We start from the raw sequence: 132,373 nt of genomic DNA, 5'->3' as shown, positions 1-132,373 counted from the left end.
GAGGCATCAGCCTCTTCAAAGCATCCTGGCCCTCCCTCAGGGCCCTGAGTAGGTTGCATTTCTGTGCCCACTGGAAGTTGGGTGCAGCCATGGGACTGGTTTGGGCCAGTGAAATGTGAGAACATGAGGAGCTTGCAGACAAAAGCTTTCAGATCCCACGTGGAGTCGGCCTGTTTTCTTAACTGATGAACTTTACCAGTTGAACAGACCAGTTTGAGGTTCCCTGCAAAACCGCGAGGAGCCGGCTTCCTCATCGCTACATCCACCTCGCCTTCCTATCTCTAGACCTGCAAGCGGGGTCGGACCCCAGCAGGCCCCGAGTACCCAATTACAAGGTCAAAACAGGAAGGTTGAACTCACTAAGTGAACAGAAACATTTGCTGCTTTATACTGGGAAAAAAAAAAATCAGCAAAGTGTGTGGGAACTGAACCTGAAAGTGCTTGGCCAGGAGGGACGCAATCCCAGACTGGCTGGCGTGTGCGACCAAGGTCCGAGGCGCTACCGAGGGAACTAGGACGGATTCAGTGCTCGCCTCCGCTGCCCACACTAAGCCTGGAGTCCACTGAGGTCTGTGCTCAGGCATGTGAAGCTCCCAGACATCCCCTGGAATAACAGAAAGGTCAGATCCCCATGGAGAGGTAGATGCGGAGGAGCCTGGCCATGTCACCTGCTCACCCACCCACAGATGGTCACGGGAGGATCAGGAAGACACACCTTTGCCACATGCAGAGCTCAGACACCTTGGAAAGCAGCATGGTGGTTCCTCTCTGAAGCTGGAACACTGCTATGAGGCCGTAACTGAGCTCCCAGGGCCAATGCAGGTGTCTGTCACGACCCAACAGCAGAGAACACGCAGAGAACTTTTATTTCCCAGGCCACGTATGCAAGGTTCCCATGACTTCCTGCCAGACTAGAGCGGGGAGCTGGATGAGACGACCCACCGGGGTCTGGAGATCCTCTGTCCCCCATCCCCAGGTCTGGCAAACAGACGCCTCACTTGGGCTACCTGATTGGTCACAGCCCCTCTCTGAATTTCTGAACATGCATTAGTTCAAGTCCTGGGGCCCCAAATAGGAGGGACGGCCGGCTTCCTTCTTCCTAGCCTCACCCAAAGAACCAGTGCCAACTTTAAAACCGCCAGTACTTTGCCCCCAAAATGGCTTTATTAGGGATAGCAGCGAACTATAATTTGGGACATGCAAGCTATAACAAAGCCACCGTGAAATCCAACAAAGAAAGGAGAGTTATTTTATGAGGACGCTAAAAGGGGGGCTGTCCTGACCCGAAGCCCCTGGGTGGGAGCAGGACTTCAGGGTGAGGGCAGGTCCTCACCGGCTGAGCCGCTGGGCTGGTGGATTTCTCGACGGAGATGCAATGTCCCTCCTTCCCAGTTGGGTCCGTCCTCATGATTCCCTCTTGAGGTCACATCTCCTGGGGTTTGTGCCGACGGTTCTCCCTGGGACAGACTCTGGCCGGAGCAGTGCCAAGAGCTCCTCTTCCTCCCTCCTGACTCCACTTCGGTGAGCTCTCCCCTCACTCCCTGTCATCCTACCACGACCTTTGGGACTGTTGGAACCCCAGTGCCCGTGCAGGAGGGGTTCGGAATAGGGCAATCTTCATCCACTTCCCTCTGCCCCAGGAGAGTGGGCTACCTTCGAAACTGGGGACTAGCACCATTCGGTTCTGGAAACGTTTCTGACCTTTGGTCCTTGGACGATTGCTCCGGCGAGGCTACACGCAGGTGTGTCACCCATGAGGCACACAACACGCAACTTTGTCTCTCAGGCCTCCGAGAACCCCTTGTGATTTTCTGACCTTTTCTGCTCTATTGTCCACGTGCCATCGTCCACTAAGGCCCCCCGAATGATCTGCTCCTGTTGCCACCTGGCCCAGGACACATCACAGGCTGCCCTGCCCTCACACCAGCAGCCCCGAAGCTCTGGGCCAGGGAGGGACGCGACTGGCCAGGCCTAGGGAGGCCGAGAAGGTGAATCAGGGTATTTTCAGGGTTGACACTTGGGGTTAGGTTCCAAGACCTGCAAGTAACTCAGAAGGACGTTTTCAACTTCTAAACGTGGAACTCAGGCAATCACCCCTTGACTCTAACAACTAAACCCTGCTGCGGCCAGACATCATGCCTGGGAGGGCGCCGATTCCTTGAGACGGAGCTTGCTTCGTGGACCAGGAGCTTGCTTCGTGGACCAGGCGGTGAGTTCTCGTTGCTGCCCCAGATGTGGGTGGCCAGCCGGCCGCTTGTGCCCAGACACAGCGCTCTGGGTCCTTAGATCAAGCTCCCAGCCTGCCTCTAGATCTTCCCGATCCACTGGAGTTCTGCCTGGTGTTTCTCGGCCTGAGAGAGGCACCACATAGCCTCTGCCTTTGTTTGTGGGCAGATTTCCCCTGGGGGACTCGCAGCTCCGTCCCTGGGGGCGTCAGCACCCCCGATGGAGGCGTCAGAGCCCTCCATCCTGCCCTGACCTACCTTAGCCTCTGCGGGGCTGTGGATCCTCAAGTCCGCTCTGGCCAGGATGGCCACGCCAGCCTTTCCGTTCCCGTCGATGCAGCTGGAGCTCCGCCAAACAGTTAGGAACGGCTTTACTGAGGAATGACTCATGAGCCACGAAGCCCCGGGTCTTGTGTGTCTGCAGTGGCTCTGCTCCCCTGCAGGGGTGTGTGGAATCCCACCGCCTCCGTGGGCGGCGCGCATGGCCCCGCCGAGTCCTGGCTCCCAGCCGTCCTTGTCTGCTGCCTTCTCCGGCACGACACCCTCCACCCGCCCCGGCTGCCCCTTCCTCCCCGCGCAGCGCACGCCCCGCTCGTCCTCCGGCCGCCATCGCTCTCTCCACCGAACATTTATTTATTTTAGAGAAACAGCAGGAGCAGGGAGAACCGAGCGAGAGCACGAGAGATTTCAAGCAGACTCCACGCTGACGGGGGAGCCTGGTGGGGGCCTTGATCCGAGAGCCCTGAGGTCCGGACCTGAGCCAAAGCGAGAGTCGGGGGCGCCTGAGCCACGGAGCCACCCAGGGGGCCCCCAGCCGGCATCACGGTTAACACTTCCCGTGTGGCCGTTCGCCTTAGGCTCTGACTTCGCTGCTCTTGCAGAGACTCAGGACGGCGCCTCCCAGTCCCGGCCACGCCGGTCCCACCCTCTGCTCGTGCCGAGGCCGGTGCCAGCCTGGACTTGGGCTGCAGCAGCTCTGAGCTTCCTCCCTTCCAGGGGGCTTTGGACGGACACGGACAGTCCCCAAGGCCACACTCTCCCGGCTCCTGTCCACACGGCAGGGGAAGGAGGAGGCAGGGAAGAGCCCCTCAACGCTCGCGCCCTCCACGCCTCCCCACCCCCCAGACTTGCGGCCTCCCAAGAGAAGGCGGGATCCGGGACCCGGTCAGCCCCTTCCAGGCTCAGAAGGACCTGGGCCTCCATTCCCAGTAACTCCCCTGATCCTTCCCCCGGGGGCGCTGAGCTTTCCCAACCAGCTTGAGGGGGAGCCCACGGAGCCCCCGATCGCCGAGGAGCACAGACCGAGCTCCCGCCGCTGGCCCATGAGGTGGGAGGGCAGCCCCGGGCCGCAGCCTCATGCCAGGCCGGCCAGTTCCAGGTCCTGGGGCAGGATCCGGCCCTTCCTGCGGGCCTCTTCCAGGCGCCCAACCCCACCCCCGACGTGGAGCCAGCGCCGGCTCCCACCGCAGGGCTGGGGCTGGGGGGCTGTGCAGGGAGAGACCAGATCCAGGGACAGAGCCTGCACCGGCCCACGGCCGCTCCCGCTGCGGAGCCACACCCAGTGCCAGGTCCAGGACCAGCGTCTTCCTGTCCTCTCCGGGGAGCGCACTCCTTTTCTTTCAGGTTTTTTTTTTTTTTCTCGTCATGATTCAGGTATGTTGTGTTTCAAACCTAATATAAAATAAACGGTATCTTTTTAAACATTTCCAAGTGTGCAGTTTGCTGATATTAACTACCTTCCCCAGGCTGTGAACCATCTCCACCATCTAGGCCCAGAACGTTTCGTGCCCTGGAGAAAATCCCTGCGCCCACGGAGCGGTCCATCACTGGCCATCCCCCCTCCCGCCCTGTCCTGGTCAACCACGAGTCTGGCGCTGGGCCCACTCGCTTACCTGTGATGAATTTTTCACACAAGCAGTATCAGGCAGTATGTGGTATTTTGCCTCTAGTGTCTTCCACTGAGTATAATGTTTTCCAAGGGACCGCGAGTACCAACACTTGGTTCCTGCTCTGGCTGAATGAACCCCCTGTAGGAACACGCCGCGACCTGTTGATCCACTCACCGGTGGACGCACACGGGGGCTGCTTTCCTTTCGGGTCTTGTCAGCAGGGCTGCTGGGAATACTTCTGGGCCGGCTTTGTTAGAGCGCCTGCGTTCAAGTCCTTGGTTGGGACGACTGGCGGAATGGGCTCAGTGAGGACACCATGCTTACCAGCTTGTGGACCTGCCACCCCTCGGCTCCCGCAGCTCCGCCATGCTATGTCTCCCCCAGCGACGGTCGAGGGCTTCTGTTTCCCAGACTCCTCTGCAACCCCGGTTCCTCCTGCTTGGTCCGGCTCGCCCCTCCGGGGTGGGGAAACGTGTGTCCTCGTGGTGTCGGCTTGCGTTTCCGCACCCTCTGGTGAGGGTCCCCTTCCCGTGTGCCTGCCAGGCTGTGTGGCTGTCTTCCTTGGGGAAATTGTTTTGAGTGGGATTGTTCATGTTCTTAAATTGTAGGAATTCTTCGGACCTTCTAGATGTAAGGCCCTTATGAGATTTAGGGTTTGCAAACATTCTACCACGCTTTGGGCTTCCTCATGTTTTCTGGAAAGTGTCCTTTCATTCACAAACATTTTTAACAATAACGAAGCCCGATGTACCTGTTTACTCTGTTGTTCGTGCTTTGGATGCCATATCAGAGACACCGCTGCCAGGTCCATAGGAATGAAGACGTGGTCCTAAGTGCTCTTAGTTTACTTCTGAAGAGCTCAGAGTTTCTGCTCTTAAAGTTTGTTCCTTGATCCATTTGGAGTTCACTTTTTTACATGGTGTGAGGTCATGCTCTGACTTCATCTTTGCATGTGGACATCTGGTTTCCTCACACTGGTTGTCGCAAACAGTGTTCTTCCCTCCTTGAAAGACCCTGGTGTCCATGTTCGGAAACAAGTGGCCGCACAAGGCTGTATTCCTGGATTCTCAGGGGTCTTCCATTGGCCCATACGTGTCTGTCTTCTCTGCTCATACCTTCTCAGAAAATGTTATAATCTCACATAGAGGTGTTTTTTTAATTCTTTGGAGTTTTTCCATATAAGATGATGTCATTTATAAATAAATATTTTTTCATCCTTTCCATTTTAATAATTCACCTTGTATATTTTCTCTGACCAAATTTCAGTGACCCTATTGACATGAAGTGGTGGGAGTGGGCATCGTTGATTAATTTTGGATCTTAAGGAGAAAGCTTTCAGCCTTTCACCACTGAGAATAATATACATATGAGCTTTTTAAATAAATATCCTTTATCATAATTTTTAAAGACTATTTATTTGAGAGGTTGGGGAGAGGAGAAAGAGAGAGGGAGAAAAAACTTGAAAGAAGAGAGGGGGAGAGGGAGAGAATCCCCAGCAGATTCCCTGCTGAGGGCAGAACCTGTCATGGGCTGGATCCCATGACGCATGACATCATGACCTGAGCCCAAACCAAAAGCCAGACATTCACCCCATGGAGTGACCCAGGCACCCTCCTTTATCACAACGTAATCTTCTATTTCTATTTTACCGTAAGCACTGATCATGAAGAGGTTTGGATTTTGTCAAAGCTTATCCTAATCAATCGAGATGATCACGTGTCTTACTGATGTCGTTACGACATTAACTAGCGACACTGAACAGCCTTGGCACTCCCGGTGTATGTCACCCTTGGTCGGGATGCATCGTCCTTCCGATGTGCTGCTAGATTCTGTCTGCTGGAATTCTACGGAGGATTTTTTTCTCTCTCTTCATAATGGTGTTCACTAGCAGTTGTCTCTTCCTGTAACGTCTTCGTCCGTCTTCGGAAAAAGGACGATGTTGGCGTTCTAGGGTCATGGGAAGTGTTCCCTCCTCTTGTACTTTTTTCAGTTTCAGAAGGATTACTGTGATCTCTTCTTTAAATGCTCGGACAAATCACCTGTGAAAGCCTCAGGTTCTGGACTTTTACTGCTGTGAAGTTCTCGTTGCTGCTGCTGAGGGAATTTACTTACTGGAGGTCTACTTGGGGTTTCCATTTCCCCGGAGTCACTTTGGTAGTTTGCGAACTTCTCAGAATTACCAGCTTCATCTCAGTGAGCCAATACGTTGGTCTAAAATGGTTCCATTTTCGTCTCTTTTGTGAATTTGGTAAATCTCTAAAAGAGAACCGATTTTTCACTGATTTTCTTGAGCGCTCTTCTCTTCCAATTATCTCTGTTCTAATCTTCATAATTTTTTTGCTCTACTCACATTAGGTTTCCTTAGATCTTCTTCTTCTGCTGACCCAGAGGAAACTAATAACCACAAATACAAGTCAGCCTCAGGGCCACTGTCCAGGTCTGGGTTGTTGGGTGGAGAAGCAGTTACAGACCCCCGTGGATCAGGCTACCTGGGCAACTCCTAATTCAACTGGCATTCCAGGCCACCACCAGACCATTACGTCAGCCTGATCCGCCCCTGCTGCCAGGCATGACGCCCAGCAACAGACTGCCCTGCTTCCCATGAACCATGCACGACCTTAGGCACCTTCTGTGCTCTACGAACAAGAAGACTGGCTGAATTTTACCAAGGAGCACAGCCCACGGGCAGAAAGCCCTGCACGGCGCAGGGCACTGTCTTCTGTGCACTTCCTCACACCTTCCCGCCTGTGGGCCACTGCCACCTGTGGGTGAGCACCCACTCACCAAGGGCGTCTGCTCAGTGCAATGTCAGCCCGTCGACTCCACCACCAGACCCCGACACAGCAGCCAAGACCGAAAGGAGGCCCCACTCCACGTCCTGTGAGCAGCTCAGACGCAGCCCCTCCCACCCAGCAGGGACACTGCCTCCCTACGTGGGTGCACTCAGACAGCTCCTCCAGCCCGACGTGGATGTGGAGGAGATCCACATGGGCTCCATCCCAGAGTCCCTGACGGCCAGGAAAAGAAGGTGACTGTCCACCCTTTCCCCCTGACAGATCCCTTCCTGGAGCCCGGGCCCCCACTGCACACCCACAAGGACCCAAGAAGCCTCAGTCTCCAGAAGCCTCTGGGCGAGATGCTGCATGGAGTGCCCGGCACGATCCAGTGTTTCGGACAGTCCTGCAACTCCTCTCATTCCGGAGCTGACCTCCCAGTCGTCCCTGGAGACCTCAGGCCCCATCGCAGCCTCGGGCGGCAGCACCTCCCCCTCCTCAGCCTCCTCCGAATCGGTGGCAGCCTCGGGCTCCCACGAGCTCTGTGGCTCGGGGTCTGCAACCACAGCTCCTCGCGGCCACTCTCCACCCAGCCGGGGGCGAAGCTGCTCCCCGTAAGCCTGGACGTGCGGACTGGCACCACGCCCAAGAGTGTCCTGCTCAGCTGGGCAGAAGGGGCGTCCCTTTGGTCCTCTCACTCAGCCCTCTTTGGTACTGGCCGCTCTGGAACAGCTACTGACCAGGAGCCGTCTCTGGACCTTCCGCGCAGCACGCCCAGGCCTGGGAGGAGGCAGGCGACCCCCAGGGACCCCACTCTACACAGGAGGAAACTGAGGCAGCCTCCTCAGCCCTGGCTGGTGCTTGCTGATCCACGCTTGAGTGAGGGCAGTAACATGCCCCCCAACCTCCCTCCACATCTTGGGTGAGTGGCTCTGATAAGACTGCTCGGATTGTGTCCCTCGAACCCCACAACCTGCAGGGACCCCGCCTCCTTCCCCAACATCCAGAGAGCCCCGCGTGATCAGGTCCAGATGCCCTCCCCAGTGTGCACCCTTCACCCCACGCCAGCCTCTACAGGGCCTTGCCCCCAGGGAGCCCGTCAGGAATGTGCCGCTCAGAGCCCCCTGCCGCCGCTCCCCACGGCCCCCATCCCACATGGCCTCACCTCCAAGGCTGCACTCAGAGGCTACTTCCTCCGGCTCCTCTGCAAACTCGGGCTTTGGGTCAGATGGATCTGGGTTCAAACCCACAGTAGGGCCAAGCCACAGCCCCGTGCCAGGCAAGCTCCTGTGGTAAGGCTGGGGACCCCAGGTTTCTACTTTGAAAATGGGGTCAGGGACTCGCACCTCAGGAGGGCGTGTTGGGGATTAAGGCGGGGAGATGAAGGTGTTTGGCGGGCTGGACTTGGGGAGAGAGGGGTGCTGCCAGGAAGACAGGGGGAGGGTCCCCAAGGAGGAAAAGGCGGCCTGGCCTCCTGCCTGCCCAGACGGGTCCCCTCCAGCTCCCCCTCCCCTGACCCCGCCCTGCACTGAGAGGAACACGGCAGAGGAACGTGGGGTCAGGACAGCAAGGTGGGGGTATGTGTCATTTCTCTCTAGTGCCCCGGTCTCCACGTCCACTCAGTCATCGCCCCCGCCTAAGAGGAGGGGAGGGTCCCCGAGCAGGCAGTGGAGACGGGGACACAGGGACCCAGCCCCGTAGGAGCCCCCCTGCCGCGCACGCCCTCGGGAGCCGGGGTCCCGCGCATGCGCTGTCTGCGGGTCCCTGCGCGCGCGTGCGAGGATCCAACTGCCACCGCCGACCGTTGGCGGGGGCGCCCTGCCCGCCCCAAACGGTCCTGCGCCACTCCTGCCCCGAAGGTGGGATCCTCCAGTCCCGCTGAGCCCACTCGTCAAGTTCCTCGTCCAGCCCCTCCTGGGACAGTGGCCGACTGAGGGCAGCAGCGGCGGGGACTGGCCCGGACCCGACAGGTGGACAGAGGCTCGGGGAACAGGGAGGGTTTCGGCCCCCAGGCCCGGGCTGCCCCTTCCCGAGGGGTTTCCTTGAAAAATGCGCCCCTGAGATCCTGGGGACCCTGCCCGCCGTTCCCATGTGGGGCCCGTCCTCTGGGCATCTCCGAGTGGGCACAGGTGCCCGGGCGCGCCCCCACAACGCACACAGACTGACTCCACAGGTGGGGTCAAGGGAGAGTGGACCCCGGAGGTGACAAGGGGGAAGGAAGGGCGAGGTTGGAGGCAGCTGGGCTGTGGGGTGTGGGCGTTGTCTCTTGGGAACATACCCAGGCCATGGTCTGGGGGTGGGGGACATGCCAGGCTGATGGCCAGGGGTCCCCAAGATACCCAAGGGGCTGCCACGGGCACCCCCATTCTACAGGCAGCCCCCATCCAGTTCACTAGGCTTGAGATGCTCCGATGAAAATCTGTTGTCCTGCTTTATCCTAATGTCCGTAGGACGTGGTCTCAGGGAAGCCGGCAGCGGGGGCCATTTCCTACACTGCAGACTGTGGGTCACATCTCACCCTGCTATTCTGGCCGTTTGCCTGGAGGGCCCCAAAGGTAAGATAGGGAGGCCCAGAGCCAGCCAGTCCCGCCAGACGCTGCTGTGATCCGACTATGCAGCCGCAGTTCCCCTGCCCGTGTGTGTGCGTGTGTGAGTGTGTTTAAGAGGGATTGGCGGGGGGGTCAGCAGGGGGCTCAGCCCGAGCAGGAGCAGGATGCTGAGGGGTCAGATACCTGCAGGGTGGGTCATGTTCACAGCCCAGGTCAAGGCTGACTGTGTGGGATGGGGTGCAGGCTTCCCATCCGTCTCCCCAGGATTTATCCCGAGCCCTGTAGGTGTACATCCCTGCATCCCAGGCGCAGGGCTGTGATCTGGGCTTCTCCCCCACACCCCTGCCCCCGCTGCAGCTCTGGCCTTGGCAGGTGCACAATCATCCTTCCCACATGTGTAGGACGACACGGCCATCCTTCATACTCTGTGGCCCCTCAGGATAGGAACGGGAATATTCATGCAATTTCTGTTGAGGGACCGTCCCGCCTTGTCCAAAGCTTAGCCCCGTTGTGAAAATGAGTGTGCCCTGACTGTGGACGGGAGCCGGAGATGCGGACGGCTGCGCTCACACCCCGAGGAAGCCGGTGGAGCCAGGGCAGCGCCCTCTCCTGTGTTCCCTCTCCCGGTGCACCTGCACTTCCCACGGGAGCGACCCCTGCCGCTGGTCCCACACCTGCTGCTCCCAAAAGGTGAGCAGGGCCCCCCGCCCCGCACAGCGGCTCCCCCTCACCTGCAGGCTATGTGTCTCGGGCGGGGCACTTCCCCTCTCTGAGCCTCAGGTGTCCCGTGTGGACCCCGTGTGCCCCGAGGCCCGACCCCGCACATGAGGTTGCCGTCGGGCCTGTTGGGTCAGGTTCCCGATCCCGTGGCCAGCCCGTGGAGAGGGCTCGTCTCCTCCACAAACACGCTCTCCGCCCCAATCCTCGGTATCCTGTGTGTCGGCGAAAGCTGCTTTCCCTGCTGTGAGGGGGTTTCACATTCCATCTGGGGGTCCCATCCCGACTGTAGCCAGAGCAGGGGTCCCTGGGGGCTGGCAGAGGGGCCGCGGACCCACTCAGAGACCTGTAGATGCTGTAGGGCTTCGTTCACTCTGCACATGGGAAGCCCCGTCTAGACATTCTAAGTCAGGGAACAGGGCGGACAAGTCTCCCTGCCCCACGGGCCTCGGTTCCAGGTGGGGGTTTGCCAGGAACCCTAGACTAAAAAGCAGTGGTGGGGACAGGACACTCCCCGGGACGCACAGCTGGCCTTCTCTACATATGGACCTCTGTGCTCTCGTCATCCGAAGGATGAGGGACCCTAGGACGGAGGAGAACCCCTGTCTCCCAGGTTGGGGACATCTGAGGCTTTGGCAGGGGCCAGGGTACTGGGCAGAGCCCTGGCCCACCATGTCTGTGATCACCGCTGGAGGGCGTTGCTGTGGGGGCCTCTCCTGCAGGAGGACGAGTCAGACTGCTATGGCTGGGCTTTGGGGCCTGGGGGGCAGAGGGGACCCTGGGGATGGGCTTGGGCCCTGAGGGCCGTGTGTCCCCTGCTTCACTGCCCACTCCAGCCCTGCCTGCCCTGACCCAATCTGGGAGCCACTGGCTCACATGGGGGCCTCATGCCTCAGTGCCCCAGGCCAACTGCGCAGGAGGCCTAGGGGCCGGGCAGTGGTTGCCGAGAATAGTATCGGTGAGAAGAAGAGACCCCACGTGCCTGGAAGGGGGTCAGTGACAGGCAGCCATCAGAGCAGGCGCTGGGGGTTGCAGGACCACGAGAGCCCACGCGGGCTGGGCAGAGGGACATTGCCTGTTCCCTCCTCCCTCACAGACTGCTGCAGCGCCTACCGTGTGCCCCAGGGCTGGGACAGAGCAGACGCTGCGCCCCCTCCCCACCTTCCTGGGGTTTACGGTGCAGCAGGAGGGACCCCAGACAGACAGAGGAGTGGGTCAGGGCCCCCGGGAAGGCAGGGGTGCTCACACCAGAGATGGAGGGCTCCCTCCCGTGGAGACCGCCGACTCGCACCTGCTGGCCAGACCTGCCCCTGCCTGGATGGCCGGTGGGGGTGGGCGGGGTGGGCCCGGATGTCCCAGAGATGGAGCATCCCCGGGGGTGCCCCAGGGGGCCGTGCGGAAGGAAGGGCCAGGCCACTGATGCTGCCGCCTGCCCGCCTACCTCCAGTGCCATCTCCTCCATTCTGGGCACCTGGCTGGACCAGTACTCGGAGGACTTCTGTCAGCCCCCAGACTTTCCCTGCCTCAAGCAGCTGGTGGCCTACGTGCAGCTCAACATGCCCGGCTTTGACCTGGAGCGCCGTGCCCTCCTTCTGCTCGCCCAGCTGGAGCGCGCAGAGCCCGCGCAGGCCGAGCCCGAGGGTGAGAAGGCCGGGGCGGGGTGCCTGGGGGTGTGTGGGGATGGGTCGGCGCTGGGCCCCACAGGGACGAGCCCCACAGGCTGGTATGGGGCCAGGAGCAGGGACTGGGCTCAGAGCACCCAGCGGCTGCACCGCACTCAGGGAGTCGTCCTGCTGAGGCTTCCTTCCCGGCCGTGGCTTCTCTGGGAGGCCCCCAGCTGGGTCCTGTCTGCACAAAGGCACACGCAGAGGCAGGCACTCGGGTGACCTTCTCTCCTCCTCTCACAGCTGCTCCGCCATCCAAGGAGCCTGGGCTGGCCCCGCAGCACCCCTAGCGCACTCGAGGAGCCAGGTGCAGAAGCAGAAGCCAGTCCAGCCTCCCCGCAGCTCTGCAAAGGCAGCAGCTGGAGCACAGCTTGGAGGCCTCACAGCCCTGCCCAGTCCCTTTGTCGCTTCCTGATCAGACCCAGACCTGTGCGTGCCCATCCTTGCACCCAGGACAGTGACCCACACCGGTAGGGCCCTTGGGACAAACCTTGAACAGAGGGGCTCAGACCCTGCACCCTGTCCCACTCAGCCAGCCTTGGCCTGGGCTGTGAACGTGACCTGCCCAGCAGGCATCTGACCCCTCGTCACCCTGTTCCTGCTCGGGGTGGGCCCACATTGTGTGAGCCCTCTTGATACACACACACGCACACACACACACACACACACACACACACACACGGAGGGGAGCTGGGGCTGCACAGTCAGGTCACAGCGGTGTCTGGTGCGACCGGCTAGCTCTGGGCCTCTCAGTCTTAATTTTGGGTACTGGCAGGCAAACGGCCCGAGGCGTCAGGGAGAAGACCTGACCCAGAGCCTGCAGTGTAGGAAACGTCTCTCTCCGTCGGGCCTCTTGGGACCACATCCTCTGGACATCGGGGTACAACATAAGAACGGTTTGCCCACTGGAGTGTCTCCAGCCTGGTGAACTGGGCAGGGCGCTCTTCTCTAGAACGTGGGTGCCTATGGGGGTCGTTTCGGCATCTCGGGGACCCCTGGCCATCAGCCACCCCGTGCCATAGCCCTGGGTATGTTCCCCAAGAGTTACCAGAGGAGCCCAAGGAAGCTTTGGGCCTTGAATGGTACAGCTGAAGGGGACAAAAGGTTAACTTTTATTGAATCTGCATATTTACCGTTAAAGGTAAAAATCATGAACACGTGACAGAAGAGATTGCTCTGTCACAGGCAAGGCGAAGGGCGGCTCTGGGTGGAGGGGCTCGAGCGCGGGACAGAAGCAGTGGCCGGAGCTGTGGTGCGTGCCGGGGATGCCCGTGGCTCCTGCCGTGGACCCAGCAAGGGCTGCAGCCCGAGCCCGAGCGGGACCTGGCTCTGTCCCCGGCGCTCGCGCTTGAGCCTCTGAAGCCGATCGAGGTGTCCGTGGACGCGCCCTTGGGCATTGTCGCCTCATGTGGGGCGGGGGCTGGGGGTCCAGACGACTTGCTCTAGAGCTGGTCCAAGTGGGCAAGGAGGGGCCTTGAGGTCTGGGACCCGCACACCTCGAGCTCTGGAGCCGCCACCTAGGTGGCCTCAAGTGCAGCGGCCAGTTCTGCATCCTGAGACGATGCCGAAGCAGCAGGAGGAGAGAAGGTCACCAGCCTGACCGCCTGTCCCTGCGCCTTCGCGAAGGGAACAGCCCACGGCCTTCCGGTCGGCGTCGAGCCGGCTGGAGAAGTGGCTCCCACTCCCGGGCTCTGACCCGGGCGCTGGAGCCGCGCTGGCGGCGGGAACGGGTGCGCAGCAGGCTGTCCTCGGGAAGGGACGCCGGCGCTCGCTTTCCCTCTGGGGCGTCCGTGGGACAGAGCCGGAGCGGCTCTCGTCTGTGGGGACCCGGCTCGGCCTCTAGAGCGGCTTCCACGGCTGGCTCGAGTCCCGCGCCGGGGCAAGTTCTAGGGCAGGACGCGGTTCTAGGTCTCGGCGTTCCACAGCCGGGCGCAGGCTGGTGCTGGAGATGCTCGAGCCCCGTGTCCCACGCTTGCTGACCACCGGCGAGAGGCTGCCACACAGGGTAGGCTGGGAGCTCCAAGGGTGGGGAGGGTGTCTGGGGTTCACTCTGCACCCCAGCGACCGGACCCGCTGCCGATGCCACACAAGTGCCTGAAAGCGTGAACATGACACTCTGTGGCCCCCACGTCGCGGGGCTGCCAGGGGATTCGTGAACACGTGACATGTTTGGGGGCTTAGGGACAGAGCAGTGAGGAGGCATGGCCCCTGCTTGCCTGGGGCTGGCTGGAGCAGAGGTCCACGAGGACTTCAGGTCCCAGGCAAGGGTCTCCGCTTAGCTGGGAGCAGCGGCCGGGAGCAGCGGGGTAGGCAGATGCCCTGTTTAGTGGCTCAGGACTGACCCACATGGGGCCCGTGGTGAAGGAAGGGGAGGCAGGATCCTTGGTCTGAGTCACGCCGAAGCCATTCTCCCCACATGGCCGTTCCGGTCACCGCGGGCATGGCAGGAATTCTGTTCCTAGATCCCCCCATGAAGTCTTCAGGATCCTCCACGACCTGCAAGGAAGCAGTCCCCATGGTCACCCTGAAGGGTGGGTGTTGCGATCACTGGGGGAAACGGGTGGTGGTCTCCCCCAGAACTGGCGGAGGCTTCCCCTCTCGTCAGTGACTGAGTCAGGCTCAGAGCTCCGTGGCCCCAGCCCTTGTGGCAGCAAACAGCAGGGCATGGACAACGCACTGGTCAAACTGCTTCCCAAGGTGCTTGAAAGAGCTGGCTCCCATGTATGGGACGGTCCCCTGAGGGCCAGTCCTGCTAGCCAGTAGGATCAGAGACGGACCTTTGCAGATCAACACTTCCAAGGTCTCCCTCCACTTCCTTTCCATCTCTGTCGCACTCACTGCATTCCATCGTGGGGAGGGCCGCGGGTGTCCCCACTCTCCTTCCCGGGCTTGTGGGGCTGTGTCCAGTCTGTGCTCCTAGGAAGGAGGTTGCCATGAGGACATGTGCACAGGCCCGGTGTGGAGACATTTCTACTGAGGCAATGCGACGTGTGGTTCCCATCAATCTGGCCAGAGCACCTGCCCAGGAAGGCGAGTTATGTTCTTCCCAACCATGAATAAAAGTGCCTGTTTCTACTGGTCTCAGAGTAAATTTATCAACTTTTCTGATAGTTTTGTCTCATTATGACTAAGAAGCATATTTTAATGTGTTGAAGGCCATCGTTATTTTTGTGAAGGGTCTGAAAACGTCTTCTGCCCTTTTCCCACTGTGCGGCCGCTCTTACTTTCAGGAATTCTTTATAAATGGTGTCGGCCCCCCTTGAGTAATGAGTGCCATGTTATCATTTTCTCCTCTTTCCTATGGCCTCAAATTTTTTCCTCTAAGTGTTGGTGTCAAGCCCACCCCCGTGTGTCAGGAAGATGTCCGTTACCCCCAACTTGAGCGAAGATTCGATACAATCGCTAGAAAATACCTCGGCAGGTAATTTTGTGTGGAAACTAGTGAGATTATTCCAAAAGGTACAAGAAAAGACCGGGCCCACAATGCTCAAAAAATCGTGACGGAAGACGGAGGAGGACACACACCACCAGACGCTCAAGCTGCGGCTAAAGCCGGAGTGAGTAGGGCAGTGAGGTCGGGGAGGAAGGAGCGCAGCGCAAGGCAGACTCACGCCGGCGGGCGCCGAGGAACCCTAGGAACATGCTGGAGGAAGCCAGACCCGCAGGCTACACTCTGAGGACGGTGCGGCGCACCCGCAGACATACAAGCCTCATTCCCAGCAGGAAGGGGAGTCCCCCCCCCCCGGCCATGTGACCTGACCCAGAGATCTGAGCACGTTCCACAGCCCACCTGACACAAACACGAAACCAAACCGGAATCGAAGCAGTAGCCCAACATGGGAGAAAAGCCACACCGAGCAGCACCTCAGTGGCTGGAGACTGAACGCTTTCCCCAGGTCCGGAGCAGGCGGGGAGACCCGCCCCTTCTGCATCTCTTTCCGAGAGTGCCCGCCTGAGCCATTAGACAAGACCAGAAAAAAAGTGGATCCAGGTTGTGGGGGAAGCAGTCGATTGTCTCTGCCTGGAGATGCAGAAAACTGTAGAACACCCACCAACCTTTTAGAACCAGCAGAGGAATTCAGCAAAGGATACAAAATCAACCCAGAGAAAAATGAGTTGTGCTGCTTTACACAATACAGAAAGAAAAGGAAACTGCATTTGTCGAAGCAGAGTGAAGTGCTTCGGGACAAGCCCACCCGAGCAGGTAGAAGGTCCGCACACAGAACCCCAAGACCCGGCAGAAAGAAGTGTAAGGAGACGCAACGGCAAGGCGTCCCGTGCTCTGACTAGCAGGCTGCCTGCCATCAAGATTCCATGTTACCACAGCGATGTCGGGGGTCAGTCTCTGTCAGTCCCAACGCTGCTTCTTGCAGAAGTAGAAAATATATTACAAAGGAACGTTAGTCCGAAATGTGGGGTTGACTGAGGACCGACAGTGTCGGAACAGAACAGAGCGCAGAGGTAAACGTTCATGTCCGTGCTCAAGCGGGCTTCGGCAAGACCAGTGGACAGTGCTGGGGAGCCGGACAGCCCATGCCAAAGAGCAAAGACGGGGGGAGCCTGGGTGGCTCAGTGGGTTAAAGCCTCTACCTTCGGCTCAGGTCATGATCCCAGGGTCCTGGGATCGAGCCCCATGTTGGGCTCTCTGCTCAGCGGGGAGCCTGCATCCCCCCTCTCTCTGCCTACTTGTGTTATCTGTCTGTCAAATAAATAAATAAAATCTTAAAAAAAAAAAAGAGCAAAGACGGGCTGCTCCCTCTCACTGCGCACAGAAGCAAACTCAGATATGGGTCAAAGCCCTCCACGTGTGTCCTAAAACTGTCTGTCTCCTATAAGAAATCACGGAGGAGAAGCTTCCCGACACTGGATATAAGTGATTTCTTAGGATCGAAGAACACGGCAGCAACGGCGACAAGACAGTCGCGTAGGACCACATCCCAGGACAGAGCTGCCGCGAGTCGCAGGATGCAACAGGCGAGGAGGCATCCGACAGGACGGGAGAAAGCACCTTCGAATCACAGATCTGACGATGACTCACGATCCGGGGTAAAGAACGAACTACGACACAGTAACAGAACAGTCCAATGACCCAGTTTCAAAATTGCCAAAGGCCTAGAACTGACATTCTGCAAAGACGGGTGCACTGACCAGCACGCAGATGAAAGTAGGCTCAGTACGACCGACAGTCAGAGAAGACGGGCCCAGAACCACGGAGACAGCACCTCACACGCATTCTGACGGCTACCGGAGAGGAGAATAAAAAAAAAAAAACACCGGAGACAGAAACACCGAATGCTGGCAAAAATGTAGAGGAACGCGGAAATTTTGTGCATTGCCGGTGCGGCTGTAACGTGGCATGCCACTGTGCACAAGAGTCCTGATGCAGCTCGGAAAGTAGGAATGCAAGTACCGTGTGATCCAGCCGCCACACCTCAGACTGTGTGCGCCAAAAAACTGAAAGCAGGTCTGGAAGAGGTCCGCACACGCGTGTCGCAGCAGCACGCTGCACAACACACACGTGGCCAGAGGCCAGAAGCCACTCTGTGTCCACCAAGGGTGAATGGATAAATCCATCCTCGAGACATCAGTCTGAGAGAGGAAGGAGATCCTGACGCCTGCTACAAGGGACGCGGACCTTGAGGACATGGTGCTCTGTGAGATGAGCCCGCACAGAAAGAGACTGTGTATGAGCTCTCGAAAGCAGCCATTTTCACGGAAAGAGAAACCAGAATGGTAGCGACCAGGACATGCGGGGCAGGGGAGACGGGGAAGCTGTGGTTTACCCGGCCCAGACATCCGTAGGTCTGCCACAGAGAGCGATGCCGTATGGTCGCCCTCACAGGTACAGCTGAAGAGAGAAAACAGATACACATGTGGGAAGGGGAAAGGAAAACAAAGAGAAGGAAACAAGCCATAAGAGACTCTTAATGACGGAACAATCTGAGGCTGCGGGAAGGCGGGACGAGGGAGGGCCCTTGCGCTGAGCGCGGGCGCTGCGTGTAAGCGATCAATCAGCAGATCCAGCACCGCCCGGTCTGTTAAACAGCTGAAATTTAAATTAAAACCTAAATCAAGGGCGCCTGGGTGGCTCAGTGGGTTAAGCCGCTGCCTTCGGCTCAGGTCATGATCTCAGGGTCCTGGGATCGAGTCCCGAGTGGGGCTCTCTGCTCAGCAGGGAGCCTGCTTCCCTCTCTGTCTCTCTCTGCCTGCCTCTCCATCTACTTGTGATTTCTCTCTGTCAAATAAATAAATAAAATCTTAAAAAAAAAAACCTAAATCAATAAAGCAGTTTCTACATAAAAACATAGTAGCAAAGGGTATAGAATTTCAGATTCGCAAGATGAAATGTCCGCAGACATGGTTCACAGCAGTGTAAATACACGTAACACTGTTGAACTTTTTACCTCAAATGTTTAAAATGGCAAAATCAACGTTATGGTGTTTTAACAATGTTTAGAAAGGACTCATTCTGTGAGAGTCCGGTCTTCATACCGACTCCATTTGTTTACGTGAGAGCGAGCGGGAGCAAGCACGCAGGAGAGGGAGGGAGCGGGGGAGGGGTGAGAGAACCTTGAGCCGACTCTGCCCTGAACACAGAGCCCAGTGTGGGGCTCCGTCCCATGACCCTGAGGTCTCGTCCTGAGCCCAGATCAGGAGTCGGTCGCTTGGCCCACTGAGCCACCCAGCGGCCCCCGTAAGACTCCCTTAAGATGAGAGCCGATGCACACGCACTCACAGCTAGAAGGTTCTGCAGAGCAGCGGCGGAGGGGACCTCCACTGAAGTGGTCCAGGGTGCACTGCTTCCATCTGGGAAAAAAACCCTCTTCACACTTACCTCGGCCGTGAACGAATCAACGCCAGGAGGATCTTGATCATAAGTTGGGGGCGCCTGGGTGGCTCAGTGGGTTGGGCCGCTGCCTTCGGCTCGGGTCGTGATCTCAGGGTCCTGGGATCGAGTCCCGCATCGGGCTCTCTGCTCGGCGGGGAGCCTGCTTCCTCCTCTCTCTCTCTCTGCCTGCCTCTCTGCCTACTTGTGATCTCTCTCTGTCAAATAAATAAATAAAATCTTTAAAAAAAAAAAATAAGTGCGGAAGTTTCAGACAATAATCTTTCTAAAAGGTGCCCTGGGGAATAATTTCCAAGATCTTGGGCCCAGCGAAGATTTATTACTGTGTGGAGTGTACCAAACAAAAAGAAACATGGATTCATTGGGAATTACTTAAACGGATGACTTTTTATCAGAAGACACCTTTCAGAGAGTAAAACAGGCAGAGCGGGATGAGCACGTGCCGGCCGTTTATTGGACAAAGGACTCGTATCTAGGACACGCGCCTACCATAACTTGATCAAAATACAGACGACCCGCCAGAAAACATGGCCATGAGATTTGATGAGGCAACTTCCAGGAAAGAGAGCAAACTGGGAAGAAGTGCATGAAAAGGTCAGTCCTTCCCAGGAACTTGCCAATGGCATCCCCGGGAGACCCCACCACGCACAGACCACGCTGCTAAAACGCACACCCTGAGCACACCTGGTGTCGGAGACGGCGTGGACCCACGGGAACTCACACCCAGCTGTGAGTGTGAACCTGGGAGTCTCCTCGGTTGGATCTCCCAAGACGGACACACGCTGACTCCATGATCCCCCCACCCCCTTGCACACGCAGGTGCACGCCCAACACCACCGGGCACCTGCATGCGGGAAGGGCTCAGCGCGGTGTCCTGCTGCCGTCCGCACCCAGGAAACAAGCCAGCGTGGCTCAGCCGGGGCGGGGGTAAACACAGGGGCGCTGGGAGAGGGGATACTGTGCGCATCGCTCTCAGCCAGGCAGCCCGGGAGGGGAGGGAGGACTCCGGGGATCACAAGGACAGGGGCCTGGCAGCAGATGCTGTCTGATTCCACTTCACGAAGGTCAGAGACAAGATGACGCACTGGGAAGCTACAGGACGGGGTGGGGGGCTGTCCGGCGAGTTAGCAGGGAGGGGTGGTGGGTTCTGTTCCCCGCGCCCCCGTGGGACCGTTCCAGCAGCCCTGCGAGTCCCAGTCCCAGACCGTCTGCGGGGGATCCCTGTTCCAACCTGCAACCCGGACCCTACGTGATAACGGGCTTTCCCCGGGGAGGCCCGAGGCCGGACTGCCCGGGGCTGGTCCAGATTCTGGCTTTCTCCCTCGGCCGGGGTCGAGCCCCGCGCGCTCACAACTCAGGAGGGTCCTGCCGTGGCCCCGATGGAGCGCGTTCGGACCGGCTGCTGCGACCCGCTGAGCTGCCCTGGATGTGCTCCTGGCCAGAGGGAAGGGGCTGCCGCTGGGCGAGCGGACAGCAGGCGGGAGCCTCCATCCCTTCGGCCTCCATCCGGCCAGGCAGCGTGGAATGCTCAGCTCCCCCAGTGACCCAGCAGGAGGGGCGGGGCCGAGCAGGGGCGGGGCCCGGTTGGAGGCGGGCTACCTCCAGCACCTTCAGAGCCCGCATCCCAGCTCCTCTACCTCCTCAACCCTCCCTGAGGCGGCAGGTCTCGGCACCCCTGCTTTCCCCCAACAGGGCTCAGAGTGCACCAGGAGACCGCAGGCGGGGACATTGCGGCCAGCAGCTCACCGGCGCTTCCCTTGAGCGGGGACTCCTCAGGCGGCAGGCCTGTCCTAAGTAACAGGGAGTGGGGGCACGGGTGCTCCCTGCATTGCCATGACGCAGGCAAAACGGCAGGACGGCCCCGTCCAGACCCAGCCTGGGCTCCGGGCGGATTCTCACGTGGACACAGAAAAGCCAGGGAGGAGCGGGATGGAGGGGCCTTGTGCAGGGCAGGGGAAAGCAGGTTCCAAGAAGAGCCCGCGCTCTGCCACCTGGCCCGCCGCACATGCACGGCTGCACACGCGCACACTTGCACCCAGAAAAGGGTGCGAGGACAATCAGCCCCAAAGGCCGAAGGAGCCAAGGGACTGAAGGAAAGGACACCAGTTCTGTGGACAACAAGTGGTTTATTCCAGGGACCTGGGGACAGATGGACGTCTTGGGCACCAGCAGACACAGTCCATCGCCACAAGCCCGTGTCTGGTGACACCTGTTCTCAGAGCCCCGGGAGGAGGATATGAGCGGACAGGTGTGTGTCACCACCTGTCACCAGGGCAGATGGAGGACCTTGCGGCCAGAGGCTGTCCTTAAGGGTGTGGCTCCCAGAAAGAAAGAATGTGGTGGTGGGGGCAGCTGTGTTCCAGAGGTGGCAGTGGATTGCGTCCTTCTCCTCGGGCATTAGCGCTGTTCTGTTCCCTGCTGTCCCCACCACCGCTGGGCTGAGCACTCCTGACCATACATCGGAGAAAAAACGGGCCAGTTTCCAGGCTGAGTCCCAGGTCGAGCACTGCTGGGTGCTGGGTGCCCCTGCGGCCTGGGAAGGGCGCTGCCCACCGTTGTCCCAGACAGGGGTGCCCGTCCCCCTTCTCTCCAGGGGACCAGCACTGGACCTCTGTGTCCTCCCATACTCGCTAGGGCTGCTGGTCCCCAGGCCAGACACCTGCCAGTCTGAGGGGGAGCCGCGCTGGAACAGGGGTCTCGGCCCCGACATTGGGCCCCTATCCACTCAGGGGGCCTCCACGATCCCGTCTCCTCTGGAATCCATCCGGGGTTTCGGTGTGGCAGAAGGGAAGTTCTATGTCCAAGACACCCAGGACAAAACCCGGTTCCCTTTGAAAAGAGGTGGGCAGACACCAGGGCAGCTGCTGGGTGATTCCCCTCCCAGCAACATCCAGAACAGGTGAAGGAATCGAGAGAGAAAGCAGCTGAGGCGTGGCGAGGGACCGGGCTGGGACAGCCATGGGCAGGGAGGGCTTGGGCTCAGGGTCCCCTTTGGGGAAGGAGATGTTCCCCAGCGACGTTCTGGGCTGTGGGGTGAGGGCGCCGGGGATGGACTGAGTGCTCAGCACGAGATCCACGAAAAACGACGCATTTTATTTAAAAGAGATAATAGCGTAGAGGACATGGAAAGCGACAATGACAGTGACACTGCACCAGAGGGAAAGAACACAGGGGGAGGGGATGAAACACGGTGGCAGGCAGGGCGTCGGGGTTGGGCATGGAACTGAGGGGAACCATCCAGAGAGCTCTCCCCGCAGAGCAGGGGGCTGTGGAGGGGGCTCTGGGAGCCCCGTAGGAGGAGGTGTAGGGGCAGGGGTTGGGCCAGGGGCCGGGCCAGGAGCACGGCCAGATGCAAGAGCAGGGACAGGGGCAGGAGCGGGAGCCAGGGGAGGGACAGGGTCAGCAGGAGCAGCCGGTGCAGGACGCAGGGCTGGAGCTGGGTCAGGGACGGGAAGAGGGATGCAGGCAGGGGCAAGGGAAAGGGCAGGAACAAGGGCAGGAGCTGGGTGTGGGGCGGGAACAGGCAGAGGCAGGGGAGGAGCCAGTGGCCCTGCAAGAGGTCAAGGGAGGGGCAGTGGTCCTGCAGAGGCAGGGGAAGGGGCAGGGGCTGGGTGTGGAGCAGGAAGAGGGACCCAGGCAGGAGCAGGAGAAGGGGCAGGAGCAGGGGCAGGACCTGGGTCTGGGGCAGGAACAGGGGCCCAGGGAGGGACATGGGAAGGGGCAGTGGTCCTGGCAGGGGAAGAGGCAGGGGCAGGAAGAGGGGCAGGACATGGGTGGGGGCAGGAATAGGGGCAAAGGCAATGGCAGGGGAAGGGGCAGGGGCAGGGGCAGGATCCAGGGTAGGAACTGGGTGTGGGGCAGGAACAAGGGCAGAGGCAGGGGCAGGGGAAGGGGCAGTGGTCCTGGCAGGGGTTGGGGAAGGGGCAGGAGCTGGGTCTGGGGCAGGAACAGGGACCCAGGCAGGGGCAGGGCAAGCGGCAAGGGCCCTCAGGCTCAGGGGAAAGGGCAGGGGCAGGGGCAGGATCCAGGGTAGGAACTGGGTCTGGGGCAGGATCAAGGGCCCAGGTGGGGGCAGCGGAAGGGGCAGGGGCAGCGGCAGGGTTTGGAGCTGGGTCAGGTGCCCTGGCGATGGCTGGGGCAGGATCCAGGGCAGGGGCTGGGCCTGTGGCAGGAGGAGGGGCTCAGGCAGGGGCAGGGGAAGGTGCAAGATCAGGAGAGGAGCTGGAGCAGGAGCAGGGCCTGGGGCGGGAGCAGGCACCAGCTCTTCCTGGGCAACGTCAGGCTCCCCGTGGCCCGGTTCCTGGTCACCTGCCGGCTGCTGGTCCCCGGCTGAGGTGGCGGCAGGCACCGTCCCCCAGTGCCCAGCTCCTGCTGATGTCAGGGCCGGCCCAAGCTCCTTGGATGGAGCAGCTGTGAGAGGAGAGAAGGTCACCCGCCTGCCTGCCTCTGCATATGCCTTGGCACAGACGGGACCCAGCCCGGGGCCTCCTAGAGAAGCCGCAGCCCGGAAGGAAGGCTCAGCGGGACGGCTCCCCGAGCGCGGTGCACCCGCTGGGTACTCTGAGCCCAGTCCCTGCTCCTGGCCCCACACCAGCCTGTGGGGCTCGTCCCTGTGGGGCCCAGCACCGACCCATCCCCACACACCCCCAGGCACCCAGCCCCGGCCTTCTCACCCTTGGGCTCGGCTTCCGCAGGTGGCCTGGGAGGTTCGGAAGCCTTTCCTGGGACTGCAGACTCCTGGGTCAGAGAGGAGGTCATGTCCACCTGCCTCTCCTCCTCATCCGTGGCCTTCTGCAAAGACAGGGACCGGTCGCCGGCCCAGATGCGTCACAGCCCTGCCCGGCCGACCCCACTGTGCTCCTGCCCATTCCCCCGGCTGCTCCCACATCAGACACAGACCTGTGTGTGCACAGCCCTGCACCCAGGACCGGGACCCACACCTGCAGGGCTCTCGGGATCAACCCTGGCCAGGAGCTCGCATCCCTCACACCCCATCCCACCCAGCCAGCCTTGACCTTGAAGGAAACCTGCCCACCAGGCATCTGACCCCTCATCCACCTGCTCCTGCTCAGGAAGGCCCCACCCCATGTGAGTCCTCCTTCCACACACATGCATGCACACCCACGTCCCCCCACACACACACACTGGCACACATTCGCACATGCATGCACACACACACAAACACAGGGGGATAGGGGACCCGGGGCTGTGCCCGTCGATGAGAGCGTGTGGGGCTGTGTGACGGGCTCTGGCCTCCCGGGGTCACCTTTCTCTGCTTTCGGCCGAATGGCCAGAGGCGTCGGGCAGCCCTGAAACGACCTCCCGAGCGAGGGGAAGTGTTTGCCGGGCGCGCAGTCCTCTGCCTCCAGTGTCCCGCGTTGGGGATGCAACGTGCGAACATGTTGTTGGTTGGACGATGTCCAAAGCAATGAGCTGCGCAGGGAGGCGTCCCTGGAATGTGGGTGCCTGGTGATGGGGGTTCCAATTCTGTTGGGCTCTGTGGTCAGGGAAGTGAGGTCACCACTTCCTGGAGACCCCTTCCCTGACTTCCTCCTTATACCAGATGATATGAGCGGCAGCTTCATATCCTTCCCCCCAGCTCTGGAGGAAGAGGGACATCCTCTGCTTCTCTAGGCATGGGGTCCTCTGACCCATGAGCAGCCCCTGGAAGGTTTCTAGTCTGACTCTGGAAGTGCACCAGAACTGAGTGGGCCAATCATTGTCGACACATGGACAGGGTAATGTGCTAAGGAAGTGCCGCAGGTGTTCCTGTGCCAATGGCCTGTGGCCGGCAAGACTGGCAGCTTCAGTGCTCTCCAGTGGGCCCCCTTTCCCTGGATGGGAATCCCCCTGGAGTCTCTGTCTTCAGAGACTCAGCTCTCTTCCTGCTGTTTTCAGGACCAACGGAGACACTGTGGTGTGGCTTAGAAGGCTCCTCTAAGGCCCTTCCGCCTTCTGCACACATCATTGCTCCCCAAGAAGCAAGGCTTGTTTGAGGCACTCATTCCCTCCAAGGCCCAGTCGCTCCGCTCCGTTGCATACACAGTGGCCATGGCTGCCTGGCTGGGCCAGGAGTCCCAGGAGAGCTCTCCTTTCCTTGGATCAGGGTTCATATTTCTGGCCAGAGAAAGAAGTCCCATCTGTCCTCTGCTAGAGGAGGTGAACTCCTGGGCTGGGTGGCCCTCAGGTGCCTGAGGACATGGGGGTCCCCTTGGAGAGAAGGGTGATGGGCACCCCTGCCTGGGAGAACAGGGAGCCGCACCCTTCCCCGGCCACAGGGGCACCATCGTCGAGCAGTTCTCGGCCTGGGACTCAGCCCGGAAACTCTGGCACAGGTTTCTCACAGCTGCAGTGTCCAGAGTACTCAGCACAGCGACGGTGGGGAGAGTAGGGACCAGTACTAATGCCTATCGAGGATGGCGTCCAGGGTCCCGGTGCACAGGGTGGAGAGAATGGTCTGGAGCAGGGAGGTGGGTGCGGGTCTCTCTGTGCCGAGAGGCAGACCCTGGGGTCATCTGCTGTAATGCTTGGGACCCACCATCTGCATCCAGGGGCTGGCACTGCCCGTTCTGAAAGCAGGTCCCACAATGGTCAGGACTGTTTGCCTGTGGCTGCAGGGAGCAGAGTGAGGAGGACGAGCCTCATGGCCTGGGGCTCCCTCCTAGCCTGCAGCAGACCTGTGGACCCCCGGAGGCCGTGCCTGGCTTGCCTTGGCACACACAGCAGGGGAGCCTCCCTCTGGCCTCTGCTGCGCAGCTCTGCCATTCCTGTCCCAAACCCCAGTTCCGCCATTACAAACCGGGAGACCTGGGGGAGGGTCTTCTCGGGGCGGGGGGTGGGGGGCTAGGTTACCGCGGGGACTGTGGAGAGAGGACAGGCCCCAGGCTTCTGCACTGCGGGTGGGCGCATTCCAGGAAGCCGGACAGATAGATACACAGCTGGGTGGGGCCTGGCTCCAAGGTTGGCCTCCCCCATCTGCCCAGGAGGGCCTGCTGCCACCTCATTAGGGCGCCAATGGGCACCCGAATCCCTGGGAGACCAATTCGGAGCTTCTGGTATGTGGCCACAGGACATGCACAGGGCATGGAGAGAGTGCTGGGGAGGGTGGGGGGGAAGATGTCTTTTCGGACTGAGACGCTCCTTCTGCTACCTCCATTGTGGGCCCCGGCCGTCCTGTGCTGAGCGTTCTCTGTGGGTAAGAGTCCTCATTGGCTCAGGCCACGTCCTCAGGTCCTGAGCTCAGCTCTCACTGGGGACCCTGCCTGGGACTAGGGGACCTGGGATCCTGGGCCGGAGTGTGGCCGAGCTGAGAGTCGTGCCCCCTGACCCCCAGAAGCTGTTCACAAAGGCGGTGCCCTACCACTGCCTGGCTCCAGCTGGGACAAGAACGGCCGGGAGAACGTGGCTCCCTCCGTCCTGCCATCATCACGGGCTCAGCAGCGAGACCAGCTGCTTCCAGGACCCGGTGTAGCCGTCAAGCGCGCGGCCAGGGTGACACCAGCCCAGCCTGGCCCCTGGAAGCCGGGGCCCTGCTGCTCCTTCTGTCTGCCCTGCACTTGCAAGGGGACAGCACCACACCTGCCCCCGCTGCCCTCCCCCGCCAGTGGGAGACGCATCGGAGCGGGTGATGCAGCGGTCCCGCAGGGGCTCGCGGGGCCTCGTGGGGGCTCGCGGGGAGGGGCACGGGCAAGGCCCCGAGAGCCCCACGCCCTTCTGCAGGGAACAGGGGTGGCAGCAGCCGCGGAGCCGCTCGCGGGTGCAGACGGGCACGTCGGGGGCCCCTTCACGCGCGGACGGGCGTGGCGCTGTCCCGCCACCACCAGGACCCGGCCCTGGGGCCTCCGCCGTCGTCGGGGTCCCACCGTCCCGGAGGAACGGGGATGGCCGCCCGCCCCGGACCGAGCTGCAGGACAGTGGGAATTCCAGCCCGCGGGTCCTGCCTGCCTCTGGGGGGCCCCGGGCGCCCCCAACGCCCACCCAGCCCCCGCCCCCGCCCTCCTCCCTCCACGCGACCCGCGAGTCCCGGCGCCGGCAAGACCGGGAGGGGCCGCTAGAGGGCGCGGCGGCGGGCGGCGAGCGGCGGCGCGGTGTGACCCTCGCAGGGCGCCGTACGGCCTATAAAAGGCGCGGCGCACGCTCTGCCGTCCTTTCCCCGCGGCGGCTGCCGGCCGGTGTTGGAGGCGGTGGCCCGTGGGCCTCGGGTGGCGGCTCGTCCGGGGGCCGTCGGTTCCGCGGCGGTCAAGCAGCGGCCAGGTAACGGGGTTGGCCGGGCCGGGCGGGGCCCGACGGGAGGTGTGGGGAGCGCGGGTGCCCGATGCCTGGCCCCGGGCTGGCTGCGGGCGGACCGCGGCGCCGCGACCCCGGCGGGCGGCGGCGGGAAGCGCTCGGCCCCCCGGTGCCGCGGCCTCGGGGTCGTCGGTCGGGGCGGGCGGCCGTGATTCGCGGGGCCGGGGACGGCACGCTGCCCCCAGAGGCGTTGCAGGTGTGGCTGTCGCCGTGTCCCATCTGTGTCATCGGTGGCAGAGAGGAGCGGGGCTTGTCTACGTGGCGTCCCAGGTGGGGCGTCGCCGTGGTTCGCGGCCCGACAGCCGAGCGCGCGCCGGGCGCCTGGCCCTGGGGGGCGGTCGCGCTCACGGTCCGAGCGCCCCCTCCTGCGGCCCCAGCACTCACAAGAGGTCACGGTCTGCGGCCTGACGTAGGCGGTGACCCTGGACCCTGCAACGGTGCGGGGCACGGGCGGCCCGCCGGGGACCCCCGCTCTCCAGGCGGGAGACTTCTGGAGCTCCAGGGCGGTGCGCTCTGGGAGAGGCTGCGGAAGGCCCCTGGCCACGCGGCGTCTCCCGGGCTCGCGGACTGGGTGCTACCAGTACAGGCTGCTGTCGTGTCCCGACCTGCACTGCGGGCTGCCCGTGGGGGCCCTGACAGGCGACAGCAGGAGTGACGGTTCCCCTGTCCCTGCAGCCTTCTCTGCTCTGAAACCCTAGCGGTGGACAGAAGGACGGATGCCACACGGCGGTTCGTTCCCGTTGCGGCCTGGCCGGGTGAACGGTGACGGGGATGGCCGACTTGTTACACTTTTGTCCCTTAACACAGGAAGGAGGGCGATGCCCGGGCCACGGACGGGAGCCAGAGGAGCCGCTCGCCGGCATCCCGAACCAGGTAGGCGCCGGGGCCGGCCTCCAGGTGGGTGGCTGGTGCGCGGGGAGGGCGGCCCCACGGGTGCTGGACCTGCCGGCACCCCGGGTCCAGCTGCTCTGCTGCACCTGGGACGTTGGGGCAAAGAGCAAGCGGCTATTTCTACGCTCAGTGCTCAGAACCGTGAGCGCTAAGAATGGTTTGTAGCCGGACATGCCCCAGAGCCGCCGTGGGGGCAGTGGGTTCCGCGGGCACGTGGCGGGCGCCCCTGGCGTCGGGCTTCTAGCTCAGATCGCCAAACGCGTGGGTTTTCTGAGCCGTCCGTCAGTGAGCCAAGCTGGGTATGAGCGGGCGGCCGGCTGCGGACAGTGGGATGGGCCAGGAGACGGTCTCCTTTCTTGAGATGGTCCCTCTGGAGCGCTTTCCAGAAGTCGTGCGTCCCTGGCCGAGAGCTGCTCCGAGTGGCCTGGGGTCTGCCATCGCTCCCTGCGTGGGCTCTGGGCCCTGTGTCCATGGACACCCCTGCTTTAAGGACCCTTGAGACCGGCAGTGCTGGAGGCAGGTCTGGTCAGGCTGGGGCGGGGGAGGGACACAACTGAGCCCTATAAACCAGGGTGGGGGGGGATGGTCTTGGGAACCCCAGTGGGGGGACACGTGTGTGTGCCTTCTTGCAGGGGGAGAGCTCAGCAGGGTACAAGCAGGCGAGACGTGGGCAGGCTGCTCGGGGAGAGGCTCACCGATTTCAAGGTAAAAAAAAAAAAAAAAAAGTAAGACACTATGCATTTATTTTCTAAAACGTTTGCAGAATGTCAGGGCGTTCAGAAGCGATCACGTTTGTGCAGCAGGTGGAGCTGCCGGGGCTGTCACAGGAGGTGTCAGCGGACACTGTTCCCGATTCCAGAGAGTGCAGGCGGGTGAAGGCAGAGAAGTGGGGCCCAGGGGTGGTTTGCAGGGGCACCCCCCCCCCCGTCGCTGCTGTGGCCTGGGCAAGGACAGGGCGCACCCCAGTTTGGATGCCCCAGACCTGTCCACGCAGCCCTGCCTGTGCCTTGTGTAGCAAGCAAAGGGTGAGCAGGCTTCCCCTGCACCCTCGTGTCCTGATTCTTAACCCCCAGCCATTGTGTTCAGGGGGACGAAAGTCTCTGCAGAGTTTTCTAACTGCCAGAGCCCGTGATTCTAATTTTTTTTTCCCTTTAAGACGGACTTATTTTAGAGCACAAGCCTGGGGCAGGGGCTGGGAGGAAGAGCAGGGAGAGTCTGAAGCAGAGTCCGCACTCAGCCGGGAGCCTGACCTCGCGGCCAGAGCTAAAATGTAGTCGGACCCTCGACCGATGCCCCTGGCGTCCCGGTTCGAAACTGCTTTTTGTGCCGTATTTGGATTATCCACTGCCCACCCCGCAGGGGAGAAAAATCTAGGTGGGGAAGAAAGCTATTATTTAACATAAGTAGGATGAGGTTTAGGAATTAATACTAACAAGACAGGTATTACAGTTGAAATTTTGAAATATGTTTTTCAGTAAAAGTGTTTCTTTTTTGGCAAAACTTGAGAACAAATTGGTCTTAAATAAACCATCTTAACACTTGGCTTTTCCTCACAGTGTGATTAGCTGGGGCCCAAGCAGGAGGATGGTGGGGAGCTGCACGGTGTCCACCTGGGTCCCCGCATCGCCTTTCCAGGCGTTGTAATCCCTCGCTAAGCCTGCAAAGGTCAGCGGCCCCCAAGGACTTAAGGAGTAGGCTCTCTGGCCCACCACGACCCAGGATGGGGCACAGCCCTTCCCCCAGCTCCCTGAGCCTCCTGGGGTCTGCCACTTCTCAGAACGGAGGCAGAGGGAGCCGCCTGCACTGCCCCCTTGGGGCGGGACAGGGAGATGGTGGTGGGTTTCTCATCTAGTGGTTCCCGGACGTCTGTTGAAGTCCTGCGCAGCCAGCACTGCCAGAGAGCATCTGGAACGGGAGCAGCCCGTTCCTGGTAACAGCTCGTTACCAGGACGCCTGGTCTCCCATGGTATCTTCTTGGGAACCGTACCACAGTTCAGCACAGAACATGTCCGCATCTGGCGTGCCCATCACCCCTTCTCGCACCCCCCCTCCACCCCCTGCCCCAGAACGTGGCTCTAGGAGAGGCTACCTGTGCTGCCCGCTGAGGCCTGTCTGGCGGACTGGGACCCAAAGGACCACGCTGCGTTCCGTCCGGCCTGGGCAAGGGCAGCCCCCGCCTCGGACCCCACTGGGCCGATGGCGGATATGGGAGGCAGGTCCAGCGTGGTGGGAGGGAACCCAGGGACACTCACAGAGAGGCGGTTTATTTACATCACACGTTCTTCAGAATGACGGAGATCCCAGTGGGTCCTCCGGCCAGCCCTTGTGGTCGGGCCCCAGGCGCTCCTTCGTGCCCCCACCCCCGTTCCAGCCTGTACGGCCCAGCTGCGTGGCCCAGCCGTGGCTGGGGGCCCCGGGGCAGCCGTCACGAGTACCTGGTGTTGGAGATCTCCTTCCAGAGCAGGGTCTTGAGGTGGCTCAGCACCAGCGAGTGGTGCGCCTCCACCTGGCTGGCCAGCCCGCTCAGCGTGGTGCAGGTACGCAGCTGGCGGCCCAGCTCCTCGCGCAGGTCGGCGGGGGCGCCGGGCAGCAGGTAGTCCCGCAGCAGCTCACACACCTTGGCCAGGTTGGGCTGGATGAGGTCGCCCTTGCACTGGCGCACGAGCTTGTCACAGGGCGCCCTGCAGTCCCGGCCATAGGTGCAGTCAGCGCTGTGGCGGCAGGGCCGGCCCTGCAGGAAGCGGCGTACGGTGGCCTCGGGCGCGACCTGTTGCAGGTCCGCCATCTTGAAGTCGTACTGGGCCGTGTAGCCCACGTTGGCCAGCGTGGTCTCGCACATGTAGAAGGTCCCGTAGGCACCGTGGAAGAGCTCCTCCACGAACTCCAGCAGCCCAATGGCAATCTTGGCCCGCCAGGGCCACGCGGGCCCCAACCACTGCTGGAGCACCGTGTGCAGGGCGGGGGGCAGCAGCGGGCGCAGCAGGGTCGGGAGAGCAGCTCCATGCCAGGAGCTGTGGGGGATCCCCTCGGTGACGTAGAGGTCCCCGCACGATCCCAGCAGCCGGGATGCATGCTCCTCCTGGAGAGACAGCAGCAGCAGGAACTCGTTCCGTTGGAGCAGGGCCCACACCGACTTGGCCTCGGCCAGCGACACCCTGCTGTCCTTGTTGAAGTCGGCCATGAGCAGGACCTGCCCGACCAGCGCGGGCAGGGAGGGCAGGTCTCCTAGATTCGCCTGACATTTGGGACCCAAAGAAAGGGAGACCGAGTCATTTCAGGACCAGCAAGCCTGGCCTGGTGGTGGGTTTCTGCGTTGGTAGATGCCACCTTGACCTAGTTGGCTCGGACCCCTGGGAGTCCGCCTGGCGGGTTGCACACGGGACCCCAGCACTTCTGCCAGCTTGGGAGAGCCCGGCGTCCAAGCACGTGCGTGGAGGGAACCACCCAGGGCTGTGGGAAGCCCCCTCGCTGACCACAGGAGCATTGTCCTTTCTCCAGGAGCTGCTCCTGGGGCTCCAGGTCTCCACGGTGCTCAGGGAGCTGGGGGTGGGCACTTGGGTCTGCTTCCCATGCAGAGAGTTCTTACCCCTCCCAGATGCCCTGGGTGGGTTGGCCTGGGGCCGGGGGGAATAGAATGGGTCCTTTGCACCCAGTCATTGCTCAGACCCTGAGCCAGGGTCTGCCTGGAGCTGAGGTCCAGCCAGATGCCTGGACACTGCCGTGGCTCCCACCAGCCTGTCTACTGCCCTGGACTCCACGGCCCCCAGGAACCAACTGACCTTGAGAAAGCTGAGGGTCATCTCTCGGAACTCCTTGATTGACGTGCCCCGGGTGGGCTTGTCGAACAGCAGCAGCTCCTGCCGGGGGGCTGGCTCCGACCTGGCCTTGGGGTCCAGGCCCTCAATGCCACACTTAATGGTCACCTCCTTGCCCTGCCACAGCCCACTGTACACCTGCATGGGGCCACAGGAGTCCTCAAGCTGACTTCCCCTCCCGCTGCCCCCAGGGTGACCCCGGCCAGACCCCACAAGGCTCACCTGCTGCCCTGGGACAGAGGACAGACACGCTCTCCACTCCACCTCGTGCAGACTGCACAGGTCCTGGCAGATGGAGCCAGAGATGATGCCTTTGCGGTACTGGTCACACTAGGCACAGGAAGGAGAACCAGGAAGTGGCCTGAGGCCGTGGGGCCCCTCCCCCAGCATCCACAGGTTGGAGGTGAGGCCCCTGGTTCTTAAGCGGCTCCAGACCACTATAGCTGGGAACCAGCAGCCTTTGGCCATACCTGACCATGCTGGCAAGACCCTCTACTCCGAGTCAGGGTCTCCCCAACGTGTGCTCTCCCCTGTAGCATGAAGTAGGAGCAGCAGAGCCTGGGACACCATGGGGCCCTGCTCCTGCCCCTGCCCCTGCCCCAAGGGTGGTGGAGGGGGCCAGGCCAGGCTACCTCCTTAGCCAGATGCCCTGGGAGCTGTTAGCGACCAGAATCAGACAGGGCTCTGGGCTCAGAGCAGCGGCTGCTTCCCTGCAGCCCCTGATCCCTGGGTCTGAGCTGACACAAGCAGGAAGGTGGGGAAGTCGGAGTTGATGGAATCAGGTTCGATCCCCCCCACCCCAGGGAGGCGCAGCCATCTGGAGCTGGGGGGGTGCCTTCCTGGAAGAGCATGAGCGTTGCCATGGAGCCCAGGCCCTTGCCGCAGCCGGGCTGGGAGGAAGGAGAGGGAAGGGAGTGTGGGCAGTGTGCAGAGTGTGGGGAGGACGAACCAGAGGCCCCGTGAAGAAGGCATCTGCGTGTGGCATCGGAAAGCCACGGCCACCCATCAGGACGGCAAAGCAGCTGTGAGGAAACCCATTCCACACACTTGCAGGGGGTTCCACAGGGGGCTGACTCTGAGCCCCAGAACCACCCCCCCCAGAACTGCAGGCCTTTGAGGGGACCAGCTAAGGACGGGCTTCTGCCCGGCACCGCCCCTCCTCACCCATAGCTGGGAAGGAGCCTGGCTGCCTCGGGCAGAGGGGGTCAGTGTGCCCCGTGGTCCTGGCCCATCAGGCTTGGGGCAAGTCGCCCAACCTCCCAGCCCGTTTCCCACCTGCAGGGGAGTGAGTACCTGCCAAACACTCAGAGCCTGTAGGAACCCATGACCCCTGGTCCACCCTTGGACACACCATGAACCCCCACAAAGCAGGCAGGTTTCCTCTGGAAAGGAGGGGGCATCCCCACAGCCTAGGGACACCCCAGGGAGACGCCTCTGGGCACACGGTTTCCTCCGGCTCAGAAATACCTGCCAACCCTCTAGGCTGCTGCTCCCTGCACCCCTGGGCCAGAGTCCACCCCTCCACCCCACCCCCATTCCTGCCCCGTGTCCCTCCCACCCCCAGAGCTCCCTCCAGCTCTCACCTGCCTCTCAGGGCCAGTGGCCACACCGCCGGCTCCGAGCCTTGCCCAGCCCCATCCTCCCCCTGAGCAGTCAACAGCAGGGCCTCACCAACACCCACCCCCCCCAGCCAGAGGCTCCATGTCTGCCCTTCTCTGTCTCCCAAGCCCCTGGACTGTGAGGGCAAAGCCATCAGTCCAGTGCCCAGCTCAGGCCTGGGCCCTGGAGGCCACTGGTGAGCTGTTCTGAAGCGTGCTGAGAACAGGCAGGAGAAGGCCTTTCCCCCGAGCATGGGCACCGCATCCTCGGTGCCCTGTGCCCACCCAGCCCTCTGAGAAGGTACTCTGCCATCCGTCGGGGGGACTGGAGCCCCCCTGGCCTCCTGCAAATCCTGTCACAGGGGTTCTCCCACCTCTGGGCTTCCCCCAAATTGGGCCCTGTGGGACCTTTGCCAGAGCAGGCCTGCCTACGCCCTTCCATGGCCAATGTCAGTCCCACAGAGTTCCCCAGGAGAGGCGACCCTCTTCATCTTCCAGTGGGAGGAGCAGCTCCAGGCCCAGCCCAGGGCATCAGAACCCCGGCCATCAGCTCACTGGGGGCTTCAAACTCCCTGGGAAGGCCGGCCAGGGTGTGGGATGGGCACAGAAGAGTCAGGGCCTTGCCAGGGCCACTGGGGCTGGTGTGGCTGGTCCCTCCAGCCCAAGTCACGGGGTGTCCCACTAGGGGTGCACCCGTGAGCCCATGTGCCTTCCTGTGTACAGGCACACACAGGCTCATGACACCTCCTCCCTCATGTGCACACCCATGATGCACATGTCACACTCACTCTGAGGCCACGGGCTGCCATTGAGCATGCCCCCCCACCCCTTGTTCCCCGCAAGGACCCTACCCACAGCCTCCTTTGGTGAGCCTCTGGCCCCAGGAGTTGCACTGAAGGTCCCCAGCATCTGTTCACCCCAGGCTCCCTGGTTAAAGCCCCCCGGCACACATCTCTGACCATCCCAGCCCTACTCTCCGTGCACCTGCAGCACCCCCCACCACACCCCCCGCCCTCGGCTGCATCTCAAAATCCCCCGCTGGTCCCTCTGAGCATCCAGGGCCAGCTCTAAGTGGCCCCCACACACGGGCCAGCACCAGGCAGGGAGAAGTCCGGCCACAAGTCTGGCCCAAGGCGACACTTACGATAACCACCTGGCAGACGTGCCCTCGGCAGAGCTCCGCGTAGGACGAGTAGTGCACGTACACCATCCAGCTGCCCACAAAGACGCCCAGCCAGACCAAGAAGACGTACTTGACCCTGAGGCCCGGGAGCCGGCTCTGCTGGGAGAGAGGCCAGTGAGGGAGTGCCACATTCGGGGTGTGGGTGCCCCCACTGGCCGACCCCTTGGCATCGGCACCCTGCCCAGCTCCAGCTTCTGAAGCGGCCCAGCAGACGGGTGTTCCCGGTTCTTCCTCCCTGGCCCCCTGCATCCTCAGTGCGCCCACTCTGGGGCAAGGGCCTCAGCCTGGTGCTCCCAGATTTTACATTTCATGAGCAGGCAAGAATAGATCTCAGACTGCAGGGGAACACACAGGAGGTGACTCTGTTTTGATGAATAAAGATATTTTTTACAAATTTCCCTCCTAGCTCATTTCATAATGACCTTTAACCTCTGCACAAGGTCAGGCTGGACAAGGTCAGGATGGAAAATCCCTTGCCCCCCATACACACCCCCCGCACACCATCCTCTGACCAGTGGGCAGTTGCGGCTGAAGCAGGCCCAGCCTGGGACAGGGGGTGTCGGTGGGAACAGCAGGTGGAGGCTGCAGGAGACAGGAGACAGCACCTCAGACACCGCGAGTAGGCGGCATTGTCCCCAGAGCCAAAGAGGGACGCAGCCCAAGCGTCCACCGATGGCTGAATAGCTACACAAAACAGGGTACGTCCAACACTGTGGAAAATCATTCACTCTAAGAGGAAGGAATCCTGACACCGGCTACACCGCGTGTGAACGAGGAGGACGTGGTCCCCAGCGAGGTCTGCCCGGTAGGGAGTGACTGATCCCAAAGGATCGACTCCCAGGAGGCTCCGGAGTCCAGCGTAGACAGACAGCCGCGTTCTGGGGACGGACAGAGGGATGGTACACAATAGTGTGAACGCGCTGACGCCCCCAGACTGTGCACTTTAAAGCGGGGAGATCGTCACTTTTATGTCCTGTGTATGTACGCACAATGGAGAATAAGTGAGACGGCCCCTGGCCTACAGTGTGTGGGGTGGGGTGGAAACAGAGTCTCGGGGGCTCAGCCCCTCTGCCAGGCTTCTCCAGCAGAATTACAGGTGTGAGGGGCCGAGACGCACCAGCAGCAGGTGGGCGGGGGCGGGGCCTCCCATCCAGCGCCCCGCCCCACCCCCCGCCCTGGCCAATCACAAGCCGCCTGCACTGCAGTCCAGGAGGGCCCGCTGAGGCGCCGTGGTTACCAATGTTCCCGTGGGCGGGGGGTGGGGGGTGGGGTGGGGTGTACTCCCAGAGCAAGGGGCTAGGACCCAGGGGCCAGCTGGAGGCTGGAGGCCCCTTTGGAGGCCCCACCTCCAAAGGAGGTGCTACGCGTCCTCTCCGACTCCAACCACCCCCCACCCCGTGCCCCACTGGGCAGCGACTCCAGTGCTTTTCGCCCTGGGGCCTGCTTAGCCAAAGGCAGGGGCTGGCTTTCCAGTGAGGACAGGGCAGCTGCGGTCCCCTTCACGGCTCCTGCAGGAGAGACGGGAGCCTCACCTCCTGCATTCCTGGGCACCCATTCACAGAGCTGGCCCTCCTGGGAAGGGCTGCAGCAGGAGGACCCCTGAGACCACCAGGGATGGGCTCGGGGCCTCAGTGGCCACTGAGAGCAGCAAGGACTGGGGTGCGCTGGGCAGAACGAGAGGGCTGGGCCTCGGGCCCCCATGTCCTGCACCACATCTGCTTCCGTCAGATTTGTTCAAAAGGGAAAACAGGAAAGCAAAGAAACGGCGGGTGGGGGACTGCGGGGTGTTGTTTTGCCGGGACAAGGTCCCAAGAACAATGCTGTCAGTGGGGGTGAGTCCGGCCTTGAGGGGGCCTGGCAGCCCGGGGGGGGGGGCGCCGGCAGCCTGGAGGAGGGCAGGCTGGAGCAGCGCTGGACCTGGGGCTGACCCCGGGTGGACCGAGGCTCACAGAGGGACACCAGCCACACCCCAGCCAGACACCCACCCACTCTGCCAGGCTCTCCCAGGACACTGTCCCCACCTGGCCAGCTCCGACTGTGCCGACAGCCTGCTCTTAGATGGGTACTTCCTCTAGGAGCAGTCCCTGGCCCCCATAAGTCCCCCGTGAGTGAGGCCCCAGGACAGGGCAGGTCCTGCTTTTCAGTGCACCCCATGCAACCACTCACCAACGCCACAGGCCTCTGGCTCCTGGTGAAGCCACTGACTCTGGGTCAGTAACAGCCACGTTACCCACGGGCCAGCGCCCCACATGCACAATGGCTCCAACCCTACCTGCAGTCCAGGAGGGAAACTGAGGCCCTGAATGTGACCTGACAAGAGCAGGTAGGCGGGGCTGGCTCAGTTCCCTGGGAAGCAGCCTGCCCTGGGTGCTAGGGCAAGCTCTGGGCCACCCAGGCAGCAACCTGGTCAAGTCCCCTCCCTCAGTGCACAGCCCACTTCCTGGCCTAGGGGGTCCTCAGACCCCCTCAGCACCAGGATGCACCCAGGCGGGCCAGGGGGGTGTCCCACACAAACACAAAACCCGAATGTCTCCTGGCTCTGAGGCTTTAACCCCCTGGGGTGGGAGCTGAGGACAGCCAGGCCCCAGGACCAAGGGCACGACCCTGGCAGGGACCCTGTTGCTCTGGCCCCAGGACAGCCTGGGGAGGCTAGGGAGGAGTGGGCTGCTTGAACATTACTGCGCCCAGGGCCATCTCAGGGTGGGCCTGGCTCCGACCACCCAGAGCAAACGCGACAGGCTTCTCAGCGGGGTCCCCAAGGGAGCCTGGGCTTACCCAGCAGACAGCGGCCCCGGTAGGGCCGGTGACTTGTCCAAGGTCATGGTGGAGTCAGGCACACCCCCACGCTCGGGCTGGCTGGGAGATGACCCCGGGGAGGTTCTGTCTTTCTGAGCGCGTTTCTGTGTGTCCCAAGTCTTCCATTACAAAAAAGCAAACCTTACCTCTTTAAAGTGGGGAAAGAGACAAGGACCAGGCGTGGTTTCTGGGCCTCCGGGGTGGGGGCCGCGCGGGGGAGGGGGTCCAGCCGTGGGGGAGGGGCTTCAGTCCCGGGGGCAGGGTCTGCCAGCCCGCAGCATCCGCCGCCCCTCCGCCCGCCCCATCAACGCCCCCTCCCCAACCCCTCCCGGCCCCACAGCCGCCCCAAGGCCACGCAGCGCGTGGAACCCCGCGGCCCGCAGCCGGCCCCCAGGCTGGCCGCCGCGGCCTGCACCAAAGCCAGGCAGGCGGGCGCCTACCTGCAGGCCTTTGGAGAAGGGGCAGAAGAGCACCAGGTGCGCCAGGCGCCGCAGCCGCCGCATGGTGGGCGCCCTGCGTGCGCGGGCCCGGCTCGGCTCGGCCTCAGCCCCGCGGGCCGGCCCGCAACGGCCGCCCTCCGCCGCCGCCTCCCCGCGCGCCCGCGCCCGCGCCCGCGTCCACGTCCACGCGAGGGCGCACTCCGTCGGCCGGCCCGGGCGGGGGCGGGGGCGCGGGGCCGGGGAGGGGGAGGGGCGCGGGAGAGGGGCCGGGGCGGTGGGAGCGCGGCGGGGGCGCGCGGGGGAGGGGCGACCGCGGCCCCGCCCCTCCCCGCGCGCCCCCGCGCGCCCCCGGGATCTAGGCGGCGGGGCTGTCACCGCGGGCGGTCGCGGAGGCCCAGGCGGGGGGGGGGGGGGGGCGGGGAGGAGCGGCGCGTGGTGGCGCGCGGGGGCGAGGCCCGGGCCTGGCGGGGCGGTGGACGCAGTGCGAGCGCGCGCGGTTCCGGCCGGTGGCGCCTCCGGGCCGGCTCTGTCCGAGCCCCCGCAGCCCCGGCCCTGCTAGTAGCCCCGCGTCCAGAAACTGGACGCGGCGGGGACGGCCTCGCGGTCGGGCCTGTCGCCGGCACCAGCAATTCCGTGCCCTGGGCCCGTGCTGGGTCAGCGTTCGCCGCTGACGTGGGGTGGCCAGGGCGCAGCCGCCGTGAACTTCCGCGCCGGGTTCCGCGTGCAGGTGGGTTTTCCCGCCCCGCGGACTAGCGCGGGAGGCCTGCGGGCAGGTGCGCTGCGCACTCCCGCCGGCCCCGACCCCTGCTGCTGCCCACGGGGGCGCGCGCAGCCGGGCCTCCACGCTCCGCATTTCCCCGTGGACAGACGGTGCTGAACCACCTTATAGATCTTCTCTCCCAAAACCTACATTTAATTCTTTCCCGTCGAATCTGACTGTAGGGTTTGTTTCCTTGTTCCGGTCCGGGAGTCCCCCGACTTCCAGATACCACTGCGCACCAAGATGCTCCGCCTGACCCGGGGCTTGTCTTTCAGTGAGCACGAGCTCCTCACCATGAAGTCCAAGTGACCCGTTTTTCCCGTTTACAGTCTGCGCGCCTCTTGCCTGCCGTGTCTGAGAAATCCAACTAACCCAGCAGCGCAACATCTGCTGTGTTTTTTTTCTAGGGTTTTCTCTACAGCAGTGTCTCCCCTTACCCTTGGTCTCAGTTCCCGTGGCGGCCCGGTCCGGGCGCAGGTGACCCTCCTTCGGATGGATGCCCTGGCCCGCAGTGGCTTCCCGCTGCGCCACGCACCTGCGCCCCGCACCTCCCTCCTCCCGCCATGTGGGCCTCTCATCATCGCATGGTGTGCAAGAGGGGTGAGCCCAGGGCAACGTGGCATCTGGAGAGCGAGAACACAGCCATGTGACTCTATCGCGGGGCATGGTTACTGTGGCCCCATTTTACTATCAGCTGCGTGGTCATTCCCTTCCTGTGCCTCCTGTACAAGCTGACCTCGACCGCGGCTCTGGCCCTGCAGAAGAGGACGGAGTCCATATAGGGGTCAACACTCTCCGTGGTTTTCTCCATGGTTTCAGGCGGCCGCTGGGGGAGTTTTCGTGTAGGTCGATGATTCTGTTTGAAGCTAACTTTTGTACATGGTGCGAGTTATAGGGCAAGGTAGGATTTTGTGTTTTGGTTTTGTGTTTTGGGGTGTTGTTGGGCTTTTTCGCACATGGGTGTCTGTTTGTTCTAGCAAATTTGTTGAAAGATGAGCTCCTATGTGATTCTGTGGCAGAGTGCTGCACGGGCCACGGCCCTGCCCACAGCTTTCCCCCAGCACCGGGGGGCAGGCTTTCGGCAGGTTCCCCCCGGCCGGATTCCCAGCGATGCTGTGGGCACCACGGTGACTTCTCTGCCATCCTGGGACCCACGGTCTCTGCCTGGGGCCGGGGGCCTCCAGCTCAGCCCTAGCGGGTCTCCCCATGTCTGCTCTTCAGGCCATCCTGTGGCAGACTCCGTGTACATCGCCGCATGGCTTCTGTCACCTGATGGGACCCTGGCTGGCACAGGTCAGGTGCAGAAAGGGACTCAAGCATCTTTACCAAACTTACCAACACTCACTGCACTCCACACTTTGGACCACGGGCTCACCCTCAACCAGATGCTCGTTACCCTTGAACTTCGGGCCATGCCAGCCCATGGGAGAGTCCCAGCGGCTGGACCAGAAGGAAGTTTATGTCTGTAGTCCCCTTTTTGGACCCCCAGGCTGGCCAAAGGATGCCCTGCTCTGGAGGGTCTGGATGGGATCCTGATGGCCCAACCCCCACCCTTTCATCCTGGTCTTTACCTAGGAGGTGTTTCAACCACGGGGCCCAGGCCGGGAAGAGGGCGCAGAGTTGGAGCCAGAAATCTTCATCCGTGAACTTGGGAGAAGGCTGTCCCAAGGCTCGGCAACAGCAGGGACCGGGGCGGCAGGACATGTGAACCAGCCCACCGTGGGTGGCCTTTGTGATACAAGGAGCGCGGCTGTCAGATGACAGGAGAGAACTGACACACGCATCCCGTGCGGGGTCAGGGGCCACGACGGCGTGACCCGCCGGCGGCTCGGCTTAGGAAAGCAGCCTGTGTGAGGGAGGAGCCCAGAGACCGGGTTGAAGTCTGATGGAGTCAGGTTGCCAGGAGCTGGGGCTCACTGTCTGGGGACTGTGAGACAGGGGACCCCGCTGTGGGCAGGAGTCCCGTCCGCTGTGCAGTGACCACCTCTGCATCCGGAGTACGAAGTCTGGTGTGTCGCCTCTCCTCTGGGAAGCGGGGCCACGAGGGATCTGTGGGGGCAACAGTGGCCCACGGGGTGGTGGGGCTGCTCGGTGGGTAGAGAGCAAGCACCTGCCGTCCTGGGCATCCACAAGTGACCCAGAGTCAGTCAGCGGCTATCACTTACGCCCATGGTGCGCAGCCCCAAAGTGGGGTGTCTTTTTTTTTTTTTAATTTTATTTATTTATTTGACAGACAGAGATCATAAGCAGGCAGAGAGGCAGGCAGAGAGAGAGGAGGAAGCAGGCTCCCGGCGGAGCAGAGAGCCTGATGTGGGGCTTGATCCCAGGACCCTGGGATCATGACCTGAGCCGAAGGCAGAGGCTTTAACCCACTGAGCCACCCAGGCGCCCCAAGTGGGGTGTCTTTAATGTGTGATTTTGCAAGTGGCAAACCATACTGGTTTCCTGGGGCTGCTGTGACAACGTCACGGACTGAACAGCTGACGACAAAGGGACCGATTCTCCCAGTTCTGGAAAGAAGTCTGCAGGCAAGGTGTCCCCGGGCTCGGCCTCCCTCTGCAGGCGCCGGGGGACAGTCCCTGCCTCTGCCGGCTGCCGGGGTTGTGGGCCATCCTTGCCGCTCTGGGACGCGTAGCTGCACCCCTGCGGCCTCCGCTTGCCCTCTCGCAGGCTGCCTGTGCCCCTGTGTGTCCCCTCTCTGCCTTTGTGTCCTCACATGGTCTTCCAAGAGCTATTTCCAAAGGGGGCAAGTTCTGACTTCCCGGCGGATATAAATCTGGGAGGCCGGGGGCACCCTCCCACTCACCGCACAGAGGAAACAGCTGAGACTTCCTGTAAGCTGAGGGGCCCCAGAATACAAGCGGCTTCATCAGGAGCAGCGCGTGTTTGTCTTCCACTCAGCACGCCGAGGGCTGGGAACCCATGCTGTCCAGGGACTTAAACTCCTGCCCTTTTCCTGTTGGTGTTCTCAAGACATGGTTTCTGTCTTGGAGTCGAAAGTGGCTGCTCCAGCCCCAGCCGTCACCTCCACACTCCAGCAAGAGGAAGCTCAAGCCTTTCCATTTAAGGACCTGGACCTCTGTTCCCACTTTGGTCTCAGTCCCTGCAAGCTTCGTCACATGACCAGCCTGGCTGCAGAAAAGCGTGGAATCGTCGTCCTCCTCTGGAGAGCCATGTGTCCCACAGAGCTGGGACCCCGTAGTCTTGGGCACAAGTCACAAGAAAAACGGAGAAATGGAGACTTGGGCCCCTGGACACATCAACCTTCCAGTAGCCCATCCCCCTGCCCCAGGCCCCAAGTGGCCTTGGACTGAGGTCAGGGGTCACGTCATCCCCTTCAGACAGGCATTCTGGGAGGGGCGGTGAATGGGGACCCAGCACATGCTGGGGATGCCTGGGGAAGGCGATGTCCACACAGAGACCTAGAGGAGGAGGGCGGGGGTGGGGCCAGGGAGGATCGGGCTTCCAGGCAGAGGAACAGAGTGTGCGGAGGCCCGGAGGCAGCTGCTTGGACCAGTAATGGAACTGCACGCGTTCCAGCGGGGTGTGGAGGGGAAGGCTCCGCTGGCAGCAGTGTCCTGAGGAGGCTTGGTGGGGAGTCTGGACGCGGAACTTCAGCCCAGGGAGCCTAGGATTCCGTGGAAACCTGCCCAGACCAAGGGCCAGTGCCCCAGAGGGCTTCCTCTGGCTAGGAAAAGAGGCTGGAGCACAGGGTTTTGCCTGAGGGCCGCTGGTAGCCCAGGGCCCCTCTCCAGCAGGGCTGTGCATTCTACGCATGCAGAGAAGGGACACTCTTTCAGTGCGGGGGCGCGGGGGTGCTTCCGGAGAGAAGACGACGCTTGGGAGATCTCATGACAGTAGGGGCAGCCCTCCAGGCCAGGGGGATGTGTGCAGGGGTTGGGGGGGTCGGGAAAGGACAGAATACTGTCAGGAGTGGAGGGCCACTTCCCCAGGCACCTGGGGCCATCTCTGTCTGCCCGGGGACAGCCAGGCCAGGAATCACAGGGCTCCCGGACGACAGTCCCACTGTGTCCTCTACTCTCAGAAGGGCGCCGGCTGGGATGCAGGGCCCATCCAGGCAATCCAGGGTGGCCTCCCCGGAGATCCTTGGTCATCTCTGCAAAGGTCACCAGTAAGGTCACAGCCCTAGGGGGACATAACTGCGGTGTGGGAGCGTCATTCCTCCCACTACAGGGACAAAGCCAAGTCACGTGTGTAGAATGAGACTGTTCGTCACGAGCCTGAGTGTCATTAGTAAACGTGTGTGTGCACGTGTGTGTGTGTGCACACTAGAACTCATGTGCACTTGTCCGCCCTGGCTAAGGACGGGCCACGAGAAGGTGGCCAACAGCCGTGGCTCCTTCAGGGGACGCGGAGGGCTGCCATCCCATCTGGAGTAACACACGCCCGGGGTCAGTATTTCTCAATGATCATACCTTGCTTGTGTACTTCAGAGGGGGGCAGGCGGAGGGAGGAAGGGCCACCCCCGGCTCGGCTGAGGGTCTCGCAGCTCAGTGTGTGGTGGGCCTCGGGTCCAGCTCTGTCCACGACGGCCACGCCTTCCAGACCTCACGCCGGCAGAGACGGTGTCCGGGGACCAGTGACCAGTGACGAGGCAGAAAACCATGTGACCGAGACAGATGGGCGAGAATAGGCATGACCGTGACAATTTCCACAGTGATGACTTCGGTATCGCCTGGGGATAGATTGGCAAACGTCCATGTGATTGTGGGATTTTTTTAGGGGCATGCGTGTGTGTCAGCCCTGCGCCCTGCGTAAACCCTGTCATCATTGTTGCTGATTGCAGCTGTTCTTACTTTTGGTTACTGGGGCTGGATCCTGTCCCCAAATGGACGTGTTGAAGTTCTGACTATCCCCGTGGGATGCTGTTAGGAGGGGGTCCTTGGGGCTGGTGGGGTTAGTGCCCTTGTGAGCAGAGACCGGAGTTCTCCCCACCCTCCGTCTCTGTCTGTCTGTCTCCCCACCTACCCCCACCTGCGAGGGCACAGCGAGATGGTGGCCCCACAGCAGGCCAAGAGAGCTCTCCCCGGGAGCCCACCCCAGTCCCATGACCTGACTCCAGAACCCTGAAGAGTGCGTGCCTGGGGCCTGAGCCACGAGGCTGGGTTGTTCTGGGCGGCCCGACCTTGGCCAGCGGCGCGCCGGCCTCTCTCGACAGAATCCGAGTCCTCTGGGCCCTTCCTGGGGGCTTGCTGGTCCGAGCGAAGTTTTAAGTGTGTTTTCACCTTGATGGTACATAAAAGAACTTGTCCAGTCGTGGTAACAAAAAAAAGCTTCCCTCCGACCCCAGACAGACTAGTTTCCGCCCAGCATCTTGGGTTTCTCAAGGGGCTTCGTGCTGGGCTGTGGCCCTAGGGGGTGGGGGGTGGGGGTCCCAGGGCAGACCCGCAGGGCCCCGGAAGACGGGCTTCTCCTATAGAAGGGGCTTGGTCGGTCTGAGCGCCCACTTCACGGGCTGCCCCAGGTTCTATTGCCCGAACGGACCCTAATTTACGGAACCCGTTGCCTCTTGATGGGCATGTAGGGTGGTCTGAGCATTCTCCCTCCTGAGCGAGGCTGGGTAAGTGGCCTCCTGGCTGAATCCATACCGATTCCGCAATTATTAACTAGAGGACAGGTCCCTGCGGGTGACATTCTGGGTCAAAGGCTTTATCTCCCTGGCTTCAGTGATAAACAGTCTACAGAGCCCCCAGCCGCCCCACTGGGGCCCTAGCTAGTCCTGGGGGCATCCCGCTGGCTGCTCCCTGCCCCCACGCCCACCCTGTTCTTCGTTCAGTCCCAGAATGCATCTGCTCTTGCCTGCCTCTGAGCTTTTATGGATGCTGTTCCCTCCGCAGGGACTTCCAGGTACCTCCCACCCCGACCCAACAGAGGCCCTTCTGGTCTGACAGGTCGCTGGGCCCCCTGGATGCTGGGACTCCCTGCAGACCTGCCCCACCCCCACCCACGTCAGGGTCCCCATGGGACTCTGCACTCCCTGTGCCCAGGGCCGCGTCTGCTCTGTCCCAGACCTCTTTGGACCTTGGGAGCTCTGGACCTCCAAGACTGACCTCCTCCACCCAGGAGAAACTCCTGCAACACTGGGGGCTGGGGAAGGGGCCGGTTTAGAGAGGGAGGGGAAGGGGAAAGGGGAGATGGAGGGAGGGAGTGTGGAGGAAACCACGAGATTGGAATAAGAGTATTCGCGCGGCGGGCTGGAGGAGTGGGACCCCTGGCCGCCGTGGGGGGCGCGGGGGTGTGGGGGGCGGCATCAGAGCGGGGCTGAAGGCTGGCACGGCCGCCTGTGGCCCTGAGGGGTTGCTCACCGCCTCTGAGACCCAGCTTGGCCACCTGTAAGGCAGGGAGGAAGAGTCTCTTTTAGAGCTCCTGCAAGAACCCGTCGGCGCCATACGCCAGGTTCTCATGGGCTCTGAGTGCGCAGTCTCTGGGGCGTTACATTCCCACCCCGGCCTCAAGCTCGAGATCAGTGGTGGCCCCCCGAGGCCCCTGCTCTGGGCAAGCCGACACCCACGTCGAAAGGACCCTCCATCAGCCCCGCGGGGCCCTGCAGCCGGCACCAGCATGGAACCCCCCAGCCCCAGCGAAGAGGACCACGTGCCTGGTTGACATTTTTTTTTTAATTTTTTTTTTTTAATTTATTTGACAGACAGAGATCACAAGTAGGCAGAGACGCAGGCAGAGAGAGGAAGGAAAGCAGACTCCCTGCTGACCAGAGAGCCGGATGCGATGCAGGGCTCGATCCCAGGACCCTGGGATCATGACCTGAGCCAAAAGCAGAGGCTTTAACCCACTGAGCCACCTAGGCACCCCGTGGCTGACATTTTGACACAAGGTCAGAGTGACCCCGAGTCAAAACCACATCACCACGGGGCTCCTGAATTCTGGACCATAGAACCGTTCAGGGCTTTAAGCTGCTCTAGCTTGGGGTCACGCAGCGGCGGGTAAGGGTTACAGGACAGTTTTAGAATCGGACGCACAGAAAAGCATCTTCCATGGGGAGAACGTCCTGAGAAACAGAAGAGCAAGGGACAGAGAGTCCAGGAGGCATTTTGTCTTATTTTCTCTAATTTACTTGTTTTTAGAGAGGGGCAGGAGAGGGGCAGGAGGAGAGAATGAGAGGCAGACTGCACGGACCCATCACAGGGCTCAGTCTAACGACCCTGAGATTGTGACCTGAGCTGAAATCAAGAGTCGGATGTCTGGGGTGCGTGGTGGGGGGGCGGTTCTGTGGGCCAAGCATCTGCCTTCAGCTCCTCATGATCCCAGGTCCTGGGATCGAGCCCCGTGGCGGGCTCCCTGCTAGGTGGGAAGCCTGCATTTCCCTCTCCCTCTGCTTGTGCTCTCTCCAGCCCCTTTCTCAAATAAATAAAATCTCAAAAAAAAAAAAAAGAGTCGGACGCTTAACGACTGAGCCCCCCAGGCGCCCCAGAAAGGCATTTAGAGAGAACTCCTCAGCACCCGGAGAAGCGGACCGCCGCACACTCTGTGGCAGGAGCTGGCTGCCTCCTGGGTCAACCCCACCAGCTCCCACCCCTCTCCGCCGGGCCCCAGCGCTGCATCCCACGCCAGACACACACAGGACTTCTGGTCCTTGAGAAGCTACTGCTCTCTTTTCTGGCCTAAAGTTCTCTTCCCCGACTTCTTGCCCTGGTGTTTGTCCGTCAGGCCATGGGGAGACCACACCTCCTGCAGGTGGCCAACCTGGGCTGCAGCAGCCGCCTCCCCCCCATCCCGGCAGAGCCAGCTGCTGGCCAGGGCCCCTGCCCTCTTGGGCGCACGAACAGTGAGCTTCCCCAGGACCAGCACTTGGGGTCTTATGCTCTGGATTCTGGAACCAGCCCGGAGAGAGCCGTGAGTGAATTTTCCGGGGCCTCTGCAACGAATGACCAGAAACGGTGACTTAAAACAGCAGAACTGTATTCTCATTGTTCTGAGGCCAGAAGTCCAAGCTCCGGGTTCGGGCAGGGCTCTGCTCCCTCGGGAGGCTCTCGGGAGGGTGCTGCCTGCCTCTGTGGGCTCCCACGTCTGCTGGTGCTCCTGGGCTCTGGCCTCTCCCTGTGTCTGTCTGTCTCTTCTCTCTCATCTCCTACAGGGACACTGGTCCTCGTACTTAGGCCCGCCCAGATAGTCAGGATGACCCACTCATCTCTAGGTCCTTAGTTCAATGTATCTGCAAAGACCTTTTTCCAAATAAGGTCCACCTTCCTGGGCACTGGATAAGGAAGTGGACACCGTCCATCCCACTCTAGGTGGCCAGTGTGCTGGACACCCACGAGCCTCTCCCGCTGCCGAACCACTGAACTCCAGGGTCTGGAGCCCAGGGGACCCCCAAGACCTTCTCCACCAAGGAGGGAACAAACTGACATCTGTCAGAGCAGGTGCCTGGTGGGCGGGGGGAGGTTCCAGCCCCTGAGGGCGGGTGCCCCAGCTCTGTGGGGCTCCCCCACACCTCACCCGCAAGGCTGCCATCTCCCCCAGCAGCCCTGATTTAGATCAGCAGGATTCCCGCCGATTAAGGTCAAGAAAACCTGTATTCCAAGGCGTACAAGCCTGTGGGCAGTGACCCACCGCTCGGGAGAGGACACAGGAAAACCTACGTTAGACATAGGCCCCCAGGGACCTCAGCCCCGGAGTGGTGGTCGCAGGACGGCCAGGGAAAGCCCTGCGAGGAAAGGGGGAACCTGGGGGTAGCAGAGCAGCGCCAAGGAGCTCGGGAGATCACCCACTCCAGTCCCCGCGGCCCCCGGGGCAAGGGTCAGCCTGGCAGGCCGTTCACAGGGTCTGGGGGCCCCTCCTGGAGGACGCCAGCGGTGTGGGCGGTTAGTGTGGGAGGGCAGGTGTTGGGTGACCCAGACTGACGTTCCTGCGCTGGGAAGCAGCAGCCCCTGGGAAGGGTCTGGGGTTGGATGCCTGTGATTTCCTCATTCATTCAGTATTTACTGAGAACTCCACCATCACTCGGGACCTGGGAATGGAAGGTGAGCGAAACCTCCGTCAGAAAAACCCACACCTCACGATGTCGCAGAGACAGACTCGAGTGGGTTTAGCTGCACACAGAGCGATGAGAAAGTGTGAGTCTGGGGCGGGGAGGCATCTCAGGGAGGGCCCCATCCAGGCAGAGGCAGTATTGGGGGCCTCACCGAGGGCTAGGATTCTTCAGGGCAAGGAGGGACCCACGGGCAGAGGACAGCTCCGGGCAGGTGGCAAGGTGACTTGCTGGTGCACAGAGCCTGATCTGCAGAGGGAAACCTAGAGGTCCCGGTTCCTCTGGGAGAGGAAGCGGGGGTGAGGGGATGTCCTGGAGCAGGTCGCTGGGGAGGAAGGGGAGGAGGGAAGGGCCCATCAGGGTGGTGGCCTGCCCTGCTCCCTCCCAGCCCTGCCAGGGCTCCTGGGACAGGGGAAACACACAGTGGCTGCCCGATGGCCATCCATGCCCCTTGCCCTGGCCACAGGTGCATGCGGTACATGAGAAGACAGGGTGAGTGGCTCCTGCCTCACCTCATGCTCCAAAGCCCTACAGGATCTCAGTGATCTCTGGTTGGTCCTGGAACTCAGTGCAGAGTCTCCAAGAAGCCGCTGGCCAGTGCCCGGGGATGCAAGTGTGAACACCACCTCGCCCTGCACAGACCGAGACGCGCAAAACTGTAGATAGGCGAAGGCAGGAAGGCAGGTGTGCAAAAAAAGGGGCTCACCTGAGCTGGGAAGCCCAGGGGGGCCTCCTGGAGGAGGGAGCTCCAGAGCGGTGTCCTAGACGCGATTTAAGGGAACTGAGGAGGGGAGGCACCATTCAGGAGTGGGGTCAGCAAAGAGACCTGGCCAGGACACCTTGTCTCTGTCTCTCTGTCCGTCTCTGTCCCCTCTGCCCAGAGCCACACTCCCCACTCATCCTAGGCCCTGTCCTCTGGCCTCCCAACCAGCTCCCATCCCCAGGGCTGCCCCAGCTGCCTTGTGGGGAGTGGCGACCCTTGGCCACCGTGTGGGGCTGTCCTCTGTTCAAGGTTAACATTCAAGAACGGTGCAATCGTGGCTCGTGCCGATGCAGAATGAACACGAGAGTCAGAGCAGATGAGGGAAAGGGTCCGTGTCACAGGCCGTCCAGGGCACACACTTGGCGCCGGCATTTCTTAAAAACGACCACGGACCTCTCTACCTGTTTCACTTCAATTCCTGCCCCGCGTCCCCCGCCAACAGCTGCAGGATCTGCGGCTTCCACAGCCAGGTCCCAGGCCAAACAGACCGGCCGGTGTTGAGGTGGGGGGGGAGGAGGCACCCCCCGCTGCCCGCTGCCTTTATAATCACGGCGTGTACTGAGTGGCAGCGCACACGCGACCTAGAGCTGGCCCTCTTAACTGCTGTTGGGCCCACAGCTCGGGGGCGTCAGACACACCCCCCACACCCCTCCCTCTGTCCCGGGGACACTCCACCTTCCCAGACTGAGCCTCTGTCCCCTCGGAACGCGACCCCTCCCTTCCCCCGCCCCCTTCCCGTGTCCGTCTGTCCGTGGGTCTGACTCCTCTGGGGCCTCCTGGGAGTGGGTCCTCCAGCACTGGTCCCTCCGTCCGGCTGACCTCTCTCAGCCTGCCCCTGTGGGCTGTGGGGGCTCACGCTGCCGTGAAGGTGTCCGCGCGGGAAAGCCTGAGTCCCATCCCGTCGCCGGAGGTGGATGCGGGTCCCCCTCCCGTGAGCCATCCCAGCCTGCACACGCCCTGCGGAGCCGCTGAGGTTTGATGCTCACAGTGTGGCCGAGATGCCCCCCGAGGACTCCCCCCACCCCCGACGATCATTTGCCATGGAAAAAGGGGACAGGCTCTGTGTCCCGCTGGCTGGCCTGATGCGGAGGAGCTGCAGGAAAATCAGCATCAGGGGCCCCGTGTGTACAAGGGGAACCGCGGGTGGGTGGAGGTCGTCAGCACCCACGGGAGGCGGTGGGCGCCCTGGCAGTGTCCCGGGTGGGGGTGGAAGGGGAAAGGGGAAACTTTATCTGAAGGTCTGAAGCTAACGAGACACTATATGTGAATTAATTGTATTTAAATAAATTAAAAACAAAAAAATAGACCCTCCCATAGATCCACCAACTGCAGCCGGGTCAGGACAGGGCTCTCCAAACACACGGGCAGGAGTCGCGGCCCAGGGCTTGGGTCTCACTCCTGCGACCAGGCTCTGCGGTGTCCAGGCACTGCAGCAGGCTGGGAGGACTCAGTGTGCTCCCCGAGGGCCCTGACGGGGGCAGGGGGAGCCCTGGCCCAGGCCGCCTCCCGCCTGCCTGCATCAGGTGCCCGAGAGCTCATTCTGTGCAGACGGCTCGGCTCCTGACCCCCAGCAAAGCACCTGGAGCCCTGCCCTGGATGCCGGACCTGGAAGGGAACCCAGGGGAGGGGCAGGCAGAGGGCAGCACATCTGCGCCCACCCCGCCCCCTGCCTGCAGACACCAGCTTGGGCCCTGGGTTCCAGGGCCGCCATCCGTGTGGGGCAGGGCTCATGGCTGCTGCACTGTTGTGGTCTCAGGAAACCTAGGGATCAGGCGCAGGGTCTCCCGGGTCTCAGGCCCCGCCAGGGTACATGGGGAAAGGCCCTCTGCCAGCTAGAGACCCCCTGGGCACAGGAGGCCGGTGCCTGGCCAGGGCAGCCTCGGCTGGCGGGACCCACAGATGCTCAGCACACGGTGCTCGAGCCAGGCCCAGCTCCACGAGGCTCATGGCTCGGGACCCACGGCCCCCAGGTGTTTAGAGGCCCAAAGATGTGTTTTCCTTGTCTTTCAGAAGAGGAAAAAAATGAACTGTTACGGTCGAATCTGACATCCGTCTTTGGACCAACACAGTCACAGCGGACACTCTTCAGTATGTCTTTTTTTTTTTTAATTTTTTTAAAAGATTTTATCCATTCTGGGGCTGTGATCTGTGTCTGTAAATTCTGTGATTCTGTGATCTCTGTCTGTAAATAAATAAACAAAATCTTAAAAAAAAAAAAAAAGATTTTATCCATTCACTTGACAGAGAAAGATCCCAAGTCGGCAGAGAGGCAGGCAGAGAGAGAGGAGGAAGCAGGCTCCCCGCTGAGCAGAGAGCCCGATGCGGGGCTCCATCCCAGGACTCTGGGATCATGACCCGAGCTGAAGGCAGAGGCCTTAACCCACTGAGCCACCCAGGTGCCCTCTTCAGTACCTCTTTATGGAGGCGGGAGGCCTCCCAGGCCACGTCCAGGGCCTCCACAAGCGCCACTGTGCTGGGGCACCCGCACGGTGGATGGCAGCCAGGGAAGACGTGTCGGTGCGGAGCTGGGACAGAGGAGGGCAGGAGGAGAGAGGAGACGGGACGGGCACCAGGGAGCCAGAGGAAGGAGGGAGCGGGGCAAGAAGGAGCTACTGTCTCCCCCATGCTAGGCACTGGGGACAAACAGGGAGCATGCTGCAAGCCAGCAGCCTCATGGCTGGCTGGGGTCTCTGCTGCCCCTGCCTCCAGGGTCCCTACCCCCACCCCGTGCCAGCGTACCCTGGCCACCTGGGGGAGTAGAGGGGCCAGTGAGAGATGTCTCTGCGGAGGGCCCGTGGGGCTGGGCGGTTCAGAGGGAGGCCGTGAAGCACTAAACAGGGCAAGCTCCTGCCGAGGCCCCTACCCCCAGTACCGCACCCACCCCGGCCCTTGGAGGCCCCTTGGCAGTCTGGTCCAGACAGAGCTCCGAGGGCCTGCAGGCCAGCGTCGAGCACCATCTGGGGGCCTCTGGGCGGGTCCACCCTGCTTGCAGTCCAGGGGTGATGGGTCGGGGCTGCCGGCCCTGGGCGGCTGTGGAGCTCTGCTTTACCACCCAGTGTGTGTCCCCTGCAGGCAGGGCCCCGGGCAAGAGCCCCAGAGCGCCTCCCTCCACTCCTCCCCTGCCGCCTGGGCTCCTTCCCTCTGCGGCCCTCTGTCCACTAGAGGGCAGTGCTGCCCGGCGTTTGGCAGAGGGCAGGCTGGTTGGGGTGGGGGCAGCGAGAGCGGGGGACATGGACACGGAGGACCCAGGGGTGGGCACAGGGGATCCGCCCCTAGTCCTGGGGAAGGGGTCACCAGATCCAGTGCAGGACACCCAGTTTGAGTTGAATTTCAGGTAGACAACAAATCACATTTTTTAGTACAAATCTGTCCTAACAGAGGGGACACACTTAGCTAAAAACGTATTCCTTCTTCATCTGAAACTCAAGTCTGACGCTGTCCTGCATTTCTGCGTGCTGGATCAGTGACCCCACCTGGGGGGCAGGGGGGCAGCCGGATGGAGGTGGCCGGTTCAGGGCGGGGCCGCCGCTCTGGCTCTGAGCTCAGTGACTGGGTCTGACCGCGCCAGTGCAGGTGGGTGTTGGCTGTGGTGCTGGCAGACGTCCAGGCAGAGGCAGGGTGCAGAGGGGTGGTTCTTGTTGAGCTGGAGTGCCTTGCTTCTGACCTCTGGGCCCAGTCTCCTAGACTCAGGAACTCATTTGTCAGGGCCTCTGGCTGGGGAAGTCTGTGGTGACTGTCGAAGGCCGGAGAACAGGTCAGCTTGCTCTGGAAAGGGTGGCCCCAGCTGTACTTGCTGTTGTTGACAGATCTAGACTGGGGCAGTGCACAACCCACATAACTGTGCCCAGCGGTCCCAAGCAGTGTCTCTGCTTCTCTCTTCACCCAGATTCCCATTTCTATCTGCCAGGCTTCCCCACCAAGGCCTCTGTGTTTCTGCAGGAGTTTCCTCTGTTGCGAGTTCACCTGGATTTTGCCTGGTTCGTGGACGGAGTTAGGCTCTGACTCACTTTCCACCCTGGGGGTCTGCTATTGCCCCAGGGCTGTCGGGTCCAAACCCACTGTCTCATTTGAGCAAGCCTGCCTGTGCAAGGGCACAGAGGGGCAGAGACAGAGCTCGGACATTCCACCCCGTCCCTCCTCGGGCGAGAAAGTGGAGCGGGAGGGAGCCGGGTACCGGAGACCTGTGTGCAGGTTGATTGGGCCCCTTCCCACGACGGCTGCATCCTTGTGTCTGTACATCTGGATGTCCCACCGTGTGCACAGATGCACACCCGCCGCTCCTACCGGGGGCCCTGACCTCTAGACTTCCTTGTCCCTTTCTGCGGGCAGTGTGCCCACTTGGCTGCGCAGACGTCTGGCGGCCCGTGCCTGGGTTCTGTGAGCCGACTCTCCAGCAGCACACGTGCTCTTCTTCTGGACCAGGGAGGAAGGCTTCCTTCATTCCTTCATCTTCTCTACCACTCATTTGTCGCCAAAGACTTGCGGGCCCCTGTCTTGGGCCGGAGGCCCCAAGGCCCTGGGGATGGAGGGGGGAGCTGTGCAGACAGGCTGAGGCTCCAAGGGCCTCAGAAGTCAGGGCACCTGGGAAACCCAGACCCCCCCAAAAGCATGGCTCTGGGACTCAGAGACAGCAGCAAAGGGACCCACGTGAGGCGGGACTCTTGGTCCCGTGGTCAGAGCCTCATCTCCTGAGTCCCTCATCACTCCCCTTTGGCCAGCTTGGACGGGGACCCACAGAGGGGAAGAGTCGCCCAGCAGCGACGGCAGGTGGAACTCGGGCCCGGCCGTCTGCGGAGCTGGGCTCCCTCCTGCCCACTCCCTGCCTCATTTTCCTGATGGACAACCCTGAGAAAGGGGGAAACTCGCTCTCTAGTAAGTCGGTGAGCCTGAGCCTCCGGCCTGCCTTTGTCAAGGTGCCCCCGAAGGCCCAGACCGGCTGCATCACTAGCCACGGTGTAGCTCATGGGGTAGACCCCGCCCCCGCCCCCTGCAGTCAGGATGACGGGAGAGGACCCCATGAGCTCCCCAGGGTTGCGGGAATTCCGCAGGGTGACGGGAGGGTGAGGGAGGCAGGGCTGGGAGGCCACCACCCTCCTCCCTCCGGCCTCCTCCCAGCCCTGCCTCCCTGCCCCCACCCCAGTGCTGGAGGCAGGATGCCGGCCTTCACAGCCTAGGGCGGCCTCTTCTCAGGCCCTCATGGCCTCCTCTCTCTCCTCCAGTGGGACGCAGGAGAGACAGGGTCAGGGAGCCCCCAGGGCCCCTTGACCCAGAGGCAGCCCCTGAGCCAGCAGCCAAAGCCAGAAGCAGATGGGGCAAGGCCTAGGGCAGCCGGCTTGGCCCCAGCCCCGTGGACTCAGTGTGCTGGCCGGGGAGTGCTGGGGCAGCTGATCTGGTCCAGATGCCAGCTGGGCCAGGGGTGAGGTGATCAGAGGGCGCTGGCCTGAGAAGGGGCCGCTGGCAGGCCTGGCGTCCCACATGCGGCCCACCCCCTTTACCCTCCCAGGCCCCTAGGGGCCCATCCCTGTCCCCTCAGCTCAGACAAGAAAGCTGAGGCCCTGGGTGGAAGGGCTGCTCCCGGGTCACCCAGGGGGCTCCTGCCCCATCCTGCTGGCTGGAGTCCCGGGGCTGTCCTCTCCAGGACCCCGTGTTCCTGTCTATCCAGTGGGGGCTGGACGAGGCCACCTCCAAGGGCGCATCTGGAACCTGGGGTTCTGGTTGCCGTTAGAGCCTCAGGTGAGGCTGCTGATGCAAGCGTGGAGGTCAGACTGGCGTGCGTGGGTGCGAGGGGTGCGTGGGGAGCCGCCGCGTGGGGGGCCCAGCTCTTCTGCACAGCTGGACGGGCCTCAGCCCCAAGACCAGAACCTCCAGGTCCGGTTCCTCTTGGGGCCTCGTCTCCCCTCTTCTGCCCCATGGTCCTACCTCCCCGTGGGTCCGTTGCTCCGCCCCTCCCAGGCCCTCCCCTGCCAGCCTGGGACCCAGTTGCTCCAGAGGGCACAACCTCTGGAAAGGGTGACTTTCCATTGGCCCCTGAGCTCACGGCCACATGTCCCAGGCTCCGCGTGCCCAGGCCAGCTCCGTCCCCAGCACCCCAGCCTGCTAGCCCTCCCCCTCCCTCCCTCCCTGCCTCCCTGGGGAGTTTGTGGCCGGGACACTGCCAGCAGCAGAGACCTGGGAGTCTGCCCAGAGGCCTTACCTCATCTATTTTTAAGCACAAGCCCATGAAAGATTCACAGGCTGCTTTATTTACAGGTGGCGGAGGGCCTCGGCCACGGAGAGGTCCGAAGCCCTGCAGGCCTGGGAGCCACAGCTCAAGAACCCCTCTCCCCCACCCCCACCCGTCAGGCTCTCCGAGCTTCCTCCCTTCCTCCCATCCAGCCTGACTGCCTGTGTTCCAGGAGTCTTCTCCCCACGTGGTGGGCCCTCCGGAGATGCCCCCCTCCTCCCCAGAGGGAGCAGGGGTCTTAGGAAGCTCCCCCCACCACGCCCGTGCCCAGCTGTACAGTCGGCGGCTCCCTGGCCCGCACACCTGCTCTCACAGAATTGCCCAGAAGCCCTTCCTGAGCTGTCGCCGTGCTCCTATCTCACTTCGTCCCCTGCAGTTTCCATGAGAGAGGAACCTACCTCCACACGCCGAAGGCGAAGTCGGGAGAGGCCCTTGCCGGCCAGCCTGGGCCATGGCCCAGTTCATCCCAGCCCGGCTGGGTGAGTTAGCGTCCCCATTTTACAGACTAGGAAGCCGAGGCTTGGGTGGTTTGGGCAACTGTGCCAACTATGAAGCCACATCTTGGAACATCAGAGCCCGGGTGGCCTGGCCCTGCCCCAGGTGCCACGTGGCGGGGAAGGTCACTCAGTGCTCACTTTATCTCGGCTTCAGGCAGAGACAGCCTTGGCCCTTCCCTTCAGACACGCCCCCCAAGCGGAGAGAAACCTGGAGAACACAGGGCCCCGCCCGGGCGCTAGCAGGAGGCGGCCCTGGGTGTAAGGGCAGGGTTGGGGGGGTCAGCCTCCAGTGGCTCTGCCCATGGGAGCCAGCTGGTTTCCCATAGCCCAGCACCCGGCACCCGGCACCCAGTGATGGTCCCTCTCCTAGGCTGTGAGCTCCTGTGGGCCTCAGGAGGTGGGACAGCTCAGCTTCAGTTGTGTCTGCTGGCATCTGGATGAGCCCAGGACGGCTCTTACCCGGCAGGGACCAGGGCCGACTTAGTCCGGAGCTCCCCAGCACGCCCCCAGGTCATCGTAGGGACCCCAGGCCCCTGGCAGGGTCAGATTCTCCATTCTGGGGTGGAACCTGAGTGGGGCCATACCCATCCTTACTTAGCTGAGAATCACTGATTGAAGAGAAAATCTCTCTCCACCACCCAGAAGATTCTCCCGGGCTTCCCTTTCTAGAGACAAAAAGGGTCTTGTTAGCTTTCCAAATAGGACTGGGCGGTACTGAGTATTTCTTTCAGACCAGACCACACCCGGAGTTGACGCCCCACGCCAGGGGCATGTCCCCAGCCCCCAACCCTCCCCCCATCCCATCAGGGAAAGAATGTTTTCTTTCAACATTTCCCCAGGAGGAAACTGGGGAAGAAGGTGAGATTGGGTAACAGACTTTCTGTCTGTGTCGGCAGTGATCCCAGAACTGCTGCCCCCAGGAGCCAGAGGACAGGGCAGGCCCCGGCCACTGGCCACCTCGGGCAGCAGGTGTGGACATAGTGATCAGGCTCCTCCCCTGTCACTTCAGCAGGGCGACCCTCAGACTCTCGCCTCTGGGAGGGTCCACCTGTAAAGTGGGGGTGCACTTGCTGGGGAGTACATACCCGCCGCGAGCCAGGCGTGGGTCTCAGTGCTGGTTGTGCCCCTGTGAGCAGGACAGACGGGCCCCGCCAGGTCAGGGGGGCTCAGCACAGGCCTGCAATCGCGTCACCGAGTCGTAGGAAGTGCTGGGACTAGGGGCAGGGTGAGGTGGGGCAGGGCAAAGGAGCTAGAGCTGGAGGGGTCCCCTTGGATAGGGCGCTGCTCAGGGACCAGAAAGAAGTCCCCTCGGATACCGCGGTCCCTTCAGCCCGGCGCAGCTGGTGAGACCCACATTCCGTGCACCCTGTCGGGACCCCTGAGGACTACATCCGCAGGCATTGCTAGTAGCCGCAGAGAAGCCCGCTGTGACCCAGCCCCCTCTGGACTGTGGCTGCAGCCCTGTGTGGTGGCCACCCACTCCCATAGACCCATGTGCTCTCCGGTCTTGCTGCCGTCTGCCCAGGGGCCCAGGGATCTGACAGCCTCCCTGGAGGGCTCCCGGCCTCCCCTGGAGGGGCAGCATGAGCCTGTCGCAAGAATGGAAAGAGACCAGGGCTGTACTGATGGTGTAACACAACGATGTGTCCCCACAGATGCACAGAGACGGAGCCAGGAGGCTTTCATTGGTCCCACAGAGAAACACCATGCATGGAACTCAGGTGAAGCAATCCTCCCGTGGGGACATGTTGGGAACATCGTGAACGGCCTCCACACCCACTCAGAGAGCCCCATCTGCCCAAGACCAAGAGGTCCCCTTGAGCCCAGGAGCGAAGCGTTTGTGGGTGCACAGATCCGCTCGGGGACAGCAGCTCGCTTCCCACGGCCCTGGCCCTGTGCTTTATCAAAACCACCATTTTGCCCTGAAAAAAGAAAGAAAAAACAGAAAAGAAAACAGATTGGGGAGCCTGGGTGGCTCAGTTGTTTAAGCGACTGCCTTCAACTCGGGTCATGATCTTGGGGTCCAGGGTTGGAGCCCCACATCGGGCTCCCGGCTCAGCAGGGAGCCTGCTTTTCCTCTCCTGCTGCTGCTCTGCCTGCTTGTGTCTCTCGCTCTATCAAATAAATGAATAAAACTTAGAAAGAAAGAGGAAGGAAGGAAGGAAGGAAGAAAAGAAGAGAGAAAAGAAAAGTAAAGAAACCAGGTAGTTTCGGAGCTGTCAGGAGAGCATGTCAGTAACAGGCTGCTTCAGCACCTGAAAACCCCAGAGACGCACAGATACTTCCTGACGCCCTCCTAAGGGCCTCCACGGCATTCTGGAAATCGCAGCAGACCCAGGACCTCAGCCAGGCAGAATAGGCCAGGTGCCACCTTAGTCTGCTCTCTGGGACCCGGAGGCTGCCCCTGCAGCTATGACCCGGATACCCAGCCATGGCCCCCCTTCCACCCCCCGCCAGCCGACCATGGAGCTCAGATGTGAGCACAATGGCTGGATCTGCTCCTGGCCATGGTGACACACTGTCTTGGCACCCAAAGCGGGCACCCCCCAGCCACGCCCAGAAACCCGTCCCATTCCTGCTGCCTCCACCCGGACTGTGTGTGCCCATCAGGCCCGCAGAGTGAGGTACCCTAGGGCCAGCCCCCTCTCCCTGAAGTTGCCCCAGGGGACCGGAAGGAGCAGGTGGCCAGGTGGCAGTCCCTCCGCGCGCGGTTCAGGGGCTCCTTTGCGTGGCGACCTTGGGTAACTTTGGAGCTATGCTCTGGGTTAAGGGGCCGCGGGGATGCGCGGAACACAAGGGTGGGTAGGGGGCGGGGAGGCCCCGAACGCGAGGGAGCGGCGCCAGAGCCCGGGGTGACTCGCCGCGCGGCCAGGCTGGGACCGGGATCGCGCCTCCAGGAGCTAGGTGACCGGGCGGCAGGGGCAGGGGGAGTGTCGCGGGGCGGGGCGGCGCGGGGCGGGGCGGGGCGGTGCCCCGGATCGCGCGGCGGCAGGGCAGTCGCGGGGCGGGGCGGGCCGCGCCTCACCTAGCAGCTTCCTGGGCGCGCTCGCTCCCCTCTCCGCCCCGGGCCGCCCCGCCCCTCCGCCGTCGCAATCAGGGGCACGGGCGCGCGGCAGGAGGCCAGCGGTCGCCAGCCCGCAGGTCGTCTTCGCGCCGGACGGAGTTCAGAGCTGCAGCCGAGGCCCGCGCCGTCGGGGCTCCCGGGACGCCGCCGCCGGGGCGCGGTCCGGGCGTGGCGGGGCCATGGAGCTCTGGCCGTGGCTGACCGCGGCGCTGCTGCTGCTGCTGCTGCTCGTGCAGCTGAGCCGCTCGGCCAGGTTCTACGCCAAGATCACCCTGTACTGCGCGCTCTGCGTCTCGGCCTCCACGGTGGCCGCGGTCGTCTGCCTGCTGCGCCACCACGGCCGGACAGTGGAGAACATGAGGCAAGGGGACCTGGGCTCGGGGGTGGGGGGACAGCGCCGGGGCGGGTCGGAGCGCGGGGGACACGGGGATCGCGCCGGTCCGGGGGACGGCGCCGGGGCGGGTCGGAGCGCGGGGGACACGGGGATCGCGCCGGCCGGGGGGACAGCGTCTGGGCGGGGCGGAGCGCGGGGGACACGGGGATCGCGCCGGCCAGGGGGACAGCGCCTGGGCGGGGCGGAGCGCGGGGGACACGGGGATCGCGCCGGGGCGGGGCGGAGCGCGGGGGACACGGGGATCGCGCCGGCCGGGGGGACAGCGTCTGGGCGGGGCGGGGCGCGGGGGACGCGGGGACTGTGCCGGCCGGGGGGACAGCGCCTGGGCTGGGCGGGGCGCGGGGGACGCGGGGACTGCGCCGGCGGGGGGAACAGCGCCCGGGCGGGGCGGGGCGCAGAGCGAGGCCGCAGCCCGCTTCCGCTTTCCTAACTTTCTACTCTCCCGTTCCTCCTTCCTGCCCCGCCTGGGGATCTCGGGCTCCCGGGCGGCGCGGCGGGCGGCGGGCGGCGGGCACGGGTCCGCGAGAGCCCACGTCACAATGTCTCCGCGCCCCGGCCCGCGCGGACACCGAGGGATTTCAGGTGGTCTCGGTCTCCAGCGTCGCCGCGTCCTTCCGACCCTCCAAGGGCCCCGCGGGACGCTCAGGGCGTTCTGGGCGGCGGGCGGGGAGTGGCGGAGCTGCCCTGGCGGGGAAGGACGCTGGGCCAGCGGGGAGGCGCTGTCCCGCTCCACCCGCGGGGAAAGAGCAGGTGGGACCCCGGGGCTTGCAGGGGGGTGGGGGTTGGGGGGCTTTGCTGGAGCACCGGCCTTCGGGCCTGGAGGAGGCGCAGGGGACATCCCGGATCCCGGATTCCGGATCCCTGGTCCTGTCCTCTCTGCACCACACGCCCCCACCCCCATCTGACCTGGGCAATGAATGCACCTGAGATGGTCCACGGATGGGACTCTCTCTGCTTCCCGGCCTGTCCTCCTAAGGAGGTGGGAGGCTGCTGGAGGGAAGGGTGGGTCTGACCCCTGAGGTTCAGCCTCCGGGTGGAAGGAAGGGAGCAGTGGCTGGAATTTTTCTGTGGACATCTCTGAACTGGGCAGTACAGTGGTGTGGGCTGGTGGGCATGGGGTAAGGAGGTCAGGCCCAGCTGAAGAGTGGTGGGCCTCACTGGGTCAGAGGCTAAGGAGTGGGGGCTTCTTGCTGCCCTGTCTCCCTGTGTCTGATCCCAGGAGGGCTGTTGCTAACGTTTCTCTCTGTGGCTTTTTCAATGGCTTCTTGGCTGTGGCCTGCCGTGAGGATTCTGTGGTCCCTGCCCCCCGCCCCTATGTGGTTACAGGGCAGTGGGTGAGGGTTGCTGACTTGTCCATCCAGGTGGGCCCATGTTGCCGGGACTGGCCCACACTGCGTGGGCCCTCCAGGTCCTGTCCTTAGGGATTTGTGGCTTCCTGCCTTACCCAGAACAGAGCATGCTCCGTGGGTCTCTGGTGGCCCCGCCTACCACCAGCAGAGCCCAGATCACCATCCCAGGGAGCAAGGACCCCAGAGACAGCCCTCTTGTGGTCTTCCTGGCCATTTTCCCATGTGAAGACCTGTTCCAGGGGCTTCCTCAAAGCTGGGCCCGCCCCACTCGAGGGCAGGGAAGCCGGAGGCCGTGCACCTCTCTGAAGGCGGGCCTGAGGTTAGGGTCCTGGAGTCCTGGAGCCCCTGTGGGCAGCAGGAGCCTCCCCTCAGCCTTGCTGGGGGCTGGCCTCCAAGCCAGAGGAGGGTGTTGGGTTCAGGGAGCCACAGGCCGGTGGGCTACTTGGAGGCAGTACTGTCCCCCCACCCCGGAACCAGGCCAGGGGATGGCATATGTGGTTCTGAGGTGGAGGGGTGGGGGGGTGCAGGAGGCTGGCAGAGAGCTGGCCCCAGAGCAGGTCTGCAGCAGAAGGGAGGGAACCGGGAGTTGACAGTCCTCGTCCCTCTCCGCCACAGGTATCATCAGGAAGCGTCTGTACAAGCAGCTTCCTCGCCTGTTAAAGGGACTGACTCACACTTCAAAGCTGCTTGCTGGGATCAAGTCAGAAGTGACCAGTCTGCTTTCTGATTTGGGGGCTGGTCACACTCAGTCTTCCCTTGGCCTGCTGGGGCTTGAGATTCTGGCCAGCTAGGCTGACCCCCTGGGGACCCTGGAGGCTGGGCCAGTACCGGGTCGGGGCTTCCTGCTGCTCTCCCCTCTCCAGGGCACCCCCGGACTCAGGCTTTGTGAAGGGGCCACCCCAGGACGCTGGTGGGGGTAAGAGGAGGTGCTCTGCTCGCCCCAGGGAGAGGCCACAGTCTCCTGTCCCCGACGCCCCAGCCCCCGAGGGTGGGTCATGGTGATGGTGCTGAAGACCCCCTAGCCAGAGCTGAAGTGGGGGTACGGGAACAAAGTTCCCCCGGAGGGTACGGCCTGGGGAGACAGACTAGGGGGCTGCTGCGTGGCTCCGGGATCCAGGACAGAACCCAGGAGCATGGAGGTGAGGGGCAGGGACGCGCCCTCTCCTCACTCATCAGTCTTTCCTGGACCCCTCGGCGCCCTGGGCATCTGGCTTCCCTTCTCTCCGGCCCTGCTCTGACTTCTGGAAACTGCCCACCTCGCTGGGCGCTGCAGCGTCCGCTCCCATCTCCGGCGGCGAGTCGAGGTGCCCCCCGCGGGACGAGCAGGGCTCCGTGCCTCGCTCCTCTGACAAACAGTCTGAGGCGCTCCCTGAAGCCAAGGCCTTAGGAGGCCCAAGGGCGGGTGGGAGGAGGCCGTTGCCTGGGTTCCCAGAGCTAAGACAAGGCAGAGCTGGGGTGCAGACCCCCCACAAGGGCCGCCAGAGTGCATGTTTTCTGTGCTCCCTCTGTGCCCACCAGCGCTAGGGGCAGCAGCAGTGCTGAGAACTGGAGACCCAAGCTGTGGGTGCCTGGAGCTGGGGCGGGGGTGGGGGGAGCAGTCCTGCCCTGCTCGCTCCCTGCTTTTCCTGCCTTCCCCCAGAGCCGCAGCGGCCCCTCCCCATAGGGCTCCAGGCTGCAACTCAAGGAGGCCTTTGCCTATTAGACCTCAATTCCGAGTGTGCAGGGAACAGCGATGGGAACAGAAGAGCCAAGGAGCCTCTGACCCCCTGGGGCCCGAGACCCCCCCCCCGCCCCAGGATCCCTCCCAGGCTGGTTTTTTTCTTTTTTTTTTAAAGATTTTTTTATTTATTCATCAGAGAGAGAGAGAGGGAGAGAGAGGGAGCACAGGCAGACAGAATGGCAGGCAGAGTCAGAGGGAGGAGCAGGCTCCCTGCCGAGCAAGGAGCCCCATGTGGGACTCCATCCCAGGACGGTGGGATCATGACCTGAGCCGAAGGCAGCTGCTTAACCAGCTGAGCCACCCAGGCGTCCCCCTCCCAGGCTGGTTGTACACGGTGGAGTCTTAGGCCCTGTTTGCTCGTCCCAGGAGGCAGATGCCCTGGGAGACTAGAGTGAGGCCCAGCTGTGTGATGGGAACACAGTTTGCAGGATCGGGAAACCCTAGTGACGGCGGCCTCACCAAGAGACCACTTTTTCCTTGCATCGAAGGAGACTAGAGCTGGGCGGCCCATGCCCTGCAGATGAGTTCCAGGCTCCAGGCTGTGGCTCTACCAGGATGGGGGGCCCAGTGTGCATACACGACCTTGGCCGGGCCTCTGAGGGCTGAAGCACGTGCTTCTGAGTCCATCTGAATGGCCAGGTCCCCGGTGGCCGCGGCTCTTGGCTTCAGGGGAGGTGGGGCCACGAGGCACTCCATCTCCTGCCTGTGGAACCTCGAGGAGGGAAGAATGGGGTTGCTTGGGCCAGAGACTTGGGGCTTACTGATGGCCATTAGGATTTGAACCCAGGACAGCCCAGCCTCTTAGCCAGAACTCCCAGCCACTGTGTGGTCCCGGCGGGTGCACGGGTGGGGATGGAGTGCATTCGGGGGGGCCCCGTGGCACATGGGGGCTGGCAGGGAATCCTGGTTTTGCAGGAAAGTCTGGCTTTGTTTTTCTTGGAGTAGGATGGCCAGGGGCGGACTCCCTCCCTGGGACGTGCGGCTGCAGGCCCAGCTCCCTGGAGCCCCGGAGACCCTAGGTCAGGACGGGGGTCTCGCCAGCAGCACCAGCTTCCAGCCCCCTGCTCTTCACCCCATTCCCCACAACCCCTCCTGCGACTGAACTCCGGGCTTCTGGGCAGGCCGGAAGCCCCGCCCCGCGCCCGCTCCCAGTCCCTCCCACTCTCCCTCTCGGGCTCCAGCTTCAGAGACACTTGCTGGAAAACATTCCTGCTCTTGCCAGATGGTCTCTCTGAGGCCTCCGGTCTCCCCGCAGATCGATGGCGCTCTGGTGGCCTTCCTGACAGAGCTGCCCTCAGGTGGGCCCCACCCAGACCCCTCACTCTCTGGGGCAAACCCAGCGGGGTCTAGCTGAGGACTCTAGCCACCCAGACCTCCTGGGAGCAACCGAGCCCCGGGGTTAGGGGCTGAGAGCAAGGTCCACAGGTGGCCAGGACCTGGCCTTGAACTCCTTCCAGCCGGGGCACATGCTGGTGCGGGAGGGGCGGGGTGGGGGCTCTGTGGCCGCCCTCTCTGGATTCTTCTTATCTGCTTGTGACGTCACCAGTCACCTTTGTCGTCGTTCCCGGGGTCCCAGCCTCTTGGGCACAATCTCCACGTCCTTCCCCTTTTCACCAGCAGGAGTGAAAACTTCCAGGGGTGGGGTCGAGGGCAGTGCCCAAGGTCATGGCTAGGGAGCGGGAGCCAGGATCTGATCTGTCTCACCCAGATATTGGGAAGGCCCCGGGGGGGGGCGGGGGGGGTTCCTCAGGCTGAACACAGAAGGTCCAAGGAGGCTGGCTGGACTCCTGTGGGCGCTGGAAAGATCTGTGGTGTTTCAAGCGCTTGGGCGTTCTGGGCAGTTCCTGTCTGGGGTTAAGTTGAGGGCTCCCTGAGAAAGATCGGGAAGGGCCAGGACATCTCATCTGCTGGAGGAACAGCCCTGTTCCAGGGGCCTTGAGGTGGAAAGGTGGCATCAGTCACCCCACCGACTGCTGGTGGGTGTGACCTAGCTTCTGGAGTGCTGCACCAGGCACCCAAGGCATCCCAGACCGCCTGGGCTTCGGGTAGCCTTGGCTGCACCCCTGCCCACCTCCCTGGCTTCTCTCCCCGGGGGTCTGGGGGCTAGGGAGGGAGGGCAGCAGCCAGAGGTGTATGCGCATGTCCCGGGGCTAGTGCCAGGGGCACCTGCTTCAAGCTTTGGGATCCCAACTCCCGACGGGCAGCTTCTGAGCCCTGCGGCTTGTGGAGGGGCACTCGGGTTAGGTGGGCTTTCCGTACAGTGGGGCTGGTGCTCAGGATGGGGTTGCTGCTGCAGGCCAGCCAAGGGCACAGCCACCTCCTCCAGTCCTTTGGGTGCTGGGCGGCATCCACAGAGCCTCGGGGAAGGGAGACAGACAGGTTTGCTTTTGCAATCCTGGAATGCCATCTCGCAATCCTGGGTCTTCACCCCACCCCACCTCCAGGGTGCCCTTTGCCTGGCAGTTTTCACGTGTTTCCAAAAACCAGGTAAGGAGGTGGTTCCGGCCCATCCTGGGTTCCCTGCTGCATGACCTTGGGCAAGTCACTTCCACTTAGGTTAGACTGCCTCTGAGTGTCCCACCCCGTGGGGTCGCTCCCTGAGCCAAACAGGAGGCTTCCTGTCATGCCCTCGCCCAAGGCAGGTGCTGTGCGCGCCTGGACGGTGGGCCTGGGTGGTGGGCCTGGGTGGTGGTCCGTGCGCTCTGCTCTCCCAGGCAGGGACCCCTCCCTGGCTTTCTCTCCCTGGAGCTGCTGCAGAGCCTGGCTGGCCGCCTTCTGCATCGAAAAAACTGTGAAAACAATAGACGTCATCACCACTTTCACAAAAAACCTTGATCCTGTGTGGCATCGGGAAGAGGACAGGTGGACAGGCGTCCACGTGTGACCAGCGCCTGTCCTGTGGCCCGTCCACTGCCCATCGCCACAGCAAGCAGGTGTGCACGCTTGTCCCCCTGGAGACCGCTGGCCGAGGTCTGTGCCCAGCATCTCCCAAGGTTCCAGAAACCCCCCACCTGCGGTCAGTCCCCACATTACGTGCACCAAGAAGTGCAAACAGGAAGAGGGAAGAGTCCCGGGGACACGGTGGGGACCGTCGCACAGCCCCGAGGGGGGATTTCATGCTACTGAACCGGACGTTTAAAAATGGTTAAAATGATGGGGGCACCTGGGCGGCTGCGTCGGTGACGCGTGAAGTGTCTGCCCGTCGCCACCAGAGCCTGCAGCCCCTGCGTCCCGGTCTCCCCATGTCTGCCCCGGCCAGATCCGACCGCCACCTCGCCTCTCCTTAGCAGGGGATGTTCACATGGTCTTGGATTTTTCTTTTTGAAAGATTTTATTTCTGAGTAATCCCTGCAGCCCCACGTGGGTCTTGAGCTCAAAACCTTGAGATCAAGAGTGGCAGGCGGTGCTCCGGGTCTTCGAACCAGACCCCGCTGGAGGACTGCTGGCCTCTTGCAACTAACTGCCTTCGGGTCAGACCCTGGGAGAGGGACCAGATTTCTTCTTTCTTCCTTTCCTTCCCTTCCCTTTCCCCTTTTCCTTTTTTTTTTCTTCCTTTGTTTCTTTCTTTCTTGATTTATTTATTTGAGAGAGCACCCACAAGCCCGGGAGGGACCGAGGGAGACACAGACTCCCCACCGAGCCTGAAGTTTGGGTTCAATCCCATGACCCTGTGATCATGACCCTGAGCCAAACCAAGAGTGGACGTTCGACCGACTCCCCCACCCCTCCTCCCCGGGCGCTGCAAGACCAGATTCCGCGCGGCTTTGCCCAGGTGCTGCCGGCCTGTCCTCCCTGAGCAGCCCTGTGAGCGGCTGCGGGTTCGTCCTGACATCCCGCCCAACCCCTCGTGGCCTTTTCTTCGGGACAGGCCAACCTGAAGAATGAAAACGGGGCTCCCGATTTGATGTGTGTCGCTTTGATTTCTAGTGAGAGGGAAGATTCTCCATGTTTCTTGGACCTTTCCGTCTTTCCCCTGGGTGAAGTGCCCGCCGTGTCCTCTCTGTGTCCCCTCAGTCGTCCTCGTGGTTGAGAAGCGGTCTCTGTAGATGAGAAACGGCGCCCACAGATAGGAAGCAGCTGGTCAGCTGCTCATCCTTTGTCCAGGGCCGGCTGGGACGCAGGTCCCCGAGCGGGAAAGGACAGGGGGTATGTCTGGCCTGAGCCGGCCAAGACTGGCAGGTCCGGGGACAAGGATGGCCGGTCTGATCGTGCAGACAGCTGGGGCTTTGCAGCCGCACCTCCCTGAGCCTCAGTGCCCCCATCTGCAGCGTGGGATGGCGGGAGAGCGGCCCTCCCGTGGGAGTCTGTTCTGCGAAAGGGCAGTTGAGTGAGAGCCTGGCATGCAGACCCAGAGGGCAGGTCCCCAGGCATCCACTCCCAGGAGGCCCGAGAGGAGAGGAGACGGATGCACAGACGCCGGGGGCAGGGCCGGGGGCAGGGGCTCTGTGCGTAACAGGATCGAGTCCCGTCTGGGAAGGGCGCGTTCTGCAGGGACGGAGGGGCGGACAGCTCCGTGGGAGCAGGTTGACGTCCCTGAGCTGTGCCCGAAACAGCAGTTCGGAGGGTGCGTTTTAGGGCTCTCCTCTCTCGAGGGCCGTCCCCGGGCCTTGGGCAGCTCGTCACTCACCACTGTGTGTAAAATGGGAAATTGCTTCCTCGCCGTGGGCGCTGTTGAGGGGCTTAGATGCCTGGGGGGCTGTGGGGGCTGCCCGAGCCTTCTGTGAGCAGTGCAAGGGTCCTGGGTCAGTGGTGGGTCAGCCCCCACCGGGGATGGGAAGGACCGGGGCCCTGCAGGGAGTCACAGGGCGCTGAGCCTCGCCCTGCGGGCTGACCCCTGCCCTGCGGGCTGACCCCTACCAGACGCCGTCCCAGGTGGGGCGCTCATCCCTGCCATGTCCTCCAAGGCCGCGGCACCTGCGGACTCATCCCTGCACCCACAGCCAGCACGCCCACCCTGAAGGTCCCCGATGCCCTAGGGCAGCCCCTCCAGGTGCCGCAGTGGGGGTGAGGGTACCAGCCCAGCGTGGCTACTGCCCTACTTTCCTCATGGGGCTGGGGGGCACGTCCCCTCGTACCCGAGCAGTCGTCAGCCCCTGGGAAGGCCTCCTCTTGAGTGGGCGCCTTCTTCACGGTGTGGCCCTGCCCTAAGGGGACGGTTACGTCCCCTGCCAGGTTTTTTTCCCCAGAGCCTACAGGTGGGGGCCCGCCTCTGCAGGGAGCAGGGATCCCTCTCTCTCTCTGTTGGGTTTTTGTTTTATTATTTAAGGTTTTATTTATTTATTTGACAGACAGATCATGAGTAGGCAGAGAGGCAGGCAGAGAGAGGGGGGAAGCAGAGAGCCCTATGCGGGCCTCGATCCCAGGACCCTGGGATCACGACCTGAGCCGAAGGCAGAGGCTTTAACCCACTGAGCCACCCAGGCGCCCTTATTTTATTATTTTTTAAAGATTTTTAGTCATCTCTGCACCCAACATGGCCTTGAGCCTGTGACCCTGAGATCAGGAGTCCCTTGCTCATCCAGGCAGGGCTTTTTGATGCTGATGTGGCTGAGATCCACACCCAGCCCAGCCCTGGGGGCTCTCAGCCTCCAGTCCCCTTCCAGCTGCCCCTGGCTAAACAAGCAGGGGTGTGGGGTGAGGGCGGGGCTCCACAGCAGGTTCCCCCAAAGCAAATATACAAGAGGACGGCCCCCACTTTGCCAGGTGCCCAGTCCCCAGAGGCTTCGCTCCTGTTCCCGCCAGGGAGGCAGGAGACCCGGCTGCACTCGCTGACCCCTGGAGGGACAGGACCCAAAGGCTCTTGGAGGGGAAGGGCGAACTCAGGGTCCTGCCAGCAGCCCGAGAGAGGGCCTGCTGGGCTCCGTCTGCTGTCTGTTCCCGACAGCCCTTCCCGGCTCCTGGCCGGAGCCCAAGATGGGGTGCAGGGCAGGGGACCCCTGCTCACTGGCACTGTCTCCTCTCAGGATCATCAAATGGTTTGTCGTGAAGTTCAAGTATGTGTTCGGCCTTCGTTTCGAGATAAAGGGTCTCCAGAAGCTGGAGGTGGACCACCCCTGTGTCATCATTTCTAACCACCAGAGCATTCTGGACATGATGGGTAAGCCGCAGGGGGGCTGGTGGGAGAGCAGGCCCTTCTGGCTGCAGGCACAGCCCGGGACACTGCTCTGGCCCCTGTGGGATGGGAGGGGGGGGTGGGCTTCAGAGAGGTGGAGCCTGGGCCAGATGACTGGTAGGCAAGGGGCGTCAGCCCAGGCCAGGGGGACCCGTGCCTTCCTCCGGCTGCATGATAAGACTGTGTGTGTGCCTGAGGCTGGGGACGCGGCTCTGCTGCCCTCACTCCGGCAGCTGGGAGCTTGGCCTCACCCCTCCCTTTACAGGCGGGCAACAGGCCGAGAGTCCACATGACTTGGCCGGGTAGCCCGTAGGAAGGCATGACCTGGCCCAGGCCTGCTGGTGGTCGAGGCCCAGGGCTGGCTCTCTCCTCCCCCGGGAGGTGGCTGCCCGGCTCTGAGCCCGACCCCCACCTGCCTGGTGTCCCGTGGCCACCTGCAGGCCTGATGGAGGCCCTGCCCGAGCGCTGCGTGCAGATCGCCAAGCGGGAGCTGATCTTCTTGGGGCCCGTCGGTCTGATCATGTACCTCGGGGGCATCTTCTTCATCAACCGGCAGCACTCCAGGACCGCCATGACCGTGATGGCCGACGTGGGCGAGCGCATGGTCAGGGACAACGTGAGTGTGGGGCTGGGGGCTAGCTTGGCCGTGCGAACACCCCGCTGGCAGCAGGTGCCAGACAGCACGTCTGCCCGAGGGCACCGGCGAGGTCGGGGGCTGAGCCCGCGCTGGCACGCCGACACGCGGGCACATTGGCTCAGCTGAGAGGCGGGGCTCCTTAGGAGGGGGCGGCCCCGGGCCAGGAGGGATAGTCCGGGACAGCAGCCGCCTCTCTCCCCCGCAGCTCAAAGTGTGGATCTACCCTGAGGGCACGAGGAACGACAACGGGGACCTGCTGCCCTTCAAGAAGGGCGCCTTCTACCTGGCGATCCAGACCCAGGTGAGCCGGGGGCACTGCCCTCCTAGTGGGCCGGGGAAGTGGGTCCAGGTTGGCTTAAAGCCCAAGGTGACTGCCTGGTCAGGCTGGGGCCACTGGGGCTCGGGACCACCTCCCACTGGGCAGGTCCCGGGCCCCCTCACCCCTCGAGCGGCTGGCTTCTGGCCTGCTGCGGGGGGGTCGCCCTTCACCCACTCTGAGCACCCAGGCTAGTGCCGATGGGGCCAGCACCCAGCTTCGGCACCCGCCTTGGTCGCTGGCGGGCAGGGCCCCAGGGGAGGCGGAGGCCGCAGGCCTACTTGCCGGGCCCTGCTGACTGTGGGCGGGGCCGATGAGCAGGGCCTGAGGCTGGGGGTGTGGTCGGGGGGCCAGCCAGAGCTGGGCGGGCCCGGGCGACCTGGAACCCCGCACTGGGGTTCAGCTTTACTCATCCTTGAGCTCCAGGGCGTGGTCTGCCCCAGGAGTGACCCCTGACGAGCTGGGGTGCTTCCAGCCCCTGGGCAGCGTCTCCCCGTGGGGAAAGGGTGGTCTGGCCCAGTTCGTGTAGGGGACAGTGGTCGTCTGCGGTCAGGGTCAGGGCTTCCGTGCTGCCTAGTCAGGGTCTGGGTGGTGGCTGGGCAGGGTCTGCTCCTGGCAGCCCCCAACCCCTGCACAGTGACCTCCAGCATCCCCTGGTATCTGGCCCTGAGCAGCGAGCTCTCCTTGCAGAGGCTCCAGCTCAGGCCCCCGGAGGTGGTGGGGGGAGAAGCAGCCGGTGAATGGGGTGGAAGCCCCGGGCCTGCAGCCCCTCCAGCTGGCAGGTGGAGGGCACCCCTGCCACATGCCTGGGGCTGATGTCCCTTCCCTTCACTGCTGGCAGGGAAGAGAGGACCTCGGGGGAGAGGGGAGAGGATGCCGGGGGTGGGGGGCGCTGGTGAGGCTGGGCTAGTGCAGCCTTGGCTGGGAGATGGGATGTGTTCCCTGTCCTCTCCACTGCCCCCTGCCGTCTCCTCCAGGGCTTCCTGGCCTGCAGCCTGCCTGAGCTCCAAGCCTGCAACCTGCTGGTATCAGGGAGAGGCTCCCTGACCTCCAGGGTTAATGATGACCCCCAGGGGCCGTTTCTGACCGTGCTGTCTTCCAGCAACACCAGCAGAACCTGTCCCCTCCCCGGCGACAGCTGCCCCCAGTCTCCCTAGGACAACCTCAGTGACCTCCAGCTAAACTGTGCAGGGCCCTGCCCCCCTGGGCAGTCTTAGGACTCAGTGGGGGCACAGACGTGAGTCGCAGGGACATGTGCCAGCCCAGGAAGGCGTCCTGGTGGAGAGGATGCTTGAGTGACATGTGGGAGGGGTTTATGGAATGCTGGGGGCAGGGCCTGCACGTATTCCTGGAAGCACCCGGGTCAGAAAGAGCCCCCGGGGTAATCATTAACGCAGGGCCTGGAAGGTGTCCCAGGCCTCGGGGTCAGTGCCTGGAAGGGCCCTGAGGCACGTCACCTTGCCTGTTTTGCAGCCACAGGGACTCCTGGGACCTCCTTAGGCAGAAGGCAGGCAGGGGGCAAGGCTCCCCCCACTAGCTCATCCTGGGGCTCAGGGGGGCTGGGGGTGGGCTCCTGCGCATCCTCAGGCACTATGGCTTCGTGTCCGCAGGTGCCTATCATCCCCGTAATATACTCCAGCTTCTCCTCCTTCTACAACCCCAAGACGAAGCTCTTCACCTCAGGTATCAGCCCTCCACCTGCGTGCCCACCCCCACCTGTGCACAGCCTCGAGCGTGGCTCCTTCTCAGTCCTTGGGACAGACGCCCAGGCCCTTGTGGGGTGGTTCCCGTTTCAGGGAGGCTGCTTAGGTCAGTGATCCCTTGGTGAGGAGAGGAAGCAATCTGGAATCTCGAGGGGGTGGGTTCACAGACACACACACACACACACACGCACACGCACACACACACGCACACACACACGCACGCCCAGGCTGCAAAGCAGCCGCCCAGGTGTCTTAACTATTCCCGCCCCCATCCCGTGCCCACCTGCCGTGGAGCTCAGGCGGTGGGGGGGGCCTCCGAAATGTGGGCATCTGGTGCCTGGGCAGGAAGGGTGGAAGGTTGACGGGAGGAGCTGGGCTGCGCCCCCCTGCCCCCCCACATGGGAGACTCGGGGCCCGCCTAGACCAGGGTGGAGGATGGAAGTGGTGGGTGTGGGGCGCCCGGGAGAGGGTGGGGGCAACTTCAGGGGGAGAGGAATGTTCTGGACCTCGGGCAGGGCTCGCGGGGGCACCCGGTTGTGAGCCCCTGCGGAGTGCGGGGTCGGGAGCTGCGGGTTTGCTTGTCTGGTGACTCGCGCTTGAAAACCAGCTGCCTGAGCCCAGGGTGTCCGGGAAAGGAAGGACCCCAGCCCTGCCTTGGGCCGTCGGGAGGCTCCCCAGGGAGGCCAGTAGGTGGCCAAGGAGGAGGAAGAAGGGGGTTCAGCTGGCGCGGGAGCAAGGACAGGCTGCAGCATGGGCCCCAGGCCACTGACGGCCGCTCCGCTCCGACAGGAACCATCAAGGTGGAAGTGCTGGATGCCGTCCCTACCAGGGGCCTCACGGTGGCCGATGTCCCCAAGCTGATGGACACCTGCCACCAGGCCATGAGGACCACCTTCCTCCGTGTGTCCAAGACACCCCAGGAGAATGGGGCAACCGCAGGGCCTGGTTCCCAGCCAGCCCAGTAGCTGAGGCCTGGGTTGGGGCAGGACCTGGGGACAGGACAGGCCGGGCCACGGTCAGGGCCTGGCTGGAGACGGGACAGAGGGACGTCTTCCCTGCCCTGGTTGCTCAAGATCACTGTGTCCCTGAGGGTCCCCCCGCTTTCATTCAGGGCTCTGGATGCAGGAGGCTGCCTCTTGTCGTTGGCCTCGGATCCAGGCCTTTGATGTCTCCCCAAAAGGAGAGTTGGCTGGAAGCTCCCCAGGAAGCCCACGCTGGTGCCTCCTGGACGCGGGAGCAGGCCGGGGACCAGCTGGGCAGACAGGCAGGGCTGAGCTGCACGGCCTCGGGGAGACGCTGCACCCTCCTGCCTGAGCCTGCGGGGCACGGGGGCAGGCTGGGCGGCCCCCACAGCCCTCCGGGAGAAACGGGACTCTGCGGGGGGCGGTTGGACCCCCACTCTCGTGCAGCCTGGGCCTCAGGGAGAGCCACAGAGCAGAGATCCTGCTCCCGGGCCTTGGGAGCAAGCCACCCGGTGGGCACTGCACTCCGTCCAGGTTTTTTAATAAACGAACTCTTGGAAACCCCTGGTAAGTTGAGGTCACTCAGGGTGGCGGGCACGCTGGGGAAGGGGACAGGTTTGCTCTTTGGCTGCCGGCGAGATTGTCACCGAGAAGCCATTGTCATTTTCCCGAAAAGCACTGACTGTAGCCCCTTTTGGAGAGGGGGACCAAGACCCCATGCCCCAGGAAGGCCCGGTGTGGCTGGAGCCCCTTCTGTGCCCCATGGCTGCCCCTTCACCCTCCTGCCAGTCAACGGCCGGTGCCCCATCAGAACGCCCTCCAGAACCCACCAAGGACACAGCAGCTCCTGAACCTTCATTTTATTCTGACACAGATGAGCAGTCCCCCAACATGCTGCCCGGCAAGCGAGACTCTCGTGCCTCCCCACCCCCAGCCACGGGCCCGCTCGCTGCTGCTGGCCCGGCTGCGGCAGGATCACACCTAGGAGGACCCCTCCTGCCACCCTGCCTTGGCTCGAAACCCCCCTCCTGCCTGACCCAGCACAGTGGGCAAGGCTCTTAGTAGCCAGAGCCAAGGACCCGGGCCACCTGTCACAGCTCCTCCTTGCAGGAACCTGCGGACAGACAAAGGGCTGAGGTCAGGGGTCACCGTTCCCCACCGCCTTCCCCCATTCCAGGCAGATCCGCTCCCTCAGACTATGGCTGCTCTGCCCCAGTCTCTGGTCTCTCTGTGGGCACAGGCTGGGCACAGGTCCCATGCTCCCGGGGAGCTCTGTGGGGAGGGGGTGGCACTCACAGGACCCCAGCTGCTCCTCCAGGAAGGAGATCTGTTCGCTCAGAGAGTCAATGCGGTCCAGCTGCTGGAAGGAGTGAGCCAGGAGGCTGCTGGGGTCCGGGAGCCCATGCTCCAGGGCCCTCGAGGCCAGGCTGTGCAGTGGGGCAAGCACCAGCTGCAGCTTCTGTGGGCCAAGCAGAAGAGACCCTCTGTCCCACAAGGCTTTTAGGGACCTCTGGCCAGTAAAGGCTCTGCAGAACCCTGGATGTCCACCAGAGGGAGCGTCTGTGCCAGGAGAGCCAGGTGCATGGGCAGACGGACACCTTGCGAGCCTGCCCGGCAGTGGTCTCCAAAGCTTGGAGTCCCGGGTCAGAGGAGCTGGGGTGGGGGGGGCGCCTGTGCTAGAGCTTCCAAGGGGTTATCAGGCCAATGGCCCTCTGGGCTGCAGGGACAAAGGTAGGGGTAGGAACTCTGTGCTGCTGGGGGTAGAGGCACAGCCAAGCCAGGCCCCTCCTCTTCTGGGGCCCCCAGGCCGGCTCGCCCTACCTGGCCTGGGCTGTCAGTACCCAGGAGGCCTTCTTCCCAGGGCCACCCCCACGGAGCCCCACAACCCCTGAGGGCCCGAGCTGCACCACAGGAGACCAGGGGGAGCCAGGCCTCACCTGCTCCAGGACGTCCACCCGTGACCGAAGTCTCTGCACTTCCTCCTCGACGGCGCTGTCCACGCCTGGGGAGAATCCAGCCCCGAATCAGGCAGGCCGGGCTCCCAGGCCCACACCCCAGGCTGGCTTCTGGTCCCCATGCCGAGGCCGAGGCCTTGCAGAGTGTGGCAGCACACACAGCCCTGGAGAGGGGGCAGATGGGGCTCGAGCCCCTCCCCCATCCTAGGCAGCTGGGGCGGCCTGAAATCGGGGGGGGGGGGAGCCCTGCCCCGTTAGCGCCCCAGGCAGCCGTGCCCTGCCCCTCTGCACCAGGGTCCCTGCCACGCTGAGCTGTCCAAGCCGAGGTCCACTGGGCGCTCCTGGTGCTGAGCTGCCGACAGCGCATTATTACTCACGGTACGAGTTTGAAGTGTCACAGCGCGTACCAAAAGTAATAATGTCCCGTCGCCAGCAGAGGTATGGCGTCTCCCGGCTGTGGCGGCAGGATGAGGAGAAGACCCCGGGGCGCCGTCTTCCACGCTCTCGGCTGAGATGAGGCCCCCTCGGCAACCCTCTCCACATTGCCCCCCAAGAATCACCTCCACCTCTGCTCTGGGGAGCATCTCCACTTCTGCCCAGGTTGGGGAGATGGCCAGCAGCCCAGGCCACACGGCCCCCCGCAGTCCCCAGTGTGCCCAGCGCCAATTGGCAGGATGAGGCCCCCCCGCCCCCCCCTCCCTGACCCCTTCCAAGCAGAGCAGCAAGGATGGGGGACACCTGGGAAGTTTACCTGTAGTGGGGCTCGGGGCTACCCTGGGGGTCCCTGTCTTGGGCAGGCAGAGCGCGCCGTCTGCAGACCGACCGTGCCCTTCTCGACACTGACACCAGTAACTACCCGCAGTGTTGACGCAGTCCTGGGGACAGGTACCCTGTCCAGCCCTGCACTCATCCACATCTGTAGGAAAAGGGGCATCCGCTAGGGAGTGGCACCCACACCGATCCCCCTCAACACAGACCTGTTCGTGGGCCGCCCCCGACGCCCGGCGAGGACCCTGGAGGACCCTTCCCCTCTGGGAGGACGGCAGGCAGCCTCACCTGTCTGGCAGGTGTCACCCCGCCATCCTGCAGGGCAGTGACAGCGGCCTGGCTGGACGCAGGTCCCTCCGTTCTGGCACGGTGGCTGGCATATCGCTGTCAAAAGGGAGGGCCCGTCACAAATGGAGGGAGGTCCCCAGGGTGCCACGGGGGGCAGCCAGGGAAGGGGGGCCATACAGCAAGGAGGCAGTCCGCTCAGATGGAAGTAGCAGGTGCTCCGCCCAGGTCTGCGGGGGCCCCGGGGACAGCTGTGCCCCTCTCACCTGCTCCGCAGGCCCTGGGGAGCCCGCTGGTCCTCTTCCAGCCCGGGCAGCAGGCGTAGCGGGGCCTGGGGGCAGCCGGCCCAGGGCTGCGGCGGTAGGCAGTCCTGTAGATAGTCCTGCGCGGTGGGTGGGGACAGCGAGTCAGTGGCAGCACCGGTGGTCTCCCAGGTTCCCCACCCCGCCTTTCCTCCCTGGGCACTGGGCCCATGGATGCTGAGGGTGCCCCCTACCAGCCCGGCTCAAACCACAGCCTCAGAGTCCTGGATTCCAGGGCCCTCCCCTGAGCAGGTGGGGAAGGGGGATGCTCTCCAATGGGCCCCTCCGAGGCCAGTACGCTCAGTGCAAGGGACAGGGAGCAGGGCCCCGCCCCTCGCTGGGCCCCACCCACACTGCCCCCACCTTCTTGGCCAGTGTGGGGGGTGGGATATCCCACAGGAAGGGCTTTGAGAACCCCACAGACCACAGACAGCGGAATCTCCTAAGCCGCATTTCCACAGCTGAGCGCCGCAGGATACACCCCTTGTGCAGGCGGTCAGCCAGGGGGGTGACCGTCGGGGGCCGTCACGGGGAGAGGGGTGCCCACGGGAGCTCGAGGCAGGATTTGGCGAGGCAGGCGTCATGTCAAATGGATAAGAACTTGTAGCCAGCACCCCGAAAGCAGAGGGCAGCAGACAGGATGGTGAGCCCCCCAGAGACGAGGATGGGGGAGCAGAAAAGGGGCTGACGTCTGAGGTTACTACGGCCACATCCTGAGACCGAGACCGCCCGAGTCAAAACAGGCATCAGCCTCGCTGTCCACTGGGACGTGGGCCCAGCTTCCCACCCGGGCGGGGGGCGCTGATGTGTGGCGGGTGGGGGCCCTGCGGGGGCGGGGCGCTCACCGGTAGGTGCTGCAGGCTCGGTGCCCGTCACAGGTGGTGAGGAAGGGCTGGTACACTCGCCGCACGAAGGACTCTGACTCGGGCCCCCGGGGAGCCCCGACGGCACACACCCTGCGGCTACAGAGATGGGGGCGCCGGCCGGTCAGTCCCACAGCTCCCAGCCCGGAGCCAAGGGAGCCAAGAATCGGGGGAAGGGGCTTCCCAGAGTGCCTACAGGAAAGACCCTCATCAAGAGTGAAAAGGACGAGCCATGCCCCCCGCCCTCAGCACCGCAGCACCCAGAGGCCCAGGCGCCCCCCCCACCCCACTCTGACTCACCCAGGCCGGAAGACGTGCTCAGTGCCACCCACCACCAGCACCAGGAACCACAGCAGCAGCAGCTCCCTGGGGCTGAACATGGCCCGCGCCTGCGGGTGGAATGACCTTCTCCTCAGGGGGGCCTGGAGCACAAGGCATACCCCGTAAACCCCTCTGCAGATCCCTCCTGGAGCCTGTCCCCTGGCTCTGGGACCCCTGCCCAGCTCAGCCGCTTTGCTGGGACCTCCCACTGCAGGAGAGCCCCCAGGGGCAGTGGCAGGGGCAGTGGCAGCTGCCCCCTCCTCCCGCCCGCCTCAGCGAGGCAGGCCAGCCCTCTCCCCAGCACAAAGGGCCGGGAACTACAGAAGGGCCCCGATGGCAGCGACAGAAGCCGGTCCCCTTTCCTGGGGCCAGAGGCGTCTCGGTCTGGGTGAACCTGACGGCACCTGCAGCTCCAGCAACGTTCCCTTAGGAAGGTGGGGCCCAGGGGGAGCACCTGGGCTGGACTAGTGCCCTCGTGTCATGGCAGGGGAGTCCCCATCCCGGTCTGCAGACGGGGTGGGAGTGGGCAGAGCTGGAACCCAGCCCAGCTGGCTTGGTCCTTCTGGCCTTCGATGTCCTCACCTGCCGAATGGGGAGCCAGCCACGGGGAGGTGGCCTGGCAGTCTAGGAGGGGTCAGTGCGAGGAGCCATATGGCCCTGCACAGAGTGGGGCAGAGCCTGCGTGGGAGGGGGCACTCCTGCCCTGGAGTCTGACCAGTCTGCTCCAGGGCTCCCAGGACAGTTTTGGGGGGTTTTGGGGGGGACTGGAGCTGCCCTCCCCACAGGCCAGTGGAGCCAAATGCCATCCTTCTCTTCTGGGGATGGACGCCAGGGACCCGGGAGAGCATTCCTGGGAATGTGAGAAAGCCCAACCCAGAATTAATGGTCTGCAACGAGCCCAGGGGCCTGTGCAGTGGCGGGGAGGAGGCAGCTGCCCACATGTGCGGCAAGCACCTGGGCAGACGGGGCCCTCCAGACACCCCACCGAGGCCCCCAAGGGGCTGGGTTCTGGCCAGGCGGGCAGCCCCTGGCCCTGCAGGGCATCCAGCAGGAAGGACATGGAAGATAGCTGGACTTCTGTGTGGCAGGGAGTGCATGCAGGGTGGGGTCACCCCCTTCTCTGGGACGCCGTTTCCTCAAAAACACCACGAGGGTCTCAGAGACCACTCCGCTACCTGACAGCTGGTCCCATACGGAGTGACCACCATGAGCTGCTGCTGAGCGCTCAGCCCTGCCAAGCTTGACCACACGGGGAGAGTGATGCTGTGACAGGTCACGAGGTCGGCTGGGAGTGGAGCCCTCGCCCTGGCCCACGGCAGCCCAGAGACCCAGGTGAGGCAGACGGCAGCTGGGGGAGAGTCCTTCCCTCACCCCCTGTTCTCTGTGGGGGCCCAAGAAGGGAAGCTATGGTGTTGGGACTTAGTTTGGGGCAAGGTCATGTCCTGTGAGCGGACCCTGGGGGGAGCACACTCTTGGGGGCATTCCTGGGGGTCTAGGCAAGAATTGAAAGGATGGGAACAAGTGGGCCCAGGGAGCTGGCCCTGGGAAAGCAGAGGTGGCCGCAGGGCCCGGGGGCTGGGCAGGCGAACACGAGGGTCCCACGGAGGCTGTGCCTGCCTGCCCGAGGTAGGGGGAGGCTCGCTTCCTGCAGATGTAACTGGGCCCCCCATTCCCACCCCAGCCCCGCCCCCACTCCCTGACAGCCCCTTAGAAGTGGCCCGCGCTTGTGACAGAGGAGACTCAATTCTCCAAGTCAGGCTTTCTCCTGGGCCCCGGAGGCCGCCGGCCAGCCTGCGCTGGGCCACAGTCTCATTTCCCTTTGCAGCCCAGCTGGGGCGGGGGAGCCCGAGCGGGGGCGGCCGCGGCGTCTCAGGTGGATGAGCGGGCACATCCCGCCCTCCCCGAGGGTCAGCAGCAGCCCAGCCCGCCCCCCTCCCGCCCACCTGCCCGCGCGGCGTCCCCGCAGCGCCCACCCGGAGGGCTGGGGCCGCAGAGGGAGGGGCCGGCCTCGCCGCAGAGCGGCGCCCCGGGGCCCCCCTTCCGCCTGGAGGGCTGCCCTGGACGTTAGGACCCTGGGAGGGCGGAAAGGCGGGGTGACAGGCCATGGGGAAGCGTCCTCTCCGCCGCCGGCCCCAGCTCCCCTCCCCCTGCGCGGCAGACCGCGGGGTGGGGGTGAGGATGGAGAGAGGCGCGGGGTCTGGGGCCTGCGAGGCCCTGAGCCAGGCCCTGCGGGGACGCTCAGAGCCCGACGCCGGTGAGGGGCTGAGGCGCCCCCCGGCCCCGACCCACCCCCCCCCGCACGGCCCGGCTCGTCGCCTGCAACCGGCAGGGGGCGCCCTTCACGGAGGCCGCTGGGCCCATTCTCCGGACCCGGCACACGGCCCGGCAGGGCTGGGGGTCGCGCCCCCGAGCCGCAGCCCCGGCGCCCTCGGCCCGCTCACCTCTCGGCTCCCCGCGGTCGCGCTGCGTCGCCCCCCGGCTCCGCGCGCGCCCGGGCCCCCGGCCTCCCCCGCCCCAGCGCGAGGCGAGCGGACCCCGCCCTCGGCGCACCCCGCGCCCCCGCGCCCCCGCGCCCCCAGGCCCGGCGCCCGCTCTCTCCGCACTCACCGCCCGATCCGGGCGCGCACGCGCCGCCGCCACCGCCGCCGCCGCCGCCGCGCGGAGGGGCCCCGGCCCCGCCCGCCGCCCCGCCCCGACCCCGCCCCCCGCCCGCCCCGGGTGGGCTCCGAGCCCCCGCGCCCGCCCCCATTGCGCAGATGGGGACACTGAGGCCCGCGGCGCATGGCGCCCCGCGGGCAGGGCAGTGAGTCAGCCCGAGCCCGGGACGCCGGACGCGCACCCGCCTGAGCGCGCTGCGGCCCCTCCCGGGCCGGCGCCGACCCCGCAGCAGGACGCGCGGCCGCAGGGGACGCAGGACTGGGACTTGGTCAGGTGTCCGGAGGCCGCGTGGGGAGCCCGCTCTGGTCGGGGGAGGGGGAGGCCCTCGAACTCCCAGGCTGGGCACCGAACCATGCGGATGGCCGTCGCAAGGGGGTGGCCAGCTCACTAGGCAGCAGGCGTGGACTAAAGCTGACCGCGACTTTGCAGTCACCCGTAGGGTGGGCAGAATAACCCACGCGGCCCGGGCACCCGTATTTGCACGAGGTCACCTGGAGAGCTGTGGCTTGGTGGAGCCTGGCCAGAGCCTAGGTGCGACCTCTCAACCAGTGTGTCAGGTTAGGGGCCCTGTGGGACTCCCACTGGGTTAGGGTTAGGGTCAAGACCACCCCCGGAGGCCCCCCTCCTCCGGGCCTCCTGGTCTCCATTTCTGCACGTGTCAGGTGGGCTAAAGCAGCCCTTCCCCGCAGCAGTGCCCACCAAGCAAGGGGTCTGGAACCAGGAGCAGGCACGCCCCACCTGCCGGGAATTATTTGGTCACATACACACCACGACTCTCACGGCCCTCAGTGCATGCCAGGTGCATGCCAGGTGCATGCCAGGTGCAGGGCCTGCTTCCCTCCGCCGCTTCTGCCCTTGAAGCAGGGCCCGGACCCCGGTCACCTAAGTGCATGTGTGTGTAGGATGTTCCCAGGCCCAGCTGGACCTCCTGCTTGTGCCCAGAGCATCTGAAGCTTGCTGTGGGACTCACCTGGAGAAGGGGGCTCTGTCATTCCCCCGGACAACGGTGGCAGCTGCTCTTCCGGCAGGCAGGGCTCCTGGTACTTCCCTCCAGCCGGATTCTGCTGGTCAGAGCCATAGTGTGGGTTAGCGCCCAGCCTGGTCACCCTGATGTTCAGGGGCTGGGTTGGCGGCGACGGCCAGAGCTGAGTGGGTCTTTCCGAGTGTTGCCTGTGGCTCACACCCTCAGCCTCCAGGCCGAGCCAGACCGGCCTCGGGTCCCAGGAGAGGGGGATGGACAGGCTGCTGGGCATGCCTGCAAAGCGCAGGGTGCTGGGTGAGGGTCCTTGGGGAAGGGGAAGGCTTCTTGGAGAGCTAGTAGCTTGGGGTGTCAGGTTAGGGCCCACTTTGGTACATGGGAGCTAAAGGACAGGAGGGGAGCCCGATGGCTGGACAGAAGCTCCCAGGATGAGAGGGCCCTGAGAGCCCCTGACAGATGGTCTGAGGGCAGCTGGGGCAGCAGCAGCTGGGATGCTTGTGATCATGACAGGCTCCTGCCGCTGAAGGACTTCAGGGCCCCCGGCCCCTGAACCTGAGCAGGGCAGCCCTCACTCAGACCCAGGCAGGGAAGAGTTAAGAGCCAGGCCTAGGGGAGACCTTCCCCACCCAGTCCCCTGCCCCCATCCTGTCCCTGACTGCAACCCAGCTGGGCCCCTGGCCCTCACTCAGCTGCTAACCCCATGTGAACCACGGGGTTTCCCCAGACAGACCACGGCCGTGGCCGTGGGACCACGGGAGCAGCGGAAGCCAGAGAAGCCTCCAGTGGGGCTGGGGTCTTGGCTGGGGACTCGGGCACTCTGGCTGGAGGAGGGGAGAGAGAGAGCAGGGGCTCCCCTAGGGTCCAGTTGGGCTGTCCCTGTGCCTGAGGACCTCACCCATGCCCTCGAGGCCAGGCCAGCAGGACGTGGGGGGCTGCTCTTGTCCGCTCAGCACACCCAAGGAGCCTGGCCATACATCTGGCTTTGGGCTTCCTCTGCGTGAGGCGAGAGCCCCCTCTGCCTCCCCTCCCAGACCCACGTGGGGAGAGCCTGCCCACGCTTGGGGGTGGCCCTGGGACCCCTGGCTTTGAGAGGAGAGCCCAGCCGACCTTAGGAGCTTCTCCAGGATGGCGGTCGGCCGGGAGGGCGTGTGGAGGGGAAGGCCACAGGCCGCGTCGGGCTTCTCCTCTCCAGGGTCACAGTGGCTGCTGGACCACCCAGGGCTCAGTGTCCCAGCCAGGCAGGCCAGAGTCGGTCTAGACCAGGCCACCCACAACCGGTGCCCTTGGCCAAGGGGCCTGAGTGTCCCCAGCACGGTGGGAATGGCCCCTTCAGGGAGAAGAGCGAGATGATGCCCGGAGGCCCGGGTGTGGAGCTGGCAGGTGGGCCCCCAGCCGACAGGTGCCCGGCCAGCAGCTCTGTGGGAGCCAAGGGTGTGCTCACCCCGCTTGGCCCGCTCCCTGTCCCCGAGGCCACCCCTGCCATACCTGATACTGCCCGGGCCCGGGCTTGGCCACGGCCCCCATCGCTGCCCGCTCAGGCCAGAGGAGGATCCTGCCCTGTCTGGCCGCCCCGAGCGCCTCCGGAGGCCGCCTGCCTGGCCTGACCACGGAGCTCTCAGCTGGGCCGTGCGGGGCAGCCGTCTGCGGGTGGGGAGGCTCCTCCCGGGGCAAGGAAGGGCGGCTTTTTATGCTTCATCCCGTGTAAATCAGGATTGGGATGGGCCCTTCCCGGCCGGACTTCCTGTGTGTGTTCCTTGCTGATAACAGGGAGCGGCTAGCGAACAAACAGGAGGCCCTAGGACGGGTGGGGGCCATCCAGGGGGTGGCCTGGTCGGATTGTGGGCAGGGGTGGGGGAGTGGTCCCCTGGGATTTCAGAGTCTAACTCTGAAGCAGCCAGAGACAAGGCGCAGGCCTGGCTGGCAAGCCTGGGACCCGCGGGTCTCAGCGTGTGACAGAGGATGTGGCACACTGGGAAGCCACCTTCTGGCACCATCAGCCATGTTACCGAAGTTCCACAGGAGGGACTGTTTGTGCTCTGACCCTGGACTCTTCCCAGGCCAGGCACCTGCACCCCCAGATGTGTATGCCCAGCATGGGAATCTGGAGGGACCCCCGCCCTGGGAGGGGGCCCCCGGCCGGAAGAGACCTGGGGACGGGCAAGGTAGGCTGGTGGTCCGGACACTCTGAGGCCCAGAGTGGCTGAGGGGGAGTCAGGGAGGACAGTCACCAGCCCAGAGATTTGGGCCTTCTCCAAGAAGGGGCTACCCCGGGGGGGGGTGCGGGCAGTGAGCCCCCTGCTCCCGGAGGTGCACCCACCAGGGTCCTCTTCCCGGGCTGGAGGCACATCCTCCGGCCCTCTCCCCTCCCCCGGCCTCCAGCAGGCAGAGGAGTGCCAGGCTGGGCATGGAGATAGAGGAATGTAGGGTGTTTGGGAGACCACCAAGGGTGCTTCCTCTGTTTGGCCCCGGGGTTCACCCCCAGCCCTGGGAATGACTTCCAGTGTCCTCGTTTAGGTGGTGCTGGGAGCCCGCTGGCGGGGCCTCAGTTGCTGGGATCATGGGTGGCTGGAGACCCAAGGGGACCTGGGCAGCTGCTGAGGACACACCCGGACCACACAGTTGGCCGAGGGTCCCTGATCCAGCAGGGCCACGCCAGACCTCTGCTGGTTGTCCCAGGGGGGTTGTGCCCTGCTCCGGGATCAGCCCCTGCCCACCCACAGCCAGAGCACCCCTGCTCACCCTTACCTCCCTCTGGCCCCACCTAGCTGGGTGTCCTGGCCAAGAGGGAGGAGGGGGAGCGGCTTGGAAAATCCCCCAAGGGAATGCTGAGAGCAAGAGGGACCAGCCTCCTCCCCACCCCCACAGCTTGCAGGTTGGGGGTCTGCTGCAGGCACAGGGCGGGGGGCCTCGCTAGAGGGTAGGGTCCAAGTTGGGCTCTGCCCCCGCTGCCCGCCCCACCCAGAGCACACCCAGAGATGGGCTCCGAGCCCCTGCAGACACCAGGGCCGGCTGCAGCCGTCCTCTTTTGTGTACAGACAGGGAAACTGAGGGCTGGGAGAGAGAAGAGACGTGCCCCAGGTGAGCAGCGAGGCAGAGGGCTAGAAGGGGTCAGGATCAAGACAGCTGCTTTCTTTTCTCAGAGGGGGCTCCCTCGGGGGCAGCCCCCAGCCCCCCAACCTTCCCTGCCGGGGGTGGGCTGACCTGGGAGTAGCTAATGAGCCAAACAGTGGATGGTGAATGTCTCACCCTCCCTTTAAAGCTCGGCCGTGTGAGGGAACTTTCTGGAATGATGCTCCAGAGCACAGACGTGCAATACATACATGGCGAGAGGGAAGAAAGTCGGTCTCCCCGGCCCCTGGGAGCCGGCCAGGGTGGGGCGCCGGCTCTGCCTGCTGCCAGCGGGTTCTCTGAGCCCCCCACGGGTCCGCACTTGCCTCCTGACCCGCTCTGCCCTGCCCCCAGCCCCTCCCTGAGCGGAGATCAGAACCAATCCCCGGAGAGCAGGCTTTGGATCAGGGCGCCAAGGGATGGCCTCGCCCGACTTGACGCTCACCCCTCCCCCAGGCGCTGCACTCAGGCTTCTAGAGTCTCAAGGGCCAGTGCGGGAGGAGGCTTAGGGTCCTGCCCTAAACAGGGCTCAGCTCCTCGGGGTCTGCCCTGGCGGGGAGGGTACAGGTGGAGGACAGAGGTGGAAGTGACACTTTCTTGGACTCCAGGAGGTCCCGGGGCCCTGGAGGGGGTGAGACATGCTTTATGCCCCACAGGCACACTCCAGGGTGCCGGGACGGTGGCAGGGGGCTCCCCCTGGGGCGGGCTGGGACCACCCTCCCGCCCACGAGAGGCAGGGCCTCCTACCACCTCTGATGATCCCTGTTTAGGGTCCAGGAAAACACGACTCACCGGCAAAGAGTCATCACTGGAAGGAGTCTGACCTGGGCCTGCGTCCCCTAAGGGCACGGTGGGCCCTGGCAGTTCCCTGTCCACACCTGGGCAGCTCGGAGACCTGGGCCTACAGCCTGGCCAGCTTCCGGCATGGCGTCCAAGGCTGGGGAAGCTGGTCCCAGCTTCGCTTTCTGTTGCTGGAGGCTCTGGGCCTCAGTTTCCCCATCCACCCCGTTGTCAGTAGGACTGGATGGTCGCAGCTGCCTCCCCGGCTGTGAACTTTCTGAAGTTGTTGGAAAGGAGTCTTGCCGCCTTACCTTCCCTGAGCGTGCTGGTCAGGCCGTGGGGCGTGGCAGAGATCCACCAGGGCCTTCGCGGTCCTCCTGGGACCCCCCACCCCTGAGCTTTGGGCCTCTGCAGCCCCAGGAAGGGGTAGACCAGGACCCCAGCAGAGGCCAGCTTGAGGCCGAGGGGCCCCAGGCGAGGTATGTGAGCCGGGCTGCAGGAAGGAGAGAGAAGAGCCACCGGCAGAGAGATGGGGCTTCCTGTTTCCCTCCAGAGCAGCCGCAGCCTCAGGACAGGGTGGCTCCGTCAGCCAGGCTGGGCCCGGCCTCTCACCAGATGTGCTGAGCCTTCACCAAGGGGTGCGGCCGGCCCAGGGACCGTCGGCAGCGGGGCCTGGCTACCCCTGCGCCGGGTCTGCATCTGAGTTGGGTGAGGTCCCAAAGGGAATCAGAGGTTTTCTAGGGAGCCTGGGGGTCTCCGTGCTGCATCATCTCCCCCACTGCCCGCTGCCCTCTGCCCGGTGCGCCTGCTGGAAGCGCCGGGCCAGACTCTGTGCAAGGCCCTCACGAAATTACCTTCAGGTGATGTGACTGAGGCCCCCAGGGGAACGTGCTCGTCCAAGGTCAGCCAGTGGGAACTAGGAGCCCTGGATGGGGAGACTGGGGGGTGGGGCGAGCAGCGGGAGACCCTTCTCTGCGCTGCTTCCCAGACCTTACCTGCTGGGGACTGTCCATGCAGTCACTGCTCAGGCCGGAGGCCCAGAACACGGCCTTCGTCCTGTCTTTGTGTCCCCATGGGCTCTGCCTCCAGAGCGTGTCCCACCTGCTGCTGTCCCATTCTGGTCTGGGCCACCATGCTTCCTGCCTGGGGGACCTCCTCCTCAGCCTGTGGGGCACCCCTGGCCGCACCCCAGTTCTTTGTGAAGGTGACATCAGTTCATGTGACCTCCCAGCTTCAGCACAGCTGAGGGCTTCCCACGACACTGGGGACCGCGTCTGATCCCTCACACTTGTGGCCTGAACCCCCTTCCTGAGCACCAGCTCCCTGGAGCAGAGACAGACCACATTTGCCTCGCTCCCTTGGGGACAGAGCTGGCCCCTAGCAGGGGTGTGAAGGGCCACCCCCCACCACCCCGCCCAGACGGGCGCCCGGCCCAGAGGCGGTTCCATGTGCGTGTTGCCGTGGAGTTGTGCACGGGGCGTGGGGGGAGGGTAAGTGTGCATCCCCCCAGGGGATGCCCCCATCCCCCCCCCAGGTGCCCATGCCCCTACTGGCACAGCATGGTTCATCCGCTTTGAGTTCTAAGTATGGTGCGGGGCGGTGTGCCCGTGGGTCTGGCCTCACCCACTCCAGGCATGTCTGCACACGCTCGGTGTGGCTCTGTGGCTGGCGGCAGCTTGCCGGTCCTCTGGGCAACTCCGTCTTCCACAGGGAGGGCAGGGCCAGGCACACACTGCCGCTTTTGGCTGTTACCAGCCGTGCCGTTCTGAACATTTTTGTGCCGGGGTGTTGGCATTTCTCTTGGGTGCCTAAATCTAGGCCTTCTCCAGGAGAATTACTGGTCCCAGGAGACGCATGACATCAAGGACTGCCCAGGTCACCCCCGAGGGCTGGGGTGTTCTGGCTGCCTCACATCCTCGTTGGCACCTGCTACTGCCCAGTGTCTGATTTCAGCCATTCTGATGACTTTGCGGGGCTAACGTACTATTCTTTCTGTAACATGGGGAGAAAGACTTATTTTATACACGAGACACCTGGGTGGGCTGAGAGCCAGCCATGGGGCGCGTGGGGGGCCATGTGGTCCCCAGGGTGCCGAGCTCTGGGCTTCAGCTGGTCTGAGCAGCCTGCAAGCTACAGGCCCAGTGAATGTCCCGGGGTGTTGGGTCTGGGCAGCGGACAGAGAAGGGGCTGCCCACTGGAGAGTAAGCTGGGGGGGCCCCCTGTGTCACTTCTGCTGTGAGTGTGCAGTGTGTCCCTGGCTACCAGGGGCCTCCAAGAGACCCCCCACCACTGTGCCGGGGCTGTTGGTCAGCTTGAGGTTCAGGTGGACACTGGGTCCTGCTTGGAAGCTCCGGGGGCGGGCGTTTGTGGTCAGGCCAAACCCTGCACCACCACCACCGCCCCCCCCCCGCCCACCCTGGAGGGTCATCTTCAGGGTCCTCAGCCCCAAACCCCCAGTTTGTCCCAGTGCCAGCTTCGTCTGGAACCCAGGCTCCTCCAGGCTGTGGAGGCCACCCCCACCCCCTTGGGGCTCCCTCCTTTGTGCGGGCTGAGGAAGGGGGGTTGCCCTCCCCTCCTGGCTCCCTGGACAGAAGCCCCACTCAGAGTCGGGCTGCAATTTGCCAGGCCAGGCAGATGGGGCGGGCATCCATGTGGACGGGGAAAAACACTTTTATCTCCTGGGACGGAAAGGGAAGATCTTGCAAAGGGGGCAGGTTGGTGGAGTGGGCGAGGGTCCAGCCCTGCGCGCGGGGCCATCCTGTCCCACCGCCCTGCCCACGGCGGGAGAGCTGGGAAGCTAACAAGAGAGACACCAAGGCCCGTCAGTACCATGCCCGTGCTCCCCCTGAGAGCGAGCCTGGGGTCAGGATCGGACCCTATTTATGGAGGAGGAATGACCTCTCGGGGCCAGAGAGATGGTCACTAGCAGAGCCTGACCTCTAACCCAGAGCCAAAACACTCCCGGCCTCTGCGAGGATATGGGTGGGGGGCGCGCCAGGCTTGGGGGACAGATGAGCTGGTCCCTGTCCTCCAGGCTGGCTGCTGGCACCCTGTCCGTGACTGCCTGTCATCCCAGCGGTCACTAGAGGCATGGGCCACTGACAGAGGCGCGGGAGTCCCCTCCCCAGAGAGACTGGCTGGCACCCTTGCGGTCGTCATGGGCACCAGTGAAGTCAGGGGCATTAGGAGCCAGAAGAATTCCCTGCCTCAGTTTTCCTAAGTATCCGATCAGGAGGGTCTGGGAGCCCAGAGGCCTCTGAACCCCAGCATGCCAGGCAGTTTGTGCTGGGGCTTTCCTGGGGCGCAGGGAAGAGGGATCCGAGACTCCACCAGATGCCCAAGGGGCCTGTGACCCCAAGTACAGAGCCGGGGGGAGGGGCCCTGAGGCGCCCCCAGCACCCCAGTCCACGACCTCGGCTCCACAGCCGCCTGTTAGTGTCATCAGCTTTCAATTTCCTTAGGGGCGCAGAGAGAGAGAGGAAAGGGGCCAGGAATCTCGGCTTCCTCTCAGCCAGGAAACAGGAAGTGAATGTGCCGGCCGATTGGGAGCCCGGCCGCCAGAACAATGGAAACCCCCCCAAACCAGGGGAAGGGGAACTGCGTCAGGAGGCCAGGGTGGGGGCTGAGCCTGACCTCTCCACAGCCGTGCTCTGGCCCAGGCATAAATTTAGTCTGGGTCTTTCCTGATGAAAAACTCACATGCCCCACTGCTGGGGGAAGGGGGCACAAGGCCCATCTTGGTCCCTGGGTGGCTCCTGGGGTCTTAGGGTCCATGGGTCCAGGTCCTCCTCTCCCCTGTGGGTACGCTGAGGTCCAGAGGGGAGGAGCCTGGCCCCGGGGTCCTGGGGTGTGGGGAAAGAGACCCCTGCCTGCCTGCTTAGGGTCACAGATCCTTTCCAGCAAGGCCCACCTGTGTGGGGGACAGAGACCCCGCACCAGGCCCAGGACGCCAGTGGAAATGCCTCCCCTCCTGCCCCTTTGCCTGCTGGGCACCCTGCCCCAGCGTGCCGCCCTGGGCCTCCCCGTTTAGCGAAAGCAGGGCTCCCAGAGGCAAGAGGGCAAAGGCACGCTGGGCACTGTGCCCAGCCTGGCTCGGTCCCCGTAGCGGCGTGACCTCAGGCGGGGCTCCAGGGGGTCTATGACTCCGAGGAACCAAGACGCAGCTGTTGGCTTCTTTCCAGCCCCGGGCAGCCTTCTGGGGCTGGAGCTCACCCGGCACCCCGTGCGCCCGCTTCCACTGTGCAAGGCAGCGGCTCTCAGTGCAGTGACAGAGCCCAGCGGCCAACGTCCCTCCAGTTTGAGCATTTCCTTGCTTCAAAAGCACCCCGAACCTCTTAGCGGTCATTCCCCTCCCCCTCGGGTCCTGTCCCCACCCCCAGCCCTAGGCCACCGCTGTTGTCCTGCCTCTGGACGTGCCCCTTCTGGAAGGTCGCACAAGGGATGTCGTGCCTGGCAGTGGGTTCCCGGGTCAGGTGGCAGCTCTGTGCTTGCTTGTCTGAGGAGCTGCCCCAAACTATCTCCCAAGCCAGTGGTTTCTGATCACCCCCCTGCCCAGCCCCATGACGGCTGGAGGGGCCTCTCCGCTCCCGTCGGGACCCCGGGACGGAATAGGAAGGGCACGGGCAGATGTGGACCTTGTGGTCTCCTCTCGGCCAGCTCAGAGCGGAACTGAGGCCCCAGGAGGCTCTCTGGGGATGTCACACTGCTTGTGGGCTGTCCCTTTGCTGCAGACTTGGAGTCAGAGGTCAAATCTGGACCCCACGGGAGCTTGTCCCTGCCCTGGACGTGCTGGACTTGGCCGTGGAGCCCCTGCGAGGCACAGGTTTCCCCAGCAGTCCCTCAGAACGTCCTCTGGACGGTCCTGCCTAATGTCTCGCTGTCCCCTCTCAGAGCCTGGGAAGTGTCTCCAGCCTCACTCCCTAAGCTGAAGCCAGGACAAGAAGGCAGGGCCCCTCCACAGCTTGGGGGCAGCTGGGGTCTGGTGTGTGGCTGTGTGTTCAGGATCCTTGGGTCCAGGGCAATCCTGGGCAAGCCCCATCCTCTCTAGCCCCAGTGTCCTTCATCAGCCACCCCGTGGTAAATCTTAGGGTTCCTTCTTGACCCCCACTGTGCCAGGAGTGGACTGAGGTTCAGAGAAGCAAGTGCCCCCCAGGTCCTATGGCTCACGGCGGAGCTGGGATTAGAATCCAGGCCACCCCGGACCCTCCACACAGCGGGAGCCCACTCCCTGTCCTCCAACCCTGCTCTGGAATCAGAGCAGTCCCCGGCGAGCCGAGCCGGGTGCCTGGTGCTGGGTCCCCCAGTCCTTGACCCCCTGTGTATTCTCCACCAACACCCCATCCCTGTTCTGGGGAACAGCTCGGCGTTCCCCACTGCCCCTGTGTATGACCCTGTGAAGGTGTCCCCGTGCCCTTCTCTGGGTGGGGGAGGGGAAGCAGGGCCGTCCCGTCCCCAGTCCCACAGTTCTGCTTGCAGCATCCGAGCAGGCGACAGGTGAGGGGGTCACCCCAAGTCTGGGGACTGCCATCCCGTCCCAGATGACGACAGCCTGCCTGCCTCTCAGCCGGGACGGCCCGGAGCCCACAGCAGCTCCCAGGCCCTGCCTGCGGATCTCAGCTTCCTGAGCCAGCCCTGCTCTGCACAATGGCCGGAAACGCCTTGCTCAGGCCGTGGTCCAGGCGGCCACGTGCGGCCCTGGGAGAGGTGGGAAGGCTGCTTTGCAGGAGCGCCAGCCCTCCCGGTGGCCCTGAGGGCCCCGCCGGCTGGCCGTCTCTGGGTGGACCACGGCACCGCCCCATGGGAGATCAGGAAGCAGGCCCCAGCCGGCCGTCATGCCCGAGGCCCACCCTCACTCCGTGGTCAGGGAGGGATGCCCCGCTCCAGCAGGTCCCGGCCAGGAGGCTCCGCCAGGTCCGTGGGGCGGAGCACAGAGGGCTCGGGACTCTCATCTGGGGCTCCGCTGGCGAGGTGTGGGATGGTCCGGCTCAGGACGCTGGGGAGCGCCCCGGCCCTCACCCCGTTCAGCTCCCCCCACTTTAAAGGAGCCAAATGGAGAAGGAAGACATGCACCTCCCTCCCCGGGCTGTTCCCCAAGGCCAGGTGCTGCTGGACCCCAGCCTCCCCGCAGAGGGATGCAGGCCAGGGGTGAGGCTTCTGCCCTGGGGAGTCAGCTGGATCCTGGTTGGGGGGGGGGGACAGGAAGGCCTCTCTGGGCCGGGGGTCCCTTATTTAGACAGTGTTCTGCCATTCCAAAATGAAAGGAGATTCTCTGTGTTTTGTCTGGGCTGTGAAGTCATGCGAGCAGCTTTTGAAAGAGTCGGTGCCTTCGGAGCATGGAGGTACGTGAGAGGAACAGCCGTTCTCCGGGCTCCTGCACGCCCCAGTGCCCCGCCGGGCCCAGAAGCGAGGGCGCCGGGTGTGCACGGCAGCTCCGGCCAGGTCCGCGGCTGACGGGAGCTGCGGCGTCCTCGAGGTCCAGTGCACCGGGCTCCACGTCACGTTCAGCGCTCACAATCAGACGTGGCACATTTTCTGGTAGATCTGACTTTCTACAGCAGTTTCGGGTTCCGAGCAATATCGAGAGGAAAGCGCAGAGTGCCGGCCGACGCCCCGCCTTCCCCCCACCGCTGGCTGCCCCCATCAGCACCTGCCACACGCTGCACTACACACCACGACCCCGCAGGGCTGTGCGGTCACCGCCCAGAGTCCGGAGTGTGCACGAGGGCCTCTCCAAGGCGTCCACTTGTAGGTCCAGGCAGACGTGTGGTGGCACAGACCTGTGTGCTTCCCGCCCAAGCACCCCAAGAGGCGCACGTGCCCGGTGCTCAGTTTCACGGCTCTGGTCAACGTGTTCCCCCAGGGGCTCCCCTCCCTCGGAATCTCGGGACATTCCGGGCCCGGCCCGAAGCACCCCACGCTCCCTCAGACTCACTCTGCTCAGAACTGCCCCGCAGAGCTCCCTGCTCCCTCAGCGCCTTTGAGACCCTCCGTGCTGTGCGTGGGTCTGGGCCGGGCTCCTGCCCAAGCTGGGTGGGACTCCCTGGGCGGACCGTGGTTTATAACAGATGCACTCGAGAACCAGTGGCTCACTTATGGTTTCTCCAAGAGCAAATGTTGAGTTTCCGTCTGACGCGGCCGTTCCGCTCCTGAGTGCGCGCAGAAGGCGCTGGGAGTGGGCACTCGGGCAGACGCACGGGACACCTGCTGCCTGCGGGGTTCACCACAACCGAACGTCAGTCTATGGGTGAGGGGGACTGGGGCCTTTCCATACCGTGGAACGTTATTCAGCCATGAAAGGGCAAGACAGACAGACCCTTGCTACAGCCGGGGGCGGGCCTCGAGGACCTGCAGAGTGAGAGAAGCCAGACACGGGACAAACACCGTCTGGTTCCACTTACAGGAGCTGTGGGGCGGAGGCAAGTCCGTGGAGACAGGAAATGCATTCGTGGGGGCTGGGGGCGGGCCCTGGGCATTCAGTGTTTGAGGGGTGCGGAGTTTCCGGCTGGGGAGAGGACAGACTTTTGGTCCTGCTGATGGCCTGGAAGACATCTGGGGATTGGCTCTTACTAACCCCATCAGATGTGGGGGCATGTTCAGGGGGACCTCAGCCCAAGAGGGCACATCTTCTGGGCCCAGGCCCTCTCTCCGGGCTCCAGAAATAGACATCGGGGGCATGGTGTGACCCCGGCTCTCTGGCTCTGTCTGCAGCACCCGTCCTGCCCACTGCCCACCCCGGGCCTGGGTGGCCCCCAGTTGAGGGTGACCCCCGGAGTCTGTGGGGGGTGAAGAGACCCCTTCTGGGGCTGGAGGATCCCTCCCTCAGACCAGCTCGCCAAACCTGCTGTGTGGCCAAGAGTCGTGGTCGCTGTGGGCAGTGGGGGTACAGCTGATGGTCCTCCCTCTGCCCGTCGTCAGACTCGTGATGACCAGGTCATCTTGGGCCAGGTGGCAGGTGGAGTAGCTTCGGGGGTGAGTCTCGAGGGGGCAGCACACGGGCTGAGCCAGGCCCAGGCTTCCCTGGGACCCCAAGTGGGGACATGGGCAGCATCTGTACTTGAGGGCCCCTGAGACAGGCCTGAGTCACAGGAGCAGTGAGCTTAGAGGGGCTGGGAGGGCTGGGGACCCACTCTGCTACTTCCCGAGAATTGGGAGAGGGCCCTGGCCGAGGCGGGGGTCCGGGCAGGAAGGAAGCCTCCGTGGCTGTGGGCAGCTTGTGCAGGTGCCCAGCCCCAGGCCTGGGTGGGCCTGGAGCCCTTGCCCCCAGGGGCCTCAAACTCCCCCAGGCCTCTGAGCACAGGGGTGGAGAGGAGGGGGAGAAGGAGGAGGAGGGCCACTACCGGGCGCTGGTCCTCCCGCCCCGGCAGGAAAGGCTGACCGGGGCTGGGGACAAAAGGCGGACGTGCGGCTGGCCATGTGGGCCCTTATCAGGCCTGCACCCGCGGGGCTGCCGGGTCTCTGCGGAAACGCTCCTCTCTGCCCGCCTTCCTGCCTGCGCCTGGCCACCCCGCCAGGCACTGGTCAGGGGCGAGGGGAGGCTGGCAGGGCTGACGCGGTGGGGGCGGGGGGTGCAGGCCACCTGGCCTCGGGGGTTCTGGCCGGTGAGAGTGTCCGCGTTCTTCATGCTGCCTGCTGAGGGAGAGCCCACGGTCCCCCCCCCCGCCCCGCCCCCCAGCGGGCAGAGGAGGAAGCTGCGGCCCAGAGTGACAGTGACCAGGCCGGGAAGAGCAATCCTGCGGCTGTGGCTGATGGGGTCCTAGTTCATGCTCCGGTCCCTCTGGGAATATGCAGCAGGGATGAGGGGGGAACAGACGGGGGCTCCCTTGGGGAAGCTCGCCGCTACAGCCCACCCCACTGTACACCCAGGGTCTGCACATTCTGGTTTTTTGTTTTTTTTTAATTGACAGACAGAGAGCACCAGTAGGCAGAGAGGCAGGCAGAGAGAGAGAGGGGGAAGCAGGCTCCCTGCCAAAGCAGAAAGCCCGATGCGGGACTCGATCCCACGACCCCGGGATCACAACCTGAGCCGAAAGCAGCGGATTAACCCACTGAGCCAACCAGGCGCCCTGCACATTCTGTTTTATTTATAAAAACTGTCTTGATTGGGGCACCTGGGTGCCTCAGTGGGTGAGATGTCTGCCTTTGGCTCAGGTCATGGTCCCAAGGTGCTGGGATCAAGTCCCATGTCGGGCTCTGTGCTCAGTGGGGAGCCTGCATCCCCCTCCCCCTCTGCCCCACACCCTGGTGTGTCCGGACTGACACATGTGAGGAGGTCCCGCGGGTATCCAGTGTTGGGGGCTCGGTGGGGTTTCCCGCAAGGACGCAGGGTCAGCCGTGGGGGTCGGGGGACAGGTGGCCGGCCTTGTCCTGCAGACCCTTCGAACTACCCTGGGGGGCAGGCACCATGGGCTCCATTTTATAGAGGAAACTGTGAGGTCCCAGCCAAGCCAGCCTCCTGCCCTGGCCCAGCGACCCCACCCCAGGCCCCAGCTGCCCTCTGGTGGATGCAGGGTTATAGTGGGTCAGGCTGAGACTGGGGCCCCTGGTGGCCGCATCCATGCTCCCTCCCCCTCCCTCATAAGTGCAGATTTGCAGGATTTGGGGCTGGTGAGGGTGGCGGGACCCAGAGCAGCCAAGTCTTCTGGGACCTTCTGCGCATGGGGTATGGCATGAAATCTGCCAGGGGACTGCCCACCCTGAGGTGGGGTGGCCAGGCCCAGCCTTAACCCCATCAGCAGAGCCATACCCCAGCTGCAGCAGGCCTCCCAGTGAGCCCCCATGTGTCCCACCCTAGGCAAAACCCACAAGACGCTCTCCCTCCCCACTACTGCCTGGAGGACACAGGAGCAGGTAGGGACTTTGGGGGAGACACAGCTGGTCCTCTGGGGCTTGCCAGGAGTAGTACAAGGGTCCCCCCATCTCCCCAGCACATTAAACCCAAAGGTGGGTGTGACTGCCCCCCAGCTCCAAGCTCTGGGTTGGAGGTGATGTTGCTCCGCCCCTCCCCCTACACACCTGCTGGGGCCTGGTGGCCCCAGGTCAAGTCTGTCTGAAGCCTCAGGCAAGGGTCTCTTGGTGTGCCCCTGTGGCCAGGCTGAGGCCTTGTCTGAAAGGTTCTCCAAGTCCTATGCCCTTTCATGGTGTAAACCACAGGGAGCTAATCATTCCCATTTCCCTAAGAAACCGACCAAAGCACAGAGAGATTTCTCAGTCCTGCTGCCTGGGGAAGCTGACCCTAGGGTCAGGGGCTGGGCAGTGGGGGCTTTGGGAGCTCCTGGAGGGTGCCCGTGTGAGGCCAGCGAGGGAGTCCCTGTCTTGGTGGGAATGGGCCATGGGCCTTGGGGGACAGGACGAAAGTAGTGCACAGCCAGGGACAACAGGGTCCTGGTGGCCACGCCCCAGGTACCTGCGCTCACGCAGGCTGTCCCAGTGACACGGACTTCAAGAAGGCACCAGAGCCGTAGGCAGGAGCCCCGGATGCTTCTCCTTCTGGGCGATGGGGGCAGGCGGGTGGGGAGGGGCCGGCCCGTCACTCGAACATGGGGAACAAGGGGGGCCTGGTCGTGGGGCTCACGACCTGCCTCTGCTGTGGGATGTGACCTCCGTGACCTCACCTAGGATCAGGTGACAGTTGTGCCCCCTCTGTGGGCAGCGGTCGACCAGTGTCTGGCTGTGAGAGTCCCTCCTGCTGTGCTCACGGTGGCCTCTGACCCACGGAGTGGAGGGGGCCCAGCCCAGTCTCCTGCTGCCGCCAGCGAGGCCCCGCAGTGTTGCCGGGCCTGACTCCCCACCCAGTGGAGCCCGGGCAGCAGCTCGAGCAGTGTGGGCCATAGCCATGTGCTGTGCTGGCGGGCGGGGTGCATACGGGGGCCACAGAGGGGCTGGGACTTGTGTTCAGAGCACGTCCACACTTGGGACCCAGTCTGGCTAGAGGCCTTGCTGCTGTTGACCCAAGGGGACAGAGGAAGTCCCTGATGGCCTCTGGCCTCCCTTGCTGACCCCGGTCGTCTGGGCTGCTTTGGGGGCACCCGGGTGTCCCGGGAAACCCTGTCCCCAGCCCCCTGCTGTCCGGTGATCTCTGGGATCAGCCGTCCGGAGAAGGGTTAGGGGCTCACAGGACATTTGGCGCCTGTCACCATGTTAGGAGCCTCTCTGGGAGCAAGGCCTTTGGCACATGGTCACGTGTTTGCACACACCCCAGACACGGGGCCTGGCGCTGAGGGGCACCCAGGCCTTCCTGCCTTGAGGGTCAACACAGGGTGGCTAGTCCATTCCTGTCCCTCCAGGCTTGGAGGAAGGGGCTGGGGCAGGGAGGGCCTTGAGCCTGTGAGGGGCCCCTTCCCCGACACCTAGGCAGAGGGTTCTCAGCCTGGTAGTCCCCACAGACCCTGCTACCCGCCTACAGCAATCTGCAAAGAGCTAGTGGGCCCAGCCCCATGCAGTTCACCCACTTCCCACTGGGTGGCAGTGTCTCACCACGTGGGCAAGCCCCAGGCCACGGAAATGTCCAAGGGCCAGTTGGCCCAGCCAGGGCCACTCTAACCCAGGATAGGGTTTTGGGCAGCCCTGGAACACTGAGTGTGGAACACATATGGCCAGACACATTCCCCTGACAACCTGTGCAACTGTACAGGGCGGTCCTCTGTGTCCTTTCTTGCCAAAGTTACTCAAGATGTGTGTAGGGGGCGGGTGGGGAGGATGGCAGGGGTCCAGAAGGCCAAGGCCAGTTCCTTCTGCTTGTGAGAACCTGCCCTTTGCATGTGGGACTCCCCACCTGCACCGCAAAGGGCCAGGGCACCCTCCCAGGGAGCTCACCTGAGGCTTCACCCTGGAGCTGTGCCAGACCATCTGCCTGAGCCAAGGGTCTCTGTCTGAGGTCCTGCCACCCCTGAGTGGCCAGCGGCTGGATCTCAGCATCGCTCGAAGCACATCAGCCTCAAGCCTCAGGGGGATCCCAGGGCCCCAGCCCTCTGGCGCTGGGCCTCCTAGCAGCTCCCCTCAGCCACGCACTCCCTGACAGCGCCCCGTGTCTGCTGGCTGTGCCTGGTCATAGGGCACCTGGGGGGAGCGGCAGGGCAGGAGGCGGACCGGCGCTCCCCCAGGAGCCCGAGGGTGTGGCTCGCCGAAGGCTTCCCGCTGTGCTGCGCCGCGGGGGTGGGGGGGTTCCACAGACAGTGGCCCCGCACCCGGCGCGTCTGGCTCTAACTCCCTAACCCTCAGCGGGAGCGCACAGGCGCCTCCCCGCGATGACGGGAAACGCAGTCCCAGGACCACCGTGCGCTTGAAGAGCGGCCCGTGCGGAGGGGACAGGGGACCAAGGGCTCCCGGCGGCGGCCTCCTGAGGACCACGCGGCTTTGGGCAACGAGCCGGGCAAGAAGTTCGGCCCGCGGGTCGGGGCCGCAGGTCTTGCTGGAAGTCCGAGGCCATTGCAGCCGGCAGGCAAGGTCGCGGTCACAGGGCCATCGGCCTCTGCCGCAGCGTCCCTCAGGCCCGGGCGCTGGCGGCCGCAGCGGCGACTTCCGGACCCGGCCCGCGGGCGGCGCCCTGCGACCCTTCCCCGCGGGGCCGAGCTGCTCCGGGCGCGCGGTTTGCGGACGCAGCTTCGCGGTCTCCCCGCTCCCACGCGCACAGTCGGGGCGGCAGCGCTCCTGCGTCGGGCACCGGCCGCGTCCGCCCACCCCGGACTCTGCCCGGTGGCACACGGACCTCTCCCCTCCCCCAGCCCCCGAACACCTTTCCCTGCCCCAGGCCCCCACAGCTCCTCCCCGCCCACGCAGCAACGCCCCCAGCCCCGCCCCCGCCCCGCGCGGCCCCGCCTCCTTCTGCAGGCCCAGTCCCGCCCCGCCCTCCTGGCCCCTCCCTCAGAGCGGCCCCGCCCCACCCTCTTCCCACCCCACCCCCCCCAACACGCCTCTCCCTCAGCCCCGCCTTGGCCCGCCCCTTCCCTTGGGCCCCCTGCCCCTTCTCTCCCCAGCCCACCAGCCCTCCCTCAGCAACGCTCCCGCCCCCGGCTCGGCGTTGCCACCTCCCTCAGCCCCTCCCCGCCCGCTAGCCCCGCCCCGCTCTCAGCCCCGCCCCCGCCCCTCCGTCGGCCCCGCCCCCTTCGTCTGTGGGTCTCAGACCGGAGGGCGGTCACAGTCAGTTTGTCCAGAGAAACAACCAGCCGAGGTGGGCAAACGACACACTTTTCAAGCAACTGGCACCAGTCCCCCGATCTGCAGGAACAAGGCGCCAGAGGAGGGGGCCGGCTTTCCTGGGGGTCCGAGGCGGGAGGTGTCCCCGTTAGGGCGGTCAGGAAGCAGGAACGCTCTCAAGCTCAGGGCGTCAGCCTCCTTGTTGTAGTCGCGCGGTCTGATCGGATGCGGCCCGCACATCTGCGCCGCTCGTCCGCTGAGCTGAAAGGATGCCTCTCGTAGAAACAGCTGGACACTGGTTGAATACTGACTGGGCACCCGTGGCCCAGTCACGGCGACACACAAATTAGGCGTCACACCAATCGTGAGCAGACCCCTACAGGATGTGTCCTTTCGTGGCATATTCACTGGGCACAGCGCCCACAAGTTTCATCCAGGGTGGCAGGTGTCTTAAGTCCCTTCCTTTTTAAACCTGAATAATATTGTCATTATTATTATGTCATTGTTACTCGTGTATTATACTATTGTCATTGCTACCGTTACTGCTACAGTGTTGTTATTGCTGTCTGGATGGACCACGTCTAGCGCTGCCACTCCTCCATCGACGACTGCTTGGGTTGCTTCCACACGGTGGCCGCAGTGAGGGACGCCCCGTGGAGCTCAGAGTTTTGTCCATCGAGTACCACGTGTGGTCACTGCAGCACCAGACGTGGGGCATCTTCATGAGCCTAGGAGACTCTCTTCCAGCTGGGATGGAGAATTTACCCTCCCACCTGAAACCCTAAACAAAACCAGACAAACAAACAAACATGAAGCAGCAGCTTCTAAGGCTGGACACTAGGTGACACGCGATGATGGCCCCTGAGAGATGCAGGCAGGAATAGGATGCGCCCTACCCCTGTCCCAGCTCACTGCCTCGAGGGGGTTGCCCTGGCCTGGGACAGGCCCCTGGATGACAGTCTGGGGACCAGGTGGCTAGAGCTCATATAAGGGAGTGTGAGAGGGGGAGAGCCACACAGAGCGCTGGCCGTCCACAGCCCGCAGTGGAGGACTGGCCGGCCCGGCCTGGGAGGGCGTGCCCGGGTGCAGGGGAGGAAGCATCTGCCTTAGAGGGAACCATGCCCCCACATAGTACGGCTCCCAGTGGCCGCACCAGAGACTCTCCATCTGCAGGGTATAGGCTGAGCCCTCAGGAAGGGCTTGCCTCTATGGTGCGGAGTTACTGGCCCCCGACTGGGCACCTACCAACCAGAAAAGCGAGGGTTGGAAGGACACACAGTTCCCAGGTAGTGCACCTGCTTCCCCGGAATCAAGCTCAAGACTGACAGAAATGCAAAACACCGGCACCCGACAAAGCAAACCTCAATGTCTGGCATCCAAGCCAGAGGAGAGGATGTGCAAGGAAGCAGGAGAAGATGACGCACAAGGAGAGAGACCAGCCACCCCAAAGCAGCCCAGAGCTGATGCAGGTGTCCCAGCTGGTCAGCACCGGGGGCCATCGAGGCAGTTTTGAAGCCTGGATTCCATACCCTCAAAGTCAAGTAGAATCACAGTGACACACCACTCCCGCCCCAGGAGGACGGCTCCTGGCAAGACTCAGAAACTCGGCGGTGGCAAGTGGGAGCCCTTGCACAGTGGGCAGGAACAACCAGGACCGCGGTGGTGGCCGGGGGCAGAGTGTGCAGTGTCCTCTGAATATGAAAATCAGAGTTACCAAAAAAAATAAAATTAAATTTAAAAAAATCAGAGTTACCATACGACCCAGCGATTCCACTCTTGGTGTCTGCACAAAAGAACTCAAAGCAAGGTCTGGAAGAGATACCCAAATCCCACACTCACAACAGCCCAGAGGTAGCAGCAGCCCAGGTGTCCCTCGGAGAGTAAATGGGCAAGCGGACGTGGTCCGTCCACGGCGTGGAACGTGGCTCAGCCCTAGAAGGTGGGAGCCCACGCGGTGCTCCGTGAAGGAGGACACCGCGCTCCGTGAGAGCAGCCGGACGCAGAGGGACAAACGCCACAGGATTGGCCCCCGTGAGGCTCCGGGACCGTGGGACCCACAGACACCGGGAAGGGAGCTGCTGTCTTGCAGGGACCAGTTTCCTACTTGTCCGAGGACAAGTCCCGGAGGTGGACAGTGGCCGGTCACTTGGCACCACTGAACCACAAAACTTCAAAAACGGTCAAGATAGCAAACGCGATGTTGTGTTTCCCGCAACACAGGGAGAGCGGGAAGAAAAAGACTCAAGAGGCGGAGAGCAGGTGCTGGGGCTGCGGACTGGGGGAGGGGCGGGGGAGAGCTGGGGGGCGGGGGCTGGGAAAGGGGGCCCGTGTGTACTGGGATGCAGTCCAGTCTGGGCAGAGAACCATGTCCTGGGGACGGAGGGAGGGGACAGACAGAGGGACGGCGCACAACAGTGTGAGTGGCCTGACGCCCCTGGACTGTGCACTTAAAAGCAGTGAAGATGATAAATTTTGTCATGTGTATTTTACCACAATTAAAAATAATTTTTTAAAAAGTGGAGGGCACCTGGGTGGCTCAGTGGGTTAAGCCGCTGCCTTCAGCTCAGGTCATGATCTCAGGGTCCTGGGATCGAGTCCCACATCGGGCTCTCTGCTCAGCAGGGAGCCTGCTTCCTCCTCTCTCTCTCTGCCTGCCTCTCTGCCTACTTGTGATCTCTCTCTGTCAAATAAATAAATAAAATCTTTAAAAAAAAAAAAAGTGAAGTGGACACAGGGAAGGCATTACCCGAGGGAGGGGCGGCCTCCACCACGAGGAAGACGCACGGGCCCCCTGGCTCCGGGGCCTGCGCCCAGACCAGGCAGACTGAGGACTCTTCCAGTGTGACCCAGGAGGACAGTTTGAAAAGCAGCCCCGGGGGGCACCTGGCCGGCTCAGCCCGAAGCACCAAAACCTTGATTTCCACTCGGGCCTTGATCTCGGGTCCTGGGACGGGGCCCCGTCCGTGAGTTCTCCCTCTGCCCTCCTGCTTGAGAGCTCTTTCTCAAGTAAACAACTAGATAAGACATTTAAAATAAATAAATAAAATAAGACCAAACCCGAACCCTGTCCTGAGCATGGTTAGCAGGAAGCCCGTGGTGCGGTTTCATTTGGACGTTTTTGACCCAGAAGCAGAAACTTTGAGCTGCTGGGAATGCAGCTTGGATTTTGAGTCTGCCCCTGCGGCCCGTGAGCTGCAGCCTAGCTGTGAGCACTTTAAGTGAAGGGTTTGCTTTAGGATAGGGCTAGACGCACACTGAAGCCGCAGGACGGTGCGGTGCCGAGGTCCACCTGTCTCCTCCCCACGCCCGTTAATAGCACCTGCCACGGGTTTGGTGCGCCGGTAGACCCGACCCCTGAATGTACATTGTCATTCGCTCTAAGTGTGTGCTCTGTTCAGATTTTCTTCTGTCCAGGGTCCCCCCGGGTCCCCCCTCCGGATACACACCCCCTCACATTTATTTGGGGGGCGAACACTTCCTTACTTTCTGGCACTGAGAGGTTCTAGGTTCCCCGCGCGGACTTCCCGCCTCCTTGCAGGGTCAGCGCTGCTACAAGGAGCCCCCACCCCGTCACCGCACCCCACCCCGTCCCTCCCGGCAGGGGCGGCGCTGGACGCCCAGGGCTGGATGCGGGTGTGTTTGCTGCCACGGGAAGCCACAGCTTCCAGACGCTCTCAGCGGGTGAGCCGGGCAGTGGATCTGCACCCAAGGACCTGCGTGTGGACACTCGTTTCCACAGGGGACCCCCCCACATTTATAGGGGACTAACACCTGTGAGCACCCTGTGCCAACCTTTCCCCACGTGGGGCACGCCAGCACCTCCCCACTGTGCTGTCAGTCCTGCTCCAACAGAGACCAGCCTGCCTCCTGCGGCCGCCGGCCGCTTCCCTACTTGCTCCGGGTTGCGCGTCGTGGGTGCAGAACTGCTGCCTGTGCTCCCGCGGGGAACAGTCCTACCCCTGTACTGTTCTCGGTGTGCCTGCAGGTCCTTTCAGCGCTCGGTGTAGCCCTGGACCCACGCAGTCCTTACACCGAGCTGCCCACCCGCCCGCCCACGCTCCATGGGTTTCCAAGTTCCGGCTCTTCTGAATGAGGCTTCCTGGAACGTTCTAGTACAAGGTTTTTGGTGACCATGGTAGGCCGATTCTCGGACTGGCCCTGATGATCTGGCCCTTGTGTCCCCTCTGTGTCAAGCGTGGTGGGACCTGTGAATGCCACCAGATGCTACTCCTGCCCCAGGTTGCCACACGGGGCCAAAGGAGATCATCTGGGTGAGAATAATCTAATCACACAATTTTGTTAAAAGCAGGTTTTCTTTGGTAGAGGTAGGGAGGGACTCTGTCGCCAGCTTTATTTTTTTTTTACTTTTTTTTTTAAAGATTTTATTTTATTTATTTGAGAGAGAGAGACAGTGAGAGAGAGAATGAGCGAGGAGAAGGTCAGAGAGCGAAGCAGACTCCCCATGGAGCTGGGAGCCCGATGTGGGACTCGATCCCGGGACTCCAGGATCACGCCCTGAGCCTGAGGCAGTCGTCCAACCAACTGCGCCACCCAGGCGTCCCTGTTGCCAGCTTTAAATTTAGGGGTGCATCTGCCAAGGAGTGAGGGTAGCTCGTAGGCACAGAGACAACCAGCAAGGAAATGGGGGTCTGGGTCCTGCAAAGCAAGCACTGGATTTGGTCAACAACCTGGATGAACGTGGGAGCCAGTTCTGCCCTGAGCCTCTGCAGAGCCTGACCCCGCCCTCCATTTCAGCCTTGTGAGAGCCAGCCCAGATGGGACATGTGACCTACAGATCCCCGAGCAGACCAGTGGGATTGCACTAAGCCGCCAAGCTGGTGGCGATTTGTTACCCGGAAACAGATGATAGAGACACATGTTTTCATTTCTCCAGGATGCATACCAGATCGTTGGATGGCTGGGGTTTAGGGCAAATGCACACTTAACTCAGGAAACTTCTCCCACAGAGTCTGAGTGGTTGGATTGTCTTAGCTCCCGTGGGCAAAATCCGCGCGCTGCCCATGCCGCAGGTCCTTACCACTAGTCGACGCTGTCAGCCTGGACTTCAGCCCTTCCAGGGGTCCGTACTAGTGTCTCGCTGTGATTTTCCTGTGCATTACCCTGACCTCTGTAGGTGCTGGGCACCTTTCCGTGAGTTACTGGCCATTTGTGCATCTCCTTGTGAAATGCTGATTCCAATATTTTGTCTGCTTAAAAAAATTGGGTTGTCTGTATTTTGTTCATTGGCTCTCTTTACATCTTCCAACACAAATCCTTTGTCAAAGACTGTGCTGTGAATTTCCCCCCAGCTTTCAGATTTCCTATTCACTTTGTTAGTGGTATCTTTTGAGGAGTACACAATTTTTACTTTGATGAGAACCAATCTGTTGATTTTTCTTGTATGGCTGGTGCTTTTGTGACCTGAAAGAGATCTTCGCCTACCCTAAGCTTGAGAAGATTTTCTCTTATGCTTTTTTTTCTAGAAGGTTCTGGGTTTCATGTTCAGGCCTATGATCTACTCCAATTTCGTTTTGGGGCAAGGAGGGAACTGAGAGTTGAGGCCCAATTTTTTTCTGTGTGGATATCCAGTGGTTCTAGCACCATTTGTTTAAAAGATTTTCTTTCCCCACTGAGTTGACGTGGCTTCTTGAAAATCAGACGGCCACGTGTTTGTGAGTCTGTTCCCAGAGTCCTCGCTCTGTCTTCACAAACCCCTTCATCTGTCCTCCACCAGCACCGTGCTGTCTAGACAACCTTTGCTTGGTGGTCTTTACGGTGTAGGCCCTTGGACCTCATCTACTTTTTCAGAAATCTCTCAGCTGTTCTAAATCCTCTGCAACCCCAATTACAGTTAGAATCATCTAATCGAAAACTTTGTTTTTAATTAATTTATTTATTTCAGAGAGAGAAAGAGGGACAGAGGGAGCGAGAGAATCCCAAGCTGACTCCCCATGGCACGTGGTGTCTGAAGTGGGGCCCGATGTCGGGGCGCCAAGATCATGACCGGAGCCGAAACCAAGAGTCAGCCGCTCAACCAACTGAGCCACCCAGGCGTCGCTCTTCAAAAACTTTAAAAGCCTGATGAGATTTTGGTAGAATTTGCAGTGAGTCTACCCATTATTTCAGAGAGAATCAATCTCTTAGAAACACTGGGTTTTCTAATCTCGCTGAGATCTCAGGCCTTTCGTGGTTTCTTTCAGCCAAGTTTCCTGTTCGAAATTCCTCTCTGCTTGTTTTCCTCATTATTTTGGTTCCTATGCATGTGATGTCCTGATGTTATTGTAAAGTTTTTCAGAGGTCACTTTCCAGTGTTTTGTTATTAGCCAATAGAAATGTAACTCCTTTTTCTAAACTGGCGGCTGGACCATCTTGTTTGATAAGCTGCTGTCATGATTTTAGGAGGATCCACCCATAAGATCACGTCTCCTATCCCTGCTCTCGCCTTCTCACCGTGGTGGGGAAAGCCGACGTCCCCACCTTTCTCCTGGCCTCGGGGGCTGCAGCTTCTCACCACGAACAAGACTCAAGCCATCAGTTTTGTACAGAAGCTCTCGGCATGTTAGTGAGTTCCCTTCCCTTCCTAGTTTGCTAAGAGTCCATACCACGCATGGTGCTGGATATTGTCAAATGCTTTTCCCCACCCGGTGAGAACATCATGTGGGTTTTCTTGGTGAGGTCGTAGCATGGTGGATTACACGGATTGGTTTGAGGATGTTGAACCAGCCTTGCCTTCCCGGGGGAAACTCCCTGGTCAAGGTGTAGAAGCCCTTCTGTACCTTGTTAGATTAGATTCCCTGTTTTGTTAAAAGATGTCTGTGTCCATGTATATGAGGGATGTTGGTCCCTAATTTTCTCTTCTTAGGAGATCTTATCTGGTTTTGGTCTTGGGATGTTGTGGCCGCGTGATATTTAATTTTCTTGTAGAGTCTCCGTGGAATTGGTATTTCTCCCGTGAGCGTGTGGTTGCATTCACCAGGGAAGTCTCTGGGCCAGGAATTTTCTTTGTGGCAATGTTTTAAGTTATATATGAGTCTTTGTAACAGACGCAGCTGGGTTCTGGTTAGGTGGGCCTTCTGCGCCTGTCCTCGTCATTTGTGTCTTTCAAGGAGTTTTTCCCTTCTTCCCTTTTTCCCACCTGGAGGTGGGCAGCCAGATGTGGGATCTGGGGTTCCCCATCCCTGCCTCAGACTGTCAGAGCGAGGGGTCCCAGTCTCGCCAGGCTCTGCCCTCACCCAGACCTTGGGGTCTCCATACCCCACATGGCTTCCACCCCCAGGGCAATCCTTGGAGGCCCTCTGGGATTGGGCGGCTGAGTCAGAGCTGCCCACCTTCAGGAGTCAGGGGGTTGGTGGTGGGGGAGTAGGGGATGGGGGGGCAGGACTAGGCCAGGAAGAGCCGGGTGAGTGTGTGTGTGTGCATCCGTGTGTGTACGTAAGCTCTCACAGGACTCCTCCGATCCATCCCCTCTAGGCCCCTCCCTTCCTGAGCACCCACCTCACCTGAGCATCTCCCTGCTTCAGCCCCTCCCTTCCTAAATCCCCCCATTCCTTCTCTCCTGAGCCCCTCCCCCAACCCGCTCCCCTTCCGATCGCCCTCCATTCCTGAAGCCCTCCGGACCGCGGCCCCAGCAATACCGACTTAGCCCGGCAGGTGGCGTCAGGAGCCCATCTAGCCCGCCGTGTCCTCGTGCAGGTGCAGGGGTGGGATAGGGGAGGGATAGGGGAGGGCTCTGCGGAAGAGACTGGCGACTGCTTCCTCTGAACCGGGGGCTGAGCCCCAAGAGCTGCTCTGCAGTGTGGGGGTGCTTCCAGGCCTCACTGAGATGTTTTCCCGTCCCATAGTCTTTAACAAATCACCCTGGGCGGGGGCTGGGGGAAGACTGGGAGGAGCGGAGCCTGGAGACAAGGGCTGGGGGTGTACCTGCCAGGTAGGAGTCTCAGACCCCACCAAGTGGTCTCCCAATAGGGATAGAGCACAGGACCTTCCCCCTCCTCCGTGCTGGGGTAGGGGAGCAGAGGGACCCACCCAGCTAGGGAGGAGCAGGGCAGGGGAACGGGGAGGAGTCTGGGGGCTTAGGGCTCAGGAGGGGCAGGGCAAAGCAGGTGGGAACCCCACTGTGCTGTGACCTGGGGCTCCGTCCCTGGGGGAGGGGCATACGTTGGGGGCCCTGGGGAGGAGGCCATGCTTCAGGGAGCCAACACTTGCCCTCCTCTCTCCAGGGCTAGAGCAGGGCAGCGTATCAGCTAGACTTAGCTGAGCCTCCCCCTCGCTAACGGTGTGGTGTGGATCCCACCCCCCAGGCAGCCAGGGAGGCTGGGGGGAGTCTGGGGGTGTGGGAACCCTGAGTAGGGAGGCCTCCACAGGCTCAGGAGAGCTTGTGATGTGTGCAGGTGGGCGGGTGGGGCACGCCAGTCCCCGCTGTCCCAGCCCAAACAAATCAGAGCAGCAGCATATGGTCAGCAGGCCCTTTGTTTGCCCAGAAAGAAGCTGCTGGAAAGCTTCCGAGGTCTCGTCCCGGGGGCCGGTCTCCTCCTGGTCGTCCAGTCTGTGCTTAGGGTCAGGGATGCCACAGGTCCTGGTACTGCCCAGGAAACTGAGGTACAGGGTTGGAAGCTGGTTAGGGCAGTGTCTGGGCTAGGGTCCCCCCAACAGGATGCAGGGAACCCTGGAACAGAAGGCCTTGCACCAGCACAGCCCCTCCCTGCCCGTCCAGCTCCCCAAGCACTTGTTAGTGGCCCGATAGTGTCCCCATCTGGGGTGTCTGGCCCTCGCCCACCTGTGTTCCTCTCCTCTGCAGGCACAAAGCCGAGGGGAGGCAAGTCTGGGAGGTCTGTGCCCTAGTTTTCTCATCTGTCAGACTTGATGGCAAGTCCAGCTCAGGGTCTGCAGGGCCAGGCTCCTCCTGGGAAGTATTCTGGTTGGGGGCTCTCCCCGGGGTTAGCAGGACAGAGAGCTACCGCCTCCAGGCCCGGGCAGCCCTGCCTCGGGGTCCTTGAGGGGCTGCTGTGTGCCTGTGCTCCCCTGAGTCCAGTGGGAGGCGGGGCAGGCAGCGGAACGTGGGAACTCGGAGAGCGGCAGGTGTTGCCAGCCTGATTGATGGCGGTTTGGCCAAGGGATCCGGACGGGGGAGGGGAGGCGCTTATTGGTGGAGGGGGAGATCCAGCCGGCAGCCAGCCCCAGGAGGGAGGGCAGAAGGCGGCAGAGCTCTGTGTCTGGGAAACCTCAGTGGGGAGCCGCCCTGCCCCCACCCCCCCATCTTCCTCCCAGAATGCTGGGTGAAGACCCCTCAGCCCGAAAACTTCCGCCTTTCCCCCCAGGGCCATAGGTCCTTCCACCGGCAGCCAGGAGCCTCCCTGGAGCCCATCTAGCCCGACGTGTCCTCGTGCAGGTGGGGAAACCAAGGCCTGGGGCAGAGTCAGCCTCCTGCTCACTCCTTTTCCTGCTGGGACCCCTGCGTCTCCCCCCCCCATCAGGCTGTGACGTCAGCCTCCCACCTTCACCTCACAGCCTCCCTCACGGGCCCAGTAGCCTCCTGCTTAAGCCCGCTGTGCCCCGAGTCATCACACAGCGCCCACCCAGCCCCAAACCCCCCCCTCCCCCCGGGGAAGAGGGCAGCTCCCTGTGCCGCTCCTCCCACAGGCCCCACCTCAACCTCCTTACCTGGAGGCTGCCCCCTCCAGGCTCTGCCCAACTCTAGGACCCCCCCTTTCCCCTCCCTCCTCCCAGGTCCCTAGCTGGCTCCTCCCCAGTCTGGGTCCGGGCTCTGGTGTCACATCTTCTGAGCGGCTTCCCTGACCCCCAGCCCTGGTCAGGCCCCTCCTTGGGGCCTCCAAGTCCCCAGGGCAGACTCCTTCATCATGCCCAGGGACTAGGGCCTAAGAGACTTTCAGGGGCTCAGGGTAATCAGGAGAGGAGAGGGGCGCCTGGGGGGCTCCATCAGTGAAGCGTCTGCCTCCGGCTCAAGTCCTGATTCGGGGGTGCTGGGATCGAGCTGGCGTTGGGTTCCCTGCTTGGCGGGGAGCCTGCTTCTCCCTCTCCCTCTGCTGTGCCCACCTGCTTGCACTCTCTCTCTCTTCTCTTTCTCTGTCAAATAAAAAAGTAAAATCCAAAAATAAGTAAACAAAAAATAAAATCGGGAGGGGGCGCCTGGATGGCTGGGGCGGTTCGGTGTCTGACTCCCGATTCCAGCTGAGGTCGCGATCTCGTGGTGGTGAGACAGACTCCCAGCGTCTCCTCGCCAAGTCTTTAAAATAAAGTCAGGAGGAAAAATATGAAGCTTTTAGAACGAGAAAGTGCTTTCACATATAATATTAACATATTTGTCCTTAGACCAATGCAGCCTCAGAGTCCTACCTTCACTGTTTTTGTCTTTTATGGAGGTCGGCGCCCGGGAAGGTCAAGGGCCCGGGCCCAACCCGGGCTCGCTGCAGCCCAGGTCCTGAGCTGCCCGAGCCCACGCTGGCCACATGGGCTCCCTCACCTGGGGCGGGCCTGCCTGCCCAGACCTGGGAGCCTGGCCCGGGCTCCACACGGCGCCCACTGGACCAGCGGAGGCCCTGTGTGGGTCTAGTGGCCCCTGAGGTCGTGAGCTCGGGGAGCCTTGCGGGCGGCTCCCTTGGGGCTAAAGCCTGTGTGCTGGGCCCCCTCGGCCTCCAGGAGCGGCAAGCAGACACCCATCGCTGGGGGCCCAGGGAAGGTTGAAGCGACCCAGAGGCCACGTAAACCAAGTGATGGTGATTAAACCCCAATAAACCCAGAAGGAAGAGTAGTCGGGGCGTGGCTGGGTGCGGCCCGCCAAGCACACCTCAGGGCAGGGCCGACTGAGCCCCACTCACGCGAGGGGCCAGGGGCCGGGGCAGCCTTGGGGAGGGAGACGGATGAGGGCCCGCTGGGCTGTCTCCCTACACCTCTGTGGTGCGGGGGCCCAGGGACCCATTTAGCGGCTGGGAAACAAGCCGCACAAGTTCCACGTGGGCTCCTGGAACATCCCAGCACCATTGCCCCCAGCGCGCGCCGCCTCCTTTGGAAGAGCTGGGAGCCTTGGCTGGGCCGGGCCTCCTCCGGGGGCATTGCTGGCAGCAGCCCGGGGCAGGGGCCAGGGCCGGGGGTGGACTTTCCCAGCAGGCAGGTGTGGGCTGGGGCGGCGCGCTGCAGCCATTCCTCAGTGCCTTCCTGGGAGAACGGCCCCTCTAGCCGCGCCCTGGCGGACGCTATCGGAAGCCAGCCTTGGAGCGGGGCAGTGTCAACACCGCAGGCTCACCACCTGGCATCTGGTGCCCGCGGGACATCCCTCCAAGCCAAGACGCTCCTTGCTATTTGTCACGCCGCTGGGAGAAGCCGAGCAAACATTGTCAGCCCCTCCCCACACCCCCTGTGACCTCTGCCGTGTTTGAACTCTCGATGGGCAAATAGGCAGAGATAAGGCACAGAGATTAGAGCGGCAAATAAGCAGCTACACCCCCCCCTCGCCCCCGCCCAGCCCAAGCACAGGATTCCCAGCCTGGACCCTGGGAGGCCCAGGGAGCTGGAGCTCCTGGCTGCAGGGACCTGAGAGCCCAGGCTGAACCCCCGCCCCCATCCCACTGGGACTGGGACTTCCCAGAGAGGGGTGTCTGGCTGCTCCTCCCTCCCCCAAAGCACCCCAGCCTCCCCAGCAGCCCCTGCTCCACGCGGTAAGCGGCTGACCGACCCGGCTTCGGGTCACACTGAGTGGGGCCACGTGACAATTGCATAGCACTGACCCTGTCACTGACCCAGGTTCCTCTTCCACAAAGTGGGGCAGGCACTCACCACCTTTCAGGGCTGGCGGGGAAGATAGCATGTGGGGGGACATGCTGACCCACCCTGAATGCTTAGCAAACAGTGGGTCCCACCAGGGTGACCCAGGCTCCTACCCGCACACAGGCCAGCCCTGGCTCCCTCTGCACCCAGCCCCTGCCCTCTGGTCTCCCCTCTGCACCCCGCTTTAGCTGGCCTGAGTCCCCTTTTTAAAATGCAGGACCAGGAGGGAACACAACACCCAGCAGACTGGACAGTCACCTTCCAGGTGCTGGGGCTGGGCCTCTGCTGATGCGGCCCAGGGAGGTCTCCATCTGTGAGAAGACAAAGAGCTGGGGACGGGGCCATCAAAGCAGCCTGAGGTCTGTAGACATGGGGCTGGAGCTCTGCTTAGAGCCAGAGTCCGTCTGTACCCGGGAATAGGAACCAGTCTGCTGGGAGGCAGGCTCAGTCTACAGCTGGGATTAGGGATCAGTCCATGACTTGGATCAGGGCTCCGCTCGGGCCGAGGTCGGGGCTCAGTCTGTGACGGGGATGATGGGTCAAATTGTAATTGGGACCAGGAATCAGTCCACGGTTATGGTCAAAGCTCAGTCTGTTCCTGGGGTGGCAGCTCAATCTGTGCCTGGGGTCAGGGCTGGCTGGGGTCGGTCTGTGGCCGGGGTCAGGGCTGGCCAGGTTCAGTCTGTGACCGGGTCGGGGCTGCCTGGGGTTGGGGCTGGCTGGGGTCCGTCTGTGCCGCCAGTGGCTCTCGTCGAACTGCCGCGAGACGCTTTGCTTCCTCTTTGGACCTGAGTGTCCTTGGCCGGCGCCCAGCTGCTCATTCCCGGGGGAGAGACCTGCCCCCGCCGGTCACATTCCCACGCCTGCCTGGGGAGTTGCTGGGGAGCACTGGGGTGTCGAGGGGCTGCCCCCAGGGGACCCACGCCTTGCCCTCCCCAGCCTCTGATGGCAGCCCAAGACTGCAGCAGAAGCAGCTTCTGTGGGGTCCCTTGCCCAGAGCCCCACACCCTGACGCCTGCCTTCCTGCCCAGCGAAGGGGCAGACGAGATGGGCGCCTGAGCACCAAGGCCAGAATGGCCAAGTACTTCCCCAGGGGGGCTCAGCCTGTCTCCCGGACCCCGCCCGGGGCCTGCACTCTTTCCCCGTGTGACACCAGAGCAGGGAGAGTCTGTCTACTGCATCCTCCAGCCTGCCCCGTGTCCCCCCGCAGCAAGTCTGACAGCCAGGGGCTCACAGGAGCTGCAGTGGGGGTGCCCAGAGAGGGGCCTATTGGTCTTTAACACCACGGACCCCACCCCTCAGGACCCAGTGGGATGCACAGAGACCCGTGGGCCGTCCTGACCTCAAGTGCAATGGATTTGCTTGGGGATCTTGGTCCCTCACCAGGAGGGTCGGCAGCTTCGAAAGGACTGGCTGGTGAGTGGGGCATGGCCCCTCTGGTGGGGCCAACGCCACCAGCTCTGGCCAGACGCATCTCACGTCTCAGCCTGGGGTTGGATGAGGCCCAGGAATCGGAGGCTACCCGCCTCTGCCCCCAACTCCCAGCCGATCAGAAAGGGGCCCTTAGGATGTCCTTCCTGCTCCAGAGGCACATCCAGGAGTGCCAGGAGGGTGAAGGCCTTACACACATGGTTTTCTTCCTGGAGCGTCCCCACAGCATGGGTGACGACCCCCGCACCCACTCTCCGGAGGGGAGCTCTGAGGTCTGGAGGGTGAGCCCAGCACAGGCTCTGTCGAGGTGCCAAGTTGGGGGCCTACATCACCCCATGGAGGTGCCCAAACCACTCCGAAGAGCCTCAGTCTCAAAGGGGAGAAACTGAGGCCCAGAGAGGGTCAGGGCCTTGGCCCGTGTCCCTGCATCCGATCTCAGAAGGATGGGAACTTCTCCCCCATCTGCCTCCTCCCCGGGCTCGTGGGGGTGGGTGTCAGGGCGGGCTGGGGCAGCTGCTCAGCCGGTGTTGCAAGCCGGCCACCCCCCGCCTGCCCCAGGCCGCGTCTGGACTTGCATCGGCCCCTGCCCTTGGGCCCAGAGGAAAGCCTCGCCCACCTTCCTGGGATCGGGAGGACAAGTCCCGGCCTGGCCCGCTCCCCCATGCCAGCTTCAAGCGTGAGAAAATCCCGAGCCGAGGAGGCTGGTGTGGCAGGTGGCCGGGGTGTGGGTCCCAGCAAGCCCCCACCCTCCTTGTGCCCGGAGGAGGAGGTCAGCCCCAGCCCTGGCCCTTCCTGGAGCTGTCCTGGAGACACCACGGCCATCTCCGGCCCCTCCAGACCTGGCCCCTGGCTGCAGCTCCCCCAGTACCCCCTGCACCCCTTAAGCACCCAGTGGCATTCAGCAGGCGCTCGGTGCCTGTTCCACCAGGAGGCTGAACCAGGCAGCGTGGCCCACCGGCCAGCAAAGGGCTGCCCCATCGCCAGAGCGTTTCCTTCCTGGTCCCGGTCACTGAAGTCTGAGCTGTGCTGGCCCCTGGGGCCAGGTGTGCAGGCCTGAGAGGCACCAGAGCCCCTGGAGAGCCCCCTGCCCCCCAGCATGAGAGGAGGACAGGGGTCCCCCAGCTCCTGGGTGGTGTCTCGGGGCCGGGGGGCACCAAGGCCTGGTGTCTGTGTCCTGGGAGTGGTGCTGGGTCCTGTATGCATCGCTGGGATGCTGGAGACAAGGAGTGAGCAAGGGAGGGGGGCCCAGAGCCAGGTGGGTGAGACGTGTGGGTGGGCAGCTCCTTGAATGCTGACCCCTGAGGGGGCATAAGCCAGCAGGGGGAAGGGAGTGCCGTCCTCGGAGCTGCTGGGTGCAGGGGCCCTGCCCGGGCAAGCGCCCGCTCTCTGAGCTGCCTGGGAGCGCAGGTTGGGCAGGCCAGAGGGCCCAGCAGGGTCAGCGAGCGTGGTTGCCTCACAGCAGGACCCTGGCCAAGGGCCTCCCATGTTCCCCAAGCCTCAAATGTCCCGAGAGCCCGGCTAGGCCCCACAGAGGCCCCTCATGAGTCCCGTGAAACTGGGGGAGACACAGGCTCTGGCCAGGAACTCCAGGGGGCTCCCGGGAAGAAGTGGTCCGTGTCCTGCCTCCCGAAGGCCAGGATGGCCTGGCGTGGCAGCCGAACAGAGCTATCCCTGAGGGACGGGCAGGCCTTACACCTGTGGCTGGGTAGGCACCTCCCAGGTTCGGGCGTGGGGATGCCCAGACCCCTGTACAGAAAGTCTGGGCTCTGCTCCCCACAGGACAGCGGCAGGGGGCCTCCGGGACCTAGAGCAGGAGGCTGTCTTCAGGCCCTGCCCAGAGGCTCACTCAGCACCGCAGTCTCGGGGGAGGGGGAGAGATGTCCCAGTGGGCACAGAGCCAGCACGACCTACTCCCCCGGAAAGGGAGACCCTGGCTGAGAGCCATGGTGGGTGGGTGCAGGGGAGGCCCCAGGAGCCATGCAGGGAGAGCTGCAGGGGAGCAGGCGCAGGCCAGCAGAGGACGCAGGGTGCCGTGCCGGGCTGGAGCTGCTCTAGAAAGCTCTGTAGAAAGACGCCTTATGCAGGCAGGACAGCGGCACCAACAACCTGCAGTCCGTGAGCAGTGCCCAACCTGCACAATCACACAGGTCAGCCCTGCCAGGTTCAGTGTGGGCCGCAGCCCAAGGCCCTGGTCCTGGTGTGCAGAGGTGGCTGGCCTCCAGAGGGCTTCTGGCCGCAGGGCTGACCCCCTCCTCCACTGAGCCCACCTGGGAGACCCTGGCCCCGAAGCTTCCCCACAGGGAGGGGCCTCGGCTTGTTTATCTCCAGTCACCACTGTTCCTTCGCCATCTGTGGTGGAGGAAGGAAGGCCCTTGTCACCAGCCCCACCTGCGGTGGCCATTTCTGGGAACAGGAAGCCAAGGGCAGCAGGTCACCTGCCCTTCCACCCGGGAGGAGCAGGAAGAGGCAGGGAGGCTGAGCCTGGGGCTGGAAGGTCCTGGGAGCCCCCAGTGCCCACTCAGCCACCCACACCTGCTGCTTCTCTGCAGCTCTGATCACACCTGTCCTGGAGAAGCCTCCTGGACATGCCCGGGCAGAACCCACCATCTCCCCTTGGCCTCCAGGGTCCCCTTCCCGTGGGCCCTACCTGACAGCGGCTCCCAGGAGACGAACAGTATGTGGGTCCCGAATGTGAGGGGTCAGTGCCAGAGGGCAGGGCAGCACAGCCTGCCCCCTCCCCTGTGGCCGGGGGTGCCCACCGAGGCATGGGATGGGGCTCTTGGGCAGAGTCCCAGGCATGGGGGGCGGGGAGTCTGAGATGTGGGAGTGGGCTGATGCAGACCCAGACCCCTTCCTTCACATCCCTACCCACTGGCGGGACGAGGCCTTTGTGGGGACGCAGGGGAACCGAGCCCCGGGTGCCCCCTCCCTCTCCTCGCCTTGGGAGAAGTGCCCTGGAGTCAGAGCAGCCGGGAACACGGTAGGGCCTGAGCTGGGACTGGGGATTCTGCCACAGCCTGGCACTCACTCTGCTGTCATGAGGGCAGGAGGGATGCTGGCGGGAAGCTGGGCCCGCTGTCCCCGTGGGAAGAGGGGCTTTCTGGGATCCCCTTGGGGGCGGGCCCCACTCTGCTTTCTCAAAGCCCAGGCCAGGCCCCAGGGCTCGAGGTGGGTGTGTAACAGGTGTGGCCTTCCCCCTCCCTGGCCACAAGTCACACACAGGGCCTGGCACGGAGGAGGCACTGCCTCGGGCACCGGCTCGAGCCAGCCGTGCCAAGCAGAGCTGTGTGGCCGGGAGCCGCGTGTGGGGCTGGTGCCGTGGGAGCGGGCCTGTCCCCTCTGCCCTGCAGCTCCCTCCCGAGTAGAGAGACAGCATCCAGCCAATTCCTGCAGAGGCCAGGGTCCTGGGACGAGGGCGCTCTGGGCAGGGACCCAGAGACCAAGCTCTAGTCTGAGCCTGCTCAAATACCCTGGTGGCCTCTGGCAACCCCCTTCCCTTTTCTGGTCTCTCCAACAGATGCGCAAGCTCAGCCCTGTGGTCTTGCTCCTCGGACGCAGTCTGCGAAGCCCCTCCCAGTGCCCACATCCCTTCCCGGCGGCCCCAGCTGGGAGCAGGCCCCGTGGCAGGGTTCCCAGCCTATCTCTGCTTGGGGCAGCTATCTCCGGCCAGCCGGGCGAGGCTGCCGGCACCGGGCGGGCTGGGAACGCCTCGGGCACCCCCGCCCCCGGGCCCGACATGGGCCTGGTGAGGTCACGCTGGCAGCGGCCCCCTGATAACTGGCTGGGCTGGGGACTCTGGGCTCTGTATCCAGCACCCTGTCAGGGGAGCCTAGATAACCAGGTCTCTCGTGGCCCCTCCCAAGCCCAGACCCAAGCTGGCTTGGGCTGTCCTCTGGGGAGGCCATCACACCTGGGGGTTCCCAAGCCATCTTGACTCTGTACCAGGCCAAAGACTGGGAAGGGTCATGCCAGCTGGGCACCGTAGGAGGAGCACTGGGCTCCCACCACGTGTTACTGGTACTGGCGGTGGATCTGGGGCAGCCTGGGCCTCCTCCGAGGGCTCGCTGGGCAGAACTGGGCCCATCTTCAGCTCCCTGGCCTTTGTGTCACGGCCCCTATGGCCTGACCTCTCCTGGCTCCATCCACATATGCTCCACCCAGAGCCGTGCTGGACCCCCTCCCGGCTCCCCTTTTCCAACAGGAGCCCTGAGGGCACACCTGGCCACGGGCATGGTCCTGGGCTGGTGTGTGGCCCTGGCCTTGTCTCAGGGCTCTCTCTCTGGCTCTGTGGGTGGATCCGTCCATGACCCCCGAGTACATAAGTGGAAAGGGTCTTGCTGCAGACTTTGGGCAACCCCGGATGGCTCTAAGACCAGCTCCCCCGGAGGGCCAGGCTCCTGCTCTGTGCTGGGGGGGTCAAGGCACAAAGGGCAACTTGCTTAGCGGGAGGACAGTGGCCGCACGCACATGAGTGGGGAGAACAGCCCTCAGAGCCCACGGCAGGGCGCACTGAAGCTGGGGCAGGCATGGGCCTCGGCAGCCAGAAGGGCCGAAGGAGCTGGGATCCCACTGGCCCCAGCTGGGCAAGGGTGACCTGTGGCCGCCCAGGGCGCAAGCTGCCTCCCGGGTGACCCCTGGGCTTGCTTGTTGCGTGCGGCCTCAGGCAGCAAGCTTTCCGGGTCGTATTCATTGCACAAGCTTGTGAGATCGCAGACACGAAGGACCGAATTGCACCAGCCCCACTTCCTCTTTGCTCTGTGGATGCCTTGCCGGGAGCGAGCAGGGACCCAGCTCTCCCAGCTGGGGCTGGTGGGGGTGTGGCCCTCCTACTGCTCAGCCTCCTGAGCCTGTGGCAAGGCCCTGAGGCTGCTCCCGGCCTCGGTGAGGCAGGCCAGGGGGATCCCCAGTGCCAGCCAGCTTCAGTCTGTCCAGGGCTCGGCCTCCAGGGTCCCTGTGTTCACTGGGACACAAGGGCTCTGGGAACCCTTTTGCACATGGTGTAACAGAAGGGGGAGGGGTGGGTGGCCGTGAGCTCACCAGCTCCTTTCTATAAAAAGCCCATGCAGCAAATAGAACAAGCTTCTTTTCCCATCTCACAGGGGAGAAAACTAGGGCCCAGAGAGATGTCTAGCCTCTAAGGGCCCCTGAAATTCCTCCTCCTCCAGGAAGTCCTCTAGGACTACTCCACCTAGAAGAGGTCTCAGCCTCCCTAAAAGTGGAGTCTTGTCCTAGCTGCTGCTGCCTCTCTGCTCACAGCCACCCTGAGCCCTTCTCCACCCACTAGTGGTCCCTTTGGTGCCATTTGGAGCCTGTATGTACATCTGGCTTTTCCCTGTCCTCCTTCGCCAGATTTGGGGGACATGAGGCCCTCCCCAAGCATTCGCTGATCTCCCGAGCTTCTTCACCAGTAGAAGGGGTAAGGACGCAGGAGGTGACAGGGCTGTCCGAGGCCAGGATGCTCCCGCTGCTGGGTCAGCGTGCTGGCGGGGGGCTCTGGGCTGGGAGCTGGGCCTCATGGCCCTGCACGTGGGCTCTGAGCCCTGGGGGAGGGTCACCTCGTGAGGACCTGCCACTGAAGCTGGACAGGCAGCACCGTGGAGAGGTCTCCTGCTGGGGACTGAAGGGGCCTGAATTCGGCACAGCCAGGCCAGGTGGTGGGAGACGGGAAGGGAGGAAGCTGGGACCCCACGCCCCTGCCATCTCCACCGCCCCTCCCACCCCCACCGGTTCCCACAGAGCCAGGCTGCCCTGTCGCCGGTCCTGCTCTCCGTTTTACGGAGGCTCCGACACATCTTGTCTGACAATAAATCCGAGTTCCCAGCATCTTCTCCTTTGAAAGCATGAAGCCCTGCTCGGACCAGACCCTCTCCACGCCTCTCCCCGCCGTATGAGCAGGGCCGACCAGCAGCCCACGCACTCGGTCCTCTGGCCGCATTGCCTGCGGCCGGGCAGGCCCGGGCCTCCCTCTCCTTTCTCCCTTTCAGCTGGTGGGGAGTTTCTTGCCCTGAAACGCCGGTTCCGCGCCTCGCCCAGCTTGGCCAGCCCTGCACCTGTCTGCTGTCCTCACAGGCGTGCCCCGGCTCAGACCCTGTCCAGGGAGCCCCCGGAACAGCTGACCCCAGGGTCCAGGCTCAGAGGCCAGCTCTTCCGGGAAGACTCCTGATCACCCCAACCCAGCAATCGCCCTGCAGCCGCACCGATGGAGGACCCCTTCTCCACCATCTCCTTCATTTAGCAGCTGCGCCTGCTCCCAGCAGATCTCAGGACCAGGGGGGCAGACACACTCTAGTCACCTGGCGGATGGCACCCCGCCCCGGTGCCCCTTTCTCACCCATGGCCTCTGTGAAGCACTGATACTCACACCAATGCCCCACGCCGCCCCCCAGAGCTCCTGACAGCTGTCTCTGGGCCGTGAGCTCACCCGCACCAGGAGCCTGTCCAGGCAGGCGGGCCTTGGCCGCACCCCGTCCTGGTAGACTGAGGACTCCACCAGCGGCCACCTGGGCCACCCCCTCCTGGGGGCCCCACCCCTGAACCCTGGGTTCATCAAGTCCTGCACCCAGCTGCCCTGTCCCCTCCCTTGGGGGCTCACCTATCCTGGCACGTTCAGCTCCATCTATCCCTGCTCGAAGTCCACCCCTCCTGGAGGAGACCCCCTCGGGCCCACTGTGGTCCCGGTGCCTGCTTGAGACACAGACAATCCCATGTGCACGAGCGCTTCCCCCAGGGAGGACCCCACTGCAGAAGGCTGCAAAGACCATGGCCATGGGCGACATGTCCACTCTCCGCCGTGGGTCCCACACCGAGCTCAGAGCCATGCGCCCCACCATGTCTGGCCTCCCCACTAGGGGGTTTGTGTCTCCAGGCCTGCCTGGGCCCAGATCCCATTGGACCCCACGGATGCCTCCAAACCTGTCCCTCCCCCTGTTCCTCACACCCTCATGGTGGCCAAGAGCTGTGGGTCTCCCCTACCTCCCACAGCCCGAGGGTCTCCCCAGCCCAGGGCTTAAACCCGACCATGATGACGAAGCCCGGCCAGGATGGGGCAGGCTGGAGTCCAGGCCAGTGCAGGGAGGACTGGGCCCGAGGCCCCCGCTGCTGATCCCACCCCCTGGCCGCTCCCCAGCAGCCAGGAGTGGGGTCAGGCAGTCTCCTCCCCAGGCCCCGCAGAGTGTTTGCACAGCTGGAGGTCCCAGAGCTGGCCTGCGACCTGCCTGGCTTTGGCTTCAGCTTTAATGGGTCTTTCTGGAGGCCAGCATGGGAGGACTGAGCAGAGGAAATCGCCTCCATCGGGAAGGGCAGCTCGGCTGCAGAGAGGAGGGAGGGCGGGGGCTCTGGAATTTGCTGTCGGTTGGGGGTCTGGGAGGACTCACATGCCGGGCCTGCAGGAAGATGGGGGGTAAAGCCATGTTTTCCTGACCCCAGAAAGCAAAGCCCCCCAACATCCTTTCCATCACTGTCCCCTATGGCAGGGGGTGGGGCGGCAGCAGAGGACAGGCACAGGTGCGACAGAGAAAATCCTGCCCTGGGCCCCTACGCCCCTTGGCTGGGGCTCTGGAAAGCAGGGGAGGGGTGGGTACGCTCTGGGGCACCGGAAAGAGGTGTGCAACCCCCGCCCCCACCCCACCTGCAGCTAGGACCAGCACGTGGGTATAGCTGGGCTGGTGAGGCAAGCGGAGGTCAGTCTGTCTACTGGGGAAAACACTTGGACTCCCCTGCCTAGTGTCCCCCAGGTACGCCGAAAGCTCCACAATGGCTCTAGCCATCTGTGCTCTCAGATCCCAAAGGGCCATGAACGCAGAGAGAGACAGGACAGAGCGAGGGCCAGGGCGAGGCTGCCTCCGGCCAGAGGGGACGTTCCTGGCTAGGGTAGGGGTGAGAGGGAGGCAAGGGCTCGGAGGTAGTGCGGGAGCTGTGTGTGCAGGGGAAGTCTGGCTATAGGGTAAGCATAGAGGGCCTTGAGTGCCAGGAAAGCAAGGCTCTGGTGGCTCTGTCCTTTCAGGCTGGGAAGTGGTTTAGCTCAGCCTCCCGGCCTCCCTTCTGGGCTTTGTCTGCTCTGACCGCAGGGCTCCCCACCAGCTGATCCCACTGGGAAGGTCCTCCCCACCCCCCAGGGCCCACCACTGTTGCCTCAAAGGCTCTCCTACAGCCAAGCTCTCTGAGGCCTGGGTGCAGAAGGCTCTCGGTCAACTCTGAGGTCATGCGTGAATGGCCTCTTGCGCTTTGGTCCAAACGGAGGCCCAGTGGTGAGCTGGCTGGACAGGAGGCAGCCACTTCCTGGGCTGGCTGGTGACTCACAGGCCCTTTTCTGGGAAAACTCCCACCCCCCACCCCAAGCAGATCCGGATGGTGCGGAGCTTGGCCAAGTGGGGGCTAGCTGTGGGAAGTGTGGTTATAATTAGGGGCTGGGGTCTGGGGGAGGAGAAGGGGACCCAGGGGAGGGACCAGATGGGCCGCTGGGCTGGGCTCTCTGAGCCTCCAGACTGAGGCTACCCGGCCCTGGACCTCCCCAGCTCTGCACACTGGCCTTTCCTGCTGAGTCAGGACCCGATGTCCCCGGGGAGGGCCACATCGGGTTTGCCTAAGTCCCTCCCTAGGCCCTCCTAGTGATAAAAAGCTTCCCACTTGGGGGCTCAGGCTTTGCACGCAGCCTCTCTGACACCCAGGATAACCCATGGGACTGGTAGCCCAGGGATCCCATGGCTCGGAGGGGCTGAGAAGACGCAGAGCCGGGCTCTGGCCAGATCCGAGTGTCCGGAGGAAACAGGCCACTCCCAAGCAGGCTGGGACGTGGGGTCCCTCCCCACGAGGCTCCCAGGCCAGAATCCAAATGCCATTTGCTCAGCAGGTCCCTGGAAAAACATCCTTCTGGGAAGGATCTGAGAAGGGCAGGCTGGGGGGAGGCCTCTGGCCAGGTCAGGAGCAGGGCCCGGGCCTCTTGAACAAACACCACAGCGCCCGCCGCAAATGGGAGCCGGGCCCAGGCCATCCCCCTCCCAGCCCATCTGGCCTCCCACAGCCACCCACCCCCGGCCGCCGTGGGGAGCGCCGCGGTGATGGAGAGACAGCCCGCGCGGGGGCCTGCAAAGTTTTTTTTTGTTGAAACGGCATCAGGGAGATGTACTTTGCATGCCATACAATTTCTCATTTAAAGTCTACAATTCAACGGTTTTTAGTGTGTTCATAAATACGGGCATCACCACAATCAATTCTAGAACATTTTCATCAGCTCAGGAGAAACCCTATCTTCACCGTCTCCCCGCCCAGCCCCCCCGCACCGGGCTGCTTTCTGGGTCCGCGGTGCTCCAGCTCTGGACACCGCACGTGACGGGCCCTTTGGTGCGTGGCTCTCCCTCCGCGCGCTCTGGGTTCGTCCCTTCCCTAGCTGGATCGTAGCCCGCGGCTCGGACGGACCGGTCTTCGTTCATCCCTTCTCCCGCGCTGGACGTGGCAGCTGGACGGGCTGCTGCGCTCGCGTGTTCTCACCTCTCCGGGGCGCACGCAGGTCTAGGAGGGGCAGGTCCTGGCCGCGCGGCAGCCCCGTCTGACCCCTGCCTCTGGTGGCGTCTGAGGGCTCGCTGGCCAGCTCCGGACACGACCGACCGAGGCTCCTCTCTCCACGCGTGGGGCCGCCGCCCTGGGGGCCAGGTGGGGGAGTGAGTGCCCACCCCGGACCCACGCATGCTGGACAGCCCAGGGATCAGCCCTGGGGGGCAGCGAGGCCAGCTCCGGGTTTCACGGGGACATGCTGGGCTCATGGGCTCAGAGGGAAGCCCGGCTCCCAGCTTTGACTGGGGGCGCCGCCGGTCCTGCCTCCTTGCAGGTCCGTGTTCTTCCATCTTGGGGGGCATGGCAGTCCTGGGCAGTCCTGAGTTTGCTGTCCCCCCTTCCCTGAGACCTGCCCAGGACTTGAGCTGAATATTGGGCCTGGGGCTGGAGAATCCATGACCAAACAGCACTCCGGTGGGAGCTTCTAGAGGGTTCCAGCAGCCCCCAGAGCTCCCTAGGCCCGAAGGAGAGTGGCTAGCCAGCTGTGGCCAGCAGCCAGCTGGGCTCACCCCCACTGGGCTCCCTTGGACGCCCAGGAGACTCAGCACCCCCCACCCCCTCAATGCATTCTTTTGGCTTGGACCCTCCCGTCCCTCTAGAGCCCCCTTACCGCCCGCTCACCTCTGGCTCTGGTCCCTAGTAGCCACCTGCCCAGCTTAGCCTGGGGGAAAGACCAGAACCTTCTCCGCTCACCAGTGTCCCGGCCCCGCCGATGCTCCTGGGAGCACGTCCTTGTTACTGGGTGCTTGGGTGCCGTTTCGCCCCCTCTCGCACGCCCAGAGCCCAGCTCTGCTCTTTGTCTGAGGCCCTTCCTCACACAAAGGCATTTTTATTCCTGAGCTCTTGGCCTGGTGCCCACGGCCTGTGGGCAGGGTCAAGCAGCAGCACCCCATTGACCAGCTGACCCTCGAGCAGGCCGGTCACGCTGGGCATCGCTGCCCCCTTGCCCCGCTGGTCCCCTGCTGCTTGGCCCACACCGAGGCCCCTGTGACCAGAGGGATTTCCTGTTGCAGCAGAAGGGGCCTGAGCCCAGCCCCGAGGACAAGGAGGGAGAGTCTGGCCAGCCCCGAGGGTTAACGGTACCTGCCACCGCCCACCAGCCCGCTTCCTGCCCCCTGCCCTCGCACAGCTCAGGGGGTGGGCACGCCATCCCCGCTTATAGGCAGGGAAACTGAGGGTGACGAGCAGAGCAAGGCTGGAAAATGCCAAGGCCTGTGAGGGATGGTTTGTGGCCCCAAAGCTGCACTCGGAGTGACTGCTGCCCCTGACGCGGCTGGTGGGCGCTGGCGCGCGGGGCTGGGGCTGGGTCTGGGCAGGGCTCGCAGCCCCCACGTCCCCAGCATGGCCCCCAACAGTGCTCCCTCAGTGTGGCTGAGGGGTGGCCTGTGCCCTGACACTCGGGCAGGACCGTCCCACGCACTGGCTTCCCAGAAACTGCCCTCCCTGTCCCTGGCTGCCCACAGGTAATGGTGCGGGGCCTCTGGGTCCCCCATGCCAGCCGAGCCTTCTGGAGGGTTCCGGCTCACGGTGGTGCTCTGCCCGAAGCTGCCGGTCAGGTCTTCTTGGGGAGGACTCGGGGGGCAGCCGCCATGGAGCAGCCTCTCAGGAAGGGCAGAGCAGCCGAAAACCCCAAATGGCATCCGTTCCTCCCCAGGCAGAGACCAGGGCCACCTAGGACCCCATGCATGGGGGCAGCTGACTGCCTGGTGGTCTGGAGCCCTGCCCCGCCTCCCTCTGTGCCCCACCCCCAGAGTTCCCAGGGGATGGGGTGCCCTGCCCCCTCCATGCCCCCAGGGCCTCACATAGACCCGACAAAGCAGGTGCCAGAAGAGACTTGCCGGATGAAGGGGCCACACACCCCACTGTCCAGGGCCAGTGCACGGGGTCCTACAGCGTTCCTGGAGGAGCTGCTTCCCCCACAGTCACCCCCAGCCGTCGGGCTCACAGCTGGAGCCCCTTGGCAGGTGGGCTCCCAGCTCTCACGGTGTCTGGTGGAAAGCAGCCCTACAGAGAAAGTCCCTTCGAGAGGGAGAAGGATCTGAGAAAGGACAGGCCGAGGGCACTTGGGGCCCTTGCTTGCAGAGGAAGGTGACCCGGGCAGCAGGTGGCTGCGGCAAGCCTGCGGGGTGCGGCCTGGCCTCCTGGGTATTTCCCTGGAATGCCCTCAAGGGGCAGCTGCAGGGAAGGGCCAGGCCGGCCTGTGCCCGGGAGTCAGAGTTGCCAGGCCCATGGCTCCTGGGCTTGCCTGCTGGGACCCCTCCACTTGGCCTTGCCTGGGAGGTCTCAGGTTCCCAGGACGGGGCTGGGGATGGGCTCCATCCAAGGCCATGGGGCCCTGCCCTTCCCCAGATCCCCTCCTCAGAACACAGGCAACTTCGGGCCTATTTCTCTGTCACCAGAAGCTGGGCACACTGCCCAGTGGGGCCCAGTGGGGCCCAGTGGGGCCACGGAGGAGTCCGTGGGGGGCTGGGAGCCAGGGGCGGGGCGGCTCTGGCCACACACACCATTTGCTGAGGCTGCCCAGCTGTGCTGGGCCTCACCCCTGAGAGGAGAGGTTCAGCCCATTTGCCATTGTCCCCCCACTGAGATCCTGTGGCTTCTGTTTCCTCAGGGAGTGGGGGCCTGTGCCCAGGAGGGGGGGTGGAGGGAGGAGGGAGGGCACGGAAACATCCAGAGAAGAGAGGAAGATAGGAACAGAGGCGCAGAAAAGGCTGAAAGGGCCAGCCTCCCTGCCCAAGACAGGGCCCCAGGAGGGTCCACCAGGCCCTCTCTGCTCCTCTGCCTCCCCCCCAGCCTCAGGCCACAGGGACAGGTGAACCAGGGGCGGCCCACCCACACTCCAGCAGCCCAGGCTGAGGCAGGGATCCCTTTGAAGTCAAGATCAGACACTCAGGGTTTTGCTCGAGCCCTGGAAGAAGCAGCTGATGGGGAAGCCTCCGTGTAAAATGGAAGAGGGGCTGGTGAGCCTGGGGGATCCTGGGAGCCCCCCCTTCCTTCCTGGAGGAGGACGGCTCCAGGGAGGGTTGCCTTAACTGAGCCCATGCTGAGCACGCTCTCCCTGGGCAGGCCTGTCCCTGATGCCTCCACATGCGGGGGCAGGGCCAGAAGGCAGCTCTTGGGTGGGCAGGAAGGTGTTGGATGCAGCCACCCAGAAGGGCGGGTGAGGGCCCCAGGGTTGGGGGAGGCCTCCCAGGCCAAGGGGCTTGGGGCCAAACCTGGAGCATAAGCAGGATTGAGCCTAGGAGACTCAATCATTGCAGACTAAAGAGGAAATCACTTTATTCAGTCTGGACACTAGACCTCTATTAATACCACCCAGCCAGCCTTCACACCCTGCCACTCCCCCCCCCACAGCATGCTCCCCTTGGCATCTCAGGCCCATGGGCTCTATCCCAGGTTCAGCCCTGGCATGCACTCCCTTCTGGCCCCATGGGAATCTTCTAGCTGCCTGGTTCATGGGGGATGGTCCAGCTGCCCCCAGGCTGGGGACGTCACCCTCCTGGCCCCACCCACCAAGCCTCCCTAGGCATATGTTGGCTCCCTCTGTAATTAGCCACCAGTTGCACCTGCTTTGATCCCTGGCCTGGGAACCTGGCCTCTGCCTCCCCCACATGCCGCGTCAGGAGCAGCTGCCCACCTAAGCATCCTCCGGGCCCCCTGCCCGGAGCCCGCTGCCAGGCCTGGCCCTGTTCCTCGGCCCTGCCTCCCATTTCCAGTCCAGCTCTGGCCATGGGCAGCACAGCTCCCTCCACCAGCTTAGGGTGGCTGTGTGGTCTGGGAGGGGAAGGCTCTGTGTGTCTGCGGCCAGAGGCTCTGGGGCAGCCCAGAACTGTGAGCCAATCAGGACAGACCCTGACTCAGAAGCGCCATAAGTGGGGAGGGGTCTTGCCACACGGGACTCACGGGCTCCGGAGAGCTCGATTTCCACAGCCTAGGAAACAGAGGGGCTGCTGGACAGAGGAGAGCCCAGAGCTAGAAAAACAGCCAGAGCAGCATGGGGACCGGGCTCCCACCCCAGCCTGCCCAGCCCCGGGGGCCAAGGAGGCAGGCTGGGGTCCCCAGGGGAAGTGCCCGCCCCACAGGCACTGGCTGTCCAGTAAGCTGGGGCCAGCTGGGTCAGAGCTCCAGGCCACCCCGAGACCCGGAGGCCTGCTCCTGGAAGGGTGAGGGCCCCTGAGATGGGCTGCTGGGGACAGACGCTGTTCGGGACTCCAGCCCCGGGGAGAAAGGAGGCTCACGGACACCCAGAAACTTTCCCTCCCTGACTATGGGCCAGTGGCCTTTGAAGTGGGAAGGTCTGCGGGGGCGGGAGGAGTCTTTGCACCAGGCTAATTAGGGAGGACGGTTTCACTCTCTCTCACACACGGAGCGAAACCAGCTGCGGACGCCCAGGGCAGAGCGGGCCGAGCTCCCCGGACAGGACCCAGGGCAGGGTCTCTGGGCTCCGGGCCTCCCTGGCTTCCATCCCCAAGAGGGGAGATGGCTGGACCTGCTCCCCCTGGGCCACCCACACATTTTGTAACTGCATGGCGGGGGACCGGGGCCCTCCCCTCGCCGCTGCTCTGGGGGTCTCCGTGGCCTTTGGGACAGCCTCAGGCCCTAGAAGTACTCCCTTCAGCTCTCAGCGTCCCGCCCCCCGGCGTCCTGCTCCTTGCCAGAGAATGAAGAGTGACATGGTGATGCCTGGGGTTTTAGGCAGAGATCATGGCCAAACCCTGGTGCACTTCTTTCCCAGGGAAGAAGGCAGGCAGAGGAGGCCAGGGCCCCAGGGCTGTGCCAGTAACCCCCATCCTGGCCAGGGCACATCCCTCTCCCACCTGGGGCTGCACCTGGAGGGGTCCGGACTCAGGTGAGGGTAGCAGGTGCAGGGCCAGCCCAGACCCCCACCCTCACCGCTCCAGCACAGAACGTCCCTGCCTGCTCCGGGACTGAGGACAGGGCCTGGGCACCAGCCTCCCATGCAAGGGCTGGCGTGAGGCCAGGCCCTACTCTAGCCCCATCCCCCTCCGCTGGCAGCCAGGGCCTGTGCTGGTGAAGGAGGACCCAGGCTGAGCCCTCGGGGGATCCTGGGTCAACCAGGAGAACCGGCTGGAAGGCCTGAAGCCGCAGCCACCCCCACTCCACCCTCTCTGCCTGAGCACCAAACCCAGGAGCACAGTAGCCCTGAGCCCTGAGCCCTGAGCCCCTGCTTGGTTCCGTCTCCAGCCCCTCGGTCTCTTGCCCAAATCCCAGGTCTCAGCCGGGAGAGGGGCTTCTGAGCGGCCGCCCCGAACACGCAGCGGAGTATGTGTCTGCACCCGCAGTTCCTCCAGGCCCCGCGCACCTCGCCGTCCACTCATCCATCCGTCTGTCCACCCATCCATCCGTCCGTCCACTCATCCACCCTCTACCCACCCCTCCCCCACCCACTTATCCAACCACAATCCCTCCGTCCATCCAGCGACCTCCAACATCCACATCCACGTGCACCTCCTCCTTGGCACACTCAGCACGGAATCCTGGAGCATCCACACTTGAACACAGAGGAGAGAACAGAGGTGTGGGGCATCTTGAGATCCTTAGGAAATGGGGTGTGGCCCTGCTGACCCAGGGCTGTCCGGCTTGCTGCAGCCTCCCCCGTCCCTGGTGTCCCCCGGGGTCTTAGAGCCGCAGCCCAGGTCCAGCAACGCCATTAACTTGGGTGGGTTGGGGGCTCCTGAGGCAGCCTGGGGGGTACTGAGCTTAAATTCACACTGGGGATCCAACAGCACCCCCATGGGGGACCACAGCCCTGCTCCTCCCCCTCTGCCCTCGGCCAGCAGAAGCGGCAAGTGCACTCAGTGTCCTTGGGACTCGGGCTCATCTGGCCCTGCCCAGCCCTGCTTCTCAGCCCTTGGCCAGGGGTGTGCAGCCCAGGGGGGCAGAAGTCTTGCCCTAAGGGGCAGGTCCCTGGGCCTGGGAAGGCGCCCAGGCAGGCAGCTCTCAGAGGAAGGAACCAATCAGTGGTAAGTGTGGCCCAGAGTCAGAGCAGTGGATGGCAGGCTGCCCCCCAGAACCCCCCCCCCGTAGGGCAGGACATGCTAGGCCGCAGTTTCCTTATACTGCTGGACACCCAGGTGCCTCCAGCCGCAGAGGCCCCCCTGAGCCTCTCTGGGGAGTGGAACATATTTCAAGCTCAGCTGAGATTCTGACTTGCTCGAGATCCTCAGAACCCACTCCCCACCCCGCATGCACACAAACAGGTCAAAGGGCCTGGCCTGCTGTGCGAACCGTGGATGGGCTATCACAGCCAGCTTCCTGGAGGAGGAGGCATTTCCCTGACCCTTCGGTGGGGGGGTGAACGTATGGGCCGAGAGCAAGGCCTGCTGGGGGCTGTGCGGGGGGTCATCAGAGGCTGGAAGAAGAGGAGACCAGATTTGGGGACTTGACTTCCCGGCAGAAGCTCTTGGGTCTTGCGAGCAGGGCCTGGAGTTAGAGGCTGATAAGGCCCTGTGGGCAGCTCTTGTTCTCCCTTCCTTCCTCCCTTCCCAGGACCCGCCCAGCAGCTGCTCTAGGGGCTTGGGGAGCCCTAAGCAGTGGGATCGGGGCCCACAGGGACGTGGATTTCCTGTCCGGGAGCCGCCACGTCGGGGACCCCAGCCAGCCACCGGCTCTGACACACACTCCCTCAGGAAATCCTGGCCCCATGGCGACCCCCAGCTCAGGCAGGCCGGAGCCCTGTGGGGTGCTCCCACGGGGCCAGCCAGTGGTCCTCCTACAGCCCTGCGACGGCCACGTGGGCTTCTCTGGGGGGCTGAAGACAGCCCAGAGTCTGGCACCCATTGCGGACCCTCTCCCTGGGAAAATGCGTAACCGCACAGAATTTCACACCCAACTTTCAGAGTTTCAGGGGGATTACAGACCCAGGAAGCTCCAGACCATCTTGAGAGGAGTCCATGGGCCTCTGGCTAAGCCCTGACCAGGGAGGAGTTGTTCCCACCCCATCCGACAGGTATGAACACAGAGGCTCAGAAGGGATGCAGACACGAAGGATGTCCCGGGTTGCTCAGAGCCCCGCAGGCTGGGTCTTGGCCTGCTGGCAACTGGAGAGCCACGGCAAGGGGGGGGGAAGCTCCCATGGCCCCCAGGCGCTCTGGGCTCCCCGGGGGGGGAGGCTCTGAGGCTGGGACAGCGGCTCCATCACACCTGGGGCCTGGCGATGCCGGGGCCAGAGGACAGCCTCTAGCCGGCCCCGTCGCAGCACTAGCTGCTGGCCCACGCAGGCCCAGGCCCCGCCAGCATCCCCAGCATGGGGAAGAGCCTGACCGGGGCTCAAATCCCAGCTGCAACCTCCAGCTGGCTGTGGAGACTGGGGCCACGTGGTTTCCCTTGACCTCAGTTTCCCTAGCTCACAGGAGCTGACCGCACGTTGAAGACAGCCCTGGGCCCCAGAGCTTTCCCGAGAGACAAAGTCAGGCCTCCAGGCACAAACACCAAAGTCAGGCACACCTGGCCCCAGGCCTCTAAGCCTCTGACCCAGTAGATTCCCCTGGGGTGGCTGGTTGGACCTCCCAAGGCCTCAGTGTCCCCAGCCATCCCCAGCTGTAAAGGGGAGATAGAATGTGGGCTTTTCAGGTTTGCCGAGCTGCTATCTACAAAGTGGGCAACACGCTCTCGATCGGGGGTGGCTGATGGTGGCCAAGTCCCCCTCCTCACTCTGCTGTCCCAGGCCTGAGACTCAAGCCGAGAGAGAGGGCCGGGGTCATACAGAGCAGTTCCGGGCGCTTCACGGGTCGGGTGCAGAGAAGGGCCTCACCGGGGTGGGGGAGGAAGCAATTGGAGCAGTTCACACCAGCTCAACCCAAAGCCTCAGAACCCTGATGAGGGGGGCAGGGCTGCCCCGCGCCCCCCACATCGTTCCCCCAACCCCAGCATCTCTGGAGCACTGTGTCTAGGGTCCCACATGTCTCTCCGGGACAGATTCAGGAGCACAGTGCGGGGCGGGGGCTTCCACGGAGAATGCCGAAGGCCAGCTGTGCTCTAGAGGAGGGTCGACCCCAGCGAGGGACAAGGAGCACCCCCGGAGGCCCGAGGGACCGTCAGCCTGCAGATGCTCTGTCACTCCCTGAGCCAGGGAACCCGCCCCGCCTCCTCCCGGTTTCGGAGTTTGTCCCCACATTTCCGGGTTCCTGGTGGCAGGTGTCGGATGCCCCCGCACCATCTCCCCACCAGGGTGAGGGGACCCTGGGGACACCACCCCTCCCTCATCCACCGGCTCCGAAAATCACTGCCCGGAGACACGGAGACCCTGCAGGCCTGGCACTAGCCCTTGCCCCAGGGCCACCCCTGCCAGCCCTCAGCGGCTCTCCAGCGCTCTGGACCCCTGTCTCCGGCCGCCGAGAGCACCTGTGTCCGAGGGCGCCTGGCTGCTGGCCATTATAAGGCCCCTTTCAAGAGCACCTCTGGGAATCCACGGTGGGGCCCCCTCATCTGAGGTGCCTTCCGGGCCCTGACACCGCTCAGCCTCCGTCTCTGAGCCTCCCTCTCCATCTGCCACGGCACTGGGCTGCCTGCTCCCGGGGAGAGGCTCTTCCCCGTTTCCGCAGTACCTGTCCCAGACTGGGTCTCGGAGATGCAGCGAGGGGCCCCGAAGCTCCCAGCGGGGCAAGGAGTCCAGGAGACCCAATGTCTGGCCCTGCCACCTCCTTTGGTCCTCAGCCAGGAGGCTGTCCCCGGGTTCCCAGGAGTCCCTGGATGGGGGGGCGGTGCCGACTCTCGCCTCCCTGAGCCCGGGGTCAGGCTGCACTGAGATCTTACACCAACAGAGAGACCAATCCAAGGGACTCAGGGCCCAGGCTGGGAGGTGGGGGCAGCTGCCTGGAGATGAGTGTCCTGGCAGGTGGATGCCAGCTCGGGACAGCGGCAGGGTGCTGGGGAGAGGGGCGGAGGGAAAGGGTGGAGAGGGGAGGTGCCCGGGCAGGTGTCTGCACACCCAAGCACAGGGCATGGTGTCCCAAGCAGAGGGCACACATGTGCACGTGTGCGCGCACACACACACACACACACACAAACCTGGCTCTGTCTACCTCCCCCCCCCCGCCCCGTCTCCTGCTGCTCCCTGTTTCTGAGGTCTGGGGGCTGCCGGGAGAAGGGTTTATTCAGAAACTGAAGCCCAGGGGGGTGGCAGCCTCCACTAGGCCCCTGAGCCAGCTGGCCCCTGGGGTATGGCGGGAGAGGACAGGCCCCAAGGTACCATGAGGCTCTGCCTGGCCTTGATGGCCCTGCAGGGACAGCGGGCTCTGGACACTATCCACAAGGCAGCAGGGCCCAGCGGCCAGGACAAAGGGCCCTTTGTGCTTTCACGGCCTGCCTCACGGCCAGGGTTAAGGTGGCGGAATGAGCTCCGGGGATGTGCCCTCCCCCAACCCTCTGTATGCCAAGCCCCAGGGAGCAGGACAATGGCAATTACCTTGTCCCCCAGCCCCCGCTGCCTTCCTGAGCCAGCCAAGAGCCTGGCAAGAGGGGGGGTGGGTGCTGGGCCCTGGAACCTTGCATCAAGGCCCAGGACCACCCTGGGCTCCCAGCTTCACTGTCCCTCCCTGGGGTTCCTCCCAAGGTGCCAGCCCCCACCCCCGCCAGATCTGCGGATGCCGGGGGATCAGGTCTCAGGGGCTCCACTCTGGGACCAGAGGCTGGGTCACCACCCCTTTGGATGGTGGAGTTGGGCAGACCCCTGCGGTGGGCTTGAGTGGAGGAAGGGGGGACAAGGAGTGAGGTGGGAGAGAAGCTAAAGGGGAGAGGGGAGGAGGGTGTGTTGTCCTAGAGCTTGGAGGTTGGGGGCCTGGTTCTGTGAGCTCACCCCAGCCCCACAGCAGGGACCTTTCATTCTTGGGGAGGGGAGGGCAGGCACACCAGGGAGTGGCAGTGAGACCCCCTTTGGTCTGTCCTGTGCTCCCTTCCCTTCTGATCTCAAGACATCAGGTCCAGCGTCCTGTGGGTGCCTACCTGCCCCCAGGATGGGGCAGACAGCTCCCCAGGGTTCTGCGGGGCCCCCCGAGGGCTGGCCTCCTAGAAGGAGCCGCACCAGGCTCAGTGCCAGGCCCCTATCCTGCAGGGCTCGGTCTGCGGTCCCCAAGCACATCTGGAACCTCTAGCAAGGGGAGGGGACAGGGCGGACTGTCTCCCCCCCCGCCCCCCCCCCGCCCTCCTCTGCTCAGTGCAGTGATGATGCTGCCAGCCCAGGCATCAGTCCACTGCCAGGATCCATCAAGAACCGCATGTGCCTGGCCGGACGTCTGCACGTGGACCTTGGTGCTCCCTGAGATGGACGCTCCTCCAAGCGGGGACAGATGGGACCTGAACAAGGCAGCAGGCGGGCGGAAGGGGCAGAAGCTCAGGGCCACTGGGAGGCAGCGGGTGAGCCTCTCCCTGGAAGGAGAGGGACCTGTCCTCTGTCCTTTCTGCCCAGTTTCTCCGCCGCCTGGAGATCCTTGGCCACTCCGAGCAGGGCAGGTGGGGCGTCCCAGTCCTGGCAGCTGGGAGGAGGGCTGGGGCTGACCCCCAAGGCTGGTCACGGGCTTCAGGGCAGGTGTCCTCACGAGAAGCCCCTGCAGGCACAGGGAGGGAGGAGCTCACGGGCGCTGAGCAAGGTGGGAGACAGGGGTCCCCTTGGCTCCCGCCCACTAGGTAGCTGAGCCCCATGGGAACAGCCCGCAGGCCCTGTCGGCCAGGGCTCAACAGAGCTGCCCTGTGGCCTGGCTGGGCCCCGACCGCGACTGGCCGTGTGCGCCCAGCTCTAACGTGAGCGCCGATGAGCAGTCAGCGCCCAGCTGGGAGGCTCGTGTCCCCAGGCTGTGACTCAGGATGCTGCTGGGGGTCTTGGGGAAGCCGGATGGGGACAGGGTGGCAACTGTGGCCTCAGCCCGTTCTCAGGTTACCTGGATTCCCGCAGGTGCTCAGGGGCCGGGGAGGGGCCTGGTCTGCGAAGGGGAGGACAATACCCTATGGAGGGGCCCTATAGCCTCCCAGGACCCAGGAAGGCCCTCCTGCCCAGGGCCCTGGCCGCCTCACCGGTTTGCTGCTCACACCCAACGGGCTTTGCACGCACACGCACACGCGCACACACGTGCCCTGCCCGCTTCTCTCTGCTCTAACCTCTCAGGACGATGTTGGGTTCCATCCAAGGGCCCCACACATGTTGGGTTAGAACCAGAGGTGGGCCCCACAGGCCGTGCTGGGCTCTGACGGGCAGCAGACAGACCTCCTGCAGCCTTGCCGACCAAGTGCTCGGGTTCCCGAGGGCCCCCAGGGACAGACCTGCGTCCACGTCAGGAGCCTGAAGAAGATGGGCTGCGTGGGGCCAGGTCCTCAGCCGCGCTGCCACCACGTCCACTCCCGAGGCCGGAGGCAGGAACCCGGTCTCACCAGGCACTCCCTCAGCCCGCCTTACTCTGGGCCAGCTCTGCTCTGGGCCTCAGTTTGCCCATCTGTAAATGGGACATCCCAGCATTCAGACGCTCTCCCTGGTGCAGATGGATGGAGATTCTGCTCTGGGAGTTTTTGGGCCTGGAGGTGAGGCCTGCAGGGTGGGGGAGGGCGGAGGTGACAGGAGAACCAAGAAAGTCCGCGTGGGCAGAGCCAGGCCCAGAGACAGGCTCCCTGTCTCCCACCAGCCCCTCCCCCATGACCCACCCTCACAATCCTGGAGCATTCATGGCCCCTCTCCCACCACCTGCGCCCCTACCTCCCCCCTCTGAGGGCCTGAAGGCAGTGCATGCCACCTGCCAAGGGAGGGCGGGAAGGGAGCGAGCCCCATGAGCCCGTCCACGGAGCTCGAGACAGTCCAAGCCCACCAAAACCCTCCAATAGCCCCAGTCCTGGACAAAGAGCGGTCTGGGGGCTTCTCCCTTCACAGCCTGGTCCTTTTTTCCACGGCCCCCAACCCTGCAGGGGCCCCGTGCTGGGCCTGGTCTCTGGAGGCAGCCTTGGGCTGAAGGTGGTGGCAGCCTGTCGAGACCTGCCCAGCTCCTGGAGACACCCGTCTCTCCGGGGGCCCTGCAGACCTGCCCCACGAGGCAAAGCCCAGCCCCTGGCACCCCTTCCCACGGAGCTGGGGCCGGGAGGGGCTTTCTCAGGAGCAATGGGGGTGCCCAGCCCCCATCTTGGACACAGTAAAGACTGAAACTGGGAGTTTCGGGGGCAAGGCGGGGCGGGGACGGGGAGGGCCCAGGCGGGCAGGTGAGCGCGGCAGACTGATTTCCCCATCCCCTGGAGGGCTCACCGTCTGACACAGGCCTGGGTGGCCCGGGCCCCTCGCTTTCCCAAGGCAGGGAGGGCCCCCTACCCAGCAGAGCCTAAGAGAGCCAGTCTGGGGGCATGGGCAGCAGTTGGGCGGCCTCAGTGTCCTCATCTGCTCCTTGGGGCCACCGGGCATCTCATCGCCGGGGCTGTTTGATGGAGTCTCTCCCTTGCCCCAGCGGTGCTGCCTCCTGTGGTCTCCAAATGGCCCACTGGACCCAGGCTGGGAGGGCGTCCGGGGCCCGGGTTGGGAGGGCGTCCAGCCCCCACCCCGGCCCCCCAGCGCCCCAGCCACATGGAAACCAGCCAGCCTGGGCTTGGACGCCTGCTTAATCTTTCGCTGAAAAGATAATTTCTTTCTGTGCCATTGTCGGGCACTGGGGTGGGGGTGGGGGGACAAAGGGGCTTTTGTGCGGGCCGCTCTGGAAGGACCCTGCGAGGCCCAGCATTTTCCCCTCCAAACGTAAAACCCTTCAACGGGAAGTCTTTCTCATAACCCGCCTCTTCTCCAGTACAGACTCACTTCTGTTCCAGAGGGCCAGGACGTGGCAGAGGGAGGGCCTGGCTGTCCCCTGCATATGCCCCAAGCGCCCAGGAAGGAGGGAGGGCCGCCGCTCCCGGCCTGTGTGGGGCCATGGGTGTGCAGAGGGGTTCAAGCAAACGCGTTCCCCAGTGCCTACGGGGCTTCCAGCACCCACCGCGTCCCCGGGCTTGGGAGCCTCACTGCTCGCCACCCCACGGCCTGGCAGGAGGGCCAGAGGGCACAGAGCAGGGGCGCGGCCGCCACACCCCCCTCAGCCCTGTGCACCTGCTGCGGCTTCTGGTAACGTAAACCAAAGAGGAAATCCCATACACCCACAAAATTAAGAACTCCCGGTGGGGCATCTGAGCTGGGGTCCGCCTGAGTGCGTCCCCTCCCCGTGTTTCTGTGTCTGACTCCAGCCTGGCCTCACAGCCCCCAAGCCGCTCCACACTCACTTGACAAGCCATCACCCTCCAGCTCAGGGCCTGGGGCTGTGCCACAGC

At 63.4% G+C, this 132,373-nt stretch overlaps 3 protein-coding genes, 1 long non-coding RNA gene and 2 other non-coding genes across 16 annotated transcripts; 4 read left to right on the top strand and 2 right to left on the bottom strand.

Moving 5' to 3' along the window:
* Positions 1–26,831: 26,831 nt before the first annotated feature.
* LOC122917132 lies at positions 26,832–29,385 on the top strand. Its single transcript, XR_006386355.1, has 3 exons — positions 26,832–26,918; positions 27,759–27,824; positions 28,475–29,385. It is a non-coding gene; the product is annotated as an uncharacterized LOC122917132 (long non-coding RNA).
* LOC122917920 lies at positions 27,126–27,254 on the top strand. Its single transcript, XR_006386533.1, has one exon. It is a non-coding gene; the product is annotated as a small nucleolar RNA SNORA17 (small nucleolar RNA).
* On the top strand, positions 27,882–28,017 carry LOC122917918. Its single transcript, XR_006386531.1, has one exon. It is a non-coding gene; the product is annotated as a small nucleolar RNA SNORA43 (small nucleolar RNA).
* A 705-nt stretch (positions 29,386–30,090) lies between the features above and the next one.
* DIPK1B (divergent protein kinase domain 1B) lies at positions 30,091–37,737 on the bottom strand. Of its 2 annotated transcripts, XM_044264578.1 has the most exons (5): positions 37,675–37,737; positions 34,400–34,534; positions 31,880–31,987; positions 31,622–31,795; positions 30,091–31,077 (listed from the first exon to the last, which is right to left on the bottom strand). In XM_044264578.1, exons 1-5 carry the CDS (start codon positions 37,735–37,737, stop codon positions 30,268–30,270), a joined length of 1,290 nt encoding a protein of 429 aa, XP_044120513.1. In that variant the 3' UTR covers positions 30,091–30,267. The 2 variants fall into 2 exon arrangements, with proteins under 2 accessions (XP_044120513.1, XP_044120512.1); XM_044264577.1 differs by lacking the exon at positions 37,675–37,737 and having other exon boundaries at positions 34,400–34,914.
* A 20,278-nt stretch (positions 37,738–58,015) lies between these two features.
* On the top strand, positions 58,016–71,742 carry AGPAT2 (1-acylglycerol-3-phosphate O-acyltransferase 2). The gene is made up of 6 exons (XM_044264576.1): positions 58,016–58,349; positions 67,415–67,548; positions 68,004–68,179; positions 68,406–68,501; positions 70,127–70,199; positions 71,009–71,742. Exons 1-6 carry the CDS (start codon positions 58,168–58,170, stop codon positions 71,182–71,184), a joined length of 837 nt encoding a protein of 278 aa, XP_044120511.1. The 5' UTR covers positions 58,016–58,167; the 3' UTR covers positions 71,185–71,742.
* A 284-nt stretch (positions 71,743–72,026) lies between these two features.
* Positions 72,027–83,639, bottom strand: EGFL7 (EGF like domain multiple 7). Of its 10 annotated transcripts, XM_044264574.1 has the most exons (10): positions 80,798–80,892; positions 79,304–79,394; positions 75,655–75,776; positions 75,337–75,453; positions 74,456–74,571; positions 74,193–74,288; positions 73,888–74,052; positions 73,119–73,183; positions 72,478–72,640; positions 72,027–72,295 (listed from the first exon to the last, which is right to left on the bottom strand). In XM_044264574.1, the coding sequence occupies exons 3-10, from the start codon at positions 75,732–75,734 to the stop codon at positions 72,273–72,275; spliced, it is 825 nt and encodes a 274-aa protein (XP_044120509.1). In that variant the 5' UTR covers positions 75,735–75,776; positions 79,304–79,394; positions 80,798–80,892; the 3' UTR covers positions 72,027–72,272. The 10 variants fall into 10 exon arrangements, with proteins under 10 accessions (XP_044120509.1, XP_044120502.1, XP_044120500.1 ...); XM_044264567.1 differs by lacking the exons at positions 72,027–72,295; positions 80,798–80,892 and adding an exon at positions 83,512–83,639 and having other exon boundaries at positions 72,302–72,640; positions 79,304–79,397; XM_044264565.1 differs by lacking the exon at positions 72,027–72,295 and having other exon boundaries at positions 72,302–72,640; positions 80,798–80,893.
* Between the last annotated feature and the right edge of the window lie 48,734 nt (positions 83,640–132,373).

The sequence above is a fragment of the Neovison vison genome, chromosome 9 (genome assembly GCF_020171115.1).
Source record: "Neovison vison isolate M4711 chromosome 9, ASM_NN_V1, whole genome shotgun sequence".
Taxonomy (NCBI): Eukaryota; Metazoa; Chordata; class Mammalia; order Carnivora; family Mustelidae; genus Neogale; species Neogale vison.
Note: the sequence above shows the minus strand (reverse complement) of the source record. Positions and strands in the feature narration are given on the sequence as shown.

Coding starts and splice junctions, on each gene's coding strand:
- DIPK1B (XM_044264577.1), bottom strand. CDS start 34,687: ATGCAGGGGGCCAGGGAGGAAGAACCGGGAACACCCGTCTGCTGGGCC. Junction 31,988..34,399: donor ACGTCTGCCAGGTGGTTATC/GTAAGTGTCGCC, acceptor TCCTGTGCCTAG/TGTGACCAGTACCGCAAAGG. Junction 31,796..31,879: donor CCTCTGTCCCAGGGCAGCAG/GTGAGCCTTGTG, acceptor GGCCCCATGCAG/GTGTACAGTGGGCTGTGGCA.
- AGPAT2 (XM_044264576.1), top strand. CDS start 58,168: ATGGAGCTCTGGCCGTGGCTGACCGCGGCGCTGCTGCTGCTGCTGCTG. Junction 58,350..67,414: donor CGGACAGTGGAGAACATGAG/GCAAGGGGACCT, acceptor GTCTCCTCTCAG/GATCATCAAATGGTTTGTCG. Junction 68,180..68,405: donor AGCGCATGGTCAGGGACAAC/GTGAGTGTGGGG, acceptor TCTCCCCCGCAG/CTCAAAGTGTGGATCTACCC.
- EGFL7 (XM_044264567.1), bottom strand. CDS start 75,734: ATGTTCAGCCCCAGGGAGCTGCTGCTGCTGTGGTTCCTGGTGCTGGTG. Junction 74,289..74,455: donor CCCCAGGGCCTGCGGAGCAG/GTGAGAGGGGCA, acceptor CCCTTTTGACAG/CGATATGCCAGCCACCGTGC. Junction 73,184..73,887: donor AGCCCCGAGCCCCACTACAG/GTAAACTTCCCA, acceptor GATTCTCCCCAG/GCGTGGACAGCGCCGTCGAG.